Below are 121,896 nucleotides of genomic sequence, written 5' to 3' on the forward strand. Positions count from 1 at the left end.
TAGAAAAAACTACTTTAAATTTCATATGGAACAAAAAAGGAGCCCATATAGCCAAGACAATTCTAAGCAAAAAGAACAAAGCTGGAGGCATCATGCTACCTCACTTCAAACCATACTACAAGGCTATAGTAACCAAAACATCATGGTACTGGTATCAAAACAGAGATATAGACCAATGGAACAGAACAGAGCCCTCAGAATAACGCCACACATCCACAACCATCTGATCTTTGACAAACCTGACAAAAACAAGTAATGGGGAAAGGATTCCCTATTTAATAAATGGTGCTGGGAAAACTGGATAGCCATATGCAGAAAACTGAAACTGGATCCCTTCCTTATACCTTATACAAAAATTAACTCAAGATGGATTAAAGACTTAAACATAAGACCTAAAACCATAAAAACCCTAGAAGAAAACCTAGGCAATACCATTCAGGACATAGGGATGGGCAAAGACTTCATGACTAAAACACCAAAAGCAATGGCAAAAAAAGCCCAAATTGACAAATGGGATCTAATTAAACTAAAGAGCTTCTGCACAGCAAAAGAAACTACCATCAGAGTGAACAGGCAACCTACAGAATGGGAGAAAATTTTTGCAATCTATCCATCTGACAAAGGGCTAATATCCAGAATCTACAAGGAACTTAAACAAATTTACAAGAGAAAAACAAACAACCCCATCAAAAAGTAGACGAAAGATATGAACAGACACTTCTCAAAAGAAGACATTTATGCAGGCAACAAACATATGAAAAAAAGCTTATCATCGCTGGTCATTCGAGAAATGCAAATCAAAACCGCAATGAGATACAATCTCATGCCAGTTAGAATGACAATCGTTAAAAAGCCAGAAAACAACAGATGCTGGAGAGGATGTGGAGAAATAGGAACACTTTTACACTGCTGGTGGGAGTGTAAATTAGTTCAACCATTGTGGAAGACAGTGTGGCGATTCCTCAAGGATCTAGAACCAGAAATATCATTTGACCCAGCAATCCCATTACTAGGTATATACCCAAAGATTATAAATCATTCTACTATAAAGACAGATGCACACGTATGTTTACTGAAGCACTGTTCACAATAGCAAAGGTTTGGAACCAACCCAAATGCCCATCAATGATAGACTGGATAAAGAAAATGTGGCACATATACACCATGGAATACTATGCAGCCATAAAAGGGACGAATTCATCTCCTTTGCAGGGACATGGATGAAGCTGGAAACCATCATTCTCAGCAAACTAACACAACAACAGAAAACCTGTTCTCACTCATAAGTGGGAGTTGAACAGTGAGAACACAGGGACACAGGGAGGGGAACATCACACACCAGGGCCTGTCAGGGGGTGGGGGGATAGGGGAGGGATAGCATTAGGAGAAATACCTAATGTAGATGATGGGTTGATGGGTGCAGCAAACCACCATGGCACGTGTATACCTATGTAACAAACCTGCACGTTCTGCACATGTATCCCAGAACTTAAAGTATAATAATAGAAAAGAAAAGAAAGAAAGAAAGAAAGAAAAAGATTTTGAAGTGTTCTCAGACAGGAACTGAGAAGAATAAAAATCGAGCAATTCCCCTGGATCACATCTTCCCTGCCTTCCTTTTGCATCCTAGTCCCACAATATTCATGAATATAGTTTTGAAATACAATGAGAACATATAGGTTGAAGGAGAAATCACATCTGAGAGAAGGAGAAAAGACTGAAGGAAATAAATGGGAGGAAGTACTCCAGCCTCGTTCATATGACCAGCATCCAGTACAATGCATGGCCCAAGCAGACACTCAATGTTTGCTGAATATAAGAAGCTGAACAGCCCTGCTGGGAAGGTACAATCAACATCTGATTCAGCGACACCTTATTTTCTTATCTCCTAAGCTTCTATTACCAATCTTACCCTCCTCTGGTTGACAATCTTTCTTTAAAATATGCTTACACATTAAATATGATTATTGGCAAATTTTGCTATTCTGGGAGCCATTCTGACAATACAAGTTTATATGTTGACTTCACAGCTTTATCCTCCGAATTAATTTTATTTTCCTAATTTCTGATTTTGGGTGTGCACCTCACTTTTGCTCTCCTATAGTGCCCATGTGAGAAAATGGTATCTGTTTCCTCATATTGCTATGAGGAATATATCGTTAATGTAAACAAAGTACATGACATGTAGTAGGCTTTAAATAAATATTTATCTAAAAGGATGGTAAATCTTAGGCATGTGTGCTGGGAATTTCTCCTCATGTCTGAAATAGGAGATCAATTGCTAAATGATCATAATACTCTTCCTTATTGAGATGAAACACACCCAGATTTCTATTCAGTACGACCACCGCCAATTGACAAAAAATAGAAATTCAAATCTTATTTGTCATCCTCATTCCAAACTATGCAACCCATGGCACGATTCTGGGCTATTGCTGAAGTGAGTGGTCATCCCAGTTGCATCCCAGTTGCAATCCTGTTTTTAGTGAACATAGGATAATAAGTCTAGTAACCAAGCATTAGAGACACAGGGTTTCACGCTGCCATCCTGGCTGGAGTGCAGAGGCGTAATCATGGCTCACGGCAGCCCTAACCTTCCTAGCTCAATCAGTTTTCCTACCTCAGCCTCCTGAGTGGCTGGGACTACAGATGCACACCACCACACCCAGCTAATTTTTTGTATTTTCTGTAGAGAAGGGGTTTTGTCATGTTGCCTGGCTGGTCTTGAACTCCTGGACTCAAGTAATCCACCTGCCTTGGCCTCCCAAAGTGCTGGAATTACAGGCATGAGCTACCGCTCCTGGCTGTCATCTTACATTGTACTTATATTTATACCCTTTTTATACCATGATATAAATTCTTTTCAGATTTCTGGAAGATGAAAGAACTGACACATTGTTGAAGACAGATAAGTAGGCCTTTTCAAGGGTGACACAGCCTCTTTGTTTTAAGGGACTAGAAGAAATGTAACCAGGATACAGTTGGATTCAAGTCCAACAAACCAGTGTGCTTCCCTCAAGAGTGAATTGGTAAATATCAGTCTCCCAGTCAGCCTTCTTGACAAAGTAGAAAATCTTTGTGTCAGTCTCTAGGATGAGGCATGGAGAGTGAATATGTGCTTTAGATAGAAATTGAAATGAAAAAGAATGCAAAGTTGTATTAGACTATGAATACAATTATGTAATGAATGCGCATAGCAAAAAAAGACTGGATGGAAAGACATTAAAATAAAGATTGTAGTCTCTCTTAGGATGAAGTTATAGATAATCTTTTTCTTTTTTGATTTTCTATAATTTTTTAACAATAACATTAAAAATAATGAGGTAACTGTTTCACAGTCTATACTTTTCTAAATAAAGAGAACACAAGAATAGAGCAAACAGGGCTCTCTCAATTTGTAAGGGACTGAAGTAGAGAGAACAGGCAAGTAAGCAGTGAGCATTTTACTCATTTCCTGATTCTTGACTATGTACAGAAAGAGACAAACTCATCTGAAGGCAGCCACATGTCAAAATCATAAAACAATGAGACTTCCATATTCCCCAGGAAGGGAAGTTCTTGCTACCTCCAAAAGAGTTAAAACTAAGCATTGGTTCTCTAACTGTACTATTTTAGCTTCTCTGTCTCTCTGTCTCTGTCTCTCTCTCTCTCTCTCCTCTCTCTGTGTGTGTGTGTGTGCGTGCGTGTGTGTGCACAGGTGTACAAGTGTATTTTGAACACAGAGACAAGTATGAATGATCTGGAATCAGAGTCTATTCTTTGCATAATCTGGTTTTATCCAGAGGTACATGATAAAGCTATCACACCTATGAAGAACTGAAAGTTTGTGTATCCTCTTCAAATACTCTAATATTGACTGTTTTGAAAAGACTCATTTTAATCTGGCCAACACTGTAACACGTTACAGAGATCTCAGCTTGCAAGAAAAGTCATAACAATAATAAGGAAAAGCAAAAGAGTGTCGTCCTTTCATTGTAATCTGTTGGAAGAGATGTATACTTTGAAATGAAACATTTAATAAGAGAACTCTGAACACTGTGTCACTAAGAGGCAGCAGTCTTGTTTATCTACAAGGGCCTTGTGTAGTCAGGTGCATTACTAGCTATTTCCAGAAACTTGGTGTCTGAATTGGAAATAACGTAAGAATTTTTTTTTCTCTCAGAAGTTATAGTTTTCTCTCCTCTAATTACTAGTGAAATGTTGTATCAAAGCCAAAATTGTGATGTTAAGTTGCGAGTTCATTTCCATCCTGTGACATTGTGACATTGTATTTGTCTTCTCCTTCTTCTCCTTCTCTTTCTCCTTCTCCTTCTCCTTCTTTTTGAGAGGAAGACTTGCTCTGTCACCCAGGCTGGAGTGCAGTGGCTGGATCTCACCTCACTGCAAGCTCCGCCTTCCGGGTTCACACAATTCTCCTGCCTCAGCCTCCCGAGTAGCTGGGACTACAGGCACCCGCCACCACACTTGGCTAATTTTTTTTTTTTTTTTTTTTTTTTTTTTTTTGTATTTTTAGTAGAGACGGGGTTTCACCGTGTTAGCCAGGATGGTCTCGATCTCCTGACCTCATGATCTGCCCACCTAGGCCTCCCAAAGTGCTGGAATTGGAGGCATGAGCCACCACACCCGGCCTGACATTGTATTTTTCATTCATCTTCTTTAGAAGAACGGCCTTAGAAATCTCCCTCATGTTGATTTTAAATACTTTTTATTTTCTCCAAATCTTCTGAAAATACAGATTTGCATATTAACACAGCATATACCCCCTTTGACTTGCATGCAGCATGCCATTTGACACTGCAAAATGGGATTGAATTGATCTTGTCTCTTGATGAGAGTTTTACTGACAGATTTGCTGTGAGAGTTCGCTGTCCATTCATTCTGACTGGTCCAGCTCACTGGCTTCTTAATCCTTTGCTTTCTTGATTTCCCTAATGTCAACCCCTTCCTGCTCACAATCACTCCAAAATCAAACTTGCTCTTACATTTTTTGTTCTAATTTCATCTTCCTTGACTATCTGTCACATTTCTTAATGTTAGTCATTCCCTTTTTTACGTTCTTACCTCCTTTAAGAGCCCCTTATCACCTGGCTGCACTCTAAATATAGAAATGCTCAAAAGTTGTGCCTTGTCTTTTTTCTTTACATGCCTGCTTCCTTGATAGCCTAAGCCACTGTCACCTTCCTCTCACTGCCTCCACTAACTGTATATTTGGTTGCATTCTTTTTCACTCGTGTTGACATACTTCAATTTTAATAAGTGGCTTCACCTCAAAGTGCCTTATTCCAAAATGAGATCATTATCTCCTCACCTAAATTAACCCATAAACCTAAATTTCCTATTTTCATTTGTGACAACATAATTTTTTTAGGGATCTAGGCTCAAACGTAAATGATATTTGATATCTTGTTCTTTCTAGTTCCAAACATCTAGACAGTTGTGAGGTATTGCTAATTCTATATTGCAGTATTATCTGAATTTTCCCGTTCTACATTTTCTACATTGGTTTATATTTTCCTTCTATCCCAAGGATCATTATAATGAGCTCCTTTTAGTCTCAGTGTTGCCTGCCACAAGAATCTTCCTTAAATTGTGGCTTCATGCCAGTGCCTGCTCACATCACTCATGGGTCTGGGGATTGACCTGCCCCACTTGCTGCACCTGCACCGGCACACACCACTGTGGGATCCTGAGTAGAGGCCTGTGCTGCCCACTACTGCCAGTGTGTGTGCATGTCATCCAGGAGCCTGGGGATCAACCTGTACCCTGCCCACCTGTGCGCAACATTTGGGGGCTGAGGACATGCCTGCCCCACCCATGGCCACCGCTGCCAGTAGCTGCATGTGTCATCTGGGTCCAGAGAGCAAGCTTGTCCTGCCCACTACCACTGACACCTACGCCCGAGTGCACTGTCCAGGGGCCTGGGGATTGATCTTCCCTGCCCACTACAGCTGATGCCTGCACAAACCATCAGGGGAGTCTGAAGACACCCTCCCAACACATATGTACTGCCACCAGCACATATGTGTGTTGTCTGGGGACCTGAAAATGGACCTGCTCCATCCACCAGTACCAGCACCCATGCGCACCATCCAGGGGCCTAAGAATAGGTTCACTCCACCTACTATGACCAGCGCCCAAGTGCACTATCCAGTCTCCTAGAGATTGATCCACCCCACCTGCCCCACTGGTGCTCACGCATACAATCTGGGGGCTTGAAGACAGGCCTACTCTGCCCACCATCACCAAAAAGGGTACCCAAGGATTAGCCCACCTAGCACCTTTGTCCCTAGCACAGCCTCACCACAGCATCCATAAATAATTACAGTTGAGACCACTGAGAAACTCATAGGACCACTGATGCTGATTACAGCCGAGAAATCATACAGAGACTGCAGTGCCCACTCAGAGTCAAAGCCAAAGCACCCAACCAAACCAACACTATATATACATATACATAGTGTTGACTTTTTTCACATATATATATGAAAAAATCTTTCCCTACAAAAGACAGTCCATAAAATGGAAAGCAGCTACTGCCACACCAGATGCATAGATTTCATGTAATGACACATACACACAAATAAAACCATGTAAAAAGCAAGGAAACATAAAACCTCCAAAAGAACTCACTAAGTCTCCATTAACAGATCTGAAAGAAAAGGAAATTTGTGAAATGCCCATAAAATAATTCAAAATAATGATATTAAGGAAGATTAGTAAGACACCAGAGAACACAAGTAAACAATACCAAAAAATCAGAAAAACAATTCATGATCTGAATGAGAAATTACACAAAGAGGTAGATATCATAGAGAAGAACCACACAGAAATCCTGGAACTGAACAATGGAATTAATAAAATAAAAAACATAATTGAGTGCTTCAGCAATAGACTAGATCAAGCAGAAGAAAGAATATCTGAACTTGAAGACAGGTCTTTTGAAGAACATAGACAGAAAAAAAAAAAAAAAAAAAAACCGAGAAAAGCCAACATTGACATATGGGACCCTATAAGGCAAAGAAATACTTGAATCCTGAGAGTTCTAGAAGGAGAAGAGGTGGCCAAAGGCAAAGAAAACATATTTATTAAAATAATAGCTAAAAATTTCTCCAATCTTTCGAGAGATATATTCAGATACAGAAAGCTAAAGAATCCCTAAATAAGTTCAATTCAAAAAGGCCTTCTCCAAAGCACATTATAGTCAAATTGTCAAAAATCAGACAAAGAGGAGATTCTAAAAACAGGAAGAGATAAGCATCAAGTCACATATAAGGGAGTCCTCATCATAATAACAGTAGATTTCTCAGCAGAAACTTTACAGGCCAGAAGAAAATGGGATGATGTTTTCACAGTGTTGAAAGAAAAAAACTGTCAGCCATAAAATTTCTCAGACAAGCAAACTGAGGAATTCATCATGACTAGAATAGCCCTACAAGAAATGCTTAAGGGAGTCCTATATCTGGAAGTGAAAGATGATCTCTACCATCACAAAAACATATGAACATATAAAACTCACTGGTAGGGCAGACACACAAATGAGAAATAGAAGGGAGTCAAACTTCACCACTACAGAAAACCACCAAACTGCTATGATAAATATATGAGAGGAAGAAAGGAACAAAGGATATACAAAACACCCAGGAAACAATTAACAAAATGACAGGAATATGTTCTCACCTATGAATAATAGCCTTGAATGAAAACAATTAAATTCCCTACTTGGAAGATACCGACGGGATAAATGGATTAAAAACATCTCAATTATATGCTGCCTATATGAACACTCACTTCACTTGTAAAGATACATATAGACTGAGAGTGAAAGGACTGATAAAGATATTCCATGCAAATGGAATCCACGAGCCAGCAAAAGTAGCTATACTTATATCAGATAAAACAGGCTTTAAGTCAAAACCCATAAAAAGTGAAAAAGAAGTTTATTATATAATGATAATGGTGTCAATTTAATAAAACAATTGTTAATATATATGTACGCAAGCCAGAGCACCCAGATATATAAAGCAAGTATTATTAAACCTACAGGTAGCAATAGATGCTAATATAATAATAGTTGGGAAATTCAACACATCACTGTCAGCATTGGACTGATAATCTAGATAGAAAATCAACAAAGAAACACTGGTTTAAACTGTGCTTTAGACCAAATGGACCTAACAGATTTTTACAGAACATTTCGTCCAATAGTGGCAGGAAACACACTCTTCTCACAAACACATGGAACATTCTCTAGGTCATGCTTGGGCACAAAACGAGCCTCAAAAAAATGTTAAAAATCAAACTCTTATCAACTGTTTGTTTGTTTGTTTCAGAAAGAGTCTTGCTCTGTTGCCCAGGCTTGAGCGCAATAGCAAGATCTTGGCTCACTGCAACCTCCGCCTCCCAAGCTCAGGTGATTCTCCTGCCTCAGCCTCCTGAGTAGCTGGGATTACAGGCATGCACCACCATGCCCAGCTAATTGTTGTATTTTTAGTAGAGATGGTGTATCACCATGCTGCCCAGGTTGGTCTTGAACTCCTGATCTCAGGTAATCCACCTGCCTCGGCCTCCCAAAGTGCATACATCAATGAATATGATATAGCACATCAACAGAGTGAATGTCCAAAACCACATGATCATATCAATAGATACATAAAGCATTTGATAAAATTTAACATAACCTCATAATAAAAATTTTCAAAAATTAGGCACAGAAGGAACATACCTCAACATAATAAAGGACATAGATGGCAAACCAACAGCTAACATCATACTGAATGGGCAGAAACTGACAGCCTTTCCTCTAAGAACTGGAAAAAGACAAGTGTGTTTACTTTCACCACTTTTTTTTTTTTTTTTTTTTTTTTTTTTTTGAGACAGAGTCTAGCTCTGTTGGCCAGGCTGGAGTGCAGTGGTGTGATCTCAGCTGACTACAACCTCCAGCTCCTGGGTTCAAGTGATTCTCCTGCCTCAGCCTCCCAAGTAGCTGGGATTACAGGTGCTTGCCAGCATCCCCATCTAATTTTTGTATTTTTAGTAGAGACAGGGTTTCACTGTGTTGGCCAGGCTGGTTTCAAACTCCTGACCTCACGATCCGTCCTCCTCAGCCTCCCAAAGTGCTGGAATTACAAGCACGAGCCACCGCGCCCAGCCTCCCCAGTTTTATTCAATATAGTACTGGAAGTCCTAGCCAGGGCAATCAGGCAAGAGAAAGAAGTAAAAGGCATCCAAACCGGAAAAGAAGTAAGCTGCCCCTCTTTGCAGATAACATGATCTTATATAGAGAAAAACATAAAGACTTTACCAAAAACTCTTAGAACTTATAAATGAATTCAGAAAAGTTACAGAATACACAATCAACACATAAAAATCGGTAGCATTTACATAAACCAAACACAAACTGGCTGAAAATGACATGAAGCTATCCCATCTACGATAGTTACTCCTCACCCCCAAAATACCTAGGAATGAATTCAATCAGGGAGGTGAGAAACTTCTACAATGGAAAGTACAAAACACTGATACAAGAAATTGAAGAGGACAAAAACAATGGAAAGACATCTCATGCTCATGGATTGGAAGAATTAATATTGTTAAAATGACCACATTACCCAAAGCAATGTACAAATTCAATGCAATCGCTAACAAAATAACAATGACATTCTTCAGAGAAACAGAAAAACACTCCTAAAATTAGCACAGAACCACAAAGACCCCAAATAACCAAAGCAATCCTGAGCAAAAAGAACAAAGCTGGAGGCATCAACTATCTGACTTCAAAATATACTACAAAGGTATAGTAACCAAAACAGCATGGTTTTAGTATAAAAATGAACACAGGCCAATGAAAGAGAATAGAGAATGCAGAAATAAATCCATGCATTTACACTCAACTGATTTTTGACCAAGGCACCAAGAACATACATTGGGGAAATTACAGCTTCTTCAATAAATGGTTCTGGGAACTGCATACTTATATGCAGAAGAATAAAACTAGATCCTCAGCTCTCACCATATACAAAAGTCATTAAATTGAACTAAATTAATTAAAGACTTAAATGTAAGACCTAAAACTATAAAACTACTAGAAGAACACATTTGGGAAATGCTTCAGGACACTGCCCTAGGCAAAGGTTTTATAGCCACTCTTTAAAACCACAGGGAACAAAAACAAAAGTATACAAATGGGACTATGTTGAACTAAAAAGCTTCTGCACAGCAAAGGAAACAATCACAGATTGAAGAGTGAAGTTGTCGAATGGGAGAAAATATTTACAAACTATTCATCTCACAAGGAACTAGTACCCAGAATATACAAAGAACTCAAACAACTAAACAGCAAATAACCAAATAATCACATTTAGAAGTGGTCAAAGGATTTGAATAAGTATTTCTCAAAAGAAAACATACAAATGGCCAAAAGGCATATGAAAAAATTCTCAACATCCTAATCATTAAGAAAATAAAAATCAAAACCGCAGTGAGACATCATCTCACCTCAGAATGGCTGCCATCAAAGAGACAAAAACTAACAAAGACTGATGAGGATGTGGAGAAAAGGGAACTCTTATACACTGTTAGTGGAAATGTAAATTAGTATAGCCGTTATGGAAAACTGTATAGAGGTGTCTCACAAAACTGATCCAGCAATGCCACTCCTATGCAGTTTTTCAAGGAAAATAAGTATATCAAAGAAATACCTGCACTTTCATGTTTACTAGAGCTTTATTCACAACATCCATTATATAGAATCAACCTAAGTGTCCATGAATGAATGAAAGGATAAAGAAAATATGGTATGTATATACACACAATGGAATACTGGTCAGTCATAAAAAAATTGAAATCCTGTCATTACAGCAAGATTAATGGATCTGGAGATCATTATGTTAAGTAAAATAAGTCAGGCACAGGAAGACAAATATTGTATGTTCTCACTCATATGTGGGAGCTAAAAAAGTTGATCTCATGGAGGTAGAGAGTAGAATGATGGATACTAGAGGCTGAGAAGAATGAGCAAAGAGGGATGAAGAGAGGTTAAATGATATAAACATACAATTAGATGGAAGAAACCAGTTCTAGTGTTAGATAGCACAGGAGGCTGACTATAGATAATAATAATTTATTGTATATTTCAAAATAGCTAGAAGAGTTGAAATGTTCCCATCATAAAAATATATGTTTGAGGTGATGAATATGCTAATTATCCCGATTTAATAATTACATATTACACGCACATATTAAAACATCACTTGTACCCTGTGAATATGAACAATTATTATGTATCAATTTTTAAAATTGTTGAAAGTGTGGCCTTGACCGTGACACTTTCCGTGACACATTCCTTGCTCAAAAACATTCAATGGCTCCCCATTCTCCAACAATGTAGGAGCTAATACTTCAGACTTGCACACATAGCTTTCTGGACTCATGTCCCAACACCCTAGGTACACCTCATATTGAAGTAAAGTAACACTAGCATTTTTTTTGCTTCTATATTATCCATGTCTTCTCATTTTGCTAATCCTCTTCCATTCATCTGAAATATCCTTCCTGGTTATATCTATTTCTGGAAATCTTATTCATCCTATTAGGTCCAGCTCACTTTCTTCATAAGCCTTTCCTAACCCCACTGGACCACACACCTACCATTTTTCCTATTTTGCTTTCCTATTCTGCCTTTTAGTATTGCATTTGTGTGCTTTATTGATCAGAAGTGTATCATCAGAAGATGAGAGCTTGATTCCCAGTCTAACTGTCACACTTAGGGCTAGCCCATAACCCCATTTAAGCCTTGGTTTCTTCATTAATTAGATGCATATAATAGTTTAGTATAACAGTGATTAAGATTTGGGGATCTGGAGGCAGATAGACTTGGATGTGAGTTTTAACTTTTGCACTGCAATAATGCTTGTAGTGGCCTTGTCTATAAAATGGAGATGTGAAAAGGATCTACCAGCTACGCTAAGGGTTAAATGAGACAATGTGGAAAACTCTTAGCATAGTGCCTGGCACATGGTAAATGGTTACTAAATATTGCCATCACTAGGATTGCCATTAATTCCTTCATAAGATTGTTATGATAAACGTGAAGTAGGACAAAAGCACTCCGATAGCATCAAGGTCCCTATAAACACAGGTTATGATCAACTGTGTAAACATCGGCTGGAATACAGGACAGGGCAACAATTATGGGATCTACATTCAAATCAGAATGCAGAATGTAGACGTGCATGCTGCTATAAACCACAATAGACTATGTAATACATAAAACACCATCATTAGGTCAGACTCTGTTGCATCTTTATCTTTGAATCTTCTGAGATGATATGACACAGTGGAAAGAGGAGAGCCTGGGATTTTATAAGTGCCAGAGCAACAAACTCTGAGTCTCAGGGTTTTTATCTGTAAAATACAGCTAACCACATCCATTGCAGATATTAAACAGGGTGATTATGAAATTCTTACTATAGTATTTGGCATAAAACAGCTGCTCCATAAAGGTTAGATTAATTTCCCTTATTTCCTCCTTTCCGCAAAAGTCCCTCACATCTAGTATATATTTAACAAATTTTTGTTGAAGTGAATTAAACTTAAAAAATGCTAAGAGTACTTGCCTAGAAGAAGTGTATTTGTCACAGGAGGATTGGTGACTTGTCTACTATCAGACTGACTCCTGGAGAAGCCAAAGTAGTCCCTGAAGATTTTTTTATTTTTAAATAAATTGTATTGATTTGAAAATAAAAACATTTTACAAAATCTGGGTTGTATAAGAGAGCTGTGTCTTGAAGGAGAGACATAAATCAAAGCAAGAATCAAAAGGAAACAATATACTGGCATTCCAGGGTAGCTCCAAAGGCTCCTGCTATGAAACGGTCAGATGTAGAGCAAGGGAATTTTCTGTTTTTCTATGTGAATCCAACAAAACAAACCTCAAAGCAAATGTTCTTTCCTCTATAGGCAAATCATAACAATGTATTCACAGAGATTGCTGCATCCTAAGTGTTTCACATGTGATAATTCATCTAATCCCCAAACTGCCCCATGAGGTAGATACTACCATCTTCACATAAGAGATTATGAAAATAAGGCACAGGGAGTTTAAGTATATTGTCCAGGGTCACACAGCTAATAAGTGGCAGAGCCAGGGTTGGAATCTTAGTTCTAGAGAACTAAGTTGCCTGTGTTCAACCAAAGCCTCACAGTAACTGTTACATACAAAGGATATATTTAGTGACATATTTTAGAAAGCACTAATGTAGTGATTACACTAACCATAGCTGAATATCTCAATTGTCTGTAGATTGATATATGGATGCAAATTCCTATTTGCCATCAAGCCCTACTGAATGAAATTCTCCCGGTGAGGTCTGGCTGTGGGTACTTTAGAGAAGCTTCAGTGGAAATGATGTAAGGGTGGAGGAGAATGGCCCTAAAGCTTGGCATGCTGAGGCTTGAGTGAGAAGAGTCTGTGGCCACAATATATCTCCGCAGGTGGTTCTGAGAGTCCCATTTCCTGTTGCGGGTTTCCCCTAGAAACATGAAGGCATCTGAAATCTCGACCAACTTACCACATGCCTGTATCCTCTCAAGGCGCAATAGTCAGGCGCTCTGCAGTGCTTTTAAGGGACTGAAGTCACAGTGCACAGAGAGGAAGGCCACCTTGGGCACTCTTATCATGCCCACATAAATCTTCTACTAGTGCTTGTACCAGTCAAAAAGGCCATGCCAGGTCCCTGCGAAATTCACAGAATTCAGAAACTGACTACAGATACTATAAGATGTACTTCTACAGAGGGCTGCCACCAAACAATCCCCCCCTTGACTGTCTTTTCAGCTAGATGACTGTGAGTGCTTTTCTGCTGGTTTGGGTGCTTTTTTCTCCTTTGGGGTTCAGGAGCAAAATTGGAAAGGGTACTCATTTCTATACTGCTGCTTGCTGCTACAAAGAGGCAAAGTTGAGGGTAACTGCCAACAGCTTCCCCTTTCTCTTCTTTTTGTTCACTCCATCTGTCTGGACCAATGCACAAGGAAAAAAAGGCAGCCAGAATGGCACTCCAAAGTTACACTCTGATTTAAAGCTGATAAAGGATGTGTTTTCCACAGCTTAAGAGAAAAATATATTATAAAGTGCCTAAGCAATTTTAAACAAATGGTATTTGTAAACATCTGTCGTCCAGTACTGTTGCCTGTGTTCAAACAAAGCCTCACAGTGTCTTTGGCAAACCAGAGTGAGAAAAGCTGGGTGCCATTTGCTGAATGAACTCTTCCAGATTACAATTCTGTGGCCTGGGGGAATTAATTCAAATCCACCTTGGGAAATTAATTCCCAGAGAGGCAGTTAGTACCTAAGAGAACAACGAAAGAAGCGAGGACCTAGAATAAAGTTGGCAGTAATTCAATGAGCATTTTATTAACCTCTACTAAACCATATTTATTATTTATGACCAAATCACAGAATCCTAAAGTTAGAGACTCCAAGGAGAAAATGAGACTCCCGGCTGAGAATGACTTCTGTCTCACAGCGCTAGTGCATCTTTTCCAGTTCCTCCAACTGATACCTGTGAAGATGCACCTAAAGATGGAAACTCAGTAGTATCAATGTCCAAAATGCATAATCTGGAGGGAAAAACACCACTAGTACCTAAAAATGCAGACTCCAGGTTTGAATTCTGGCTCTCCTACAGAATAGCTGAGTGACCTTAATTTTCTTACCCATGAAATAGAGATAATAAGGGATGATATTTCATAGTCCTGAGGATTTGAGGAGGTAATGCCTGTAAGGATCTCAGTACCATGCATGGCATTTAATAAGTAGTCAGTAAATGTCAGCTACTAGTAGTATAGTTTCATGGTTGTTATTGTTGTTATTATAAAACAGAATTTTCCCCATTGTCCTGGAATTGCAGCAAATGCATAAACCGATGGCACAAAATGTTCTAGGTTTACAGCAAGATGCTGGTTTCCATCTTCCCCAACTCCAACCCCAGCCATCCTATTAAAATAAAGGAAGAACTGGCAAAGATGTGTTGCCTGTGAGTGAATATTCATAAGAAGAGGCCTTTTCCCATGGGGGAGGATACCTGATACTTCTTCTCCCCAAAGCTAAGGGAGAAAGACACTAAAAGAAATTCTAGCTAAGTTCTGCACGTTCCCCAAACCCGCACTTTTCATTAACCAAGATATTAATGATCATCTTTCCCCTGAAAGCTGGTAAGGCACCAGGCCTGTTGAGTATTTATTGTATTGTTTGGTCTTAGAGAAATGAGTGAGCAGGAACAACCAACAGGGAAGAACCTGGCTGTTGTCCTTTGGCCTCTTCCTTTTTCCTACTTGAATCTCTGCATGAGAAAGCAGCTCTGGAGTCTCAACTCTAGCCTGACTTAGGTGTAGGGGTGAAACAGACTTTTGAATCGTACAAAAGATTAAAATTAGGCTGGGCATGGTGGCTCACGCCTATAATCCCAGTACTTTGGGAAGCCAAGGTGGGTGGATCACCTGAGGTCAGGAGTTCGAGACCAGCCTGGCCAACGCGGTGAAACCCCGTTTCTACTAAGAATACAAAAATTAGCTGGGCGCAGTGGCAGGTGCCTGTAATCCCAGCTACTTGGGAGGCTGAGGCAGGAGAAACGCTTGAACCCCGGAGGCGAAGGTTGCAGTGAGCTGAGATTGTGCCACTGCACTCCAGCCTGGGTGACAAGAGCAAAACTCTTGCCTCAAAAAAACAAAACAAAGTAAAACAAAAAAAAAAATTAGAGTTAAACACGAGCAAGGCTTAACTGTTAGAATAAATGTTTTGATAAACAAAAGTGACTGAAAAACATTACAGATCTAAGCAAAATGTCATTAAGGGAGCCATCATCCGGTAGCACAAATGGGAGTTAACAGGGCACAATTATTTACAAAAAAAGTTTTATATCTTGGCTCCAATGGGTTGAGATTCCTCAATAAAGTATAGATGATGATGGTGGTGGTAATGATGATGATAATTAGTTATAAGGCTGACGGAACAAGATATTTTAAAAAGTATCTACAGAGGCTTCAATTCACAATCGACTCTGGCTTTATTTCATGCAACAGAAGAGGCCTGAGAAAAAGCATAAAGGATTCCGTATGTTTTCACAATGAGCCCACTGACTCAGATGATTAAGCTGATATCAATGAGGAAAATGGGGTAGTATCCCTCGTGACCCATGAGAAATTGCTCTATAAAACAAATTTATCCTACAGTAGTCCTCCTCATCATCATCTTGCAACCAAGCAGGTAATACAATGAAAATACAAAAAAAAAAAAAAAAAAAATTCTGGCTTATAAATTAGAGAAGCAGCTGTGATGCTATATGACATCTGCAGCACACATTCATAAAGCACTGGGGTAGGGGTCAATGAATGAGCCTCAACAGAAATGCTCTCTAGTCACTGTACTTCTCCATGCTCTCTCTTGGCTCAAACTGCCAGAGATACACATAGTGAAGAAAAGGAGAGGCAACTGTAACTGCACTACTGTTTGAAAAGTAATGGAGGCTCCTGTAACAATGAAAGAATTGGACAAAATGTACGAAACAACCATTCTCACACATTGGCTGACAGGTGGTATAGTACTACTATGATCCCTGAAAAAAAGGAAAATAAATGAGGTGACTCCTGAAATTCCCTTGGATTTCTGTTTGCAGTCACTTTGTAGACCATTGTATAAGAGGTGAATCCAAGCAGAGTAGTAGTTTCACTGAACTGAAGAGGTGGAGGCTGGAGTTTTCAGGGCACATAACCACGAAGGAAGGTATCCTGCAGAGCAAAACTTTCAGAAATCTTCGTGAGATCTCTGAGACTGTTGTTGGATACAGAGCCACACTTGAGTAGGATGAGACTGCAAGGCTGAACAAAAAAAATTACTGGGAAATTGGGAGCTGAACAATTTTCAGAGCTCACACAGGGTTGGAGACATTCAAATTGAACACATGCCTTAGTTCTAGGATAAAACTAAAACTAAATGTTATTATACTTGAAGTAGCATAGCCTTTTCAACAAAAGTTAAAAACAAGTCTCAGAATGATCAAGCTGATTTGCAAGTAATTCAACTATCAAAACAAAGTCCAATACTTTTAAAGGAAAGCACAAAAGCAGTCACTCCAAAATGCTAAATTAAAACAATCCAGCATCCAACCAAACCTTACTAAATATGGGAAGAAGCAAGGATATGTGACCATGATGAAGAAGAAAGTTAGTCAATAAAAACAGATGCAAAAATGACAGATGATGGAATTAACAGACAAGGAGCTTAAAACACAGCTGTTATAACCATGTTTAAGTATTTAAAGAAAAACATGTATATAATTAAAAGAGAAATGAATGATATAAAGAAAAACTAAATATGACTTCTGGAGATGAAAAGTACAATATCTAAAATGAAAATTTCATGGTTTGCAGCAGGGTTAGCAGCAGATTAGACACCGCAGAGGAAAAGATAGTGAACATGAAACATAGAAACAGAAACTATTCAAATAAAAGGACAGAAAGAAGAAAAGCCCTGAAAAATATGAACTGAGTCTTAGTAACCTAAGGGACAATACTAAGTGATATTACATGTGTCTAGAAGTAAGGAAATGGACAAAATATTTGAAGTTATAATGACCAAAGTTTTCCAAATCTGATGAAAATAATAGACTTACAAATTTAAACTCAAGTAGATAATCACAATGAAAACCACACCAAGACACATCATATTTAAACTACTAAAGACCAGAGATAATGGGACTATTTTTAAAATGGAGAAAAATGACATATTGAATAAAAGAAAAAAAAATTCACAGACTTCTCACCAGAAAATATAAATACCAGAAAATAATAGAATGGAAGGGGCTGAATGTGGGGAGGGGACAAACTCCACCAACCTCAAATTCTATATTCAACAAAAATATGCTTCAGAAATGAGGGTGAAAGAAAAATTTTTCAGACAAACAGATGCTGAGCAAATTTATCATCAGCAAGCCTGAATCACAAGAAATGTAAAAGGAAATTCTCAGACAGAAGGATAAAGATGCTACATGAAAACTAGGATCTACAAAAGGAACGAAGAGCACCAGAAATGATAAACATATGGGGAAATTTGAAAGATATTTTTCCTACTTTTAAATTTTTTGAAAAGAAAACTGACTGGCAAAAGAAAAGTAATAATAATGTATCAGGAAGTTTAGAACACATATCTCGGAAAAATATATGACAATATGCAACAGGACAAAGGGGGAAGTAGAAGCAAAATGTGTGTTTTTACATTCTACTTGAAGTAGCATAGTACTATCTAAAGGTAGTCTGTGATACAGCATATTGTAATTTTAAGAGAAACCATTAAAAATTAAAAGAGGTATAGCTAGTAAACCCATAGTGGGAATAAAATGGGGTAAAGGAAAATAGAGTTACTCCAAATACGGCAGGAAAAGGGAAGAAAGAACAGATAGAATGCTATAATTTGAATGTTTCTGTCCCTTCCAAAGTTCATGTTGATATATAATCCCTAACATAATGGTATTAAGAGGTATGACCTTTAGGAGATCATTAGGTCATGAGGGACCTGCCCTCATGAATGGATTAGTGCCTCATTAGGGGATTGAGGGAGTAAATGTGGTCCCTTTTAGCGCCTTTGTCCCTTCTGCCATGTGGGGGCACAGTGTTTGCCCCTTCTGCCATTGAGAATGCAACAAGAAGGCCATCAAACGCTGAATCTGCTGGAGCCTTGATCTTGGACTTTCCAGCCTTCTTAACTATAAATACATTTCTGTTCTTTATATATTCTCCAGTCTGAGGTAATTTGTGATAGCAGCAGACATGAGACAAAGAGTAAACAAATAGCAAGATGACAGATTTAAACACAACTATAATGAAGTTATATGAAATGTAAATGGCTTAAGTCAGCAGTTCTAAACTGTGGTCCATGATCCCTTCATATAAATTGAGACATAACATCAATCTTTACTAGCAATCATTGTATTGTCCATCATGAAAACTGCAAGAAAAAATCCAATTTCACTTACAAAAATACTTCATAAAACAGTAAAAGTTACCGATATTAAATTATAACCTTTCAGTATATCTCTTATAAAATATTCTTCTATCTCTAGTAATATTTCTTAGCTTAAAATCTATTTTGCCTGATATCCAGGTAGCTATTCTAGCTGTTATGATTACTGCTTGCATGATTATCTGTTTTTTAATTTTCTTATTTTCAACCTATTTATGTCTGAATCTAAATTTTATCTTACAGAGGGATAGTTGGATCTTGCTTTTTATACAGTCTGAAAATGTTTGCCTTTTTATTGAGGTTTTTACTCCATTTACATTAAAGTATCATTGGTACAATTGATGTCTGCATGCCATTTTACAATTAGTTTTCTGTGTCTTATATTTTTTCTCTGTTCCTTCCTTCCTGCCTTTTTTATTAAACATCTATTTTTAATGTACCATTTTAATTCCTCTATTGATTTTAACCATATTTTATTGGCTTATTTTCTTAGTAGTTAGTGTGACAATTAGAATGTCCATTGTAACTCATTACAATCTATTCTGGATTTACACTTATTTAATTCAGTAAAATACAATAACTTTGTTTCAATATAATTTTATTTCCTTCCTTCCTCTTTCTCTTTTAAAATATATATATTTTTATACACATTTACTGCTTCATGAAGGATTTTCTTAAGTGATATTGACTTGTACATGTATTTTCTGTTATAAACTCAACAGTACAGTATACACTCAGGACCATATAGCAATTATAAATCTATACACACCTAACAATAACACTCTAAAATACATAGAGCAAAACCTGAAAAAATTAAAAGAAGAAATATCAATTCAACAATATTTAAAGATTTCAATACCCCATTCTCAATAACTGACAGAAAATCTAAACAGAAAAGCAGTAAGGATATAAGACTTCAACAAACACATTAACCAACTGCCCTAACTGACATTTACAGAATACTGTAACCTACTACTATCAGAATACATGTTCTTCTCAAGCACATATGAAAAACTGTTCAAGATATGTCATATGCTAATCCATAAAATAAATCCTAATAAATTAAAATAACTGAACTCATACAAAGTGTGTTTTCCAGCCACAACGGAATTAAATTAGAAATCAATAGCAGAAACAAATTTGAGAAATCTCCACATTTGGAAATTAGACAACATAGTTCTAAACAATCCATTATCAAACAACAGATCAAATGGGAAATTAAGATAGTTTTAATTAAGAAGAACACAGCATATCAAAATTTATGTGGTACAGCTAAAGTAGTGCAGGGAGGGCAATTTATAGCTTTTAAAATCTATATTACAAAAAATAAACGTTTCAACCCAGTAACTTAAGCTTCCATTTCAAAAAGTAAACCCAAAGCAAGTAGAAAAAAAGAAATAGGGAGGAAATTAGAAATTATAGTACAAACAAAGGAAATGGAAAATGACAACAATAAAGAAAACACGAGAAAAGTATGTATTTTAAACAGACTAACGAAATTGACAAATCTTTAAAGTACACTAACGAAACAAAACAAAAAAAGAAGATCAGTTACCAAAATTAGGAATGAAAGAGAAGATATCACTACTGACACTACAAAAATTGAAAGGATTTTAAGGGACTACTATGAACAACTTTACATCAACATATTAGATAACATGGATAAAACAGACAAATTCCTAGGAAAAAAAAAACATCAATTTCCAAAACAGGCTTAACAAGAAATACAAAATCTGAATAGATCTTCCCCACCCTGTGCTGGCCAGATGTCATACGCTACGCAGTGGTGGTGAGTGGGACAATGACAGTGGACTGGGCTGGGCAGGCACCCCTCATGACACACGACACAATGTTTGCTCAAGGATTGAAGAGGAAATGCGTTGACTACAAGGAAGACATGGAACGAGCCCTGATCTGCTTTAAGACTGTCCCTTCCTATAATCTGTAATGACAGTCACTTCTGGACATGTCCCTAGTTAAGCTACAGCTCTGCCATGTGCTGGTCCAGCCCAACCTCTGCCACTGGGTCCTCATAACCAACACTGTCCTGTAGATTCAAGAGAGACGACCCAGGATGGAAAATAGTGGATGGTGGTGCCCCAGGATGAGGGGCAGGTGCTTCCAGACGACCTGGTCTCCGCAGAGATCCTGAGTCACTAAGTGGGAAGAGCTCCCTGAGCCACTAGCTGGGAGCAGGAGGGGATGTACCCTGTTCCTGGCTTGGGAGACAGCTCAGGAAACAGGGCCTAGTTTCTGAACTTTCCCTGGTCACCTCAGCACAGTAATCAAGGAACCTACAGAGCAGCATCCAAGAAATGGACAGCCCTCAAGCAAATAGAGGAAGCTTTCAAAAGTTGCTAGATAAGATATTTGAAAATCTGGAGAATAAAAACCCCAGTTCCATGGAAAAGCTTTTTTCAGATGTAGATAGTTCCTACTATGACCTGGATATGGTGCAATGGGCATGGTGAGCAGCACTGATTAGGATCAAAGAATCCTAATATTCACATGAAAATACAAAGGACCTAGAACAGGTAGAATAATTTTGAAAGAAAAGAACAAAGCTGGATGATTTATACTACCTGAACTCAAAACTTAATATAAAGCTACAGAGTGGTATTGCTATAAGGATAAGAACAACGGAACATAATTCAAATGCTAGAAATAAGCATTAAATTTATGATCAATTGATTATCAATAAATTTGCCAAAACAATTCAATGGGAAAATACAGTCTTTTTAGTCAATGGTACTGACACAACAGGATTATCTACATGTAACAAAACTAAGAAAACTTAGACCCTCACTTCACAGTATACATAAAAATTAACTCAAAATGGATCACAGCAGATAGAAATGTAAAACCTAAAACTATGAAACTTCTAGATAAAAACCTGCATGACCTTGGGTTAAGCAAAGAGCTCTTAGATAATATCAATAGCATGATCACTTTTAAAAATGATACACTGGAATTCATCAAAATCAAAAATTTTGTGCTTCAAAGGATATCATTAAGAAAAAGAAAAGACAAGCCACAAACTAAAAGAAAATATTTGCAAATCATATATCTGATAAAGCCCTTGTATCCAGAACATATAATTCTTATAACAATAATTAACAATTTAATAAGTGGGCAAACATTTTGAATAGACAGTTTATCAGAGAAGATATCCAAATGGTTAATAAACATACACATAAAAATATATTCAACATCACTAGCCATTTGAGAATGTCAAATTAAAACCGCAATGAAATGCCACTACCTATTAACTAGGATGGCTTTAATAAAGATAATAAGTTATTAGTGCGGATGTAGAAAACTGAAACCCTCATACATTTCTAATAGGCAGGTAAAATGTGACACACACTTTTAAAACTAGTTAATAGTTTATTAAAAAGTTAAATATAAATTTACCATTCAATGCAGCTTTCCACTCTTAGGTGTCTACCCCAGATAAATAAAACATATGTCCACACACTTTTATGCAAATTCAAAGCAGTATTACTCATAATAGCCAAAAACTGAAAGCAATCCACATGTTCATCAACTGATGAATAGATAAGCAAAATGTGGCATATTCATAAGATGGAGTTCTGTTCAACAATAAAAAGGCATAGATTACTGACACATGGTACAATATAGATGAACCTCAAAAACATTACATTAAGTGAAAAGAGTCAGACATAAAAGACTATACAATGTATGACTCTATTTATAGTAACTGCCTAGAAAAATCAAATCTATAAAAGCATATTAGTGGTTGCCAGGGTACAAGGGGTCCTGGCAAGGTGATGGAAATGTTCTAAAACTGAATTTTGGTGAAGGTTGTACAACTATACATTTACTACAAAATATTCAATTGTGCACAATACAACAGGTGAATTTTAAGGCATGTAAGTAACAAACAAGAAGAAAATACAAACACATCTGACAAAGGAATGGTATCCAGAATACATAACAAACTCTTTTGACTCAGTAAGAAGACAACCCAATTAAAAATGGTCAAAAGATATGAAAGGACATCTCTATTGGCTGCAAATGCCATGAGGGAAAAAAAAGAAAAGAAAAGACATCTCCAAAAAAAGAAAATACAAGATTAGTCAATACACACATAAAAGATGTTCAACATCATTAGCCATCAGGTAAATGTAAATTAAAATCACAACCAGATACACTAGAGCGGCTAAAACTTAAAAAGACCCACAATACTAAGTAGTGGAAAAGACGTGAAGCAACCGGAACACTCATACATCGCTGGTGGGAGTGTAAAATGCACGATCATGGAAAATTTGGCAGTTTCTTATTAAATCAAACATAAACCTACCATTCAACCCAGCAATTCTACTCTAAGGCATTTATCCAAGGGAAATGAAAACATGTCTTTACGAAGACTTGTATGTGAATGTTTACGCAGTTTTATTTATAGTACCAAAAAATGGAAAGCAACCCAAATGTTCATAGTAAATGAATAGGTAACAAATTGAAGATTGTTAATACAATGGAATTTGGCTCAAAAACAAAAAGGAACAGCAGAATGAGTATGAACCCCCAGTGTCTCTTCACCTCATCCTTCCATAGCGGTGTTAGCCACAGCATCACTCTTCAGTGGCAACATGAGGCTGCACCCCAGGCAAGCTGCTAGGTTGTTGGTATGAAAAGGTGGGGCTCAGTGCGCTGAAGGAGTGTGTGTAAGATGGGGACAGCTACCTGGCAAAGGGTGGTGTCCTTAGATAACCTTCCACATACCTACATGCTGCTTGTGTGTGGTGTTGGCCACCTCTCCAAGAGCAGAGCAGTGAGAGTAAGCACTGGTCCTGTGGGAAGAGCAGTGGGGAACGAGACCTGGTACCATCTCCTGGTCCTCCCTGCAAAGAAAAGAAGAAATCTAGCAAGAGCTTGACTAACAAATGCCTGGACTCAGATAGGAAGACTTCCTTTGTCTATTGCTTCATTCCTGGAAATTGCATTGGAACTGTCTGATTAAGAAAAAGCAAAGAATTCTGAAAGAAATAAAAATAACAGAGAACAAATATCCCAGAATTCCTAATAGAATAAATTACTGGCTGGTGGCTAGAGGTACCTGGCATTTATCTCCTCCAGAAAGGACCAAAACATTGAGTAGAAGATCACACATTGAATACAGTGTCTTAGAACACTGGAATTCAGCAGGACAGTGTCAGAGAACATCTGAGGCATGGAAGGAGAAAGAATTAAAGCAGTCAGCCTGGTTGGGATAGGCTCGTAGCCAGGAGAAACTTTCCAGTGCAGGGAAAAGGTAAGTGACAGATTCCCCAGTTCACTTTTCTACTGCAAACTGCTGCAATGTTAGCCTGAAGAGAGCCCCTCAGCCCTCACAGACCCTGAGACTAGTATAGGGAAATGCCTGAAGTCCATGCAACAGCATTGTTCCAGAGAGGGAGTTTGTTTGGATGGGTCGCACACACTCCCTGAGACCCAAGCAACTATAGCATGGTGCCATTTGAGAGTTCAGCTCCCACCAGACCACATTCTTCCCTGGGGCCCAATACCCTCTGTATCTCCACATCTCTGGAGCCCTGCTGCCATTCCGCCACATCCACCAAGAGGGCTGCAGCAGAACAATGCTGGCTGGACTCAGCAGTGTGGCTGGGCACCCAGCACTCTAGCCCAAGCAGTGTCCTACATCTCAGGGAATGGACAGTGCAGTGCACCAGGGAGGCTGCTCTGGGACAAAGGGAGCTGAAGCACACACTCCTCAGAGTCTGAGAGCGGCCTGCCTTGGGCCACTGCCACCAACAGCAACCCAGCCCCTTCCCTAGCAGCAGAGTCACCACACACCTGCATGTGCTCTCAGGAGACCTAGAGACCAGCTTACCCCAGTGCCACACAGGGGCCTGAGGACAGGTCTGCTCCAGCCCCCACTGCTGACACCTGCACATACCATCTGGGGGTCTGAGGTCAGATCTGTCCCACCCACTGCCCCTGCTGCCTCTATCCAAGTGCACTATCCAGGAGCCTGAGAAATGATCTGCCCTACCTGCCACCACTGGCAGCCACACACAGCAACATGGGCCCTGACAATGGGCCTGCTCTGCCCACCACCACCAGCACCTATGCCTACCTTCTGGGGGCCTAAAGACAGACTCACCCTTCCTACCAACACCCAGACATGTCATCTGGGTACCTGAGAATTAACCCACTCTACCCACTACCATCAACATGCCCTCCCCCTCCACACAACTTAGGGGGCAGAAAACTTGCCTGCCCAGCTCACTGCCACCACAACTGGTACCCACACATACTGCTTGGGGGACTGAGGGTTGGCTCACCACCACTACTGGCATCATCAAAGCCATACATACTGACCAAAGGCCCAAGGGCCCACCAATCTCTCCAGCCCACTGCCTCCAAAACCAGCCCAGAGCAAGCTGCCTGGAGGCTCAAGGATTAGTCCATCTAGACCTACTACTACTACAGTGCCCATGTATGCTGCCCAAATACCCAAGGGCCAACATACCTAGCCAACTGCCTCTACCACTGGTGACTGAGTACTAGCCCACCTGTTGTGCTCATCTCCAGCAAAGCCTCACCACACTCTTCACTAACAACTATAGCCTAAGCCACTGTGAACTCACAGACACTACTGATGCCAATTACACCCATAGAAATAATACAACGACTACACCACTGTGCCCACTCAGAATCAAAACCAAATCACCCTACCCAACCAACACTATAGATACATCTATAGGAAAAAGTCTTTCTCTATGAAAGCCAATCCATAAAAAAGGAAGCAGCAACTGTTACGTGAGATGTGTGGATATCAATGTAAGGACACAAGAAACATGAAAAAGCAAGGAAATGTGACACTTCCAAAAGAACACAATGATTCTCCATCAAAAGATTCCAACAAGAAAAAAAAAATCTATGAAATTCCTGGAAAAAAATGCAGGATAATGATATTAAAGAAGCTCAGTGAAATATAAAAGAATGCAAACAATACAAATATTAGAAAAGCAATTCACGACCTGAATGAGAAATGTATTTTTTATTTTATTGTTTATTTAATTAATGTATTTATTTATTTTTAAGACAGGGTCTCACTCTGTCACCCCCGCTGGAGTGCAGAGTGGCACAATCATACCTCACACTGCAGCCTCAATCTCTCCCAGCACAGGTGATCCTCCCACCCCAGTCTCCCACATAGCTGGGACCACAAGCACCTGCCATCCCATGCCTGGCTGAGTTTTTGCTGTTGTTTTTGTAGAGAGAGGGTTTCACCATGTCACCCAGGCTGGTCTCGAACTCCTGAGCTCAAGCGATCCTCCCACCTTGGCCTCCCAAAGTGCTAGGATTACAGATGTGAGGTGACTCACATCTGTATGGGTGCATTCCTGAGTGTGAAATTTAACAAAGAGATAAACATAAAAAAAAAAATTGATTCTCTCTTGTTGCCACTATGTAAGAAGCGCTTTTATGGGGCTGGCAAGATGGCTGAATAGGAACAGCTTTGGTCTGCAGCTCCCAGTGAGATCAATGCAGAAGGCGGGTGATTTCTGCATTGCCAACAGAGGTACCCAGCTCATCTCATTGGGACTGGTTAGACAGTGGGTGCAGCCCACAAAGGGTGAACCAAAGCAGGGTGGGGCATCACCTCACCCAGGAAGCACAAGGGGTTGGGGAACTCCCTTCCCTAGCCAAGGGAAGCCATGAGGGACCGTGCCACGAAGGACAGTGCTATCCAGCCCAGATACTATGCTTTTTTCATGGTCTTCACAATCCGCAGACCAGGAGATCCCCTCAGGTGTCTACACCACTAGGGCCCTGGATTTCAAGCACAAAACTGGGTGGCCATTTGGGCAGACACCGAGCCAGCTGCAGGAGGTTCTTTTTGTTTTGTTTTTTGTTTGTTTTTCACACCCCAGTGGCACCTGGAAAGCCAACAAGACAGAATTGTTCACTCTCCTGGAAAGGGGGCTGAAGCCAGGAAGCCAAGTGGTTTAGCTCAGCGGATCCCACCCACACAGAGCCGAGCAAGCTAAGATCCACTGGTTTGAAATTCTTGCCGCCAGCACAGCAGTGGGAAGTCAACCTGGGATGCTCAAGTTTGGTGGGGGGAGGGGCATCCTCCATTACTGAGGCTTGAGTAGGCAGTTTGCCCCTCACAGTGCAAACAAAGCCACTGGCAAATGTGAACTGGGCAGAGACCACTGCAGTGCTGCAAAGGCACTGTAGCCAGACTGCCTCTCTAGATTCCTCCTCTCTGGGCAGGGCATCTCTGAAAGAAAGGCAGCAGCCCCAGTCAGGGGCTTATAGATAAAACTCTCATCTCCCTAGGACAGAGCACCTGGGGGAAGAGGCAGCTGTGGGCGCAGCTCTAGCTGACTTAAATGTTCCTGTCTGCTGGCTCTGAAGAGAGCAGTGGATCTCCGAGCACAGCACTCAAACTCTGCTAAGGGACAGACTGCCTCAAGTGGCTCCCTGACGCCTGTCTCCTGACTGGGAGACACCTCCCAGCAGGGGTTGACAGACACCTTATACAGAAGAGCTCCAGCTGGCATCTGGTGGTTGCCCCTCTGAAATGAAGCTTCCAGAGGAAGGAACAGGCAGCAATCTTTGCTGTTCTACAGCCTCCACTGGTGATACCCAGGCAAATAGGGTCTGGAGTGAAACTCCAGCAAACTCTGCAGACCTGCAACAGAGGGGCCTGTTAGAAGGAAAACTAACAAACAGAAAGGAATAGCATCAACATCAACAAAAAGGACGTCTACACCAAAACCCCATCCATAGGTCACCAACATCAAAGACCAAAGGTAGATAAGTCCATGAAGATGAGGAAAAATCAGCAGAAAAACGCTGAAAATTCCAAAAACAAGAATGCCTCTTCTCCAAAGGATCACAACTCCTTGCTAGCAAGGGAATAAAACTGGACGGAGAATGAGTTTGACAAATTGACAGAAGTAGGTTTCAAAAGGTGGGTAATAATAAACTCCTCCAAGCTAAAGGAGCATGTTCTAACCCAATGCAAGGAAGCTAAGAACCTCACAAAAAGGTTAGATGAATTGCTAACTAGAATAACCAGTTTAGAGAAGAACATAAATGACCTGATGAAGCTGAAAAAAAAAAACAGCACAAGAACTTTGTGAAGCATACACAAGTATCAATAGCTGAATTGATCAAGCAGAAGAAAAGACATCAGAGACTGAAGATCAACTTAATGAAATAAAGTGTGAAGACAAGACTAGAGAAAAAAGAATGAAAAGGAATGAACAAAGCCTCCAAGAAATATGGGACAATGTGAAAAGACCAAGCATTTTTGATTGGTGTACCTGAAAGTGGTGGGGAGAATGGAACCACGTTGGAAAACACTCTGCAGAATATTATCCAGGTGAACTTCCCCAACCTTAGCAAGATAGGCCAACACTCAAATTCAGGAAGTACAGAGAATACCACAAAGATATTCCTTGAGAAGAGCAACCTCAAGACACACAATCATCAGATTCACCAAGGCTGAAATGAACGAAAAAATGTTAAGGGCAGCCATAGAGAAAGGTCAGGTTACCCACAAAGGGAAGCCCATCAGACTAACAGTGGATCTCTCTGCAGAAACCCTACAGCCAGAAGATAGTGGGGGCCAGTATTCAACATTCTTAAAGAAAAGAATTTTCAACCCAGAATTTCATATCTAGCCAAATAAAGCTTCATAAGCAAAGGAGAAATAAAATCCTTTACAGACAAGCAAATGCTGAGGGATTTTGTAACCACCAGGCCTGCCTTACAAGAGCTCCTGAAGAGAGCACTAAATATGGAAAGAAAAAACCAGTACCAGCCACTGCAAAAACATACCAAATTGTAAAGACTATCGACTCTATGAAGAAACCACATCAACTAACGGGCAAAATAACCAGCTAGCATCATAATGACAGGATCAACTTTACACATAACAATATTAACCTTAAATGTAAATGGGCTAAATGCCCCAATTAAAAGACACAAACTGGCAAATTGGGTAAGAGTCAAGGCCCATAGGTGTGCTGTATTCAGGAGACCCATCTCACGTGCAAAGACAAACATAGGCTAAAAATAAAGGGATGGAGGAATATTTACCAAGCAAATGAAAAGCAAAAAAAAAAAAAAAAAAAAAAAAGCAAGGGTTGCAATCCTAGTCTCTGATAAAACAGACTTTAAACCAACAAAGATCAAAGAGAAAAAAAGGGCATTACATAATGGTAAAGGGATTAATGCAACAAGAAGAGCTAACTATCCTAAATATATATGCACCAAAAACAGGAGCATACAGATTCATAAAGGAAGTTCTTAGAGTCCCACAAAGAGACTTACACTCCCACACAATAATCGTGGGAGACTTTTAACATCCCACTGTCAATATTAGACAGAATGAGACAGATAATTCACAAGGATATTCAGGACTTGAACTCAGCTCTGGACCAAGCAGAACTAGTAGACATCTACAGAACTCTCCACTCCAAATAAACAGAATATACATTCTTCTCAGCACCACATCACACTTATTCTAAAATTGACCACATAATTGGAAATAAAACACTCCTCAGCAAATGCAAAAGAATGGAAATCATAACAAACCATCTCTCAGACCAGAGTGCAATCAAATTAGAACTCAGGATTAAGAAACTCCCTCAAAACTATACAACTACATGGAAACGGAAAACCAGCACCTGAATGACTACTGGGTAAATAATGAAATTAATGCAGAAGTAAATAAATTATTTGAAACCAATGAGAACAAAGACACAACATACCAGAATCTCTAGAACACAGCTAACGCAGTGTTTACAGGGAAGTTTATAGCACTAAATGGCCACAAAAGGAAGCAGGAAAGATAAAAAAATCACCACCCTAACATCGCAATTCAAAGAACTAGAGAAGCAAGAGCAAACAAATACAAAAGCTAGCAGAAGACAAGAAATAGGTAAGATCAGAGCAGAACTGAAGGGTATAGACATGAAAAACTCTTCAAAAAATCCATGAATCCAGGAGCTGGTTTTTTGAAAAAATTAACAACATAGATAGACTGCTAGCCAGAATGATACAGAATAAAAGAGAGCAGAATCAAATAGATGCAATAAAAAAATTATTAAAGGGATATCACCACTGTTCCCACAGAAATACAAACTACCATCAGAGAGTACTATAAACACCTCTACACAAATAAACAAGAAAATCTAGAAGAAATGGATATTCCTAGACACATACACCCTCCCAAGACTAAACCAAGAAGAAGCTGAATCCCTGAATAGACCAATAACAAGTTCTGAAATTGATGCAGTAATTAACAGCCTACCAACCCAAAAATTCCCAGGACCATACGGATTCACAGCCGAATTCTACCAGAGACAAAAAGAGGAGTTGGTATCATTCTTTCTGAAACTATTCCAAACAATAGAAAAAGAGGGACTCCTCCCTAACTCATTTTATGAGGCCAGTATCATCCTGATACCAAAACCTGGCTCAGCTACAAGAAAAAAAGAAAATTTCAGGACAATATCCCAGATGAACATCGATGTGAAAATTCTCATAAAATACTGGCAAACTGAATCCAGCAGCACATCAAAAAGTTTGTCCACCATGATCAAGTCGGCTTCATCCCTGAGATGCAAGGCTGGTTCAACATATGCAAAAACAATAAACGTAATCCATCATATAAATAGAACAAATGACAAAAACCACATGATTATCTCAATAGATACAGAAAAGGCCTTAGATAAAATTCAACACTCCTTCATGCTAAAAACTCTCAATAAACTAGGTATTGATGGAACGTATCTCGAAATAATAAGAGCTATTTATGACAAAACCACAGCCAATATCATGCTGAATGGGCAAAAGCTGGAAGCATTCCTTTTGAAAACTGGCACAAGACAGGGATGCCCTCTCTTACCACTCCTATCCAACATGGTATTGGAAGTTCTAGCCAGGGCAATCAGGCAAGGGAAATAAACAAAGGTATTCAAATAGGAAGAGAGGAAGTCACATTGTCTCTGTTTGCAGATGACATGACTGTATATTTAGAAAATCCCATCGAGTCAGCCCAATATCTCCTTAAGCTGATAAGCAACTTCAGCAAAGTCTCAGGATACAAAATCAATGGGCAAAAATCAAAAGTATTCCTATACACCAATAACAAACAGAAAGCCAAATCATGAGTGAACTCCCGTTCACAATTGCTACAAAGAGAATTTAATATCTAGGAATACAACTTACAAGGAACGTGAAGGAACTCTTCAAGGAGAACTACAAACCACTGCTCAAGGAAATAAGAGTACACAAATGAAAAAACATTCCATGCTCATGGATAGGAAGAATCAATATGGAGAAAATGGCCATATTGCCCAAAGTAATTTATAGATTCAATGCTATCCCCATCAAGTTACCATTGGCTTCACAGAACTAGAAAATACTACTTTAAATTGCATATGGAACAAAAACAAAAACAAAAAAAGCTGGTACAGCCAAGAGAATCCTAAGCAAAAAAAAAAAACCCCAAAAAACAAAAAACAAACAAACAAAAAAACAAAAAAACAAAGCTGGAGGGATCACGCTACCTGACTTCAAACTATACTACAAGGATACAGTAACCAAAAGAGCACACTACTTGTACCAAAACAGACATATAGACCAATGGAACAGAACAGACCTCAGAAATAATGCCACACATCCACAATCATCTGATCTTTAACAAATCTGACAAAAACAAGTAACAGGGAAAGGATACCCTATTTAATAAATGGTGTTGGGAAAACTGCATGGCCATATGCAGAAAACTGAAACTGGACCCCTTCCTTACACCTTATACAAAAAATTAACTCAAGACGGATTAAAGACTTAAATGTAAGACCTAAAACCATAAAAACCCTAGAAGAACACATAGGCAATACCATTCAGGACATAGGCATGGGCAAAGACTTCATGACTAAAACACCAAAAGCAATGGCAACAAAAGCCCAAATTGACAAATGGGATCTAATTAAACTAAAGAGCTTCTGCACAGCAAAAGAAACTACCATCAGAGTCAACAGGCAACCTACAGAATGGGAGAAAATTTTTGCAATCTACTCATCTGACAAAGGGCTAATATCCAGAATCTACAAGGAACTTAAACAAATTTACAAGACAAAAACAACCCCATCAAAAAGTGCTCAAAGGATATTAACAGACACTTCTCAAAAGAAGACATTTATGCAGCCAACAGACACATGAAAAAAAGCTCATCATCACTGGTCATTAGAGAAATGCAAATCAAAACCACAATGAGATACTATCTCATGCCAGTTAGAATGGCGATCATTAAAAAGTAAGGAAACAAGAGATGCTGAAGAGGATGTGGAGAAACAGGAACACCTTTACACTGTTGGTGGGAGTGTAAATTAGTTCAACAATTGTGGAAAACAGTGTGGCAATTCCTCAAGGATCTAGAACCAGAATTACCATTTAACCCAGCAATCCCCTTAATGGGTATATACCCAAAGGATTATAAATCATTCTACTATAAAGACACATGTGCATGTATGTTTATTGCAGTACTGTTCGTAATAGCAAAAAACTATGATTTTTGCCCATCACTTGCCCATCAGTGATAGAATGGATAAAGAAAATGTGGCACATATACATCATGGAATACTATGCAGCCATTAAAACGGATGAGTTCATCTCCTTTGCAGGGACATGGATGAAGCTGGAAACCATCATTTTACTGTGTTTACTGTGTCAGTAAACTAACACAGGAACAGAAAACCAAATACTGCATGTTCTCACTCATAAGTGGGAGTTGAACAATGAGAACATACGGACACAGGGAGGGGAACATCACACACCAGAGCCTGTCAGAAGATTGGGGATCTAGGGAAGGGATAGCATTAGGAGAAATACCTAACGTAGATGATGGGTTGATGGATACAGCAAATCACCATGGCAAGTGTATACTTATGTAACAAACCTGCACATTCTGAGGATGTATCCCAGAACTTAAAGTATAATAATAACAAAATAAAAGAACTTAACAGAAATCCCAGAACTGAAGAATTCGATGAATGAAATAAAAAATTCAATAGAGAGCTTCAACAATAGACTAGATCAAGCAGAAGAAAGAATTTCTCAACTTGAAGGCAGGTCATTTGAAAAAATTCAGTCAAATTTAAAAAATGAAGAAAGCCTATGATGACACATGGGACCTCATAAAGTGACAAAGTATTCCAGTCTTGGGAGTTCCATGAGAGGAGATGGCCAAAAGCACAGTAAGCCTATTTAATGAAAGAATAGCTAAAAACTTCCCAACTCTTGCCAGAGATACAGGCATCCAGATAGAAGAAGTGCAGTGATTCCCAAGTATATTAAACCTGAACAGGTCTTTTCCAATGCACACACAATATAGTCAAACTGTCAAAAGCCAAAGACAAAGGAAATAAATCTAAAAGCAACAAGAGAAGGGCATCAAGTCACATATAAGGAAACCCCCATCAGACTAACAGATTTGTCAGTAGAAAACTTATAGGTCAGAGAAAATGGGATGACATTTTTAAAGTGCTGAAATGAAAAGAAACATACTCACAACATGAATGAATCTCAAAAGTATTATGCTGAGCAAAAGCCAGTGAAAAACAAAGGACAAAAGCCGGGCACAGTGAATTGCACCTATAATCCCAGCCACTTGGGAGTCTGAGGCAGAAGGATTGCTTGAGCCCAGGTGTTCCAGCTTGCAGTGATGATCATGCTACTGCATTCCAGCAGCCTGGACAACAGAAAGAGAGAGAGATTTTGTCTCCAAGAAAAAAAAAAAAAGGAGAATTTCATTCATGTGAAATTCTGTAAAAGGCAAATCTAACTTACAGTCACAGAAAACAGATCTGTGTTTCCTTGGAGGCATGGGAGTTAAGGAGGGGGAGCTGTAGAGTGGCCTGAGAAAACTTTTGGAGTGATTGATTTTAAAATAGAAGACAGAAAATAATCTATTAAACTCCAAATTATATTTTAAAAAGTATGACGATAGAAAATAAAAACATAGGCTGGGCACGGTGGCTCACGCCTGTAATCCTAGCACTTTGGGAGGCTGAGGCAGGTGGATCATGATGTCAAGAGATCGAGACCATCCTGACTAACATGGTGAAACCCCGTCTCTACTAAAAAATAAAAAAATAAAAATAAATAAATAAAAATTAGCCAGGCATGATGGTTGGTGTCTGTAGTCCCAGCTACTCAGGAGGCTGAGGCAGGAGAATTGCGTGAACCCAGGAGGCAGAGCTTGCAGTGAGCTGAGTTCACGCCACTGCACTCCAGCCTGGGCGACAAAGCAAGACTCCATCTCAAAAAAAAAAAAAAAGAAAAGAAAAGAAAAGAAAAACATAAATTCTTATTTCAAATAGGAGTTACTAACAGATACCATTTCTTACATGAATATTACAATTAGAAATACATAGGTAAATGCTTCTGAAATTTTTAACATAACCACTAGAAGAATTAAATGCAAGCTATACTTCAAGGACACAAATGACACTGCAAATCAGATGTGAAAAAATGTGCTAAACAAAAAATTTTTGTGGTATTTTTCCCCAGTGTGGTTTTTACTTCTATGAAGACCCAGTAACAGTTAAGCACATCTGTAACATGAAAGATTTGGATTCAAACACTTTTACATAAATGCAACCAAAGCTCATTAATTTACCCTCATGTGATTATATAAATTATTGAGCTAATCTTGATGTGCTAGATAAATAAAATATGAAAATAAGATCTCAACAGGCAATACTTATTAATTTTTATAAGGACTTTACAAATTTATATTCTACCTGTGAAAGATTAAAAAAAAAGGGAATCGCTGCTCTTAAGAAATAAATACAATCAAGTGGACCCTGAACTTTAGAGGGGTCGAACTCTATTCTTTAATGTGGTTTATCTCTGGCTACCTCATAAGAGCATATTTTTTATTCATATTTATATTACAGTCTTAGATGTTGACTTAGATGTTGACTCATCCTTTTTCTGAAAAAGGTAAAAAAGATGTATTTTACCTTTTTAAGAAAATATATCCTTCATGAATTATGGAGTTATTAGAGTCATGTTTTTATTCACTTTTTCTCGATATTTACAAAGACTTTTCTCAGAAAATTACATTAGATTCCTGGCAAATTATTGGACTGACAAATGATGCAGGAAGATGCAAAAATATGTATGAATAACAAATTGGAAAAATTCATTACATATAATGATATCAAGGGTTAGTGAGGATGTGGGGGAAGATGAAACGATATGTTGGTTGGAGTGTAAATTGGTTTGACTAAAGAGCAATTTGGGAAAGCTTTTACAGTTGAAGATGCACATACCTTACCATTCCACTATTTCACTTCTCTTTGAACAAGTTAATAACAAGGGAAATAATCCACTTAGTGAATAATATATAAACTACAGTTTATTCAAATAATTGTTCTGTGGGATTTATAATGAATGACCTAGATCTACATGAATAAAGATATTTTGTTTTTAAAATGTGATGCTGATTAAAATTTACATAAATGTAAAATTTTAAAATAGTATCATTTATGGATGCTACATCCATCATAAAAGTACAAAAACATCCATGAAAATAATTCACACTGACTTTAGGATGGTGGCTACCTCCAGGGAGGAAAACGGCAGGTTGAGGATTTAGATGTATCTGTAACGTTCCATGTTTTTAGAAGACAAAGTGAGAAAACTGAAACAAAAAAGCAAAACATTAGCATGTAATTAATCTTGGTATTTTTAATTATACAAATTTAGTATTACACTCCTCAGATATTGTTTTTCATACTTCACATTACTTTCTATTGTGGCAAAAAGTACATGAGATCAATCCTCTTAGTAAATTTTTAAATATACAGTACAGTACTGTTACATTTTAAGTATAGTACAGTACTATAAGCATAATGTTATGCAACAGAGCTCTAGAACTTTTTAAACTTGCATGATGGAAATTCTATACGTTTTGAACAACAGTTTCCCAATTCCCCCTCCCTACAGCAGCCACCATTCTACTGTTTCTACAAGCTTGACTACGTTAGATACTTCCTATTGGTGAAATCATGCAATATTTGTCCTTCTGTGGCTGGCTTATTTCACTTAGCAAAATGTTGTCAAAGTTCAAGTTACAGCATCTAACAGTATTTCCTTCCTTTTCTATGGCTGAATAACATTCCATTATATGTATATACCAAATTTTCTAAATTCATTCAATCATCATTGGACATTTAGGTTGTTTCCATCTCTTGGCTATTATGAATAATGCATCAATGAAATGCAGAGTGCAAATATCTCTTCCAGACCCTGGTTTTTTTTTTTTTTTTTTGAAAAATATCCAGAAGTGGGAATCCTGGATCACATAACATTTCTAATTCTTCTAAGGAACTTCCATACTGCTTTTCAAAACACCTGCACCATTTTACACTCCTAGTAACAGTACACAAGGGTTCCAATTTCTCCACATCCTCACCAACATTATTTTTTTTAAATGGCCATTCCAACAGTTTTGAGATGTTACTTTGTTGTAGTTTTGCATTTCTCTATTAGTGATGTTGAGCATCCCTTCATGTACCTGTTGGTCATGTGTGTGTCTTCTTTGGAGAAATATCTATTAAAGTCGTTGGCCCATTATTTAATCAGCCTTTATATGGATTTATATGGATTTTTTCTTGCTATTAAGTTGTAGGAGCTCCTTTTGTATTTTGATTAACCTCTTAGCAAATATGTGGTTTGAAAATACCTCCTCCCATTCGATAGGCTGCCTTTTGATTCTATCAACTCTCCTTAGCTGTGCCGAAACTTTTAAAGTTGATGTAGTCCCACTTGTCTATATTTGCTTTCGTTGCTTGTGCTTTTGGTGTTATCTCCAAGAAGTCAACAATATTATGAAGCTTTTCCCCATATATTTTCTTTTAGGAGTTTTATACTGTCAGATCTTATGTGTTGTTAATATTTTGTCCATCTGAAATAATTTAGTTTCTCACTATATACTATTACAGAAACAAAAGTTTCCAAAAATGTACAAAACATTGAAGTTCATAAAAATAAAGCTACATTGGAGTTTATGAAAATAAACTCCAAATGGATTCAAGAGCATAATATTTAAAAAAACAAAAATATCAAAGTTTTTGGAAAAATGAAGGAAAATACATAATCTTGATTTAGGAAAGACCTTTCTAAACAAGGTAATAAAACCCAGAAGTCATAATAAAAAGTATTAAATTTCAAGGTAGTTTAATTCTTCCATACAACATAATGATTGGGCAAATTTAATTTTCCAAAGATATCCTCAACAGTATCTCCCATCCTATATACTTTCCCTGTGAAATGTGACTCTGACACTCTTCCCATGAAATGGAGTTATGTTCTCTCCCACTGACTCTGGGTAAGCTTGTGACTACAGTAGGTTTGTGACTTCTGAAGCTAGGTAATAAAAGGTGATATAATTTCTTTCTGGTTGTCTTGGGCCACTGTCTTCTAGAACCCAGACACCATGCTGTAAGGAGGCCCAGTTATACGGAGAGGTCCGTGTAGGTGTTCTGGAAAATAGCCCAAGCTGAGCTCCCAGCTGACAGCCAGCATCAACTATCAGGTATGTGAGTAAACTAGGCTTCTGTTGATTGCAGTTGCCAGCCATTGAATCTTCCAAGATCTTTCAGTCTTCCAGCTAAGACCTCAGACACCATGGAAAACAGAAAAGCTGCTGTGCCCGTTCTGAATGCCTGACCCACAGAAACTGTGACCATAAAAAAATGGTTGGTTGTTTTATGTCACTAACTTTGGGATTGTTATACAGCAAAAGTAACTGGAACAATCACCATAAAGAAAAGTGACTGGGCTAAATTTTAGAAACGTATTAAATAGATTAAAAAATAATACCCAGGAAATACATTAATAAAAAGTTACCAACATTCGACAAAGAAAGGTAATCTAGTCAAAAACCATAAACAAGGAATACACAGGAGAAAAAATTGGATGTTCACTTCTATTACTTTGCTACAAATTTTAAAGATTAATAGTATTCGTGTGAGGATGTGTGTAAAGAATTTGGAAGACATTTTGGTACTTCCTAACAAAATTAAAAATATGTACATCCTCTGACTTGTCAATTTGACTTCTAGACTTTACCTATAGAAATACTAGCAAATGGGCACAAAGATTTCTGCACAAGACTGTCCTCCATAGCACTGCTACTAATAGAAAAAAAAATCTTTATGATGTTCACTATAGAGGGATGGTTAAATAATAGTTTATTGATATGAACTGTACAGAAAAGAGGTTGGGCACGGTGACTCACGCCTATCATCAAGTACTTTGTGAGGCCAAGGTGGGCAGATTGCTTGAGCTCAGGAGTTGCAGACCAGCCTGAGCAACATGGCAAAATCCCGACTCTACAAAAAATATAAAAATTAGCTGGGTGTGGGAGGATGCCTTGAGCCAGGAGGTGGAAGCTGCAGTGAGCTGAGATTGTGCCACTGCACTCCAGCCTGGGTGACAGAGGCAGACCCTGTCTCAAAAAGAAAGTTACTATATGTTAATAGGGATAACCATATATCATTATATGATAGGAATATCATATAATGCATATGATTATGTGAAGAAAGGGGAGTGGAATGATGCACACCAAATTATGGCCAGTAGCTGCTTTTGGGGAGGAGGGTGGGAGTGGAGATTTTGATAACAGGAATTTTTTCCATTTTGTTCTAGATGGTGATAAGTGCTATGGAGGGGGCGGGCGGGAAAGTAGGGACAAGAGATCAGGGCTGTTGTGGGAGGGTTATGTAAATTTTAAAAACTGATCAAACTACTTTTCATGTTTACATAAAGTATGAAAACATGTATCAGAATGCTACATACCATGTTTAAAACAGTGTTCACCTCTGAGGAGGAAAAAGAAGATTCTACAAGGCTTTGAATACCAAAAAGTAAGGATCACTGAAGACCCTCTTAGAAGGTTCCTATCACAGTGATTACCCAAATTATTGGAGACTTTCAAATGTAAAAAAACGCACATGAAAAGTAAATGACAAAAATTAGAGCACTTCACAGCACAGTACTGTGCACTGACTGGATCAGCATTTTCCACATTGTGGGTACTTTTCCATGATGAGAATATCAGAAATGCTTTTGAACACTGAAACACTCTCTAAAAGCCAGACATCAAGTTATAAGTGCAGACCATCCAAAAAACCTTGATACTGGTTACTCCTAGACACCATTTAAAATATGAACCTGTTTAACATAATGAGGATATCTGGTCTACACCTACAAAGCTTATACAAGTTATAAAACAAATTTCACTAACTTGTTGGTCCTGACTTCAGCTAGGATTACCCATCCATAGTTTCAGTGTGGAACTATAAAACCTCCATCTCGAATTACGTACTAAAACCTTCAGTTATGGCCAGTAGCTACTTGTGGGGAGGACAGAACATGTCTAATTTTTTAAAGTTGTAAATTTCAATACTAAGAAAGATAAATATCACCCAAACCATGCTACAATTAAACTTACTACTAAAGACACACTCAAATACAGTAATATCTGAGTGCTTGGAATTGTATATTCCAAGTTCCTAATTTCCTCAATAGTCTGGCTTTCTAAAAAAAAAAATGCAAAACACATTGCTATTTTTATTGTTTGATCTTTAAACAGAGGTGCTTTCTTGTTTGGAGAAGGGGCCTAATTTGAAAATACTAGTCATCCAGAGGACATACAAAGAATGTGCTGTGACTGATATAAATATTTTTTCAAGTTAGCTTAGATGTATTTTTTTTTTTCAAGCTAACATATCCTCTATCCTTCCTCAGTACTGTTTGCTCAGCTGGATGTCCACAGGGTCCAATTTTCCTTCCAATTGCCCTTGCAAGCTAATATAATTGCTGCTCATATGGGTAATTGGTCAGCCTAGAGCAGCATTTGTATGCATTTGTTCATCTACAGTATCTGGCAACTTCTCAAATGATTTTGCACTCTTATAATAGTATCACATATTTTTAGTTTTTGCCTCTTTATAACAAGGCTAAGTAGATGTGAATCTGTAAAGGATACATATTTTAAGTGTTCAAAAGGTAAAATATACAGATAAAATTCAAATTATTTTTATGCAGTGGACGTTTCTTCTCACTTATCAGAGTAAATGAATCCAGTCTCAAAAGTATGTTGCTCTGCTCTGCCTTCCCCAATTGCTTTCCTCCCCAAACAGAGCCAAATTAACTAGATTAAACCACACTTTAACTTAAAAAAAGTGACAAGCCAGTTTCACTTAACACTGATGAAACAGTAAAAACCATTAATTTTACTAAAGCTTGTTCTTGAGCACACTTTAAATATTCTGTTTGACAAAATGGAAGTACACATAAAGCACTTCAGGTGAATTCCAGAGTTTAATAGTATATTACTAAAGAAAAGCACTTGTGTGACTGTTTGAGTTGCAAGCTGAACCAGCCACTTTTTTTCATGGAACACCATTTTATACTTGAAGGAATGACTGACAAACCGCAGTTTTTCAGAGTTGGGTATTTGGCAAGCATCTTCTCAAAAATAAGTGAAGGTAACCTGTCACTTCAAGGACAACTACTGACAGTATGTGGTTGCCAATGACAAAATTCAAACTTTCACGTGAAAATTACAATTCTGAAAAATGTAATGTCACCATAAACTTAACTGCTTCCCAATACTTACTTTTCTGACAAGGTCAGTGGTAATATTAATCAATTTAATTTTATTTTGTATGGCTAAAAGCAATACTTCTGACAAGACCAGTGGTAATATTAATAAATTAATTTTGTATGGCTTTTTCCAAACTGAAAAAGAGACCAGTGGATTTTAAGAATATGAAAAGTTCCTTGGTATTGTTTCTGACTCCACGTTGCAACTAACTAAACTTTAAGAAACCATCACTTGAGTATTTGTGTAGTACCAGAGAATATCCAGTTACTTGAAAAGATGGTAAGAATACTTCTCCTTTTTCCAACTACATTATCTGCACAAGATCAGACTTCTCCAGATACTTCTAACAAAATAACAATTCAACTGGTCGAATGCAGAAGCAGTATGAGACCCAACTTCCTTCTATGAAGGCAGATATGAGAGCTTTGCAGAAACATAAAATCATGGGTCTCTAAATAAAAACGTTATTTATGTTAACACGCAATGAGATTATGTTTAAATGAATTAGCAACTATTTAAATTTTTTCCCATTTTGTTTCAAATTCTCATAGATCCTGATCAGTTTTATTTTCTATTACAATAAATACTGATAAACATAACTTACATAAGCAAAAATTGTTTGGGGCCTGCAGTAATTTTTATGAATGTAAAGGAGTCCTGAGACCAAAAAGTTTGAGACCAATTGTAACTTAGCACTAAGAAAACATTATTATAAATGCTAGCTAGAATCAAAACAAAGGAAATTGCAAAAGAAACAAGATTAAAGATTTATAATCCTTAAAAGTTTGTCAGAAGGCAGACTTTCTGACAAATCTGCTTTGACTTACCAATAGAGCAAAATTTATAGTTTTATTTGGCAAATCTATCAAATAATTTATCTACTAATCTAGAATATTTTTCAAAATTACTTTTCTGGTAATAAATTTTTTTTTTTTTTTGAGACGGAGTCTCGCTCTGTCGCCCAGGCTGGAGTGCAGTGGCGCGATCTCGGCTCACTGCAAGCTCCGCCTCCCGGGTTTACGCCATTCTCCTGCCTCAGCCTCCCAAGTAGCTGGGACTACAGACGCCCGCCATCTCGCCCGGCTAGTTTTTTGTATTTTTTAGTAGAGACGGGGTTTCACTGTGTAGGCCAGGATGGTCTCGATCTCCTGACCTCGTGATCCACCCGTCTCGGCCTAAGAATTTTAAAAATAAAGTTAAACTTCTGTCTTTCAATCTCAGGGCAGTTTCTACTAACTCACTGTTTGTAAGACCTACTGATTGATTTGTCTTTTCAGAGCTGATGATTTTTTTTGGCCAACTCATGTTTACTGGCTTTGTGACTTCTTACAAGAAAAGTAATTAGTTTAGGCTTAAGAATATTTGTCAACAAAAAACTAAGTACTCTTGGAATATAACTTTTTAAGAGCAAAGTCTTTAATTCAATATTGCCAGATCTAAAACAGTGCCTAGATGCAAACTTAAAGTTTCTGCATTTTATTGTATGTAAATTATTGCCCGCAAGAAAAAATACTTCTATAAAATAGTGTCTGCCACAATAAATGTTAAATAAATTGGGTGACTGAATCCAGCCATCTGGGTCATCTCTAAGATAAATATGCCTAACTAGAAATATTGCGTTTGTCAATTTCAACCCTAGTATGTACACCTAGTTCTTTCTGAACAGTTAATGAATTTTGTGATTATGGTAGAACAATATCCTAAGACTAGTAATCATGAATAATTATCCATATTGTATAAAATGTTTTAAAGAGACCTATTACATTGGTAGTGCTGAAATCTAGAATTTGGGTTAATTTTCATAAGTAAAAAAGGTAAGATGAGAAAAACAGTCCTAGGTTTTAAAAAAATATTTATTTAAAAATAAGATTTAAAAAAATACAGTACGTAATACATTTTGAGAAGTAAAAATTCCACAATTTAAATTAAAAACAATCTGCAAAGAAAATAGAAATATTATGTGAATAAAACGAAATCACTACAATAAATTAAAAACAACAACATTGTTCTTAAGGTAGATACATGGTTTGATTTTCATTTTAAGAACCAGTGTAGACTTTTCATCTAAACAAATACATATCAGCTGCATGGTTCCCACTTGTCATTTTCACCCATTTTACTCCCTCAATCTATTCTTATATCCCTCAACCACTATTTTCCCAATTACCATCAGCACAAGAAATGTTGGCGAAGATTTTCTTTAAATTCTCTCAGGGGAAAGACAAGGTAAAAATAAAAGACAATGCAAGGAAAACAGCACTCAGATCTATACATATTATGCACTGAATAATACAATGCTTGACAAATTTAAAAACAGGATCTTCCGATGGCACTTGGAACATACTACTATCAAAATAAAAGCATTTTAGGGATATAATACTAGACAGAACTTGGGGTTCACACACAATTTTAGGAGCCTCAAAAATAACACAGAGTTTGGCTATTCATTAAACTTGCCAGTCAGATCACACACAAAAAACACTAATTCCAGGGACACAAAGTGAGCTCATACAGCATGATCCACGTGTGCTCTGTCCTTCCAAGAGCCTATCTTTGTCTAATTTTTTTTCTTTAAAATGTTCATCTCTGGGAGACAGTGAAGAGTGGTGAATTCTCTACTACTCAATAACTTGAAAAAGTACTGCATTCAGCCACACGCATTTAAACCATGCATAAACAAGCCAAATTACTCAGAATCAATATAGTGTCAACATAATCTAGGGAATATTGTTGGCAGATTTGAGAGAGACAATGCTACTTCATCTCATTAGGCTTTCAAACAAATTTTGCTTTCACCTCTAATGATTACGTTCATCTAGATTTCTACATATCGTTTAAACGATCTGAAGCCACATTTCACATAAACTTCAGACTTGATTCTTTTTTTCCATTCAGAATTCACTGCAAAACCATATACTGTATCTACATTCAAGGAGAGGCTGATTTTAGCTAACAATAATGCAAAATATTTTCGAATGTCATTGTCTGCTTTTCCAATACACACACTGTCACCTTCTTGCCAGAATGATTAACCATTTTAGCTGCAGTTGTAAGGACACTGTTTTGAGAGTTTTAAAGGGAAAAATTTGGAACCAAAATAGTATACACAGCAGTATTACATTTGGACAATTACATTTGAAAGGTGTTTTAAATTATGAGTACACTTAAAGGGTGTTTTTCTTCATTTTTGTAAAATGAACTACTAAGCAAAATTAGTTTTAAAAATAATCTTACTCTAACTTTCTATGTAAAGTAAGCAACCATATCCAGACTTTTTTTTTCATTAAGTTCAATTTTCTGTTATCAGTTTTGCTTAAATCAAGGTACATATGCATTTCCTCTTCGGAAAGCATCTCTCTCTCTCTCCGTATCTCTCTCTCTATATATCTACACACACATATGTACACATACATATATTTTAAAGGTGGTCTTTTACCTTTATTTGCAAAGTAGACAAATGGCAATATTATTCTTTAAAGCCACTAACGATTACACACACACACACACACACACACACACACACACACACACGCTGAATTCTTGATTTGTAATGAGAATGAACCCTTAACTCTTCATTTTAGTATTTTGTTTCAGTGTTCATTAAAGTGCCCAATAAGCTATATAGTTCATTTATATAAATAATATTAGAGTTCTTATTTTTTTATTCATTGTTGCAGAAATAAAACAACTTGTGAAAAGTGCTTCAATTATCTTTTGTAATTTCAGCCTATCAAACTACCTTTTAAAGTAGCCAAGGTATATTAAAATACAAAATTAAAATCCATACATGCCTAACTAAAAAAAAGTCCAAATGAGAAACATTTAAAATCCATTAAATTGCCACAGCGGCATGCAAAAAATAAGATCTGTTAATCAAACTGTTCTTAGTAACATTAAATTCTACTTTATAAACACACAACGATGTGAGAAGAAAACGCAGTCAACCCAAAAGAAAATTAACTCTTTGGTACAGGAATTAAAAATGTCACTCAATGCTAAAGTGAATAGCACCAGGATGTTTTATAGTTGTTGAGGTTATAAAACACTAACTTCAGGCACCAGTAGGTTAAAATATCATCCAATGCATACTGGCAAGAATATATAGCTTGCAATACGCAGATAAGCCTTCCATTTAGTTAACAGCCTGCAAAATAAACCCTGTATTTAGTCAAACAGGCAGGCGAAGCCACAAAAAAGCCCACAACTTTTGTTAAGCTATTTTGTCCACATCTTTGTTTATATATAAAGCTATCAATACCAACAAAACCAGTGTTGAACTGTTATAAGCACGACATTACATGTTACAGATATTCAAAATACCAATACAAATGGAGACTTTCAGGGTATCAAGAACTCCAAAATATCCCAAATGTTAAAGTGAAAGCCACCCTTATATATTGTTTATTTTTCCTCTGGTGACAAAATTTTCTATATACTCAGTATCTTTTCTTTGCAATAAGAGATTTCCAGAAAAGGTACCAGATTTTTCAAAGTTTGGGCAACCTATTCATTTCTCCTCTGCATTAAATAGCTGTGTTTTCCACATTATTGTTAACAATTCACGTTACCATACTCTACACAATTATAATATTTAAAACTAAAATATTTATCAAAGGCATCTGACCAACTGAAGAGAAACATCAATATAAATTCCTTAAGTTAAATAATTCAAACTAAATGTTTATATGCACTAACAACTCCTCCAATAAAAATGGTATAAATAAGAGATAAGGCTAAATGATTATAGCAAAGAGAATTTCTGATGTCAGAAACTGGCTCCAGTCAACTCTGTTGCTGAGATGCTGATTATTCATGCCCCATCTAGCCTTCTCTCCATCTTAGTAAGTTTTTGGATACTCACTACTCATTTGTACCTACTCTCTAGGATGGACAAGGCAAAAAGAACATAATAATTGTAAAAAAAGTAATGATAATGGAAAATACCAGTAATATCAATGACTTTTTAAATACCATTGTTATTTCTGCTTCAAATTAGCAGGCAGTATTGCAACACCTGAAAAACTGACAAAGATGTATTAAGTTTTGTTGTTAAAAACTGCACAATGATAATAAAAGAAATCAGAGAAAAGTCACTTTCCTGAAGTTAAACCATCATCACCTCAAAAGTAGCAGAAATGCTAAATACTGATTAATACATAGAATTACAACATTGGTTCAAAACAGTTCAAGCAAGTTGGTTCTAATACTTTCTCACATTGTACTGTGGAATGTTCTAGAATTCAACTGAGAATGACTAAATACAGAGCATATGAAATTTGTGATTTATAGATAAATTCAGAGGATGATTTCTAGAGTAAAAGTTAACAAACTTGGGCATTAAATAACACATTCATTAATTATATAGTTAATACTAGCAAGTAGAACACATTAAATGTACATGGCTTATTTGCTACACTTACCAATACCTATGTTTTTTTAAAGCAGTAGTAGAGTTGTGTGAAAATCTAATATTTGTATCTATTAGCAAACTACTCAATGTTTGTATGTGTGAATTTTATCAAATACATTCTAGATATATCTATGTATATTAGAGGTCATGTCAGAAACTTATTTAATAAAGTAACTATAGGTTATTAAACTCGGTAAACTTGAGCTAATCTACTGACGCAAGAGAAGCAGAGACTAGAGAAAAGTCCAGAGAGAGACTAGCAGCTCTGTTAATTAATATTAATGGCATATTAAACCAGAGCTTGATACATTGTGATTTTATAGCAATACATGTGAAAACACTCAAACTGCCCCAAGAGCTAACACACAGAAAATTGTGTGGCCATAATCTAAATCAATTCACACTTCCTGGTTTGAAATGTTGTCCTAACTTAAGTCTTTATGATTAGCATTCAGAATTAATAGACCCTTCGGAGCAAAACATATCACCAACTAGTTACTTGTATGGAAGTGACTTGAATGTCTAACAAAGAATAGTTATCATTAGCCATCATACTTAGAGAAAAATGCCTCTATGCATTGGCAAAAATACACTGATGTTAATTCTGACAGATGTTTTAACTCAGCTGTTATAGTCAACACTATGTATTATGTTCTCTTTCATTATTAAAAATAAACTATGCTTTTTTCTGAAAAAGACTTAATATGTTAACTACAATTTAAAATAGCTATTTCTAATGTTAAGCACAAATATTTTTAATACAACTCTTAAGCAAAATAGTATTTTTATTATAAAGAAACATCAGCTAACTTGATATTTTTAAACCATAAGTCTGGGTTACAATCGCTCTATAACTGAATGCCTACTGCTTGAGGGGTCCTGAACTCAGTTCATCTTTGCCTACAATCTTAAGCCTACATGAAGCCCATAAACATTTTTGTTTGAAGAAAACAACAGTGACAAATATGATTGTTAAGGAGGTGTAACTTACAGTATCTAGGTAAAAACCTTTCATTTCCAGAAGGCCGACAAATGACTTTACTGATGTAAAAACATCCTTTAACATACATTTTACTTAAAATCAAATAGAACGTTTATAAAGAAATACTTCAGTCCAACATACATATTACATCAGTAATCTTACTGCTCACAATTATTTTCTAATGCCCAACACCTTTAGTTGTTTTCACAGTTATCCAGAATACATAATAAATTGGCTACCAAAACTATAGATATAACTCTGGGAAAGGTAAAAAAAGAACAAAGAAAAGAAAAGGAAAAGTATACAAAGAATCATTAATCTCTTAGTTATTTAAGGCATAAGCCAGTAAAAAAAATCATTTCAAAACTGAGTAAAATAAACTAAATGTAGTTTTTTAGATATTCATTAAAACACAGTAAATGCTTGGTTGTCTTTGTAGCTACATTTCTATGTTTTGTAATAAATTGGTCACTTTAAAGTAACAGCTTTTCCAATTCTAAGGAATTACTCTGCCAAAGTAAGGTTTAAAATAAAATACATAAAATAACTTAGTTTATCCTAATCTAATAGAAATTTCTGATTGACAGCAAGAATATAATGGGAACGTACATAAATGAAGCAACACAGTCATCACATTCTACGAACTAGAAATAACATCATAAAAACAACATGTTCATTTTCATAAAATTTTACATTTTTGTACATATACTCCTCCTAAGTTTATACTTTTGATATGTTCAGAATGTGACTATACTATTTACTTATGGGGCAGTAAATCTTTAGAGCCAGTATAATTACATCAATTAGCCAAAAGAGGGCGCAGAAAGAACACCAGTATGCTTAGGAAACTGACAGTTGGTTTTTCTCTAGTGTAGTCTAACAAGAATTAACAATACCCACAGGAGGGTTAGGTATGCTAACTGGGGAATACTGAAAGTCACAGTGTAAGTATATATAGACATACTTTAATATACATTTTTATGTAAATATACTGATAGATAGCATTTCTGCCATTCAAATAAAATAAGCGTATGCTTTTCTAGTGTATTAGTGTGTAGTCCAATAATTTAGGGGAACTGACTACCGAGGGATCAGGACCAGGAAAGGCAAAGAGGAAGAGGGAAAAGAATATGTCCTAGAAGTGGTAAATCTAGGAAAAATAAGAACACAAATCATCACAGTGGGAAAGAGACCCCGCCCAGTACCTTTCAGTGTACCTACTGCTACTACAGGAAGTATAAATTAGCTACAAAGTTCTTTAGGGGATCTTCACTTGGTTCTGCTGTTTTCTCAAGGTCCTTATTTGAAAGGAATGTATACAATATAAGGCATTCAACTGATATCGACCTACATTATCTATATATTACTTCCTTATAAAAGTTCTGTCACCAGACCAAATGGTGGCCAAATAGCTTGCACAAATTCCAACCCATTTGCCTGACATTAACATTCTAATTTTGTGTTTCACTAAGCTTTATAAATATATTTCTTCTATTTAATTTACTACGTCTCTTTTCAGTACCAATAAATACGTTCGTCTGTCACTTCGGAGTTTGTAAGTAATAAAGTATTCCAATTAGAACATGAAAAACATGATATTGACATCTCTGAGAAGTACTCTATTATTTCAGAATATGCTATAAGATATTTACAATTTCTGAAAGAACTAACCACAGTATAGACAACTGGCTAACAACGGTAACCTTCTGTTTAATTATTTCCCAGGTATTGTTCCTTACTTTCAAAATTAACTAAAAGGAAAATAATAGCATGGTTCACGAACAATAGACTTTTTCAATCTTCTCTTCAAGGGAAAGACTGTGAGTACATAAATTTTTTAAAAAGATATATGAGTTTTGCAGTATTCTAATGGAAAAAAATTAAAAGCTGAGTTTTCAAAGCATACTAAATGTCTTTTCATACAAATGTTCTATGCCTTGCGAGAGAACATCACTATTAGTAATTTACATTTGTATAAGGTTAATGATAAACACAGATCATTGTATTTTCTTATTTTAGGGTCACTTCCTAACACTAGCTACTAGTAAAAGGTCTCTCAATGCAAATTAGAGCCGGCCAATTAAAATTTAATTTGAATTTAGGGATTATTAAAGGTACACAAAGTTAGTGACTTTTTTCAGTAGTAGCTTCCTATAAATAAAATTTCTATATGAGTTGGCCAATATATATAAACCTTCAATGTGAAATTTTACATCTACTAGTACATAAATAAAAGTAAAAAGTATAATCTTTTCAAAAGCACAATATTCCTCTTTATACTGTACATTACATATCATCTAGTTATACTAGTATTTTAAAAACATATGCATTCTAATGTAACTGCACTAGAAAAGGTAATTGTGAAGTTATTGCAAATTCTCTCCCCCTTTTGCTCCTTAAAATCTTAGGGTAAAATAGGAATACATGCTCACCAGTCAGGAGTTCTCCTGGGAGCAAATATTTCAATCACAATCAATAATTACAACAGTAATGGTGAAAACTGAAAAATTATTGTGAAAAAAATTTTAACATTTCCTTTATAGTAAGGTAGGTAGTTGGTGTTTTACTTCAGTGGTCCTTTAATGTTGGTTTTGGTGAAGAAAAAAGAAGAAAACATAAGAAAGCCACTCCTAAGAAACCAATGCCCGTTTTTTGTTGCTGTTGTTCACTCCTATTGCTGCTGCATTTTTAAAAATGTTGCAGCACATTTAAAAGGAAAAGTTATTTTAAATTGGATTTGAAAAAGAAAATGTACCTATATTACAAGAAGGTGTATCAACTTTTGTAAAACCTGAATAATTAAACTTAGATTTGGTTACTGTTTAAAAGTGAAAATTTTAAATAAACATCTGAAATTTACCATAAATTAGAATCTGTAACACTGTCAGTACTAAAAGAAATTATGTACAATTATTTCATCCTAATCACTGCCTTTTGAATTTAATAACAAAAGCATTTAAATAAATCCCTGTGGAAAGCTAATTTGAAAGTAAACATGCTTTAAAACTTAAATATAGATCTTGTACTAGTCCCACAACAGGATCAAGATCACTATTAACATAAAGCCTGGGGCACATTATGATGCCTAAGATTGGTGGGTGGATTTTAATTGACTTGAAGACTGTCATAGTTCTATTATCATAAAACCTGTAACTCATTTCCAGCATGGAGGACCCATCTGTGCCCACCATCCATCTGTTTAGACATGATTGGCAAAGTGGTAGGGAACTCGCAGTGGTTGCCTCTGCCTGAAAGGAATGAACCACAGGATCTTCCAACGAGTGCCAAAAACTTCTGAGAAGGTCTGCTGCCATGGCTTTCGGGGCCTCGATCTACAGAAGACAGCATTATTAGTGAAAGACAGCACTCCCATGGTGCACTTCAGTCAGCTAAAACAATACAGGTTGGCTGGGGATCCATTACTGGACTCTGATGAATTGTGTCCCAGCATCATAAATACAGCTTTTCTTTCATTATGGCATGCAGCTGAGTTTTAACTCTGGATAGCAGATATTGTATCTGTGTCGTCAATCAACCGAGCACAACTTTTGAAGCAGAGGAAAATCTCAGGATTAACAGAATGTGTGTCAACAACACAGTAGCAAATCTCTTTTGATGTACTTTCAGGACAAATAATTTAACTTACTTTAGTTAGACAAGGCACAAGAATGATAAGCATTTTAGTGTGAAAACTATCATGGCTGGAAAACCCCTACTGTAAGACTGGGGTAGGCTTGTCTAGCACAGGCCTCAGACAAGGCACCAAAAAAAGCCATCATTGTATTGTCTTTCTACTACATGCACATATTTCTCAAATATATCCAGTTCTTTCCATTTTTAAATAATACTATATACTTCAGTTTTATACTTACATATCTTCACAACAGTTTGACATCTTTTCAATAGATGTTGTATCCTATTAAAAATAAAAAATTATATTCAGATGTAACAAAGTTATTAAGTCTTTATTCTGTATCCATTCTATGATGTTTTTAATCTTATTCCAAGAATATCTAAAGATTTAAACAGTTTATATATGAGTATTATGAATTTTAAATGATCTTTCATACATTGCTGGAATCCCCTTGGAAAAACAAAATCAACATTATATTATGCAAAAAAACCTATTCAAATACAAAAACCTCACAAAAATTGTGAGAATATCACTTCATTAAAATATAACCTTTTATTACACTTGTTTTCTTGACGATTCCTTTGAAAGTCTACAATCTACTTTCAATTTAACTGTTAGTGAATATGCATTAAAAAATAAATACTACAATGACATATGAAATAAACTAATGAGCAGAAAACTGCCTAAGAGAGGGCTACTGGTTCTAGGTTTCTGTAAACAACAACAAAACTCAACAAGGCAATCTATGAATTTGTCATATTACAACATCTATTATTCTGAAAACTAAACTGACCAGAGTTCTTTTTTAGCAGAAAAATAACTTTTTTCATAATACAATTCCCTAATTGTATGCTTTCTATAAGGCTCTAACACAAATATGTTAAAAAAAAAACAACAACAAAAAAAAACATTTCAACAAACAAGATCGCTTCTGGAAATGCTGGTTCAATTTGTGTTATCAGAAGACTTATTAGACTGGTAAATTGTTATAAGTAATAGCCAAATAATCAAAATACAAATTACACAATCTTATTTTGAGGTATTTATTTGTATTTTAAATATACTTTGAAACAGTGCAAAAGAGTACATTCATTCAAATACACCAAAAGCTGGAGAAGTTTTCCTCTTTTTATCCCTTACTTTACCTTAACACTTTGTTTACACATAGGTAGACTTATTAAGCAGTACGATTCATGCAAACACTTGTGGCTACAAGTAAAATCTCAAGAACTTATTTGGCTGTAAAACTTTTCCAGTGATGCTAATAAACAGCACCTTCACTCAAAAACATCTCTTTAGAGATGTTAAATAAATAGCTCATAATATTGAATTTTCATTACGAATAGTTGTATAACTACAGTTAGCCTATATAAGAGAAAATTAGAGAAAACTGATCTACTTTTAAGATAACTAATAACCAATAACAGAGTTTCATTTACAGATTTTCCAGGAATTTTTTAAAAGTTATAGATTAGCTACATATTCTATATTCATTAGTTTTCCTATGAAGCTTTGTAATTCAAGGTATCCAGTGACAATTCTATTAATAATTAACCTTTCTCAGCTTTGTTGTAATTTCCTCAAAATGTCTTACTTTATGAAAACACAGTCTACAAACATATGAGAACACTGATTAGGGTCTCAGAGGAAATTTGGGCTTCAGGTTCCACATCTGTAAAGGAAGTAAGTGAAGTCATTTTAATGGTTTCTTAGAGTTTTGATAGTGACACATTGTTCCAAAGCAAGTAAAACAGCTTGTGCAAAAGTACAAAGAAAAAGATGAGATAGAAGTCAAAGAGAAAGATGAAATAGAACAGCTATTAGGAAACGTATATGAATGGCCTAAGATCACAGATGTGGACAACACTTAAAAACTATAAAGTATTCCATGGTGTATAAGACAAAAGCAAGGTCAGACTACTCTCACCAGCTAAGATTAAGGGCAATTTTTACTATGCAGAAATTACAACTTGCTTATAATCCTGAGGGATTTATTGGTGGCATTAAAAAAATCTACTTTAAAGATTTCAGATTTAGATTTCATACAGAAAAAGCTTTTATTTTCAAGTGTTTTTGATACCTTTCTTGAATCTGTTTTGGGAAATAACTAGCATACTATCTATTAAATCATCATAAGCATGGTTAATCGGTTATTCTTTCAAACCACGTGATGTTTACCATTACTTTATGAGTAGGATTTGTGAGGTTGGCCAAAATAGGCTATTTTTTTCCTCTAGAAATGGCAAATGCTCATCTCTCTGTAACTCTGCTATCCAGAATACTGTTATAAGTACAATTTGTATTTTAGCAACTAAACATATCATCAACTTTTTGCACTGGTGCTTACATATAACATACCCAGAGCAATACAAATTAGGTTATCACATTCACTAGCAGGACAGAAACAGCAAACTGGAAGAGGACAGGGGTTACTACTATCAAGAATACGAAAAACCACAAGTTATCCTCAAGTGTCAAATTAAGTTTAATATACTTTTGGAATAAAAAAACACTAAAATAATTAAAATATTTTGATGCAGATAACTTCATTCGATACTAAAGACTCAACACAGTGCTCATCATGAAAGGACCAATAAGATAACTATTATCCTCAAGGAGTTTAAATACAAAGTATAAGTTCTTAGTTTTATGTAAAACTGAGCTATCCAGAGAAATTCATTTGTCCAGGAATGATAACAAACAAGTTTTTACTATGTGTTGTCTATAAGAACACTTTTATTTATAAATATTTACACCTTGATTACAGTCTAATGATCAAAATATCTAAGACTTTCCTCAGTCTACATGACCAAGATATATGAGAATGATGTACTATTTTAAAAACTGGACGTCCTTAAAAATAATGAACTAGAAACAGCAAGACATACAGAAATATAGGCCCTACCTATTTTATCTAATATTTTATCTTCTGGTGGGCGGTCTTACCTAAGAAATTATTTTTCAGGCCTAGTCTAAAAAGTTATGTTGACTATTAAAACTGCATCCTAAGTAGTAAAATTATACCTGGAATGGTGGGGGGGGGAAGTTCCTAAGAGAAAGGGAGAAAGGGGTGTCTCTTGGCTTGATGTTAGGAAAATGAGAGGTTGCAAGGGGGGTGGGATAAAGAGCAAGAATTTATCACCAGAGGTTTCCTGGTTAACAGACCTGAGAACCCAGTCCTCTTGGCATAGAGCGCTTGATGATACAATCCATCCAACTAACTCATCCTGTTTTGAGTTCATTCTCACCAAGCAACACTTTGCCACATATGTTGTCATACAGGAGAAAGAATGTGCTGAAGAGTCCTTTGGCACACCTGACAATCGCACATAAAGGAATAAACAATCTGTTATATGACTATCTCTTTTCAGTCTGGAAGTAAGAGCCATTGCCTCTGGACCTGTTTAACCCTGCAAGCAATTTCAAAATGGAGTTTCTAGACCCGCCAAACTGCAGACCTGAGGAAAGTAAAACAATTATTTTCATTAGACTACTTGAAAACAGTTCAATCTAACCTCAATTATCCCCTGCATTCTTTATTATTATAGGTCTCGCTGATGCTTCTAAGTCTGCTACACATGGTCACCTAATGACTACGGTGATTTAATCTAGAGTTTAAAACACTGTTCTATACACAAAATCAACTCAAAATGGATCAAAAACTTCAATTAAGACGTGATCCTATGAAACTACTGGAAGAAAACATAGAGGAAATGGTTTATGACATTGCCTGGATAAGGATTTTTTAGGTAAGACATAAAAAACAAAAGCAACAAAAACAAAAATAGAGAAATGAGATTACATCAAACAAAAAAGCTCTGCGAAGCAAAGGAAACAACACAGTGAATGACTGGGTGTGGTGGCTCACGCCTGTAATTACAGGACTTTAGGAGGCCGAGGCAGGTGGATTGCTTGAGGCCAGGAGTTCAAGACCAGCCCAGCCAAAACAGTGAGACCCTGTCTCTACAAAAACAAAAGACCTTTAAAAAAATAGAAGGTATGGCATGGTGGCATGTGCCTGTAGTCCTCGCTACTCAGGGGTGGAGGTTTGCTTGAGCCCAGAAGTTCAAGGCTGCAGTGAGCTATGATCATGCCACTGCACTCCAGCTTAGGTGACAGAGTGAAATCCCATCTCTTAAAAAAAAATACATTGAAGAAACAACCTAAAGAATGGAAGAAAATCTCTGCAACTATACATCTGACAAGGAGGTAATACATAGAATACATAAGGAACACAAACAACTCAACAGAAAAAAGAGAGAGAAAAGAAAAAAAATCTGATTCTAAAATAGAGAAAAGATTATACAAATGACCAACAGGTATATGAGGAAATGTTCAACACCACTTGTCATCAGAGAAATGTAAATTAAAAACCACAATGGGAAATCATGTCATCCCAGCTAGAATTATCCCAGGGTATTATCAAAAATACAAAAGGTAAATGTTGGCAAGGATGTAGAGAAAAGGGAACCCTTACACAATCTGGGGAAGAAACCTTACTCCTGTTGGGGAAAATGTAAATCCATACAGCCATTATAAAAAAACGGTACGGAGGTACCTCAAAAAGTTAAAAATAAAACTACTGTATGATCCAGCAATCACAGCACTGGGTACACAGTCAGCCCTCCATATTTGTCGGTTCTGTAGCTGTGATTCAATCAACCATGGATCAAAAATATTTTAAGAGAAACTATTTTTAAAAATGTTAAAAAATACAGATAAAAATAATATAGTTTAACAACTATTTACATAGTATTTACACTGCATTGGGTATTACAAATAATCTAGAGGTGATTTATAGTATAACGGAAGATGCCCATAGGTTATAAGCAAATACTATACCATTTTACAAAAGGAACAGGAGCATCAGTGGATTCCGATATCCCTGCGGGGTCCAGAAATCAATCCCCTATGGAGAGTGAGGGACAACTGTATATTCAAAGGAATAAAATCAGTATGTCAAACTCCCATGCTTATTGCAGCACTCTTCACAATAGCCAAGATATGGAATCAACCTGTGTCTAACAGCAGATGAATAAAGTAAATATGGTATATATACACACTGGAATACTAATCAGTCATAAAAAAGAATGAAGTATGATCATTTGCGATCACATGGATAAATGGAATAAGCCAGTTACAGAAACAAATACTGATTGTTCTCACTCATGTAGAATCTTTAAAAAGTTGATCTCATAGAATTATGAATAGAACAGTAGTTAGCAGAGACTGGGGAGGGTAGAAAGAAGGGAAGGATGGGGAAGAGGATAGTCAATGAGTACAAAGTTACAATTAGAAAGGAGTAATAAATTGTGGTGTTCTATTGCACAGCAGTGTGATTACAGTCAACGAGAAGGTACTGTATATCTCAGAATAGCTTGAATATAGGATTTCGGATGTTCTCACCAAAAATAAATCATAAATGTTTGAAGTGATGGACAAGTTCATTACTGATTTGATCATTACATTATGTATAAAAATATTGAAACATCACATTGTACCCCATAAATATGTACAATTATTATATATTAATTAAAAATAAAAAAATTGAAAACACTACTCAGGCAAGTGTTTCACAATTCAAGATTTGCCTGCTTTATCTATTACTAATTTATATTAATTCTAAGAAAGACTTTCATTTCACTTCTTAGCACCTGTGATTAGTTATGAACAGTAGCTCATTTAACTTTAAATTTTCCCATAGCACTTAGTTAGCAGCACATATTGTATAAAATGGTCAACTTAATATAAATTTGCGGCACTAAACTAACTGGACATGAAGAAATAGCATGATTCCTTATTTTTAGTTTTGTTTCCAATCAAAAGAGGGAAATGTTCTGTTAATCTCAGCTCTCTCTGTCTTCCTTTTAAGTCAGAACTACTTTCCTCATTTCAAATTAATGGTTCTTTAAGCACCCATTTCCAACAAAAGACCAGCTATGTCTTTTATTAGAGATCTGAAGTTCACATAAACATCTCATCAATCATAGAACAAAAGTGAGAAGGCAACAGATCTTATATTTATAGACACTGAAAATCTCTTTCCAAAATAATTCCCACACTTCTCTTAATCATGCGACTTTCTGACTATACAACCTAAAAAAAATTGCTAAAACTCCATACCTCCATTTCCAAATAATAACGCTTACCTCATAGGTTTTTGTGGGGATTAAATGAATTAATAAGGTCGAAACCCCTTAAACTCCTCAATAAATGGCAGTCTTAGATTTTAGTGATATTGCCTACTACCTACTTTCTGAGACAGTTTGGAAATAAATACCTCAATTACCTCAAAATGTAACTTTTCAACATTATGTTTAAACACAGAAACAAGTGGTTTTATAATGAAAAATAAAACAATAGGGACTACAAGAGACTACACATATAAAATCCTATGCCCTCTAAGAGCTTGTAATTCAGTTGAAAAAACAAGTCCTAAACATGTAAACCATGATGCATTTATTCATTTATCTATCTATCAAAAATTTACTAAGTATTATGACACAGTCCTTAGCATCATGGAACTTACAATCTAGTCAAAGTAGTCAAGTATACAAGAAGTAATTATATAGGAATATAGAGAGGAAGCCAGCAAGGATGATTATACACAATAATGTTTTGTATAAATAAGTCTTGCACTAATTAGAATATTTGGAACAGCTGAAAAACTATGTTTATAATCAAAACTCAAATTTAACTACTCTTACACTTTTAACACCACAATTATACTTTGATAAGATTTTTGGTTATTAGTAGAAATAAGATGGGTACTTAATATTCCCCTTTGGCTGAGATTCAGGGAATAATGTATCAATAAAATGTACATAAATTATTGTGCTGAAACCATAAGCAAACCATAAATATAAGATTCACTGCTTTCTGCAATCCTATATTTTAATGTCAGATTGAATATTTGTGTGGATTTAAATCATGAAATATAAAATGAATGTCTAGGAAAAATGGTTAGTAAAAGGAAAACCCATAAATGTTTAGTTTCCTTACCAACATTTTTTAAGCATCTATTTAATCACTCAAGCAATTAGTAGTGATTTAAGAACATATAAATCATAGAAAAAGATTTGTTTTTAATTACTTTTATCAAAAATACTTCAAAGCAGTTTATTACACTGAGCAAAGAGAAATTATGCAATATAAATATGCTTTTACATAGGAACATGTGTATGCTAAAGAGTAATCCAATTCCACACATCACAATTATCAAAATAACTTTGATAATTCTTTTTTAGAAACAGTTATTTCATGTAAGTATGAAATGTAACTTGGTATTTAAACAAATGCCCTTGGCAAGGGGGAACCTACTTTTTTATAAACTTATCATATACAAAATTCTAAAAAATATTATACCCAATTTTACTGTATGACATTAAAAGCATATTTAAAAAGAAGGGACATTTTAAATTTTAATTAACTTTCTGGATTTTAAAAAAGCTATAAAATCTTTCATATATTACAATTACTATATTAGAAATACATTTATTTTGTTTTTATCAAGCAAAAATTCAGAGGAAAACAAAAATGGTATACAGAGCTTCCTTTATAGAAGTATAAGTGAGCTGGGGTCAATATAATTAGCAATGATGTTCATGTCTGCAATGCTGACCTGGAGTTGAGCAGATCAAACATAATTGTTATAGTTTACTGAATGCTGTTAATTCAAAATAACTTGGCAGAATACTAGGCAAAATTTAACTATAGGGATTAATAATTTCAGCACTACATTTCTGTGTATAGATTAAAAGGCAAGTAAATCAACTAATTGATTAGTAAAATGAAGTTTAGTAGATAGTCTCCTTTAAACTGATTTAACATTTTGAACGTAAGATACTTTTCATTGAGTAAGATAACCATGTTAAAATGGTCACCCCTGCATTTATGATTTCTCCTGTAGTTACCTAAGTAAACATTAACTTTATGAGTTAAATATGAGCCAGTATTTTTGGGAGAAAATATTTTCTTCTTAATTTGAAAAGCTTTGATTTAAGCTATCGTCAGCAATTCAAATAGACTCCAACAATAGTACCTGTGAAACCAAATGCAAAAATCACTATATTTTTGTTTGAGAATTTAGTCTTTTTCAAAATTGCAACTAAATACATCTGTCTCACCCTATCCCCAACCTCACCACAACTGAGAAAATCTCCAGAGACATCATCAAAAGCTTACACTATTATATAAACTTCACAGAGCCCAGAAAACAAAAATGCTTGTATATAAAATTTAGATAAACTGTCAGAGCAGTGTCATGGTACACAATAGCTCACTGTCAGAACCTCACCAGAATGTGCTGTACCAGCTGTTACAGCACTTCTTGATTAACTCTCTCCAAGCCCAGTGACTGAAAACATGACGAATACAATCATCCAGCACTATCAGTATTGGCGCTCATCAGAATGGACATTATTGCTGGCTATGTGTGAACTACTGCTCAATAATTCAGACAACATCAATTACATTAATAACATCACTATCCATTTCATTCAGAAACAGCAAAAAAAAAAAAAAAAAAAAAAAAAAAACAGGCTAAACAGTCTGAAGTCTAAACAATGATTTGACTAACCTGTTTCCCTTAGAAGTAGATCGATTTGAAAACATTTTTATTTCAATATAAGTTGTAGTAAAAATGCACAAACATGTAAATTTGAATCCTGTTTAAAATTAAATCGAAAAATAATCAGAGGTAATCCTTTTGAATTGGGCTTCAGATTAGTCTATTTAACAGAAACATCTGGTTGTGTTGAAATCTTTTAACCTTGAAAATGAGATTAGAAATCCACTATTTTTAAGTTAAAATAATTTCTAATTATTTTATCTGGGTCACAGATAATCTACTCTTGCTAGGTCTAAAATGACATCAGATTATCACTGCTATGATTATCCTGTTACCTTCCACTATCAATAGGAAGATGAGATTTTTCTTCCTATACATGAAATAAATGATTTATTTATTCCAAGCAAAAATGAATAATGGTAAAAAATTACTGAAAACTGATACGCCACTTCCCTGAAACCTCAAGCTAAACCCCAAAGAGACAGCACTTATTTTGCTTGTTTGACATCTAATAGGTCTATATTCAAGCTATGCAATAAAATAGTGTATGTAATGAAATGATATCCACATCAGTAGTTTCCCAAAATGCCTCTAGGATCTGTAGGGTTCAAGAGTAGGGGAAAAAGTAAGACTGCAATGGAAGGATTAAGTTTACTGTGATTCTTTCTCCCACTTCTTTCTTATGCTACCTAACAAATTCATCACTTAACACTGTAAAGAGAGATCCATGGATTCAAATTATGACAAAAACATGTGCAGATGTAAAATTTCTTGTCATCTTAATTTTATCACAAAACAGCAAACTTATTTTATAAAGTAAGCATAATCTATATTTTAACTTAATTAAAATATTAAATCATATTTAAGTGCTAATAATTCATTAGATTTAAAATTAAACACTGAATGCATTAGACTTTTAAATAATCAAGCCTCAAAGAATCTTAAATCAATGTGAGGAGGAGTATATTCTGGAAATCCTTTTAAATTTTTTTTTAAATGCTAAAAGGATAATGCTTGAGGTTCACTATGAAATCCCAGCCAAAGAGATTTAAAAATTTATTGTAATTCTAAAAAGTACTTGTATTCAAGAGAAAGTAAAGTGACTAAGGGTTAGGATAACAAATACAATATATCCTCTCTCTTGCTTTCTTTCTTCATCATTCTTTTATGAATGTTTCACAGAGGTATAATTGCTATAGATAACAGCACTGTCTGGTACAGTGCTCTGAGAGGGTACTACGTATATGCAGAAAGAGATGAAACTTTTGGAATAAGCATTATTTAACAAATGTGGTTTCTACTGACTTTTAGAAATATCACATCATAACTGAATCTCTCTACCTTAATAAAAAGTAATGTTGTTCAACACTACAGAAAAAAAAAATTCCCTTATAATTTGACATGTTGATAGAAGAGAACAGAGTCAGAATCAAACCTGATATACAAAAACCATAAATAACTTACAGAAATACCTTGAAGATATTGCAAGTTTGGTTCTAAACAATGAAGCCAGTATTGCAATAAAGCCAGTAACAAAAATTTTTCGGTTTCTCACTGCATATAAAAGTTATGTTTATGCTATGCTCTATTAGGTATACAACAGCATTATGTCTAAAACACAATCTACATACCTGCCTTAAATTAAAAATACTTTATTGCTAAAAAATGCTAATGATCATTTGAATCTTCAGGGAGATGTAATATTTTTGCTGATAGGGGGTCTTGCCTCCAAGTTGATAGCTTCTGATTGGCCAGGATTGTGGCTGCTGAAGGCTGGGGTGGCTGTCACAATCAAAACAATAAACCAGTGGCTCACACCTATAATCCCAGGACTTTGGGAGGCCGAGGCAGGCAGATCACAAGGTCAAGCGATCGAGATCATCCTGGCCATCTGTACTAAAAATACAAAAATTAGCTGGTGTGGTGGTGCACACCTGTAGTCCCAGCTACTTGGGACTAAACCCGAGAGGCAGAGGTTGCAGTGAGCTGAGATCATGCCACTGCACTCCAGCCTGGTGACAGAGTGAGACTCCGTCCCAAAACAAACAAAAAACCAATAAAGTCTGCTGCATAGGCTGACTCTTCCTTCCATGAAAGATTTCTCTGTAGCATGTGATGCTATTTGATAGCACTTTACCCACAGTAGGACTTCGTTCAAAAATTTGGAGTCAATCCTCTCAAACACTGCCACTGCTTTACCAGCTAAGTCTGTATATTCTTCTAAATCCTTTATTGTCATTTCAATAATGTCCACAGTATCTTCACTAGGAGTAAACTCCATCTCAAAACACCACTTTTCAGGCTCATCCCTAAGAAGCAACTTCTCATTCATTCAATACTGATCATGAGATTGTAGCAATTCAGTCACATCTTCCACTTCTTATTTCTCTTGTTATTTCTAGCACATCTTTAGTTACCCCCTCCACTGAAGTCTTGAACCCTTCAAAGTTAACCATGAAGTTTAGAATCAACTTCTTCCAAACTCCTGTTCATATGGCTCTTTTGTTCCCCTCCCATGAATCACAAATGTTCTTAATGGCATCTAAAATGGTAAATCTTTTCCAGAAGGTTTTCAATATACCTTCTCCAGATCCATCACAGGAATCACTATCTAGAGCAGCTATAGCCCATCAAACGTGTTTCTTAAACGGTAAGACTTAAAAGTTGAAATTACTACTCCTGATCCATGGCATGCAGAACGGATGTAGCAGCCATGAAAACAACATTAATCTCCTTGTATATCTTCATCAGAGCTCTTGAGTGACTTGATGCATTGTAAATGAGCAGTAATATTATGAAAGGAACTTTTTTTCTGAGCAGTAGGTCTCAATAGTGGGCTTAAAATATTCAGCAAACCATGCTGTAAACAGATGTGGCTGTCACTTAGGCTTTGTTTTTCTATTTCTAGGGCAAAGGCAGAGTAGATGCAGCATAATTCTTAAGAGTCCAGGATTTTGGGGATGGCAAATGAGCACTGGCTTCAACTTACAGCCACCAGCTGCATTTAACCCTAACAAGAGAGTCAGCCTGTCCTGTCCTTTGAAGCCTTGAAGCCAGGCATTGACTTTTCCTCTGTAGCTACAAAAGTTCTACATGGCATCTTCTTCCAATAGAAGGCTGTTTTGTGTACACTGAACATCTGTTGTTTTGTGTAGCCACCTTCATTAATCATCTTAGATCATCTGGATAATTTGTTGCAACTTCTACATCAGCACTTGCCACTTCACCTTGCATGTTTTATGTTATGGAAATGCCTTCTTTCCTTAAGCCTTAAGAACAAACTTCTGCTAGTTTCCAACTTTTCTTCTGCAGTTTCCTCACCTCTCCCAGGCTTCATAAAATTGAAGAGTGAGGGCCTTGCTCTGGATTAGGCTTGGTTTAATGGAATGTTGTGACTTGTGTGATCTTCTACTCAAACCACCAAAACTTTCTCCACATCAACAATAAAGTTGCTTCCGTTTCTTATCATTTGTACGTTCTCTGAAGCAGCATTTTAAATTTCCTTTGAAAACTTTTCCTTTGCATTCATAACTTGGCAATTTGGCACAAGGGGTCTAGTTTTTGGCCTATCTCAGCTTTTAACACGTCTTTCTCATTAGTTTTAATCATTTGTAGCTGTTGATTTGAAGTGAGAGGCATGCAACTCTTCTTTTCACTTAAATACTTAGAGGCCACCATAGGGTTATTATTTGGCCTAATTTCAATATTATTGTATCTTAGGGAATAGCAAGGCCCAAAGAAAAGAGACAGAGGAATGGCCAGTGAATGCAGCAGTCAGAACACACACAACATTTACCAATTAAGTTTGCCATTTATATGGGCGCAATTTGTGGTGCCCCAAAATAATTATAATAGTAACATCAACAATCGCCAATCACAGATCATCATAACAGATATAATAACCATGAACATGTTTGAAATATTATGAGAATGACCAAACTATGGCACAGAAACAACAGGTAAACACACACTGGTGGGAATATTGTACTGAAAGACACACTCAATGCACCGTTGCCGCAAACCTTCAACTAGTTAAAAACAAAAACAAAAACAAAAAAACACTATTTACAAAGCACAATACAAGTATGCCTGTATAGCATATATACTGTGGATAAGAAATTAAGTGTTTATCAGAATATATTCAGTAAAAACGTATGAAAAATGTATCAAAACTACTATCAAGCAACAGTAAGAAAGTGTGCTACTGGCATAAAGGTATCTCTATGTCATAAAGATAGACATATAAATAAAATAGAGTTAAGAGTCCAGAAAATATCCAATTAATTTTCAACAAAGGTGTCAAGACTATTCAATGGTGGAAAGAATTGTCTTTGCAAGAAATGGTGCTGGGACAACTAGATATCTACATGTAAAAGAATGAAGATGGACCCCTACTTCACACGATCTACAAAAATTAACTTAGAATGAATCGTAGTACTAAATGTAAAGGCTAAAATAATAAAACCCTTAGAAGAAAATACAGGAGGGATTTTTGTTGACCTTGGATTGGGCAATTGTATCTTAGGTAAGACACAAAAAGCATATACTACCAAAGAAAAAAAATAGATAAATTGAAACAATAAAAAGTACAAACTTCTGTGCTTCAAAAGACACTGTTAATAAAGTGAAAATGTAATTAAGAGAATGTGAGAATATTTGCAAATCACATATTTGTAAATAATATATCTGAAAAAGGACTTATATCTAGAACATATAAACAGCTTTTCTAACTCAACAGTAAAACGGCAACCCAATTAAAACATGATCAAAGGATTTCTCCAAAGATACATAAATGGACAATAAGCATGTGAAAAGGTACTCAATCTCATTGGTTAATCAGGGAAATCCAAATTAAAACCATGATGAGGTACTACTTCAAAACCACTAGGATGGCAACCATTTTTTAAAAGGCAGGTAATAACAATTGTCACCAAGGCTGTAGAGGAATCAGAACCCTCAAATACTGCTAGTGGGAATGCAAAATCATGCAGCAACTTTAGAAAATAGTAGCAGTTCTTTAAAAGTTAAATGTAGCTTCCATTAGACTCAGCAATTCCACTTCTACATACCCCAGAGGAATGAAAATGTATGTCCACACAAAAACCTGTAGGTGGGCTTCAAGATAGCTGACTAGAAACAACTGGTACTCACCTCCTCCACAAAGAAGAACCAAAATAGTGAGTAGATAATCACACATAAAATATATCATCTAAGAGAACACTGGAATTCAACAGAGAAGTGACTGGAAACACCATCCTAAAGCAAGGACTGAGAGGAAAGCAAGGCGGCCTGGTTAGCCAAAACTGGCTGGAGGCATGCAGAGGCTCCCCAGTGCAGGAAAAGGGTAAGTCAGTGACCCCCAATGGCCAACATTCCCACTGCGGACTCCTGCATCCTAGCAAGAGGAAAGCCCCTAGACCCTCTCAAGTCTCAAGACTAACAGGAGCTGCCTGGAGAATACATGAAGGCACCGCCCCAGAGAGGAAGATCATGCTGGGTCCCACACAGCCTTCGAGCCCTAAGCAGTTCCAGGAAGGCACCATATTAAGAGTCCAGCCCCCACCAGACTGTATCCTGCCAGTGAGCCCAACAGCCCCTGCATCTCCACATTTCTGGAGCCTCACTGATATTCCCTGCCCACAGCCACTGCTGCCATTGGCTGCCACCACCAAGGCTGAAGCACAAACCATTGGCAAAGACCCTGCTGACCCCAGCAGCAAATCCAGGGTGCATTTTCACATGCCCCAAGGACAAACCCCCCACCCACAGCAGCTGTTGTGCGCTAGCACTGCCAAGCTGACGTGCAAGCAAAGTGGGCAATCCCCAGCCCATTGCATACAGCTGCAGCCACTGAAAGCAATCCCGTCCTCCCCAGTAGCACGGCTGCAATGGATGCCACTCCCACCCAGACATTTTGCCTTGGGGCCTGGAGATCACCCCACCAATGCCTACCATAGCCAGTGGGTGAATGTACCATCAGGGGACCTGAGGCTAGGTCTCCCCAACCCCAAACTCCAGTAGCTGAGGCTAGGTCTGCCCATATCCAAACTCCAGTACCTGAGCACACTGTCCAGGAGCCTGGGAACCATCTACAGCCCAGTCTACCATTGTCAGCATCTGAACACTCCTCTCTGGGGCCAGAGGTCAGGCTCACCCAGCTTGCTACTACAACCATAGCTGGCACCCACACATGCCACCTGTGGGTCTGAGGGCTGGCCCACCCAGCCCATCGCTGATACTGTCAACACCTATGCAAACCACTTGGGAGCTAGAGGTTTGTTCTACCAATACTACTGCCATCACCCACGACATGCCCATTTCCCAGGACCCAAGAACCTGTCCACCCGCCTGGCACATTGCTGCCACTATCCGCACCTGAACAAGCCACCTGGAGGCCTAAGAATTGGTCTGTGTGGACCTGCTAACAGCAGTGCCAAAGCCACCCTGGTGCCCACAGACAGGCCCACTCGCTGCTGCCACCACTAAGGACCAAGGACAAGCCCACCTGACAACCCAGTCCCTAGCAAAATTTCATCACAGCATCCACTAACAAACATACCCTAAGCCACTGAGGAAATCATAGATACCACTGATGCTGCTTACAGCCAAACAAATCATACAGCAACTATAATACTGCACATTCCCAGAATCAAAACCAAAGGGCCCCAACCAACCAACACAACAGATACATCTCCAGGAAAAAGTCCTCTCCTACAAAAGCAAAAATATTAGAAGAAACATCTGTTGTTTCTTCTACATAACATATCACAGATATCAACATAAGGACCCAAGAAACATAAAAAAGCAAGGAAATATGGCACTCCAAAGAAATACAATAATTCTCCAGTAAAACATTATAATCAAAAAGATATATGAAATCCCAGAAAAATAATTCAAAATAATATTAAAGAAGCTAATTGAGATAAAGAGAATACAGCAAATATGAAGCAATTAGAAAAATAATTCCAGATCTGAATGAGGAATTTACTAAACAAATATAAATAAAAAAGAACCAAACAAACGGAAGAATTCATTAAATGAAATACAAAATATATTTCAAAGTTTCAATAATAGACTAGATCAAGGAGAAGGAAGAATTTCATTACTTGAAGACAGGTATTTTCAAATAACCCAGTCTGACAAAAATAGAGAAAAAAGCATTTAAAAAATGAACAAAACCTATGTGACAGATTGAACACCATAAAGTGACCAAATACTTTAATGTGTAATCTCCCAGAAGACAAAGAGAAAACAAAAAGCCTACAAAACCTACTTAAGGATATAACAGCTGAAAACTTCTCAAGTCTAGCAAGTGATCTAGACACCTAAGTACAGGAAGCTCAGGGATCCCCAAACAGACACAATGCAAAAAGATCTTCTCTGGCACACCATAATTAAACTATCAAAAGTCAAAGACAAAGAAAATTGTAAAAACAGCAAGAAAAAAGCATCAAGTCCCATATAAGGGAATCTCCATCAGACTAACAGTGGATTTCTCCACAGAAACTTTATAGGTCAGGAGAAAATGGCATAATACATTCAAAGTGCAGAAAGAAAAACACTTTCAGACAAAAATACTATTTCCAGCAAAATTATCCTTCATAAATAAAGGAAAAAGGCAGGAGATAACAAGCAAAAGCTGAGGGACTTTATCATCACTAGACTGGTCCTATAAGAAATGCTTAAGAGAGTCCTACACTTAGAAACAAAAGGATGATAGCTACCATCATAAAAACACATGAAAGTATAAAACCCACTCTTGGGAGGTTGAGGCACAAGAATTGCTTGAACCCGGGAGGTACAGGCTGCAGTGAGCCAAGATCACAACACTGCACTCTAGCCTAGGCAACAGAGTAAGACTCTGTTTCAATTTTTTTTTATAAAAAATTAATTTAAAACCCACTGGTAGAGCAAACACACAAATAAGGAAGAGGAAGAACTCTAATGTTACCATTACAGAAAACCACCAAACCACAATGATAAACAATAAAAGAGAAAGAAAGGTACAAACAATATACAAAACATCAGAAATCAATTAATAAAATGACAGGAGTAAGCCCTCACATATCAATAATACTCTTTAATGTAAATGGATTAAACTCCACATTTAAAACATACAGACTTTCTGAATGGACTAAAAAAACAAACAAACATGACATAACGATATGCTGCCTACAAGACACTCATCTCACCTATAAAGACACATATAGACTGAAAGTAGAAAGACAGAAAAAGATATTCCAAGCACACGGAAACCAAAAGTAAGCTGGAATAGCTAGCTATACTTATATCAGATATACAGACTTTAAGTTAAAAATAGTAAAAAGTTACAAAGCAGGCCATTATATGATAGTGAGATCAATTCAGCAAGTAGATATAACAACTCTAAATACATATGCACCCAACACCAGAGCACCCAGATATATAAACCAAGTATTAGATTTAGAGGGAAAGATAGACTCTAATACAATAATAGTTGAGGACATGGACACAGGATTCTCAGCATGAGACAGATCTAGTAAAATCATTAACAAAGAAACATCGGATTTAAACTGCTCTCTAGACCAACTGGACCTAACAGATATTTACAAAACATTTCATCCAACAGCTACAGAATACACATTGTTCTTATCAGCAAATGGAACACTTCCAAGATAGACCATAGGTTAGGACACAAAACAAGTCTCAAGAAACATGAAAAAAATCTAAATTGTATCAAGTATCTTCTCAGACCACAATGGAATACAACTAAAAATCAATAACTAGAGGAACTTTGGAAACTATACAAATACATGGAATTTAAGCAACAACCACTGGGCTAAGAAAGAAACTAAGCAGGAAATCACTTTCTTGAAACACATAAAAATGAAAACAAAACATATCAAAACCTATGGACTAAAACAAAAGCAGTGCTAGGAGGGAAATTTACAGTAATAAATGCCTATATGAAAACAGTAGAAAGATTTCAAGCAAACACAGTCTAATGATGCACCTCAAGCAACCAGAAAAGCAAGAACAAACGAAACCCAAAATTAGTAGAAGGAAAGAAATAATAAAGACCAGATCAGATGTAAAAGAAAAAGAGACTAAAAAAATAAGCAAAGAGGCAATAAGACAAAAAGTTGGTATTTTGAAAAGATAAACAAGTAAATAAATCACTTTCAAGACTAACTAAGAAGAGAGAAGACCCAAGTCAATAAAATCAGAAATGAAAAAGGAGACATTACAGCTGATACCACTGAAATACAAAGACTATCAAAGATTATTAAGAACAAATATATACCAACAAACTGAAAAACCTAGAGTAAATGATAAATTCCTAGACACATAAAACCTACCAAGATTGAATTGGGTAGAAACAGAAAACTTGAACAAACCAATAAAAAGTAATAATATCAAAGTAGTAATAAAGTCTCCCAACAAATAAAAGTCCAGGACCCAGACAACTTCACAAATTCCACCAAATGTTAAATTAAGTAGAACTAACACCAATTCTCCTCAAACTATTTCAAAAAATTGAAGAGGAAGGAACTGGAACGCTCAACAAACTAAGCACAGAAGAAACATACAACATAATAAAGGCCATCTATGGCCTTTTGTGTTGTTGATATTATCTTGTATCAAGAAAAACCTAAAGGCTCTACCAAAAAACTCTTCAATCTGATAAATAAATTCAGTAAAGTCACAGGATACAAAATCAGCATACAAGAATCAGTAAATCAGTAGTGTTTCGATACACCAATAATGAACTAGCAGAGAAAGAAATAAAAAACAATTCCATTTACAATAGCTCCAACAACAACACTGTAAGAAATTTAACCAAGGAGGTGAAAGAGCTCTATAAGGAAAACTGCAAAGCACTAAAGAAAGAAATTAAAGGAGGAGGCAAAGGAAAGCTATCCCATGATCATGGATCAGAAGAATTATTACTGTTAAATGACCATACTGCCCAAAGCAATCTACAGATTTGATGTAATCACTATCAAAATACCAACATCATTTTTCACATAATTAGAGAAACAATCCTAAACTTTGTATGAAGTCAAAAAAGGGCCCGAAGAGTCAAAGCAACCCTAAGCAAAAAGGACAGTGCTGAAAGCATCACATTACCTGACTTCAAAATATATTATGAGGCTATAGTAACCAAAACAGCATAGTATTGGTATAAAAGCAGATACATAGACACATAGACCAAGGGAACAGAATAGAGAATCCAGAAACAAATTCACATATTTACAGTCAGCTGACTTTTGACAAAGGCATCAAGAATATACATTGGGAAAAGAACAATCTTTTGAATAAATGGGAAGTGCTGGGAAAATTGGATCTCCATATGCCTAAGAATGAAGAATGAAACTGGACCCCATCTCTCACCATATACAGAAACCAACTCAAGATGTATTAAAGACTTAAACATCAAACCTACAATTGTGAAACTACCAGAAGAAAACCTAGGAAAAATATTTCGGGACATTGGTCTAGATGAAAATTTTATGGCTAAGATCTCAAAAAGTGCAGATAACAAATACAGACAAATGAGACTCTATTAAATTAAAAAGCTGTAGAGCAAACAATCAACAGAGTGAAGAGACAACCTGTAGAATGAGAGAAAACACTTGAATTACCTGCTTGACAAGGGACAGTATCCAGAATATACCAGGAACTCAACTCAACAATAAAAAACGGTACCATTAAAAAGTGAGGAAAGGACACGAAGACACGTATCTCAAAAGAAGATATACAAATAGCCAACAGGTATATGAAAAGTACTCACCATCATTAATCAACAGAGAAATGCAAGTCAAAACCACAATAAGGTATCATCTTACCTAAGTTAGAACGGCCTTTATTAAAAGGACAAAAAGTAACAGATGCTGGCAAACATGCAGAGAAAAGGGAACTCTTGTACACTGTTGGTGGGAATGTAAATTAGTGTAATCACTAAGGAAAACAATACTGAGAATTCTCAAAAAAACTAAAAATAGAACTACCATAAGATCCAGCAATCCATTACAGGGTATTCATCCAAAGGAAAAAACATCAGTATATCAAAGGGATACCTGCAGTTGCATGTTTATCACAGCACTATTCATGAGAGCAAGGATACGAAATCAACCTAAGTGTCTATCAACAGACGAATGAATTTTAAAATTTTGGTATATATACACAGTGGAATAATACTATCAGCCATAAAAAGAATGAAATTCTGTCATTTGCAGCAACATGGATGGAACTGGAGGTCATTATGTTAAGTGAAACAAACCAGGCACAGAAAGACAAACACCATATTTTCTCACTCATATGTGGTAGCCAAAGGAGTTGATCTCATGGAGGTCAAGAATTGAATGAGAGATTCAACAGGCTGGAAAGGGTGCATGGGTGGAGCAGGGAATGAAGAGAGTGTGGTTAATGGTTATAAACATACAGTTAGAAGAAATAAGTTATAATGCTCAGTAGCACAGGAGGGTGACTACAGTCAGCAACAATGTATATTTTAAAGTAACTAGCAGAGAGGACTTGAAATGTTCCTAACATATAGAAATGATAAATACTCAAGTTGATGGAGACCCCAAATACTCTGATTTGATCATTATATATTACATGCATGTAACAAATACTCATATGTACCCCATAAATACGTAAGATACTGTGTATCAATAAAAAACTACAAACATGATGTCTATACTCATATAAAAACACTATATTTGTTAGCTTTCAAAAACAGGATACAGAATTGTATGTACTTTGTACTTGATTATAACTACTTTAAAATTACATAGGCATATGAAAGTACTAAAAAGTATTGTTAATTTTCTCCTTTAATTTCTAAACTTTCTATAACTTTTCAGAATTACATTCATAATTAGGTAATATATTCATAAATGTTACTTTACATTAAAAATATACTTACTGTGATGATGCCAATTAGTTGAGTGTAAAAGAGTCCAGTTATTCCGACTAACATAGTAATGCCCATAAAGGCAGCTAGTCTCATTATGGCCAATTCGTGTCTAACAACAAAGAGGTCCTATAAAGAAAAAGAAAGTCTTAAAAACAATTCAGAGTTGCTTATATTGCTTACAGTTGCAATAATAATCAAGACTTGAGCCATAACACATCTTCCTTATTATCTTAATAGAACTCCTCTCCCTCTTTTATACTTGTTCTATTTAAATCAATGTATAAATATTTTAAAATTTCAAAAATAGGTATTTTAATTTACAATAATAGCAAGCTGGAAAATATAGGAGTTTACTACTCTACTGTATCAAAACTCCTCAATCTTAGGTGCCAGTTAGCCTTGTTTGCTTTTTGAATCTATTTTGGGCAAAAAAAAAAAAAAAAAAAAAGAGAAAAAGAAAAGAAAAAGAAACCTAAAACAAAACAAAACACAGATGGTTGTACAATCTTTGGTTTACAAAAGGAATGTTATTATTTTTCTGCTAAAAAGTTTGAATACACAGCATAATTCATATTAAAGTTCAAGTGACCAAGATATCTAGAAATCATTAACACGGTCAAAATGAAGGGAAATCATATATAATAGGATCATTTAAGAACAGCTCTCTTCAAGCCTACTTCATTCACTCTTCCATCCAGTCACCCAACCACCATTGCCAAGCACTGTGTTACATAATAGAAATGTATAAATGATGAAAATATGGTCCATGCACTCAAGAAGTACAGTTTATTTAGAAAGAGAGCCCAACTTTGGAAAATTCCAAAACAATGTGATATATTCTATAACAGGGATGCATGCAGAGTACGGTAGAAACACAAAGGAATGCCTAGATAGGAGGGAGGAATTGAAATGCTGTGATTTAAAGGCAGGTCTTCTGGCTCAGAGATTGAAAATGAGTGTTCTAAAAGTAAACCAAAGATACTGTGGTAGGAAGACAGAAAAACAAGAAGCATTTCATTTACCCTCACTGTTACCCAACCAACCAGACCAGAGGAAGGAGAGAGAGTTGAAGAACTAAGACTTCTCCTGGAAATCTGCTGTTGCTAAGCTGTGGAATAAAGCAACCACAGAAAATAAAAGCACCAAGTGGATGGGAAGGACACCCAAACACAACCACCCACATGCTTTCTTTTATACTGATTCATGTTAGGGATTAAGGTATCCTAATAGCAACTTCAAAAATAGGAAGGCCACCAGAGATAGTATGCTTGCTTGAAATGAAAGAACTGATACTTTTCTGTGTGTATTATATTGAGTCACCACCAGACTAAGGCAAAAATCAGGTTCCACATCCACATTACTTATTCATTAGCCTGGAAAAACTTAGAATTCAGCAAGACACTTAAAACATTATGTAGCAGGTAAATATTAGGCACTCATTTTAAAACTTCAGTAAAAAGAACCCAATATAGAATCCCTATGAAACATATAAAACCAAAATGATGGGCCTGTGGAAGATACAAAAAATTAAAATCTGCATTAATGCTATTTAAAAACACAAATTTGTTCTAACATAATTGATACATTAAACAAGTTTGACCACAGCAATCATTCTTATGCATAATTTTATCTGTGAAAAAATCCTAGATGAACACAAAAAATTGTACCAAGATGAACTAAAATACGTAGGAATACACAAAACACACTCACCTGTCAAACATCTACCAGCCACCTCAGTTTATCTTCCATGCTATGAGCCACACCCACCCGCATCTAGTATTACAACCTTCCCTCCAATTTCACAGACCTTCCTTCCATCACTTCACAATAATTCACATTCTGCAACCCTCCTGATGCTCACTTCCATAAGAAAACTTCAGGTCTTCTTCAAGGTAAAGTGCCATGTTTATCATAGTATTTATGTATTTCTTAATCATTTAACATTTATAAAAGAGTGCTGTGGTTTTTATTAGGTTCCTATCCTTTTAAGTGTCACAGACAAAGTTTCGGAGTGGTAAGCCCTGTGGTTTTAATGCATGGTTTTACACAGTGAAGTGATTTTTAGGAATGCACATATTGCATTATAGCAGAGCTTACTGTACTAAAATTACCATCTATGACCAAATAAAATCCATCCACTCTTCTCCCAGTGAAAAGATTTTAAAATAATTTTTGGCCAACTACAATTTATAAATGTCAAGGATGGAGATGAGACTAAATGATCCACTTATAATATTACATTTATTCATTTGGTTATACATTTATATTTAAAGTATTTATGTAAAATACAGTAGTAAAAAAACTTTAATCTAGAAATTGCTTTTTATCACTTTTACATTTTCAAAAAAACAACTGTATTCCAAGTTCACACATGCATAATTAACATCATCAGCACTAAATCCATATTTTGAGTCACTTAACACTGTTCTCTAGAGTACATCTTTACTTCTGTCTTAGATTTTTTTAGATGTAACACTTTTTGAATCCAAAAATTGGCTTAAAAATTTTTATCCAAATCACAGGAACCCATTTGCTATCCCAGATCTTTACTACATAATCAGTGTTATGGACTCAACTGTGTGCCCCAAAATTCATATGTTGAAGCCCTAACCCCTGTACCTTAGAATGTGACTGTAGTTGGAGACAAGGCCTTTAAAGCAGTGACTAAAATAAAATGAGGCCCTTAGGGTGGGCACTAATCTAATCTGACTGGTGTCCTTATAAGAGGAGGAAATTTGGACACACTGAGAGACACCATAGATGTTCCCAGAGGAAAGACCATGTGAGGACAGAGAGAAGGTGGTTATCTGCAAGCCAAAGACAGAGGCGCCAGGAGAAAACAAACCTGCTGACATCCTGATCTTGGAGTTGTAGCCTCCAGAATGTGAGAAAATGATTTTCTGTTGTGTAAGCCACCCAGTTTGTTTTATTTTCTTAAGGCAGACCTAGCAAACTAATATAATCAATAAATGTATTTCTTTATTGTTTACATTTCTTCCATTTTGTTAAGAAATGTGCTCATATACAGATAAATTCATAAAACATGTGTTCAGTTTAAAGAACAGTAACACTGGGCCAGGCACTGTGGCTCACGCCTGTAATCCCAGCACTTTGGGAGGCCAAGGCGGGTGGATCACCTGAGGTCAGGAGTTCAAGACTAGCCTGGCCAACATGGCAAAACCCCATCTCCACTAAAAAAAAAAAAAAAATACAAAAATTAGCAGGGCATGGTGGTGCATGCTTGTAATTCCAGCTACTAGAGGGGCTGAGGCAGGAGGATCACGTGAACCTGGGAAGTGGAGGTTGCAGTGAGCCGAGATCGTGCCACTGCACCCTAGCCTAGGCAGCAAGAGTGAGACTCTGTCTCAAAGAGAAGAAGAAGAAGAGTAACAGTATCCTCTCAAGAATTAGAACATCTGAAACCAAGTATAGCCTCCTGTGTATTCCTTCCCCATTGCTGGCTCTCCCTCACCCCTACCCTACCCTAAAGGTAGAGGTTACTAACTCCTTCTTCATACATTTTGGATATTGCTATGTTTCAGTTGCATATTTCGAATATCTTCTGCTCTGAAACTATCCTATTCACCCTCTTGATGGCATCTTTTCATAAACTCAAGTCTTAATTTTAAGTAGTCCAATGTATCAATCCTTTCCTTTAGTACTTTTTATATCCTATTTAATAAATCTTTCCTGATGCTAAAGTAAAAATGGCATTCTCCTATATTATCTTGTAAAGCCTTTTAAAAGCTTTGTAAGTTTTGCCTTTCACATTAGGTCATTAATTCACATAGCATTATTATTTAAATTTTTTGTGCACAATGAAAGATAAGAATCTGAATTTACTTTTCGAATATGAATATTCAACTGTTCCAGAATGACTAAAAAGCTATCATTTCTTCAGTGACCTGAGATGAAGTATCCATACATACACGGGCTCTCTACTCTGTTCCCTTGGTTTGTTTATCCCTGTTAACAGTGACAAATGTCTTAGTTATTATGGCTTTGTAATAAGTCTCAATATCTGGTAGGCCATGTCATCCCATCTTATTCTTTTGCAAGAATGTCTTGATTATTCTAGATGATTTGTATTTGCATAAAAATTTTAAAATTAGATTTTCAAGTTACAACACATACTCAGGCATATATTCACATATGATATATTCTCTCCATTATCTTTCGCCAAGTTTCTCCTAAAGGCCTTGCACTTTGTCAGATTTAATTCAGTAATTTCCCAGTTTTTGATTCTATTATAAATGGCATTTGCTATTAATTTCATTGTCTAAAGGTTTGTTTGTGAGCACATAAAAATAGATTTTTTAAAATACTGTTTCATAGTCACATTTTTTATACTTTCTTAAAAACCCAAAAAAACTATAGATAAATCATTTACACAATTACATCATCTATGCATAATGACAGTTATATTTCATTTAGCAGTTGTACCTTTTCTTTCTTTCTCTTGTCTTACTGCATTGGTTAAATTTCTAGTACTATGTTTAATAATAATAATGGTGATAGTGGGCATCAATGCCTTGTCCTCAACCTGGAGGGAAGAAGTTAACATCTAATCTTAGCATGCTATAGTTGGTTGACTTTGTGGTTTTTTTTAAGGGGTTGGGGGAGAAAGACCATTTATCCGATTACAAAACTTCTCCTACTTCTAGTTTACAAAGAGCGTGTAACCTGAATGAATCCTGAATTTTATCTTTGTCTTCATACACTGAGATGCTCATTTGAATTTTTTTTCTAATCTGTTAATGTGATAAAATATACTGACTGATTTTCTAGTGCAAAAAACAACCTTTCATTCCCAGGATAAGCTCAACTTGCCCAGGTTATATATAACCACATTACATACTATATACATAGTATGTACATACATACTATGTACTCTACTGGTGGGAGTTTTTATACATATTTTTTTACTTTGCTTTACTCTGTAGAAATTGCTAAGCTGTTTCTTTATTTCATAGGAAAAAACAAACACAAAGAATACCATGACACTCATATAAACAGAGCAAGGTAGGAAAGTCAGTTCTACTGCATGTATTCTCGACAGGGTAAGTTTTGCTCCCAAGTGGGAGAAAACTGGTTCTTAGAGGGAGAAAAACAGTCTTAGCCATCACTATGGTTTGTGGCCCTACACAAGTCAATCTTATCTGACAAAATCTTGTTTCTTAGTATTTAAATTCATGGGGGTGGTAGGAAGAGAAAATTTCCACAGAAGGAAAATGGGAATGAAAAAAAAAGGTTAAAAACGACTGTTCTACTAGATAATAACATTTCTTATAAAACTATAGTTATAATGACAGTGTGGTATTGTCTCTCCAACAGACTAGAAACAGAAACACACATACACACACATGAATCATGATTATGAGAAAGATGGCACTATAGAGTGGAGGGGAAAAAATTATCTTTTCAATAAATGGTGATAAATCAACTGACTATTCATCTGTGAAAAAACTGAAACCCTGACTTCCATCTCATGAGAATCACAAAATTCAATTCCAGGTAGAAATATGAAAGACAGAAAAATATAGTACCTAGATGATAATAAGGGAGAATTACATTGGTTTTAGAAAGGATAGAAAAATATTTTATAAATTGAACCCAAAAAACACTACTCAAAAATGAAACAGTTGATAAGGTGGAGTACATTAAAATTTAAAACCTCTGTTTACCAAAAAATACCATTAAGAGAGTGAAAAGATAAACCAAAGAGTGGAAGATGTTTACAACAAATACCAAAAAAGGACTAATCTAAAACACCCTACAATTACCAACAAAAAGTCAAATGGGAGAAATACTTAAATAGGCACACTTTGCCAAATAGGCCAGTCATATCATCAGTAAATACATGAAAAGAGGTTGCGTATCATTAGTCATCAGAGAAGTGTAAATTAAAACAATGAAGTACTGCTCATACATACCAAATGCCTAACGTTAAGAAAACTTAAATGAGTATTAGTAAGGATATGAGGCAATCAGAATTTATATACTCTATTGGTAGGAGTTTAAATCGGTACAACGATTTTGGAAAACTGTTTAACACTATCTAAAAGAACATACCACTTAACCTTTGAACACCAGCACTTCTAGCTCTATATCCAAGTGAAACACATGCACATGTACAGAGGGAGGAATAAACAAGGCTGCTTACAACAGCATTATTTATAATCTCCCAAAACTTGAAACAAAGTAAATATCCACCAACAGAATGAATAAATGGCTTTATATTAAAAATGAAATATTATGAGGATTCACAACAATGAAAATAAACTGTATCTAAAGTAACAAAAAGGATAAATCTTCCAAATGTTGCCCAAAAGAAACATCCGGATGATTCACTTAACTGTTTTTATTTTTATGCACTCCTTCATACGTGTATCACATTTTACAATATAAAAGGTACAAAAAGTTGTGACGGTGAAATATAGAATATAAAAATACTTTTAATTTTAGAAAACCAAACTCTTAAAATACATATGAAACATAAAAGTTAGTTATAAATGGCCTATAAAAAGACAGACAAAATTTGTGAAATAAGACACAGAAAAGGATGTGAGAGACAGGAAAAAAGGAGAGGAAGAGTCAGACCAGCTCTCTGATCTCATTTACTACTTTCTTCCTGGCTCATCTTCAACTACACTGACCTCCTTGCTATTTCTCAGACATAGCTAGCGAACTTCCAAACCAGGACTGCTGCATTTGTTCTTCCCAGAAAACTCCCCAGACAACCACATGCATACTCCCCTCACTTTCTTCAGGTTTCTACTTAAATATTGCCTTATCAGAGACCTTTTCCTTGACCAAACTACAGAAAAACCCAGTATTCCCTATTTCCTTGCTGTATTTTTTTCATAGTATTTATCTCCATCTGATATATATGTATTTCTTTATTGTTTTGTCTCCCTTAGCAGTATGCAAATTTCTTGAAGATGGGGACTTTTGCCTGTCTTGTTCAATGATGAGTTTCTGGAACGTAGAATCAGCTCCAACTCAACAAATATTTATTAAATGAATGAATGAAAACAAAGAAAGTTGGACAAAGAACTGTCTCTTCCCTCAACATGTGAAGAGACAGAGAACAGTATCTACAAGGATTGTTTCACATGTATAATAGCAGCGATAAACACAGACAAAGAAACACACAGGCAACATGTACATAAACATAGTTATGTTTATGTTTACACATAAACCAGCAGAGGAGAAGAGGGTCCCTCCCATGAAATATTAATAATATTCCTATACTCCTATCTGGTAATCTTTTAGAACTGTATCATTAAAAAAGTTTTAAATGTTACAAAACTAGCAGTAGGGGGGCACCACCTCTTAATGCAAGCTAAATGAAAAGAAGAGTCAGATTTGGCTATTTATGATCTAGCAAACAATTAAATACTTGATCTGTGAATTCCTTCAGCTCATTTCTTCCTATAATCTTATCTTCTATCCTAATCTCAATTCTAATTCTAAGACTATATACTGTATCTTATCATTTCTAAGAACTGCAACTCAAAATTATAATTTCAAGTATGTCACCTTATGAATACCACATGCTTTCTTTTGAGCTAACTCCCTGTAGACTATCAGTGCTAACAACTCAGCCCCAATGGGAGCTCCAATTCTTTGGCCCAACCACCGTATCATTGACTTTCCCCAACACATTCAACTCCCTACTTGTTTATATTCCACAGTCCATCAAGATAAATTCTCATTTAATTTACCACCAACTTTCTTGACCCTCTCTCACCACCATTCTACTCCTGTTTCACTGGCTGCAGTCTTAGTCACCTTTCTTGTACCTTTGATCTTTCTAACTTCAAAAACTGAAGAGTGCCTAGAGTTTGGTCTTCAGAACTCTTTTCTTTTCTATTTGTAATTACTGCTAGGAAATCTCCAGTCAGTTTCCATGTCTTTAAATACCATCTTTATGCTGAAAGCTCCCAAATTTATTTATCTAGCTCAGACCACCCCATTGAAATCCAGATTTTTGTATCTAGCTGCTTAATTAACATCTGTCCCTGGAAGTCAAATAGGCAAAGTAAACATGTGTAAAACCAAACTCTTTAACTTCTCCCCAGAACCTATTCTTCCTTCAGGCTCCCCCTCTCAGTAATCGGTATCTCCATTCTTCCAGTTGTTTGGGCTGTGAAGTCTTGGAAATATCCTTGACGTTTCACATTCTATCTCATAGCCCACATTCAAATTATCACCAAATTCTGTTAGCTCTTCAAACGATAATAGACCACTTGTAAGCGCTTCTACCACTAGCATAATCATTTCGTGTTTGGACTGTATTTTAGCAGCCTGGTAGCTGGTCTTCTTGCTATTATCCTTGTCCCTCAGTTTATTTTTCATAGCAATCAGGTTGTTTTTTTTTTTCCTAAAATGTAAATGAGATTCTGTAGTGGCTCAACACCCTCCAACAGCTTACAAAGTCCCAACCACTATCTTAATAAAGCATACAGTCCAATCACAGCCCTTACTACTCTCAATTCATCATCTCCTACTGCTCTGTCCCTAACTGACTCCATTCAAGATACACTGGTCTCCTTACCGCTCCTTGAGAATGTCAACAGGGACTTGCTTGAGTTCCAGGTCTCTGCTCAAGTGTCCCTATGAGAAAGGTCTTCCTTGACTATATCCACCCCTGTACCCTGCTTTATTATACTTCATAATACTTATATTGTTTACCACACATTTGTTTATTGACTGTCTTCTCTAATCGGAACGTAAGCTCCTTAAACACAGTAACTTTGTTTCAGAGCCTAGACGATGGGCAATAATATGTACACTCAATAATATGTACTGAATGACTGAATAAATGTTCCTCACAATTTTTTAAAATTAAAAACTGTGTTTTACAAATAAAATTTTATATATAAAATGACAATTTTCCTATCAATGAGTCTGAAGCAATTTTTATTTATAAACCATAGCTTATACTTACTTTTCTGTTTTTATGAGACTACTCTGAAAAGTAAAAATATGTGTTTTCTTTGTGATCTTCCTCTTACCAAAGAGTTTCTCAACCTCAGCACTACTGGCACTAGGCTGGATAATACTTTGTTGCAGGGGACTCTCTTGTGCATTGTAGGACATTTAGCAGAATCCCTGGCCTCCGCCCACTAGATGCCAGTAGCACTCTCCTAGTTGTGACAACCAAAAACGTCTCCAGACATTACCAAATGTTTTGTGTGGGGGAAAGTCAACCTCCTCCCCACTGAGAACCACTGTACCCACTGGTAAAGGATTTTGTTTTTCTCTGTTGTTCAAGAATAGAAACACCTAGAGACAGTATAGATCACAAAATTAAAAAAAAAAATAACAGAAACAGCTTAGATCACATCTGAGATATTTAAAGCATACAGATTTGAATTTTCAAAATAACAAAATAACCAACTTCACATGCTGAGGGTAGGTTCATAAGGCAAATACTCTGACATTAAAATAAACAATCTTAATTTAATCCTAGAATAAAATCCTATGATATCTGTATGGTTATGAGCACTTTTTGGAATGAGCCTTAGCTTATTATATTCCAAAATATAGGAAAAGAAGTTACACGCTTATTCTACATAAAACTCCTCCACTTCCCAACTCAGTGCTCAGGTAAAATGTACTTTTTTCAGTCTTATTACATCCTAATGGCAATTAATATCTACAGTGAAACAAATAATTACTTATACCTCCCTAATGGCTATCATTGAGTGTTCAGAATTATCCACTAAATTTTGGTAGTCATATGTATGCAACTACCTTACAGAGCATATTTCACTAGCATCTGACTGTCAGGTTCATAGCTGAGGGTGAAGTATTCCAGAAAAATCATTTTGTCTGCCTGACCATATTTTAGCAGTAAAAATTCTAGAAAAGTTTGGGCAATCCAATAAGAGAACAGAGTAACATACTTCCTTACTGCATTCACCAATTAATGCAGTGCTACAGTGTTTGGTAAAAGTAAAAGTAGACAATAAAAAAATTGCTGCCAGGTTTTAACCATTTAAATTCACAGTAACTGTAACAGTCTTACAGAGAAATAAAAACTGATAAATTTTCTATGTTAAATGCTATTAATATTTATAGCTTACTATGGAAACATGTTTAACCAGGACATACACTCAGTCAACCTGGTATTGTAGGACAGGATTAAGATTTATTAAAAAGTTTCTGTGTTCCATCTCTCACTAAAGTAATAGAGATATACTGACAAACAGAATTGGCAATTGTTAGAATAATAAATAGATTATTCTTATTTCTTTAGAAATATAAACTGTATATCTAACATTATTCTTTTCAAGCAAAAAACATAAAAAATGTTACTAAGGAATAATATTTCTACTAGCATCTCAGGAAACAGGAACAAAAAAGCCAAATTACTTTTATATTAGCATTAAAAATAATTTTCGTCTCATATCAACTTTAATTCCACAATATTCTTGGCTATTCTTGACTCTTGGCTATTCTTTCCAAAAATCTAAAAAGCTAAATGTGTATTTCAGCAATTTTTTTCCATCCTTCAGTGAACAAAATAAATGACCTTCTAGATATTAAGAAAACAAAAGTTATTATTAAGCCTACAATATTTTTTCAAATAGCAGAAGTACTCAGACTACTTTAAAATTGATTATAGGAAAAGATTAAAATAAATTATGAAAAGATTTACCAATATTCAAAGCTACCTGCAGCCAAGTCTTCTGACTATTTCTATTTTTTGTTAGCCAAAAGGCTAGGCAAACAATTCTGTGGCACAGTTCTGACATCAAATCCCTAGCAACGCTATTAGATATCAGCCAATTGGAATAATAATAATGTATCTTCCAAGCAGAAGAGTTGGCTAGGCTGCTAAACATTATTTATTTTCCTCTTCTGAATTCTGGCAGCATTTCCTTTATTGAAATTCTCTCTCCTCTCTTCCCCTTCTGTCACCCACTGCTCTCATAGCCTTAAATGCAGTTAGTATGCTTTTCCCCTTCACATAAAAATAAGTATACAATAACTAGAAATTATCAGAACCACTTCATCTAAAAAGAAGCTAAAAGACATACTTTTAGAATTAAAGTGGCATGCCATCAAAGATTAGCTGTATAAACTCTGATACTAACAGTCACAAATTATTTTTTTTAAAAGCTTATATTTTCTCATGTAGAGAAACAGTAAACATTGCCCGCATCTGATTTCCAGCAGGTACACATTTTAAAACTAGTTTTAACCCACTATGATGCCTTTATAAGATATAACAGACTGCCTCAATGAAAAATGAAAACAGCAAAATATTAATCTACCAATCAGGAGGTTCATTGAGCTTTCTCTGAAGAGCATATATTATGATGTTTAGTATTTTTAAATATATTTAATATTTTTAATCCTACAATAATATTGCTAAAAAATTTCTTGAGGGAAAAATGCAAAAAGCAGTATGGAATGGGAGCTTGAATAAGACATAGTAATAGCAAGAACATGACTTAGGGACATGGGCCCAAATCACACCTCTGCCAAGTGGCCATTTTGTGATTGGACAAGGTATCGAATTTCTCTGAATTTCAGTTACCATACCTGTAAGATGATAATCATACTATTTATCCCTTCAGAAATATTTCAAATGAGTAGACATTTTCCGCTAATCCAAGTAATATACAAATCCAGAATAATATAAAAAAGAAAACACGTTACCAATAAAATATTCATGGATAAATATACAATAAATTTAAGGTATACTCTTTAAATATAGTGGTACTTTCCTTCATAATTAATTTAAAACCATAATTTTCTACTATTGGTTTTGGTAAATAACCAGTATCCAATAAAATGAAATACATTATTAGAATTTGATAATACACCAAATGACTAGGCATCTGTTTATAAGCATTTAAAGTAACTATGTGAAACAGTCAAATATGGACCTTGGTAAAAAATGAAAGCTCATTTTCTTCAATATCCATCTATTTTACTCACTTAAATGCCAAATCATTACCCAATCTACAGGTTTTAGAACCTAGACAGTGATTTTCATGCCAATAAATATTTAAAGTGAAACATTACTTTCGAGAGGGGTTTAAGTAAAATTCAACGTTATACTGGAATGATAAATGCACATGATGCAAACTAATTTAATGTCTAACACCTGAAAAACTTCTCCAAACATCTCAAAGTTTATAATATTTATTGATTTTGTGATTCTAACCAAAAAAAGTTTATCTCCATTTATTTAGAAAACAAAATTATTACTCAAGTTTCTGCAATTTTTCTAGATACACATTTTTTAAACTATTTGAGAATTTCGGGATTTTTTTAGTTACTATTTCTGAGGAAGACAGTAAATACTAATTCTTTTTAGGTTCATAGGTCTTTTTTTAGTGTAAGACTCAGAATATAAATCAGTATCTATAGCTTAAAAAATAAATCCTAAATTTGGGCATTGATTCATGATAAACTATAAATTCCTTATCTCCTGCACATCTTAGTCCTTACTTCCCTCAACAAAGGATAAATTCAAGTATTTCCTCAAAACTTCACATGGTAAAAACATATAAAGCTTTGAATGTCCATAATAAAAGAATATTTTAAAAGATTAAGAAGAAATCTAAAAAGCATTAAGTTACTATAAAAAACAATGGGGCACTTGCAAGGAAATTAAAATAATCCAGCTCAGAAAGAGCTCTCCTGAAAACAGAAGGCGAAGAGAAGAGAGAAATGGAAGAAAATTAGGCTCCCAATCTGTTCATTTCCCAGAATTTGTGAACAACCTGCTTTCTCTCAACTGTCTTTACCATGAGCATGAGCATAACCCACAACGTACCAGTTTTCTACTGAATACAGGTTAAGTGTCATTACAGCAATGGTCAAAGTGCAACTCATTTTTTGTTGTTGTTGCTGTTAAATGAATAAACACTTTCGCCTTAAAAAAACAAGAAAAGAAAAGCAAGAAAGTTAACACTTTCTTTTCCAACCCAGGCAATTCCATTCAGCTTTGGAATTTAAAGATGGGCTAGAAAAGATACTATGCTGCCACCTATCTACCTGAAATGGTAGAAAGAAAATGCAGACTACAGCTTTTGCTTCAGTCTGGATGACAGAAGAACACAGACAGGGTCAAGGTCCACAGCATGCTTTCACTGCATCACTACTCCCACAAAAAATATGTATAATAATCATTAACGTTATATCCAAAGATAGGTAGGGACTTTGGAGGATCTTATTCCATATCCTGAATAATAGAAAGAGTAATAAGATGAATGAATGAAATTCCTGATACTATCTTTATTCACACAGTTTTATACACATACACATAATCAAGAGCTTGATACAGATTTTTGTTTTAGAGAAAAATGAAAGAAACCTAAGAAAGGACTTGCAGAAAACACTGATGGGACAGTATTTTTTGAAGAATATTCTACCATAAAACATTATTTTTTTCAATGTCAGTGGTAATAATGGTGACTTTTGTTCTTAAATTACTTAAATTTTTTCTACCTTTATGAAAAACAAAGCAAATATAATTTACAAAAGAACTGTTGAAGTAAGAACATTATTTTATTACTTAGCTTTAAATAAGTTTGTTATACAGCTGGAATTTTACAATGGATTTGCCCTTAAAACCAATTATTCCAGTTAAAGTCTCAAGGCTTTTGTTGTTTTTTTGGCCCAGCAATGACTTCCTTCATCTCCCCATTTGGTTAATCTCTACCTCACCTATAAAGTCCACCATGAGTCTCATTCCCTACACTACAGCAGTTCTCAAACCTTATGGCCACAGAAGTTTTGCACTGCACAACTCCACAGGATGCTATTTACATAGACTATGATGTGAGTGTTACCTCCTGGAGTTATGCAATTAGGCAGCAATGATTACAATCACCTGGGAAGAAATTTTTTTAAACAAAATGTTATTGCCATTGACACCTATGAGGAAATAGTTTGTATGGGACCAACCCTCACACCAAAAACACTATTAAAAACCAGATAAAATCCAATTAATTAATAAATACACAGCTGTTTGAAGACATTGGCAAATAGCCAAAGTCTCCAGAACTTATAGGGCCAAAATCTCAGAGAAAGTAGACAGGCATTAAGGTGATCCATATATTCTGCACTGCTTTTATTTTTTTTTGAGATGGAGTCTCGCTCTGTCACCCAGGCTGGAGTGCAGTGGCCAGATCTCAGCTCACTGCAAGCTCCGCCTCCGGGGTTTACGCCATTCTCTTGCCTCAACCTCCCGAGTAGCTGGGACTACAGGCGCCTGCCACCACGCCTGGCTAGTTTTTTGTAGTTTTTTAGTAGAGACTGAGTTTCACCATGTTAGCCAGGATGGTCTCGATCTCCTGACCTCGTGATCCGTCCGTCTCGGCCTCGCAAAGTGCTGGGATTACAGGCTTGAGCCACCGTGCCCGGCCTCTGCACTACTTTTTATCTGAAAGTACTTGTCAATTCACACTCAGTACTGAATGAAAAGCCAAGTAGAACTGGAGACTCAGAACATCCTGCAAAATCTCCAAGGCCAGGAAAACAGTAACTGTAGGGCACAATCCACAATAAACACCTCAGTTTTTCAGCTGAGACCCCGAAGGACTATACTATTGGAATAAAGGCAAATTGAAACTAGTCTTTCACAAAGACAAATCCAGCAATCAACATTCCTTACAAAGTACCAATAAACACAATAAACAGCATTTTCCCAAGAACTGCTATATTGAGACCACTGTTCTGTTATTTAGCATTAGAAATTCTTGTTATACAAACCCGACTGGATAAAAATGAGCCTTCTCTTATATCCTATCAAAAAAAAAACAAAAGAGTAAAGCAAATCTGAGGAAGGAACACGTCAACCACATTTTCTACAATTTGTCATGCAAAATGCTCAGTATTCTGACTTAGGCATGTCAGAAGACAGGACCAAATATCTGGAAATTGAGAGGAAAAAAGAGTCAACAGAAACGAACCCTCAAGGGGATCTCAAAATTAAAGTAATCAAACATAGACGTTAAAATAACTGTAATTAACATGTTCAAAAAAATAGATGACAAAATAGATGATTTCACCACAGAAATTATCAATGAAAGAAAGTAGCAAATGGAAATTCTAAAAGTGAAAAATATAATAACTGAATTAAGACTCTTTAGAAGGATTTAAGGGTAGATTAGACACGGCAGAAGAGCTGATTAGTAAACCAGAGGATAAATTAATAGGAAATATCCAGAATGAAGCAAAGAGAGGGGAATAAAAAAGTAAAGAAATAAATTTAGAACATATGCAGCACAATGAGACCTCATGTACATGTAAGTAGAATCCCAGAACTGCAGGAGAAAAAATTGAGCTGAGGTAATATTTGAAGTGATAAAGGCCAAGAAATTTCCAAAACTTAAGAATGACATCAGGCCACAGATTCAAAGTTACATAAACTCTCCAACAGAAAAAATGCAAAGAAAACAATACCAAAAGCACATCACAGAATCACAGAATAACTGCTAAAATACAAAGACCAAAAGAAATCATAAAAGCAGCCAAAGAAACACACATTTCATTGGAGTAACGGTAACACCAACAACTGACTATACAACGGAAATGATGGAAACCATAAGACAACGGAATAACATCTTTTAAAAACTAAACAAAAGTAACCACCAACCTGCAATTCTGTGCCAAACAATAAATCCTTCAAAAATGAAGGAGAAATAAAAACATCTTTAGAGAACCAACACTGAGAGAATTTGTTCCAACAGACTTGCAATAAAAGCAGAAAAAATAAGCCTAGAGGAGGCTCAGACATAAGGAGTACTAGAAAAAACACCAATACGTAGATAACTCAAAACAAATACTGACTATAGGTAACATATAACTTATATAAGAATATAACACATAATGTATATGCAAGAATGATAAAGTCTTGTTACCATGTGATTTTTTTCTGTATCTACTTTCCACCCCAAAATACAAAAAATGATGATGACAGAGGGTGTTCCAAGGCCACTGCTTTCATTAGGTGCACAATGGTAAAGTACTAACTTATACTTCAAAAAAATCAGAATAATGTTTTCATTTTGGGGAAAACTATAAAAAGAATAAAAGAGAAAGCCACTAGAAATAGAAAATTGGAATTTTTTTTTAATTAGAAATTCCAAAACAGGCAAGAAAAGGAGAAAAATGGGAACACAGAACAGATGAAGTCAAATAGTAAATAAATAGGAAGATGACAAAATACCAGCTATACTAAGTAAAAATTTACTAAATATTTCATATTAAAAGATAATTTTTTAATGATGAAATATCTGCTATCTATAAGACACATGAGACATAGTAACCAAGAAAGGTTGAAAGTATTAAAGACAGAAAAAGATATACCATGAAAACACTAACTAAAAGACAACTGATATAGTTAAACTAGTAACAGAAAAAAAATTTGAAGGCAAGAATCATTATTAAGAATAAAGAAGCATGTTTTATAATGATACAAGAGTCAATCCACCAAAAAGATGTAATGAAATTTGTATGTATCTGTAATATAGCTTCAAATTCCCAACTTCTAAATCAATGAAATGACTCGAAGTCATTTCAATGTATATTGAGTAACTACTGAACATTCATTTGCTTCAGATCATTGGAATATTTAGAGCTACATAGATTATAAAATACTTTCTTCAAGTTTAGTTATAATTCTGGTCCTAGAATTTAGCTTTACTCTATCAAACTTAAGTAGGTTAGAACACTGCTAATAAACATTCAATTTTATGTATTTAAATTCGTCTGTCTTTTCTTACTATGGGAAATATTGTAGTAAAGCTCTTCTCTCCATATACCTAACTTGAAAATATATATGAATTACTTCGTTCATTGAGATAATATATCATAAACAAAACTAAAAATTACTTGATTTCTCAAAAGGAAGCAAAATGATCCTGGAAATTTCATAACATAATCTCTGAGTTTTCATTTCATTACTGCTAATATGGTGGTAATTATACAAGTACCCCACTTGATACAACAAGGAAACTAAGACTTAGGCTAAGAGAACGATTTCTGCTCAGTACTACTAGACATACATAACTCTGTCAGATCCCTAGAATTATTTATAATGTAGTGCTTCATCCCTAAAGTAGCTTTCTAACAACCAACATAATGATTTGATTTTCATTTGGTAAAATGCTAACATATTATTATGATTTTTATTTAAAAAAACACCTGCTTGCATCTACAATTGATTGCTCTAAGGAAAATCTGGTTTGACTTTTCAAAACCCACTTTTCACACTCACTTTTTATATACTTTCTTCTTCCTGATATATTTAATCTTTTAACAAACATTTACTATGCTGCTGACCTTTTTCCAATATTTATTATGCATGTAAATATATACATATATGTAGCACATTCAGATATAACCTATAATCCATTTCTCCATTTTAAAAAATGGTGACTGCCTAATTGCCATTAATTTCTCCAGTTTCTACCTTTCATTTGGAGAATAAAATTAGTTTGTAATTTCAAACACCTTACTCCTTCATCATTTGATTACTGGAATTTCCTTAGTTGGTCATCAATCTTCCAGTAATAAATGCTTACTGTAAAACAGTCTCTAAAATTTTCATAAAAATTAATAGGCCAAAGAAAACTGTTTCCTCCCTCTGAGAGTTTTCACTAAAATCAAATGTAACATAAATTGAATGTCTATCACATACCAGTTAAGTTTACATATATTATTTCATTTAATCCCATTACTATTGACATTATAATGAGTGTAGAAGAAAATTACCATTCAGAGAGGTTAAACAATGTGTCAAAACTCACTCATGTAATAAGAAAAAACAGGCTTTAATCCCAGGTATGTATAAAGACAAGATCTTTCCACTACCAGAGGCTGGCCAAGTTACTGTGAAGAGCCAGACAGTTAATATTTTAGGCTTTACAGACCATACAGTTTCTGCCACAACTATTCAATTCTGCTGTTACAAAACAAAAGCAGCCATAGACAATATATAAACAAAAGAAAGTAGCTGTTTTCCAGTAAAACTTTTTCTTAACAAAAACAGGCAGAGGACTGAACTTAAACCAAGGCCCAGAGTTTGCCAATACTGCACTATACTACAATGCATTCATTACCTCTTAGCCGTTCTTTGTTTTTCATTAACACCACTAAATTCTACTTCTCTGTTACTTAAAAAAATTACTACCTTAATCCTACTGAGGAATTTCATTTTAATGCTTTTCTTATTAGACTCAACTATTTGAAACAGATTACTCTGGGGAATATGTACATTCTTTTACATGATCTAACTTTAATGCCAATTATATCAGAAATTTATCTACAAATAAGATGAAACATTTCTAAAACTATAGTACTAGCATGCATTATATTCTCAGTGGATAACTTTTTAAAGCATCCTGCAAATTCATGTTATCATTGCTGATCAAAGTCAGGGAGAAAAAAAGTTCTTTTTCTCAAGAACGTAACTGTTTGAGAACCTTTAAAAACTACATTCTGGGAGTTGAACAATGAGAACACTTGGACACAGGAAGGGGAACATCATACACCGGGCGGGGCCTGTTGTGGGGTGCGTGGAGGCAGGAGGGATAGCACTACGAGATATACCTAATGTAAATGACGAGTTAATGGGTGCAGTACACCAACATGGCACATGTATACATATGTAACAAACCTGCACGTTGTGCACATGTACCCTAGAACTTAAAGTATAATAATAAAAAATAAAATAAAATCTTGATGACATTATGCTAAAAAAAAATACATTCTACATTTTTATTCCTGAAAAGAAACAAGAACATTTCATCTTTTTCATTATCATAGATATTTTTAAACCAAGACACATATATTGAAAGATTCAATGTGTTGCTTTCTAAAGAAAGCCACTCAACACTAATAAATAACCATAAATGAATTTCATGAAAAGGAAATGTCAGACTAGGGCCCACTTTCTCAATCCCAATATAGTTCAAAATTCACCAATTTGGGAGTTTATTTTCGTTGTTTTGTTCCCAATCTTTTGTACTTAAAGGAACCACATGTTAATAATTGTATGCTACAACTGCTCTAATGTTAGTGGATATAAACATTTCTTACCAAATTACGCTTTTTTAGTGGAAGAAAATAGTAATAGTGGCAGAAAGAAAACATCAGTGCGTAGCAAGTAAGAAGTTCAGTGTAGAAACACAACTGCAGAAAGAGCCAATGATTATCTTCACCAACACAATTGTTAATCCTAAAGAAAAAAAAATGAAAAAGAAACAATATTTTAAGTTCACCTCAGGATCAACAAGACTAAAATAAAAACAAATAATATCACATATGCTTGACTTCATGGAGATATGCTAAGGCCATTTGAAGGTAAAAACAAACTATACAAGGAAAAGTATAAATATACCATCTTACATTTGTAAAGCACTTCACAAAGGAAGTCCACATATGTGATCCCCTTCAACTCATAACAACTCAGCGAGACAGGAAGAGCAGACGGTAGCTTCCTGTGTTACTGATATGGAACCAGGGAACAAAGGAGTTAAGCCAGAGGATGTACAGTTAGAAGACATAGGGGCCAAGAGAGCAAGAACCCTGCTTCCCTGTATATTGCTCTTCCTTTACAGCATTCTAGCTGTGGAAAGCAATCTGAATGCCCTGAAGTAAAACAGCTGAAACATACCACTCTGACATGACTGATAAGCATTCACAACCTTTTTTCATTTTAAAAATCTATCCCTGGTTGCTGAAAATAAAAATGTATTCAAAACTATTTACAAATACATAGAGCTATACTTCCACCAATACAACAGTGAACCCTAACTAGGAAAGAGGATTAATGTTACAATCAAAAACTTTCAAGGCTAATTTAAGCTGAATATTTTATTGTTCCAAATTTATTGTATCCAAATTGTCAAAGTATCCTAAAATTCCAGCAAAAAACCCTAGTTCAAAACTACAAATGACTTTGCACAAATGTCTTCATTTCAAAATAGTATTATACTGTCAATGAAAAAGAAATGATGTAACAGGTTTCGGTCCTAACTTAAATCGCTCTTTTTAACTTGTCATCAAACCATTTTTTAAAGTCAAATATAGAACTGAACTGAAAAATCTTAGAGAGGTATTTCTTAGACTTAATTAAGAGTGCATGTTTTGTAAACAAGAAAATCTACTGTGCTTTGTTATTTGCAAGCAAGATTATAAAAGAAGTGTGCTTATACACACTCAAAAATGCTCTTCAACATTGTTATCAAGGACAACAAGGCTTATCCTTGTTTTATCCTTCCTGTCCCCAGGAAGTCTGAGAAACAATGTCTATGATCACAGCACTTTTAACCAGAACAGCTTTAAGAAGCACTAAGGTACTCAATCTATATGAGTTCTTTTTGCAACATTTGAACTACTTAGAAAGAATGATCAAGCTGGGCGCGGTGACTCACGCCTGTAATTCCAGATTTTTGGGAGGCCAAGGGGGGCAGATCACCTGAGGTCGGGAGTTTGAGACCAGCCTGGCCAACATGGTGAAACCCCATCGTTGCTAAAAATATGAAAATCAGCCGAGCATAATGCCATGCGCCTGTAATCCCAGCTACTCAGGAAGCTGAGGCAGGAGAATCACTTGAGACCAGGAGGCGGAGGTTGCAGTGAGGTGGAGGTTGAGATCGTGCCACTACACTCCAGCCTGGGCAACAACAGAGTAAGGCTCCATCTCAAACAAAAACAAACAAACAAACAAAAAGATCAAAGCCACAAATATAGAAAACCTTGAGGCATTGTGAGAATTGACCTCCAAACCTAAAACTGTGCTAGGCAGCTAAGTAGTGCAATTTCTGAAAACATCAAAAATTTTCCTTGCTTCCAATTTACACTATACATTTCCCTTTTCTCTGAACATTTCAGCAGCGCTCTATCAGGAAATTTAATCATAAAAATTCCTGAATCTCTTTAGGTCCCTTGTCTACCCTCCTTTCTGATCCTCCAATCCTTTGTACTTCCCCCTCACTGCTAACAACTTCTGAAAAGTTGACTAAAACTATGGAAGCAAGAGGCCTAGAAAGAGAAATTACCCCAAGGTTAGAATTAAGGTTAAATGGCACCTTATTTGGTCACCAATAAGTGAGTCTTTCCTAGTTGATTTTTTTTTAATCTTAAACTACTGCATTCGTTTGGAAAAAAGGCATCAATATCCACTTGTATCATGAACATTTGTATTTTAGTTAATAAGAAACACTACAATACGAGGTGCTTAAAAACTGAGTTTTCTGTATTATTAGCAATTATCTGAATACATATTTCACCTAGCTTTCTAAAAATCTATTACTACTGTGACAGCAAACAGATCACTGAGCTTCAGAAGATTACTTGGGAATTAATCTGTTTAAATTCAAGGCACAGTTTTGAATATCAACTATATGTCATATACTATTCTATCTTGTTGACAGATTTAGAAATTTTTAAAATTTTTATGTAGTAACAAAGTGCTTTTATCGAAAATGCTCTTATTTTTTCCTGTTTCAGGAAATTATCTTCTATTTAAATAATCAGTCTATGCAAAACAACAAATTTCCACTGAAAGTTTGCTGATTAACTGTCCTATCAAAATAAGTTATCAAAAATAAGGAAAACTCTAAACTAACATTAGAAAAAGCTAAACTCTACTTGAATCAATTTTAAATAAGTGCAATTACAAATTAAGAGGCTCACTATGTACATTTGCATATATGCATGTCTGTGTATACAAACATAAATACTACATACATGTATACAGATACATTTGTCAAATTCTACACTATACCAGTTTAAATATTTATACAGAGAGCCAATGCTAAGAAAACAGAATTAAATACAATATCTTGTTCACAGATTTTTGTGACAGCTTTAAAATGAGATACAATACAGAATTCACACAGCATTTGTTTCCAGAGAGTCTATTTCTCAACTGAACATTTTCTTTAAATATTACAAGAGAGCCCCCTATTGACCAAAACTGTTGACAGTTCTGCAGAATCAGCTAATTATCACTCACATACTTCCAACACGTACATAATGGTAGTAGCTATATCCAACACATAATGCTTAAAAAGCTTTAAGGGGTAAGGAAGAGGTTATCAGGGTGTCTGAAATGTTATTAATTAAACAAATAAAAGGGGAATACAAATATTCGGATGTATATGGTTTACTACAATTAGAAATAGCTACCATTTAAGTACATCCTACATGTCAGATATTTTATTACATGTTTTATATACATTGCCTCATTTAATACAACCACCTTTATCCTTTTGTATATTAGGTTGCATATTAATTCTTAGTTTTTTTGCTCAAATCTCTCCTTGTTAGCAAATATAGGATTTCTGTGGAAAAATGACTTTGGGAGTTGATCAGTCATATAATCTAAATAACAATATCCTTATTAAGATATTGTAAAACTATATAACTTTAACATAACTTTTGTTTAAAGCTGCTAAGTTGTAAGATTTACATTTTATTACCCACCCCCCTTTTCTTTGCTAGAAGTGAATCACTCTTACCATGGACAGTGATGATCCATTCTCCTCACACAGTGGCCACAGCGGCTACAGTGATGGGAACGCTTTGGTCTCATCAGATTACACTTGTTACATAATTCCCAGAACTCCCTTTCTAGAGAAGGAAATTAAAATCCATTTAATGAAGGCAAGTGGGTAATGCTGAAATTTAGCAACAGTTGTTTAGAAGATTTTATAGGAAGACTTCAACATATAACTCTAAGAGATTTTTCTTCTTCTAAGCCTTTGGTGTAAACGTGTTTGCCATAAATATTGTGGTTCTATTCTATATATGTCTTATTTTGTGTGTTTCTAATTTAAAAGACTATAAAAATAAGACACTATTGTTACGGTAAAAGTAAGAGACAGAAAACAACGTATTTGGATTCTGGGTATACTGTGAGAATATAAGTAAAATCCAATGACAAAACCCTAAAGCCTAACCAAATTATTATACTAAAACAATTTTATTTAAACAAATTGATTTCTAGAAATTTTATTTTTTGAAGGCTCTAAAGAAGAAATAATGCTGACCCTGGTTTCAGTTGATTAGTAAGTTGAAATCAATCCTATAAACTCATTTGAAAAACAGAGATGGCATTCCTCTCCACACACTTTCCCTAAATCATTTAATTTTTTAAAATATCAATAGATTCATTTAAGAGTGTACGCGACAGGTTAGAGAAGGATGTCATATGGCTTTGGGAGGTGTCAGAATAGTTTCAGTAGTTAAAAATGTTATAAGATGACTATTATTTTTAATGAATATAAAGCAGTTCTTCACAAAACACTGAACTACCATCAAGTAGCAATTTCCTCTAATCTGTAGTGAAATAGCACACGATTAAGTTCTGTGCAAAAAACACGAAGTTTGCATAAGAGAAAAGGCTTTTGTTTTCATTAAAAATTGTCCTAATCAGATCCATGAAAACTATAGAAGAGTCATCGTCCTAGAAAAGACAATTGCCTTTTTATACAAAAATGTATCTTTTAAATATGTTGGAATGGAATTTTACTTTTACAAAATTCTTTTAATTTTTATCATTTGTGTTTATACTATCCCATAACCTCATTAAAAGTATGGGCACAGTAAGATTAGCCTAATTCCTATATTCAGATTGAATATTACTATATGAACAGTGGGACCCTAGCACATAGTAGGTAGTCACTGAATGCTTGCTGACGTATGAAAAGTCTAAAATCAAAACATGAAAGATTCAAAATAAAAGTGAAAGATAATAGTAGACAGTATTCAATTTTCGAAAAAGATTCTCTATTTGAATTCCATTATTTTAGCTGAATGGTCAGGAGCAACATCAACATGCTGGACTTTTATATAGTTAAGCGTTGGGAAAACATTCCCACTACAGATATCTCTGAAGAAACAAAGTATGAATAAAACCTACATCAAATTAATTGTTCCAATGACATGAAAGTTGAGAAATTATCTCTTATATTTGAAATCTCATTTTAAAAGAAAATCCTTTTTCATTTCTTACAGTTATTTTAATGAAAATAAATCATGCAAAAGCAGCAATATTAAAGCCTGACATACAGTTAAACTAGTATTATTTACCTCTAATGAACTAAAAACTCATTTAATATATAGCATATTACAATGTCACAAGCATATCATATCCCACTCCCCTGCTTAGCTCAATGCTCCCAAACTTCCCAGTGTTAAAACTTTGAATTCACACATTGCAAGGAATACAGACAGGAAGGAGGTTCTCTCCACAATCAGCCAATTTTCATTAAAAGGCAATATAAAAACTTTGTTTTTATCAACCCCTTAAAACATAAACACGGTGTATTCATTATTGGTAATTTCTGAGAAATCAGCATATAATTCTTCATTTTATATCTAAAATGTATTCTCAGAAAAGAGGAGAGCACTTGGCTATAGTTAGAGAAAGCCTATAATTCTTAATCTAGACCACAGATACAAACTACAGTCTGCAGGCAAATCCAGTCTACCACATGTTTCTGTATGACCTATGAGCTAAGAATAATTTTTACAATTTTAAACTATTGAAAATAACAATTTGTGACATGTAAAAATCATATAAAATTGTAATTTCTGTGTCCATAAAGTTTGATGTACCCATCATTTACATATTGTCTACGGCTGCTTTTGTGTTTCAATGGCAGAGCTGAGGAGTTGTGATAGAGACTGTACGGCCCATAAAGCTGAAAATGTTTACTACAGGCCTTTATAGTAAAAAATAATTTATTTGCTAATCTATGGTCTGGACCATAAATTGATTTAAAGAAAGAATTTGAGTCATTCCTTTGATAACATGAAGATACCACGTAAGTATCTAAAATGAGAAATACCTGTAAAAACTCAGTTTCACATATCTATATGAGCACATACATCTCTATATACTTAGGGAAGAAATGAGAAATCACTATTGTACAAAATCTAGAAATTTAATTTATCATCTAGAAGGTGCTTCTGGCTTGTGTAGCAAGAAAAAAATCCATCCATCTTAACATACCCTACATATCTCTAAAGCCTTTCTTAGTCATTTCCCTTTCCTTTCTTTACTCATGTCCACATAGGATCTTGGTGACTGATACATTCTGATGTCTGATGATTTTTGTACTAGCCATGTAATAATATTTTTAAAAAGCCTATGAGAAAAAGAATTCAACTGAAAATTTATGATAGCTTTAGAAAAATTAAAAGCTAACAGATATATTTTTAAGGGAGAGAAAAATCAAAATATAAAACAAAACCAAAAAAAAAGGCAAACTCCATAAATGACTGAGGCTGTTTAATGTGAATAAATACATCATTTTGTTTAACCTGGAGATTTATTAATGCTGTAAATGCTTGAATGAATATAATGCAATGCTTGGTTTGTTTAACCCTCAGAAAGGAAGGAATCACCCTCTACTTGAGTCTTTTAAAAGACTCACCTTTTAAGGGACCCTCACTCAATTAATATATTTAAAATCACTAAGTAATGCTTTGAGGAGAAAAACATTACTTGAAATAAGCTAAATCAACACAAAGTTTGGGTCCTAACAGAGATTCCCTGACAAGAATCAGTTGTCAATGTAGGAAATAAATGTCAATAAGTCTCTCACAGATCACCTTTAAAAAGCAATATAAGAGGGAGGATAACACTAAAACTGTGAGTGAATACCTGACCCTGATCACTGAATACAGGCATCCTTACAGCTTGGGGTAAATTTTCCAGAGACTGCATCAAAACATGACACATTTTTTTTTAACTTGAAAGAATTTCCTCTGTAATGCTATGTTAAAAAAAAAAAAATGGCTCTAGTGATGACAAAACCACATGTCGAACATGCAAGTGAAAAACTTGATTAAAATGTTCTAAAGTTGATTGCGGTGATGGTTACGCAACTGTGGGTATACTAAAACCCATAGAATTGTATACTCTAACTGGATAAATTATACGGCATGTAAATTATATTCAGTAAAACATTTTTAAACATAGTTAAGAACTTGAACAAAATTTCATAAAATATGAAAGTGATAAAAACATTTTTAACTGAAGGTGTTCATTTTATATTTTATTTCAAATACACATGTGAACAACTCAAGTAATATAAACAAACATAACAATTTCATTTGACTGCTTCATCTACATGCTCAAAAGTTTATAAAGTCAAATTCTGGGAATCTTTTCATGAGAAAATGGAACATTTCCTTATATTCAAATTGCCTCATATTTAGTAAGTCACATATATACTAAAGTCATTGTGTTTCAAAAAAGCAGAAAGGCATGTAAAATATTTCAGAGTAATTCAATAAAAAAAATAGTTAAAATCACCAAAGTATTAGGGCTTTAAGTTCCCTTTTCTGAAGAATTCAGTTATATGAAATTGCTCAACCTTTAAACATTCCTGAATAAATGTCACTCTTCTATAGTTTCAACTCTCTAGGCATTCAATATTATTTTTCACTGTTAAAATTTTGTAATGTTTTTTACTAAATTAAAATAATATTTACAAAAGAATCAGGTAACCAGCACCAAAAAGTAAATGATGACTTAAGTTTTCCCCAGATTCATAACAAAGGTGAATAAAAAGCTAAAATTATCAATCTGTATATAGATCCATCGTAATAAGATGACAGAGACAAGGTTCTGGGTCTCTGGGCTGGATCTCACACCAACAACCAGCTGTTTAATCCAGGAAGGACAATCTATGCTCCTGACCACCCAGCCTACCTACCTCATACAATTACCATGAGGATCATACGATATGCGACACTTTTAGAAAAAGACTTTAGAGAAACATTAATATATGACAAGTAAGTGTATTTTTGTCAATGGAGTGAATGGGAAGTTTTTTGAATTCAGGGAAGAAAAATAGGCCACATGTCAACTGAGACAAGATGTAAAGGAGACATCCAAACAGTCAGCAAGATGCCAGGGTGTCCTACAACACTACAGTCTAGACATTAAAGATAACAGAGTTGTTAACATGTAGACTCAATTAGTCAATTAGGCCTAAAGATATAAATTTTGGGGCATATACAACATTCTTAACATTTTAAATTAGTTTCCAGTGTCTTTTTTTAATCACAAAATTTCTCATAAAAATTGGGATTCCCTGTATTCTGAGAATTTTAAGATCTAACAGTCTAACTGCATGACAATTTTACTGTAGCTGAGTAGAGACAACTACTTTCAGATAAGGTATGAAATTTTTAATATGAAATACTTGCTATATGGCCCCTCTCATTGATTTGCAGTGTCTGGAACATCTAGGCATTTGAGTCTTTCACCACTGCAAACTAATCAGAAACAGGTCTTCAAGTTAGAAAATACCTGTTTCTTTGATTTTCATGGGCCACTGGATTTTCAAGTTGAAGTAGGTAACACATGTATACAATATTTTAGAGAGTTTTTAGCTAAGCCAGGTGGGAAGAAAAGTGATTTTATACAGATTGCAGAGTGCCACCCTCCCTGCTCCTGTCCCACTGCAAAACACATATACATACACAAACTTCTAATGACAGTCCTACTGCCTCTATACATTAATAAAAACTTAATATTTAATGTAGTATTCAAAAACTTCTACAGTTATATAAACATCAGTGTAATATTCCCATTGAATCTCTGAATTTTCAAGGCCAACTAAGCCTCTAAATGACGGGTGTCGAAAAACAATAATCAGAATTTAAGGGAGACTTTCTAAGTAACTTGTCACTTAATCTAATTTCCTAAGAAATTACTGCATTGGTTCCCAAACTGTGCTACACACTGGAAGCACCTAGGATCTTTCAAAAATACTGATACCTGGTTCCTATGTCTCAGACATTCTGATTTAACGAAATGGGGTGTGACCTGGACATTGAGATTTTTTGAAGTTCCCCAGGTGGATTCTAATGTGCAGCAAGTTGGAAACTACTAAATTACTATAAAAGTATTTTGGTTCTGCAATGTACTACACAGGCATATAAATTTCTTACTAGAAGAAAGTTCAGAGAGTTCTCATAGCTTATATAGCAAACAATCAAAGAGTGAGCCTCAGGAATGAAAATAAATAAGGCTGTACAATATATACCCGGTATATAATACAACAAGCAATACATTTTTAATTCATTTTTGAGATTTGAATGGTTATTATCAATAGAGTAATCAAAAATCACCTTCGACTGAAACTAGAATACATGCTTGCCATTTTTCACTGAATTGTTAGAACTTGGAAAAATAGACAATAGTATTCTTAATACTACAAGTATTTATTCTAAGCAATATTGTCTTTATAACGTAACGTAAGTGGCACCATCAAGAAAACTCCTTTATAAAATTAAAATATAACTTCTCAGATAATCATGTATCATTCAACAACTATGTACTGAGCATCTTAAATGACAGAGACTCTTCTGGATATGAGGGATACAGCAGTGAGTAAATGAAGAAAACAAAAACAAAAAATCTATACTCTCACAGAGCTTATGGAGATCTAGAATGGGAAAAGGAAGACAAACAAACAAGTAAACTGAAAAGGAAGCCAAGAGATGGAGTGTGGTGAAATTGCAGGGGTGCAGGGGGAGCAGGGTTGCAATTTTAAGTAGGGAAGTTTGGAAAAGACACATACAAGCAAAGACTTCAAAGCGGTGTTAGATGACATACATAACCAATACATATTAAAGGCAATAAAATATGTAAATAAAGACAGTAATTCTGGCATCAGCAAAACTGATGAATCCAGAGTACCATACCTCCATGTGGGATCTTGGGGTTCTCAGGGAGTCTTCCTGGATCAGTTATTGAGGCCCTCACTAAGGCAACCAGACAGAATATGGCAATGCCATAAAATACTTTAAAATAAATAAATTAAAGAAATTAGTTACTTATCCTTCAAAACATTTTATCAACAATCATAATTAAAGTTTAAAATGTGTATTTTAATAAACACCATCAGGAGAAAAATTTTCAAAAGATTAAAAAATAAATAATTTAACTCACCAAAGAATACTGTCAGGAGGACTATCTTAAATAGCACTAATTTTAATTATTATTTTACATAATAATAACTCAAACTTCTTATAAATCAGATCCCTTAACAGGGACTTCCTATTAATAATGGCATAAATGAATAGGCTCACTTTTAATTACTACATGTTCTATATTTGAAAGGATCAAAATACCAACAATTAAACTTTTTTATTAACTGGGTATCTTCAATATTACTCTGAATCAGTGAAGTTCAACTGTCCCTTTTGATGGATCTTAAAACAATTAATTTGAGAACTAAGACTTAGAAACGTTTTGATTTTAAAATTAATAACCAGAAAACAAAAATAGTAAGGGAAAATAGATTTGGCCACCATAATTCTACATTTTTAAATTAGTAAGAATAGAGGAATTCTGTTGGGGGATTAAAAAAACACTGTATATGTAAAAGGAACAGTCTGAGTGCTCGATCTAGGACTGACTGCATAGTACTGGTCAGTTTTATCATACATATAACATTTCCCATGGTTCGTGTGAGGTCAGAATGAGGTAATGGGCATGAAAACTGTAAATGCCATGTACATGTAAAATATATAATTTCAATTTATTTTAATCATAAGCAAGCCATCACTAATTGACTAATAACTATCCAGAAGTTCTAAGTGTTATCATCATCAACCTCACAACCAATAATTTTCTTATGAAATTCTTACTTCTCAGTAACATATACTATCTCTATTCTTAAAACGACTACATTTGTAATTAGGTACAAAATAGCAATATTGAAAATACAGATAGACATGCAAGTTATCACTACTGTGTCAGTTTTCTATTTTTAACAAAACGGTCTTTACGTACTTGGCAGTTAAAAATGGAGATATCACTTTTATTTAACTGCAAATCTATAAAGGCCATTATTTCTGTAAGTTCATAAATTAGTAAATAAGTGAATATTGACAGCACTGCTAAAATGCTAAATATATTAAAAGGAAAGTTATCATAGTGACACTACACTCCAAAAACGTTTACAGTGAGAAAAATAATTATACAAGAAAATAAAGATCAAGAAACTTACTTATTATTAATATGCCTGGAATATGTCCTTCTTCATAGTGAGGAAAGAGGACAATTTTGGGAATTAAAACAAAATTGTATAACCAAACAAAGACAATCAAACCCATGCAGCACCAACCATGTGGGTCAACAACAAAGTGAATCCGGAGACCCATTTTGCAGTCTTATAACTGCCTGCTAACCCACAAGGAGGGATGATCCTAAGGAGAAGGAACAAAGAAAACAATTACTTACATAGAAAAATTTGACTAAAAACTGCATTTCTGGCAAAACTTCTATAAAATGACATTGAGTTTTCTTTGCATATTTGATATTTTCTTTCTATAGTTGATTATTGATACTTCTTTGTATATATATTTTTACAATAAATACTTGGGAAAACAAACAGAAGTTTCAGGATATTCAAATTTTACCATAAGCTTCAAATAATTTCAATGTTTCATTATGAATTGCTATCACGGGTATAAACTGGAATCATCTACTGAATTTAAAACACAAGTTTGTCCTTAACCCAGTCCTTGCCACAATGAGTTGAACTTCCTGTGTAAACCCAAAAGAAATGAATACACATGTCCACCAAAAGATTACATACAAAAATTTTTAGTAGCTTTAATCAGAAGACTGATGGTCACACAAGTCAAAATGGTGGTTATCTTGTGGTGACAGGGGTGTATGTTAACTGAAAAGGAACATGAGAGAACCTTTGAGGGGTTTGAAAATGTTCCATATCTTGACCTGGGTGGTACTTTATGGTTATATACATATGTAAACATTCACTGAGCTGTATACTTCAGAACTGTGCACTTTAGTTTAATTTTAAACTATAATAAAACATTTTTTAAGGATTTTGAAAAATGACAAAAAGTGAAAATTACAAATTGTCAAAAATACTAAAATTCATAGAATGAAGCCCAGCAAATCTCATCATGATCAATTCAAGAAGACTCCTGTTTAAATGAGGCTTTTCTTAGTTGAGTGTTAACAATATGCTAACAGATCTCTCAATGAGACACTTAAGGAATTAAGATACATATATATATATATATATATATATATATATATATATATGGTACCAAAAAAGTGACTTAAAATACAACCATACTTTGGTAGATATAACTTCCAAGGCTGAAATAATAAATTGTTGCATAAAGCCTAGAGGGCACCTTTTACATAAAATGTAATGGTATAATAATAAACTAGGACTATGGTTCTCTAGCCTGCAAGAAAACCAAAAACACCTGGGGAGCTTTTTAAAAATACATATCCCCAGACTCCATTCTACATCTACTGAATCATAACTCTTCATAAAGTTCAAAAAGCAATAAAATGTTGTAAAATGCTCTGCAAGAGTCTGATAACAGCTGACTGGTGTCTACGAACCACTGACCCATGAGCTTCACAAACACTTCAATGTTACCACAATGAGTTGAACTTACTTAGTTCAACAAATATTCGCTGAGCCTCCACTACACACCCATTACTTGCTAAACACTGCAGACACAATGATGAAGAAGACATGGTCTTTGCTTAAAACAGTCTAATGGGAAAAAGAATCAGAAAAAAGGCTTAATATGGTAAGTTCCAGATTTGCGGACAAAATGTTAATGGGGCACAGAAGATGGGACTAGATAAACTAAGATTTCCTATAAGAGATGAAACCTGAATTCAGTCTTAGAAGGTTAGTAAAAGTTATCCAAGCAATGAAAAGTGACAACAATACTGCAAACAGAAGGAATAGCAAGAGCAAGAGTAGAAACTGTGGGAGGTATTACAACCTGCCATCACAAATCACAAAGCTTTCTGTGGAGAGTGAGTGCTAAGAAATACGGGCCTATATCATGAAGGACATAAAGATGCCATGTTAGAATGCTAAGACTGAATTCTTTGGCAATAGAAAGCTATTGAAGCAGAGGATTAACATGATGAAACATGTACTGTGAATAAATTACTGAAGCTCTGGTGTGAATGATAAAATTAAAGACAGAGATCCATTAGGCTAAGAGAAGGCAAAAGCCAAAATTAGGTTTGCAGAAAGGAGCAATTGTTAGAATCAAACCAGTCTGACTTTCTGGTTGATCAGATATTAGGGGTTACAGGGGAAAGTGTCAAGGGTGGACTCCCAGATTTTCAGCCTATATCCCAGTCTACTTCATTCTAAGAACAACTCATAATCAATTGAAAAGCCTCAGGGTACCATCCCTTAGAGGCCTTGCCAATGTTCTTCAAGCTATAAAGCTACTGAAACAAAGAAAAAGACACTAAGGAATACTTAATTTTAAAGGAATACCCCTGTTTTCTCATCCCCAGATCCTGCAAATATTGGGCCAGCAGGAAAAAAAAAAAAAAAAAAAAAAAAAAAAAAAAAAAAGAACCCAAATGCAATACCACTCAATGGTTTAAATCAGATCTATTCTAACTTGTGTATGAATTCTAAAATAGAAATAGTGCCTAGGCCACTAAACTAATAAAAGTTTCATTTATTTATCTTTTAATTTAAAAATCAAAAGACAGATTGGTATCATTAAAATGAAGAAAGTCAGGATAAAGCATGCTATTTAATTTGCTAAGAATCATTTTAATAAAGGAATCTCAAATACAAATGGTAAGCTATCGACACAGTCAAAAAGAGAAACATTCAATCCAATGTTAATTTTTTAGTCTTGCCAACTATCAAGTGCTAAAAGAAATGACAAGTGCTCTTTCAACATGTTCAGTATTATTAATTTTATGTACCTGTTTCAGTTCTATTCAAGACTAAAAACAGAACATGAATTTCATTAAGCATATATGAGAGTAACTTCATTACTTATTTCTAAATTTATTAACTTTAGAAACAGAAAAGTACATGACCCAGCAAAACAAGTGGTAAAATTATCAAATATTCATTTTTGAACTCCATTTTTATTTTCCTCTACTAGAGAACAACAAATTTTTCTTTATCACTAGAAGAGATCTCTCACAACAAAAAAATATTACAAAGTGAAAAGTATAGTTTAAAATATATCCATTTTTCCTGGACGTAAACACACATAGATGACAATCTCTAAAAGAGCAAGCATCCCTAAGGAAAAGTGAGCACAGGATAGAAAAATACAACAACAAACAAATAAGATGTTTAATATATTTTTTAAAATACCTGACTGGTAAAACTTAGCTCCACATAATCCTCTCAATTGGGTTGCAGAACACAAAACAGTGATCTTCCAAGTGCTCCAAATCAGATGACAAACCACAAATGCGTAACTGGAAAAGATGCAAGATCATCTCTCCACTCAATTAATATCTACCAGGCGTGGCTTATGGCTGAAGAGAAACTATTACACATCCTGAGCAATGACCAAACTGAACACAATGCTGTTACTCGGTCTTAAGGACAGCATTCATAAAATACTTTCATTAGCGGGAGATTCCAACATACTAATTTGTATATTAAATGGTGAGCTCATAACTCAAAACTCTAATTAAGTAACTAGTGGATATACTGGTACTTCTACTTTTTTTAAGATTGCTATCTGGTAACTATAGTCGACTACAGGGACTAAATGATGTAAATTACTACAGCACAAACTTTAAAAACAATTATAATTTCACTCTAATAAACCAGACTGAGTAAATATTTATAATGTTCAACTTATTCCAGTGGAATACTACCATTTTTTTGCCTTTTCAGGCAACTTTATTTCACCACATATTCTCCTCAAGAAGAATACTCAAGTCACCATGAAAATGACAGAAAACTATTATTGGACAGAAAACTGTAACATCAAGATGCAGATTTTAGAAAATCATAAAGATTAGCCAAAATAATTACCAACAAATATATCCAAACACATACGTCTATGCTTACAGTTTTATATGACTCTTCACCTCAGCCTAAGTGGTCTTGTTACCACTGTTCGACGATATTCCATCACTCATTCCTCCTGTCTGAAACGTCCCTACCATTCTGCTTACTCCATCTAAATTCAACTCAGACTTCAAGGCCAATTTGAATCTCATTCTCCATTTGAAATTTTTCCTGGCACTTCAGTTCACAATGATTTATCTTTTTCTTCTAAATTTCATTAAAAGCAAAAGTATTAGAATAGCAAGTGGTTTGATATTCTTGGAAGAAGGAAGGCCTTCACAATGAAGACCCATCAGCCATGTCTGACCAGATAAAAATTAACACATCTGAAGCCCAAAACACACGAAAAGCAAAGTTAAAAGACAAAGCATTCCTGGAAAAAATACAACACAAGACTGACAAGAGGCATACAATGTAAATATATAAAGAAGCAATTCACAAAGGGAAAGAAATCCAATGGCTAATCATTACCGATTAGGAAAATGTGAAATAAATAACAAGGTACATTTTTCATGTATTGTACGGAAAAACTTTTAGAAAGATGATATCCAATGTTAAGAGGGCACAGAAAAAAAGGACACTCTCATACATTACTGGTGGGCATGTAAACCGATACAATCATCTTGGGAGGGCAATTTGGCAGTATGTATCAAAAAGTAAAACCCTTTTACCCAGCAGTTTTATTTTTACTGTTACCTACAAAAGTACTCCTGAGACTGTATATACACATACGAGGATGTACAAGGATACAGCACTTTCCGTTATCATCAAAGCATGGCACAATCTAAACGTCCATGTAGAGAAAAGGGAATGATCAAATAAATTCTAATACACCCATAGTGTAAACTATTTCCAAGCTATTGCAATTTTTTTTAAAGGCAGAAAAGAAGGCAGATTTAGATCTGCATATAACTACCCACAACATACTGCTGAGTGAATAAAGCAAGTGACATAGGCAAAATCCATTAGGAGTGGAGAGGGAACAGACCTTAACTGGCTTTCTGGAAAGAGACAGGGATAGAGACAGACCAGAAACAGGCATGAGGGAACTCTCTGTGGTGCTAATAAGTATGTTTCTATTGATAATGGAGTCTGAGTTACAAAGATGTATGAATTTGTCAAAACTCAGCAAATGTACACTTAAGATTGTTGCATGTCAGGTATGTAAATTTACCTTTAAGAAACTGTAAACCAATACTGAGCCCTAATTAACAATATGTATACTGAATTATGTAGAGGGAAAGCATACTGATGTCTGCAATTTACTTTGAAATGAATCCCCCAAATTAATAACAAAGTGGATAGAAAGATACATGAACATGTGCTGAAATTTGTTACAATGTTTTTTAGGAATCTAAATGATAAGTATTCAGATGTTACACAATAAAATTCAATGCTTCTGTTGGAAATTTTTCAAAATTAAGTGTTGGGGGAAGCAAATTATACAATAGTTTATATAACATTTTTGTTAGAAAAAATATGTGTGTATGTGCATAAGTAATTTCTGCACAAGTGCAGGAAAAAAAGACTGCAAGAAAACAGACCAACCAAACTGTTCTCAATGGGCTGAGAAAGGAGTAGTGAGAAGGAAGGCTTTCAAATATTTATGTGTTCTTCTAAGTTTATCAACAACCATGTACTTCTAAATTCTTTTCAAATAAAGATAACCTAAGACACACTAAACTTACAAACAAAATGTTTAATTTAGGCCTCTTTGTCACTATATATTATCCTTATAGTAAATGCTTTTAAAATTATTACTTTTAAAAATGAAGTACGGAAGGATTTCCTGTAAAGCCATGTAACACTTACGATGTTTCCCAAACTTATTATTTACAGATTATTTTTCTCTACGGAAAAAGTCTTATTTAAGAAAACAGATTTGGTTAAAACTTAGTATAAAAACTTTTAAATAAACATAAAGTAACCACATTTGCTAACTGACAATTAAGTGCATCTAAGCATAAGACTCCAAGGATACCATGGCACATAATTCAAAAATATATCATCACGTAAAATCAAAAAGCAAACTTACCACTTGCAAATTCACTGAGGTGTGCTGTAATTTTTCTGGCACCAGCATTTAGAGATTTTTTTTTGATTCATTTTTTTTCAATTATATGCCACCACATAGATCTCTCTTCAATAACAGTTTTCCATGAGGACCTATTAATGGTTTAAGAAACAATGATTTCTCACAAAGACAAAAACGATAAGCAACTAAATATTCTAACTGTGAAAATGCCAATTACAAATGTCTTAAATTTAGAAATAACAACAAAAAAATTCAACTCCATTTGATTCTGTGCTTTCATATCCCACCCATCCCTTCAGAATTTGCATTTGGTTACCATTATACATGAGAGTCTCTCTTTCAAAATCACCCACTTCCCATAAAATCAAATAAGCATTGTATGTTCAGTATTTGGGCTCCATTACACACTTCCTTGGCCACAAATCGCAAAATAACAATAGATTCTGCTAGAAGTATATAATCACAATTCATAAACAAAGATAAACAGCTTAAAATGGAAGTTTTAATTTAAAATGTTTTAAGACAGTTAATCCTCCTGTAATGAAACCATTAAGAGAGTCAAACATAAGTCAGTTTCTACAATTCAGGCTTAAAAATATATACTGTAAAGTCCTGTATATAACATATACCGATGCACTATTTTATTAACTCAATCAACATTTAACTACTATACATACTATGCTTTAACACAGGGTATAGATGAAAAAGAGAGACTCTATCTTCAATGGAGGCAGACTAGCAAACAGACTAGACCAGTAAGACAAGTTAAGAAAGAGGGCAAGGGGACAAGACTGTTACCTCATATGGTAAGGATATTGGTTCATAGGTCATATTACAAAATTTATTTCTTACGGTACATAGCCATCAGGAAAAGATTCCTGAAGACAACAAACCCTGTAAGTTAGCTAGATGAAGAATGGAGACTCTTCAGACCAAGAGAACAGAAAAAGCAAAGGCATAAAAGCAGGCAAAGGAAATCTGAGTAAACTGAAATAACAAGAATCACTGCATATAGAATGGGGTAAGATGTTCATCTTTTTGACCACAACCAACTCTAATAAATTTTATAACATTACTAGTACACACAGATATATATGACTAAAAAAGTTTAATGAAGTGATATTTACCCTTACTACATATGACACACGCTGATATTGCTATTCTATTTTTTCTTTTTTTTTTTTTTTTTTTTAGACTGGGTCTGACTATGTTGCCCATGCTGGAGTGCAGTGGCTATTCCCAGGTGCGATCATAGCACACTGGGCTCAAGCATCCTCCTGCGTCAGTCTCCTGGGCCGCTGGCACTACAGTTGGGTACCACTGCAACCTATTTATTTTACTTTAATAAAAATGTGTAATACTGGTCATAGCCTACTAAACCGATTTCATGACCCACAGGTAGATCCTCAGATTGAAAAACACTGTTAAACCATGCCATGAGTTTGGATTTCACCTTGAACACAGTGGAAAACCACTGAGGGATTTTAGGCAGTAAAACGCCATGATCAAATTTGCATTTTCAGAAGAACGGACACAATCTGAGGGCTGAATTTTGGTGGACTGATAAAGCACTGAGATTGAATACATGCAACCAGGTAGACTGACTGTTAACCCGGCAAGAAATGATGAGGGCACATGGGGTAAGCACCCCAAAAATGGTAACTGATAAGGGGAATGGTGTGTGTGTGTGTGTGTGTGTGTGTGTGTGTAAGTGGGTGGGGTAGTGACACTTAAGACAGGAGGCATACTGAAAAAGGGCAGATCTGGGAGAACTTAAATAAATAAAACTGATAGGACTTAGGGATCAATTGGGAGCAGAGGGCGGACTAGGATGGCTCCCAAGTTTCACATTAGGATCTAGGTGAAGGGTGGAACCATTCTCTAAGACAGGAAACAAAGGACAAGTTACAAGTGTGTTAGGTGTGCTGGTTACCACAGCAACAGCAAACTATTAAATACTGAGAATGTAAAAAACATATCAAAATTATTACCATTACATTTCTTTTGCCTTTATACATTTGTGGGGGGCAGGGAACTTGTATTTCCTCCCAAGGTCAACTTCTCTATGGTCCATAATTGTTAGATTGTCAAATGAACTTTGTTTCTACTCTTAACTTTTTAAGCTAATTTAAAGTGGGCTCCTTGGCTGCACCTTTGCTTTTTAGAGACTGAACACAGAATTACAAAGTTAAAGGCTGGGTACAGTGGCTCATGCCTGTAATCCCAGCACTTCGGGAGGTTGAGGTAGGAGGATCATTTGAGGTCAGGAGTTCAAGATCAGTCTGGCAAACACGGCAAAACCCTGTCTTCACTAAAAATACAAAAGTAAGCTGGGCATGGTGGTGTGTGCCTGTAATCACAACTACTCAGGACGTTAAGGCACGAGAATCGCTTGAACCCAAGAGGCAGAGGTTGCGGTGAGCAGAGATTGCACCACTGCACTCCAGCCTGTGCAACAGGGCGAGACTTCACCTCAAAAAAATAAAAAAGTTAAAGAGCTGCTACCCCAATGGCAAATAAATGAATTCTTTCAGAAAAAAATTCAAACAGAATTAAATGTGGTACAACAAAACGTTTTTGAAACATGGCCAAAAACAATAATGCTGCTAAGTCTATGACTTGAGAGTGGCTTCCTAATGTTTCAGCAAAACAGTAGTTTCTATCAGTAACGTTAGCAGGTTATAGCACAGGTCAATCACCCATGAGTCAAATCCCAGTCACTCACTGGCTTAAAAACAAGAAAAATCCTACTTTACATTTATAGTTATTAGAGCTACACTGCAGACACAGCCTCTGAAATGAGATTCATATTTTAGTATTAGATAAACACCACCACTGCTAGAAATCAAATCTCATCTATGTGTAAAAGTAATGCTGGGCCAGGCACCGTGGTTCATGCCTGTAACCCCAGCACTTTGGGAGGCCAAGGTGGGCAGATCATCTGAGGTCAGGAGTTTGAGACTGGCCTGGCCAACATGGTGACACTCTGTCTTCACCAAAAAATACAAAAACTAGCCAGGCATAGTGGCGCCCGCCTGTAATCCCAGCTACTCGGGAGGCTGAGGCATGAGAATCGCTTGAAGCTTGAACCCAGGAGGCGGAAGTTGCAGTGAGCAGAGATCACCGTGCCACTGCATTCCAGTCTGGGAGCAAGAGCAAGGCCCTGTCTCAAAAACAAAACAAATAAACAAAAGTAATGTTGGGCCTAAACATCCAAAAAATTGGAATAACAAAACAATTCCAAAGTTTCAAAACTAGACGTCATTAAATATTTTTGATATGCTACACCTGAAAGAATACAATCAACAATTTACAAGCTAAGTTTTCAAACACACCAAATTTTTTTTTCCACAGTGCCAAGAGAAAATGCGTATTAGATGAATATATGAAATTTTAAACTTATTAATTACAGCCAACAATGAATTTAGAAAGCAGAGCTACAGCTAAAAACATATTTATAAAACTTTTTGACTTCTGATATCATTCTACTCTGAAAACTGGTCAAGTGTAGGCAGTTAAATAATTCTCCGTAAAAATCATGCTCTCCTTGCCAATTAGGAATTCAATTTTTTAAATATCACATAGATATTCAGTTGATTATCAACAGATCAAAAAATTAATCTTCTACAGATGTTAACAGAGAAATTATGACACAGTCTCTTATTCACTTTCCAAGCTTTAGTTTCTTTTCAAGCTTCAGTTTGACCATCTGTAAAATGGAGATAAAAATGTCAACTTATACAGTTGCTGTCATGCTTGAAAGAGAAATTGCCTGGCAAAGCAGCACCTCCAAAATGCTAACTTTACAGGGCAGTGAAGGAGAGAGGAAAGGAAGGGAAAGTGAAAGGTAAGTTTTACTTCTAGTTTTACAAACTCCAGAATGAAACAATGTTTCTGGGTCCCCATCATTAAAAGTAATGAAACGGTTTAACAATACCCCAGGGCCTGCTCTTGCCCGTAATCCTAACACTTGGGAGGTGAGTTCGGTAGGATTGCTTGAGCTAAGGAGATCCAGAGCAGGCTGGGCAACATAGCCAGACCTAGTCTCTAGTTAAAAGACAAACAGTGGTGGCTCATGCCTGTAATCCCAGCACTTTGGGAGGCCAAGGAGGGTGGATCACCTGAGGTCAGGAGTTCAAGACCAACCTGGCCAACACGGTGAAACCCCATCTCTACTAAAAATATAAAAATTAGCCAGATGTGATGGCGGGTACCTGTAATTCCAGCTACTCAGTAGGCTGAGACTTGACCCCAGGAGGGAGAGGTTGCAGTGAGCTGAGACTGCCCCACCGCACTCCAGTCTGGGCAACAGAGCAAGACTCTGTCTCAAAAACAACAACAACAAAAACAAACAAACAAAGAGAAAACCAGCTGGGTGTGGGAGCACTCATCTGTAGTCCCAGCTTATTGGGAGGCTGAAGTGGGAGGATTGCTTAAGCCAGGGAGATGGAGACCAAGGTTGCAGTGAGCTCTGACTATACTGCACTCCAGCCTGGGCAACAGTGAGACTCTGTCTCAAACAAAAAACAAAACAAGCACAAGAAAAACAAACGCCCCGTTATCTACTTTTCTAAAGTCTAAACAAGTTAAAAAAAAACTTCAAATATGAGAGCCCTTCAGCTAGTATTACACTAGCTGAAGTTGTATTTCTACATGTTGGCTGGGGGGGGTCTTTAAGCAGAAAACCAAAAATAGAGATTTGATCTAAAATAGAATGACTGAACTAGGCTGGGCACGGTGGCTCACGCCTGTAATCCCAGCACTTTGGAAGGTCGAGGTGGGTGGATCATGAGGTCAGGAGATTGAGACCATCCTGGCTAACACGGTGAAACTCTGTCTCTACTAAAAATACAAAAATTAGCCAGGCGTGGTAGTGGGCGCCTGTAGTCCCAGCTACTCAGGAGGCTGAGGCAGGAGAATGGCGTGAACCTGGGAGGAGGAGCTTGCAGTGAGCCGAGATTGCCCCACTGCACTACAGCCTGGGCGATAGAGCAAGACCCCATCTAAAAAAAAAATAGAATGACTGAACTAAAGCCCCTAAACTAAATCACTTTCAAGTAAAAGCAGGACTGGTGAGCAAAGAAATAAAGTGTGAAAGAAAATCAGTACTTGATTTCAGAAGTTAATAAAGAATGTATAATGTAAGCAGGGATTCTGAATCAATTGCTGAGTTTTCCAGGAAGACTGTAAAAACGTGGGTGGACAAAGTGTCAAAGCATAACATACGTGCATGCACCACCAATAGTTTCAAGAATCCACTCTGTAGACTAAGTTTTTAAATTACATTCTGGGCAAAACTGAGCATAAGCTGTTGCTCTTCTCATAAATTTGCTTTTGTGTTTACCAGTCTCATGAGTAAAAAATAAATACAAATGACTGTATTAGTAGTACTACACTGAAGTATTATTAATACTGTTAACACTATCCTGTACTAGCAGTACTAGTAGTATTAGCAGTACTAGTAGTGTTAGTACTGCTAATACAGGCATTTACCTTTATTTTTCCCTAGTTGCATTAACTTGCTTTAACTTTAGAGAAAGTAGGTAACTGGGGCACTGTTTTTTATGTGTGTTTGTCTGAGACAGGGTCTCACTATGTTGTCCAGACTGGAGTGCTGCAATCAGAGCCCACTGCAGCCTCGGTCTCCATTCTCCCCAGCTCAAGCTCACTTCATTAGAATCTTCTAACAAAAGGTAAAAATAGCTTGGGAGGTGTGGGGCGATATGAATTAAAGACCACCAAATATTGTTTCAGTCAGTACAAAATGTCTCTGTGGGAGTTTTCATTTAGGGAGATAGGAGTGGGAAAGGGGACTGAAAGGGCAAGATTAATTGTAGGATAGGAATGGGGATGAAAAACAGATAACTTTTGTTCCAAAATCAGCAGAAGGAAAAACCTTCAGATACAGTAAAAGTCAGAAATGAAGAGGCCCAGGCTTTTCCTGGGTATGAATCAAGTATGTTCTTCTAAGAAGGAAGGGGAAGCCTGCTACTTACCTTCTAGTACCCACTGCACCAAGAGAGATTGGGTGGGGTGGCGGGTAGGAGACTAAATTAGATTTCCTTCACACCAGGCTTTACCAAAGCAGGCATGATTTAAGAACACTAACACCATAAGAAAAATCTCTCCTCACCTGCTTGCTGAAGCTGAAAATCCTGCAGTAAGTGAAAAAGTTCTTCATTCTGTAATTACAGATAAAAAGCTTAAAATCAGAAGCCTGGTTGACATCACACTTGAGCATTTTATATTAGAATTAAAAAAAAATTCTTCAGTGAATGGTAAAACACCTATTTTACCCAACCTGCCCTTTTGTAGAAGGAGCAACACATAGGTTAAGAGAATCTCTGAAACGGAGAAGAAGGTGAATCTACTCTGAGAGAAATAGCAGAAGAAAAAGCAGCTTGAAAGGCAGAAGGCAAACTTCAAAAATGTCACAATTTTACCCAGGTTAGATCTAAAGGGCGAAACAAACACATAAACTACCATCATACTAAGGTATTTTTGTTCAGGGAGCTATCAATGAGCAGTGATGATTCACATGTCTATGAAAATGTGCTTTTTAAACTAGTCTGACTTATCAAGAATTCTTAACAAATCACTTTCAACAATAAAAACTGGTTTAACAATTTCACCTGTATTTTAAACTTTAATGAGTTATTTAAGCACTGATTATTCTACTAGATGCTAAATTGCCTATTATAACTAATGTATGTGAAAAGTTGAATCTGAGCCCTAATGTTTTACTAAAACAACATAAAAGGTTACATTCCTTAAAATAAAAGTAAAACTGAATTTAGGGAACAAGCTCTTGGCAATAAAAACAGCCTTTCCTCTGCCTTCCCTATTTTGCCTGGTAGTACTGATACTGCCACTGTGTCACCTCCTATGCTAAAAAAGTTTTCATTGAGTCACAGTCAATTACAATTCCAGAAAAACAGCTCCATGGAGACATTACTCAACTTCTCAAGCAGTTTCTTCACTAAACCACTATATAATAAGACTAGCACGAGGACAAACAGTTTGCTCCTTTATTGACCTTCTCACTCTTTTCCTCTCCATCCAAAGAGGATTTCGGGAAAATGGTTTACGGATGGCAGCAGCTTGCGTTTGTTACTATTCACTATAACAAGTCCCTGGATTGTAACTGCAGAGGCCATTTAAGTCATGGTCTTTTTCAAGCTATATGTGGGTCACATTTTATAAAAACCATTATTTTATTCATGTGCTTTTCCATAGGTTCTGAATCGGTCATTACGAATTAAAGAAATGAGGCAGTAGGCAAATAAGAAGTACAAATGTTACGATTCATTGATTCTTATTTCAGAACTTCCTGTTAAGCTGATTATGTGTCTGCATTTTTAAACGCTTAGATTTATCTTATTAAACAAAGCACCTCATAGGCAAAAGTGACACAGTCCTCATCATTTCTTTAAATGATGTTCTATTTCATTTATTCCAACTACAGCTTCCCAAGTATGTTAACAGAAATCTCAACAGTGTGAAAGGATCTAATAGAATTGTTTCCATCGAAAATGATGAATTCTGGAAGAGTACTACACCAAAACAATTATGGAACTATATATTTTAACTTGTATTTTGATATAATTTTATTAATACTTCGTATATGTTTTTAACGTACCTTCAACACGTTAAAGGGTCTTATATTATTTAAAAACATACTATTTTCCAAGTAAGCATGGAGAAGCTAAAATAAGCCTTAAAGAATTTATGATGGTATACAGAAAATAATATGGGTCATTGCCCTACCCATGACCCCACAGCTGGATAGTGACAGAAATGGGACTAGAATCTAGTTTTTCTTTCCATGACACCAAATCTCATTTGGTTTTCTTTCCAGTTGATTTCTCACCTCAATTCTTCAAACATCTTTTTGCTTTTAAGAGATGGCACAACTAAGGAAAAATGGAGCATCTCTCTGAATTTTATCTTTAAAATAAGTAAAATCTAAAGAGTTGGAAGAATTTAATATTACACCAAAAGCCTTTTAATCCAGGAACGGCACATGCTAAGCAGTCATCAAATGGTGACTGCTATTAATATCATTCTTACAAGGAAGGCAGTGAATTTTTAAAAGTGTACATATTAGCATAGTAGGTTGAGGACCTATTTAATACATCTTTTTAAATTGCACTTAATTATCGTTGGTCGTCTTTGGACTGTAACTTTACAATATAATTTATGACCCGCCCACAATGACCTTGATTTTTTTTTTTTTCTCTTGTACTTTCAGGGGATGCTATATTGCAATATTTTAAAGTAATAATTGGTCATGTCCTCTCAGCCTGATAATACAGACAACCACCCTGACTCTCAAGGGCTCTTAAAATGTGACACACACATAGCTTGAAAAAGACCATAACTTAAATGGACTCTGCAGTTACAATCCAGCGACCTATTATAGTGAACAGTAACAAGTGCAAACTGCTGCCATCCGTAAGCCATTTTCCCGAAAACCTCTTTGGATCGAGAGGAGTGAGAAGGTCAATAAAGGAGCAAACTGTTTGTCCTCTCTGCAGCTTCACACCAGAAGTCTGGAATGAATGAATAGCTCTGGAATAGCACAGAGAAACCAGGGATCCCAGTGTAGGTCTCCAGACGGGGGTGCGGAGACAGAAACTGTAGTTTACAAGCGAGAAACTCAGGAAACGGGTTTTTTAAAAATAAATAAATAAATAGCCAACACCGTCTCGACTACAGCAGGAACCCCTCACCGCCAGTTTGAGGGAGGGGCACTTAGCAAGTGGCTGCAGCTCTAGCAGAAGACGCTCTGAGAAAGGCCAGGCCTGGGGCGGGGAGGCACCGAGAAGCCCGGGGTTCCAAGCAGAGCAGGTGCAGGGGGCGTGCAGGGACAGGTGAGGGCGTCCCGGCGCGGAGGAGCGGCGGGCGGGCCCGGCGGGGCGGAGCGGGGGCCGGGGGTGGGGGCGGCCGCTTCGCCCCGGCGCCTGCACACTCACCGTAGCGGCTGGCTCGCCTCTCGCCGCCGCAGCTCTCGCGGCCGCCAACAGCTCTTTCCCCTCCTCCTGTCGCGCCACCTCCGCCTCCTCCGGCGCCGCCGCCCAGGCCGAGCCGCTCTTCCCTTCCGCTTCCGGGAGCCTGAGAGCCTGGACCGGCCGAGTGGGTGTCCGCATGCCCGCGCGCCCGCGTGGGGAGGGACGACTGCCGCTGTCGCCGTCTCGCTTCCCTCCCGGGAGCCGCGATGGGAGCCGCTGAGGGCCGAAACTCCTGCAATCGCGCCGCGGCCCCAGAACCGCGGGCCCAGTCCGACCGCACTCTCCTTCGCCTGCCCCCTCCCCAGCCCTGCTTGAGCCGTCCTTCTCATTGTCCCCATATCCTCACTGCTCACCTCTCCCGAGAGACAGGACGGGGACCTTAGCTTAAAAGATTGCATGTATCCTGCCTTCTTCAGGGGATGTGGCCAGCAGGCCTCTCTCGCCGTGGGCGTTCTGGATGTCCCATGGTACCTTGCTTCAAAGTGCGGTCTGCAGCATCAGCACCCTCTGGGAACTCACAATCTTAGAAATGCACAATCTCAGGCCTGCTGAATCAGTACCTGCACTTCAGCAAAGTCACCAGGTGACTCCTAAGAGGTGCACCGTAAAGATGGAAAAGCATTGCACTGTGTTACATGGTCTCGTCCGCTTGAGACCCTCTATTGGCTTGCCTCAGACATCCCAGGATATTTCCTGTTCCTGTCCTCAACCTAAATCCACACCCAAACAATCTTTTCTTATATTTTGGGAGACCTTCAAAAGTTTCCTGCTTTCCCATCCCTGCAAACCCAGTAACTTTTGGACTCAGCGATGCAAGTAATCCACCTCTCAGTCTAACTTAGTATCTTCACCAAACGCCAGAGATCTGCTAACGTTCCCACCTCACCCCAGCTGAACGGTGTTTGGGGAAGGTTAAACTGTTTGCAGTAATGTGGAGCTAGATCTTTGTGCCCACGTGCCACAGGAGGAGATAGTGTGTTGGTGGAAGAAATACTACCTCTTGTATAAAATCTGTACGCCTTAGGTGATTAAAAGTCCTCCACAGACACATCCCTACCTACCTCTCCAGTCTTAGCTCCAACTAATTTGGTTCACTTCCCCATTCTAAAATGCCCTGCTCTCTGATGATCTTAACCCTATCCAGATTTGAGAGTGGAAATCTTGCCTACCCAGAGTTCTCTCATCACTGCGCTTGTAGAGCACACATGGTTGCTTGTTTGGGGCCTCATATTGCCTTGTATTGCTAAGGATTTTTAAACATGTTATGTCCTGGTTTCTGAACTAATTACAAACACCTTGTGACCTTAAAGACTTTGGTCAGTGGTTATCAAAGTGGGATCCCTAGACCAGCAGCATCAGCATCACCTGGCAACGTGTGAGAAATCCATATTCTCTTCCCCCACCCCAGATCTACTGTAGTAGAAACTGTTTAGGTGTAGCCCAGCAATCCATGATCTAACAAGCCTTTTAGGTGATCCTAATACACACTCAAGTTTTAGAATTACTGACCTAGATTACTAGATATCCCCAAAAAAACCCAATGGTAGGAACTGATTTACCCATAAACAGGTTTTATTGCCTTTCAGGTTAACAAATACACTTCCCCATATATGCATAGCTAGGTTGAAAGACTAGTCACAATTGCTTCTGATATAATTACCTTTATTTTTCATAAATCATTTGATGTAGTAGGATTTTTGTAACTTTGAGAAGAAGCAGATATTACATATAAAGAATCACTTTGAAGGAAGAGGAAATGTGGAATCCCCCGACCCAATTCCAGCTACCTGATTGCATATTAAATGTGGAATCCCCCCCACCGGATCCAGCTACCTGATTGCATATTAAATGTAGACTCCCCCCACCCGAATCCAGTTACCCAAATACATATTAAAAGTGAAATCACCCCCACCTGAATCCAGCTACCTGAATTGCATGTTATTTTGCTTTCTCTTCAGATAGCCCTGTGAGAGGGAAATAATTTGTGACAAGTGATCTCAAAATTGCCAAAATAAGAATTAGCTGACAGGTCCATGAATGCACATGACAATTGGAAGTGCATGGATTTTTCAATCCCTTTTTAAAGTAAGTTAACCTATCTTTTATTAGCCAAATCAGTTCCACAGAGAATTTTTAAAGAAGGGAATAGGAGAGAAGAGGCAGGAGAAACATCCTCAAAAACATGAACCTTTTTAGCATGGGCATTTCTTAAGTATAATCAAAGGCTTGCCTATCCCTTACACTGAAGGTCAAGTCAGCTGGTTCTATCATTCATGCTAAACATTGATTGTGTTGTATTGCAACCCATATATTCAGGCACCTGGGTAACAATAAGGGAGTGAAGGAGAGGTGTTATTTAATCTTTTGAAGAGATTTTCTATTTACTGGGTATATTATGGAAAGATGGTTTAGATGTACCATATTTTTTCCCTCTAGAATTCTAATCTACTTCGTGGGGCCTGTGACAAACTGAAATGTGATTATTAATCAAATTAATATTTATCTGGAAGTAGAAAAAGTAGACAAGGACAAGTAGTATTGCTGCCACTGCCAACCAAGCTTCTAACAAAGGCACAGTCAGGGCATTTATGAAGGTAAACACAGCCAACTCCTGTGCTTCTGTGCCATGACTAGGGAAGATCTGGATTTTAGTGCAATTTCCAAAAGTCAATGCAGTCCAGAGTTTAATCAGTACTGGCTAATAGCCCTTGGCAGCTTTGGATGGATGGCGTTCTCCACCTGCCCAGCTGGGTACCATGCCTTAAGCACCCACATTTGATGCACAGTCATGATTTCTTGGTTGCCTATGGTTGTCTCTCCCATCTGTTTGAGTGGCAGAGTGCCTGTGCCACAACAATCTAATATTCTAAAAGTTGTTCTTAACCTCTTTTGGGTTACACATCTCTTTGAGTATCTGTGAAAGTTGTGGATCCCAGCAAAGTACACACACACACACACACACATACACAAATATATATAAATATATAAAAATATATATATATATATATATACAGGAACATACATATTTATATATATGAAGTTTCACAAGTTGCCCCACCTTCCTATGCCTCCAAAGGATCCAAGTGAAGCTAGGAACTTCAGGCTAAGAAATATCCCTAGAATGTAGAGAGTAGGTAAAATAAGCTTTTTTTCCCTCAAATATCAAGGACAACTGAAAAACAAACAAACAAAAACCACTTTGTGCTTAGGAGAAAAAACGATAGCAATGCTAAACAGAGTTGCAAAGAAAGTTTTATGGAAGTGCTAATAAAGAAACTAGTAATTTCAATGGGATGGTTCAAGGGTGGCTTCTTGGAGAATGGTTCTTGTATTAGGGAAGTAAGATTAGGATTTTGACTGGGAGAAAGGAAGGAAAGAAATTTCAGGAGAGAGGAAAGTGTAAGCAAAAACATAGAGAAATGAAAGTGCAAAAATCCCTCTGGTGTGGCTCAAAGGTAGGATACATGGAAAGAAAGAGGGCTGGAAAGGTAGAACAGATTCCAAGTATGGTGAGCCTCAAAAACAATGCTATTCCCAATGAAGAGCCCTTGGGCTTTTGGTGAAAGGTAATGACCCACTCCAAGCTGGAAAAGACTATTAGTGAGGGTAGTGGCATTATCAAAAAGGCAGAGTAGCGGGGCATCTGGAAAAGTTCTAAATATTCTACATTGGAACCTGTTAGTGAGGCCACATTGCTTTGCCTCAACTTTGGACTGTTTGATGTTGGCTCTAGAAGTTTCTACTCCATTAAATCACGATGGACCTGAGATTCTTACGCTTGGTTAAGTGCTAGTGGGGAAATGCATCCTAGTGAATGTTCTGGTGAGTTATGAGTCCAGGGTGCTGAAAGAGTTAAAGTCTCTTTTGGATTAAAAGAGTGAGAATCAATTTGGACTGAAAAGCGAAAAGAAGCCCTGCCACTAATCAGACAGGGAGGACAGACACAGATAAAGCCAGCTGCAAAATTAGCAGGAAACGCTTTCTGCCAAAGTCATGCAGCAGTTATAAAGTGCCATAATGATCCCCTCTTTAGGTGATTGCTGACTTCTTACCAGTGATGCCCCTCAACTGCTGGCTATTTTCATTACTAGAGATACCCAATTGCTCAACCATCATTCCCTCATGATAGCATCCAGTCCTGGTTAAATCTCTCTTTCCCTAATTCCACCTCAAAACAACCAATCCAAAATGGATTCCTGCTTCCCTTAGATGCTCTTCAGAATTCTTCAATGGAAGCTCAATTTACAAAAGATGCCTCCTTCCTCCCTCTTGCCTAGGAGTGACATCTCTCCCTGCAAGGAAAGAAATCTGAATTTGTCAGGCTACAGGTGTAATCCTCCAGGTTTTGACGACCCATTTGATGATGAAAGTTTTCCACTCCCCAGGACTCATAGTCAAGAAAGAGTCTCCCTTTCCGTGTCAATAGCACAATAAAGTAGCTTCCATTTCAAGTAATAAGGCTCATAAGTTCACATAGGGACTCTTCCAATATGGGAGGAAGCAATGCTTTGATAGGTCATCCTCATCCCTCATCTTTTGAAAAAATATGGATTGATATAGAAAGCAGAGGAAACAGGTGCTTTCTAAGAAAAAAAAAATTTTGAGTAGAGTCCATTTACAACAGCTTAATTTAAGTAAATAGAATTAACAGAGCCCCAAGTTCGTAGGGAAGTAAAATGGGTTTAGAAAAATGATTTTAAAAGTCCTTCCCTATCAAAGCATAAATAACATATTAAAAGTAGGACAATTTTGATGGTGCCAACCTCTTTGCATGAAGGACGGAGACTGGGTGAGATTTTTGTTGGGAGAGTTCATTATAAAGAAAATAGCAAAAAGGAAACAAATGTCCTAGCAATAGATAAAGTGGGCGTCTACGGCTGAACTAGGGAAGCAAGTTCAAGATTGCACTATGGCTTCAGGGAATCTCTGCCAGCAGGAACAATCGAGAACGTAAGAGTGGATTTGGTCACCAAGAAGTGGGATGTAGTACGGGAAGAGAGCGAAGGGCAGAAGCAACCACAGTACCTTTAAGGATCAGATAGAGAAAGAAATGATTCAAGAATCTCCTATGTTTCGATTACTTCCAAGTCAATATATCCAGCCCTGCACTCTATTGGGCTCCAGAGCCATAAATTCTAGAAACCCCACTAAACACTTGTTATGAGGGCTCAAATGGGTGCAAAGCCTGTAGGACCAGTCATGAAAAATAAAAGAGAGTACTGTTGTTCTTACACATGTCAGGTTAAGGTTCTCTGTCTCCCTTCCTCTAAGAGACTACTTCTTGTTTGTTAAGGAGAATAAAAAATATCTACTAATCTCTTGGATAGTGCCCCTTCTATTTTTAATGTCTTTGCCCCTCAAATATATATATATATATATATATGTCTTCATTAATAACTTAGCCAGAAAATTGTCACTTTGTACCCCAGATAAAGCAAAGGAAGTTGTAAATGATTTTGTCATTGGTCCACAATTTCTGCCATAGGAAGAGTAAATGATTTAAAAGAAAAACAAAACAAAAAGATCAGAAGTTTCTGCCTTGACTGAGAAGTTATCAGGGACGTCTCTGCAGAGATTTGGCTATAAGACCAAAGGTCATACATCTACCCTTTTTCACTCCCATACATGAAGGGAAAAATGACAAATTGGAGGTCCAGGGCACTTCCCATGCATTCTTTAAAGGATCAGATATAGTTTTGTTTGTTTGTTTGTTTGTTTGTTTGTTTGTTTGTTTGTTTTTGAGATGGAGTCTCTGTTGCCCAGGCTGTTTTTGAGATGGAGTCTCTGTTGCCCAGG

At 36.0% G+C, this 121,896-nt stretch overlaps 1 protein-coding gene across 5 annotated transcripts; it reads right to left on the minus strand.

Annotated features, from left to right (window-relative positions):
* Window positions 1–42,529: 42,529 nt before the first annotated feature.
* ZDHHC21 (zinc finger DHHC-type containing 21) lies at window positions 42,530–116,545 on the minus strand. Of its 5 annotated transcripts, none has more exons than XM_030920004.1 (11): window positions 116,065–116,544; window positions 113,223–113,271; window positions 107,090–107,220; window positions 104,344–104,450; window positions 101,209–101,407; window positions 99,899–99,997; window positions 93,691–93,802; window positions 90,263–90,401; window positions 71,198–71,314; window positions 50,956–50,999; window positions 42,530–50,415 (listed from the first exon to the last, which is right to left on the minus strand). In XM_030920004.1, exons 5-11 carry the CDS (start codon window positions 101,360–101,362, stop codon window positions 50,283–50,285), a joined length of 798 nt encoding a protein of 265 aa, XP_030775864.1. In that variant the 5' UTR covers window positions 101,363–101,407; window positions 104,344–104,450; window positions 107,090–107,220; window positions 113,223–113,271; window positions 116,065–116,544; the 3' UTR covers window positions 42,530–50,282. The 5 variants fall into 5 exon arrangements, 4 of the variants coding, with proteins under 4 accessions (XP_030775864.1, XP_030775865.1, XP_010387681.1 ...); XR_004054020.1 differs by lacking the exon at window positions 104,344–104,450 and adding an exon at window positions 53,883–54,033 and having other exon boundaries at window positions 50,349–50,415; window positions 116,065–116,545; XM_030920005.1 differs by lacking the exon at window positions 104,344–104,450 and having other exon boundaries at window positions 116,454–116,544.
* Between the last annotated feature and the right edge of the window lie 5,351 nt (window positions 116,546–121,896).

This window comes from Rhinopithecus roxellana, chromosome 16, assembly GCF_007565055.1.
Source record: "Rhinopithecus roxellana isolate Shanxi Qingling chromosome 16, ASM756505v1, whole genome shotgun sequence".
Lineage (NCBI taxonomy): Eukaryota > Metazoa > Chordata > Mammalia > Primates > Cercopithecidae > Rhinopithecus > Rhinopithecus roxellana.

Excerpts from the sequence above, each read along its gene's own strand:
- ZDHHC21 (XM_030920005.1), bottom strand. The coding sequence starts at position 101,362 with ATGGGTCTCCGGATTCACTTTGTTGTTGACCCACATGGTTGGTGCTGC. Across the intron at positions 99,998-101,208 it reads TCCAGGCATATTAATAATAA|TATTTTATGGCATTGCCATA; the intron begins GTAAGTTTCTTG and ends TTTATTTTAAAG. Across the intron at positions 51,000-71,197 it reads AACTAATTGGCATCATCACA|GATACAACATCTATTGAAAA; the intron begins GTAAGTATATTT and ends TATTTTTAATAG.